The following is a 118,733-nucleotide window of genomic DNA, read 5'->3' as shown; positions in this document are numbered from 1 at the left end:
ATCCTGCTGGAGCAACTTATTTTTTGGGAAGCGATGGTTCTTTATTCCAGGCAAATTTCTTCTATTATTGTTGCACGTGGCAATAGCACAAACAGAGTGATTTGTACTCATTGCACCTGCTTTCAAGAAAAAGTGTGTATAGCACTAATCTCGACCCATTTATTACAAGCTTACGCATACGCTAACGAAGTATTTTCTATTCTGTCCCTTCATGACGTTATAGAGCTCACAGGATAATGGGAAAAAAATCTCGGAACCTTGGGAATGGCCTACCTAATAAATGTACCTTGAGTAGAAAACGATTCCAATATCACTGTTGATAAATCAATTAAGATATTAATATCACTGATAGTTACTCCTTTAATGATAGTTCTCTGTTAGTACTATTGTTACATATTCGATCAAGAGTAAGTAGTTATAAATAATTAACTTTACAAGTAAATATTTATAACCATTGAAAATGTCTCAACTTCACATCTCATATCCCACTTCATTGTTTACGTCCCTTGGTTTACGTCATTATTCTCATGGATATGTTAATAAACATATGAAGAATCAAGTAATCCTAAGTCGGCTATGAAACACACACTTGCACAAGTCAAATAAGATTTCCAGTCATTATTTCCCTATCGTTTAGTAACGTTTATGAAAATGAAGGACTTAAGATATTAAAACTACTAAATATGCATCTACATTGAAATTATGTATTTCGTTTTGTAAAAACTATGGTACAATGTGCTATATTTTTCCATTAATGTTTTAAAAGACAGTATTTTATACTCAAATTTTATCATCTGCGTCGAAACCTCATCAAATGATAGATATATGGTTGAAATGTGAATTGCATAATTGATCTCTTGAAAGCACGTACGTAAACACAAAGAACAATAGTCAATTGTGAGGTCTCATACTTCACGGTTGTACATGTTTTACGCAAGGACAGCTTATATCCGCGAAATCTGCCTCAGTACAAAACACGTGACCAGTTAGCCTTTCCATGAATTGTAAATGTGTTTCTTCTAATATAATTTTAAAGTTTACTTCGGAAGGAACATTTATTGAGATGGCTTTAAAGGATACAGATGTGTTTATAGTTCTTGTGGCGTGTATTTCATCTTCAACGGTATGTATCATGTTTTGCTATACTTTCTTCCCACAACTTACACCGGTCCTTGCACTTTTTCGGGGACAAGTTTTTGACATATTTACAAGCCCAGAGACAGTTTCTGAACAATGTGCTTGGTGTGAAAGCTGTTTTAATGTGGCTTGTTTTCAGCAATATATTATACATTAACTAAGTCCCTAGTGATCTTAACAGAAAATATTTGAAATATGTTTTTCACGTTAATAATGCAAATATTTTTCCATTTTAATGTTAGCATAAATACCTATATTATGGAGGTGTAATCTGAAATGAAACATTTCATTCTTTACAGATGCTTGAACATACCAGCGAATCAGACAAATTTGCGTAATATTGAGGTAGCATACAGTCACGCATGTTTCTGGTTCGTAATGGTTCCATTGAAAGGCAATGGGTTAGGGGCGTACATATAGTTCACTTAAGACGGGGGAAGTTCAACGTTTGGTATGATTAGGGTTGCTACATTTCATAAGTGAAAATTAGGGACACTGATGACCAGAAGCTTGTTGGGGAGTGTGTGTGGGGGGGAGGGTGCTGAACCCGACAAAGTTGTGTGTATGTACAGTGGGATCCATGAGTATTACGTGCAAATTTTCCATCACTATGTTCGTCCACTTTATTTGACCCAATATGAGTTTCAGAAATGAAAAGAAAACTTAAAACAAGCTGTGGACAACTTCTTCACCAGACATCACCTTATCCATCATTGGCATTGACATAGTTCGAAGAGAACTATGTCCACCTGAAACCTGCTTAATGTCACTCATGAGTAATACATTTATTATCATGCCTTATTAACTATCACTTGTACGCATTACACTCAAATTTATTTGCCGCCCTCCGTGACGGAGTGCTTAATACAGCGCGCTACGACTACATGGGAATCTCTCCCTAGATATGAGTATCGCTTCATCAATTCCATTATATTCTCACCCATCTTTGCGATTAGCCATAAGTGACAGGAAAATAAAATAAAATCAACCAAATCATACAATCAAATTATTTCACCTAAGCATCTCATTATTATAAAATGTATTAATTTTGTAACACTTGTATGAGTACCTTTTATCTACTTGTTCTATTTTAAAAAAAATTAAATTCATTTCAGATTTCTTCGGAGTTAAACATTTATAATACCAGCTGTGGTAAGAAACTTATTAGTTATATTTTTTGTAATAGGAATACCAACTTAAATATGGAATTTCTTTTTCAACAATGCAATGTTAGTACCAACTATAAAAACAAATTTTCTTCGCCGTTATCACAACTACATAAGATGGTAATTAATATACTTTTACTGTACTTTCAAGAATTACTACCTTTAATGTAAATTTTCTATATTGACAGAGCACGTCAATCATACACACACACATTTTGAACGTACAAAATAAAGACATTGAGTAATAACTTAACACGGATAACTATAATGCACCACTTTCTGTATTCAAACAATTTATACTTAATGTATCTTTTGGATTATAAGCGTGTAAAGAAACTTATTAGCATACAACAATTTTATTAACCAGGGGCGCTAATATAATTCGGAGGGTTTTAAATGATTATAATGTTCATAAACAGTATCAGTGTCCCTCCTGTGATTCATTGAAAGGTATAAGGGACAGAATGTATTGCAGAATTACGTGGCTCTTCCTTGGTACTACTCTGTCCCTGGCATCTGTGGAGCAAGTTGGAAGAAAAGGAGAGAAAGCGAGTTGGCGGAGCAAAGCAGTGGGCTGCTGCAAATGGCTGGTAGCTGCACTCACTTCCCCTCCCACGGCTTCATTGGTCGAGCCTCTCGAGTCACTACGTCCGCAGAGACTTGTATTCGTTCACTGGCTCCACAAATTCCTAGTACAGAGAATAGATATTAATGGGCCTCCTAGATGGCGTACTGGTGGCATCGCCGCCTTGTATTGAAGGAGTCCCGGATTTGATACCCGGTGGAGGCACATAGTTGTTCGGATCCCACTTTAAACTGTAGGTTCAGTCCCGATTAGTCTATATGTGCATAATGTGGACTTAAAACACCAACTCAATGAATCAATCAATATGCATTCATATCTTCCAAAACATTTGCATACGAATATTTCGGTACAAAGGTTGTAAGTTCTCGAAATTTCCAGTAGAAAGTATCTGTAAAAGTAAGTTATAGTTAGTTTTGAATCAAGAAACTATAGCTGTAACTCATTTACTTTTTAAAAGTAGCTTTCCGAACACAGATATTGTATTATATATTAAACTGAAATTAAAGTAGAGGACACGATTAGAGACAAAATACGTACAGGAGAATAAATATACAAGTTTTTCTAGAGTAGATGTGTGCTGTTAAATATTACCAATTACACATACACAAAACATTGACGTTCCTCGGATAAGATCACAAAGTAGCGTCGTCGAACATTACTCTAGTTTTGAAGCGAAAACCAAAATGTCAAGTTACTATGATGGACCCATGACAAAATTATCAGGGTAATGAGGTACTAAACCTGAGATCCGAAACATCATTAAAGCATCGTTCAATCATTATTCTTACTTCATCATCCAATTCGCACTAAATTTCAATAGCATCTTCCAAGAACATGGAATACACAATACACTGCTAACCAATATACGTAAAATCAGTGACAAATGACAATAGTTTCAGAAGCATCTCTCTAGTTATGTTCTATGGGAGCAACGACTGAACAGTAGCAGATACTAACATATAATTCTGACATACTACATTGAAAATTCAGTTTAGTTTTTTTACCCTACCAAACATTGCTCACAGTTTTATGCCGTATGATGATGATGCTCTGTGGAATAAAATTATTTGTTTTCATTATTTTGTAAAACAAACAGTTTACTACAGAAATGTCCCTGCTAGTCTGTAATACATATTATTGTAAAATACCAATTATAACTTTGATAATAATAGTTACTGTTGTTGTTACATCTACTAATCAAGTTTTATCAATCGCCTGACTCTCCTACAAAAGTATTTCATGTATCCATCTTCTCTGTCACACGTTGATTCCACTAACCTCCGTCCGGAGTGTTTATCAGAGCGCACTATAATGCCAAGGGTGCCGGGTTGGAATCCTAGCCTGGGCATTAGTATTCTTTGTGAATGTCACTTCATTACGTTCATTTCATCAACACTCATCCTTATTAGCCAAAAGTGGCAGAAAAGCGAAGTAAAATAAACCAAATCCAATCAAATCAAACATGCAGATCTCGCCCTTATAAATTTGTCAGCATTCGGATGGTCAACAGACTTCCACTTTGATTTTTTCCAGCATGCGGGATACTGACAAGGGCGCCTTCCGTTGTTGGAGGTTTTTCTACTTCGCCAAACAAGTATCCTTGGATCATTGTTGTCCGAATCAAAGATGACCCGGACTGCACAGGATCACTGATTAATGACAGATATGTACTTACGACAGGCCACTGCGTATACAAGTAACACTAGATTTATATTTGCTTTCTTTGTTTTTACCATGTAATTGTAAATAATGTTGTGCATAAGTATCTGAATCCAATTATTAATTATGTTGTAGAATATTTTCCGCTCGCTTGATACAAGATCATTATCTTGCTGAAATATCTTCATTTGGGGCACATGTTCTCTTACATATTGTAACATGTAAAACATGTCACTGTAAATAGAGAAGCCATGATTCCTTATGAGCACTAATGAGCATATGATAAAACATTCGCCAACGAGAACATGTGATTTGTCAAAATTCCCATTACGATCTGTTAACAGAGATTGAATCTTGAACGTTTAGTTCAACAAATGCATTGAATTCTTTGTAATTAAGACTTAACACTTTATCTTTACACCAGTGGTTTTCAAACTTCGTGAGGTAGCAGTGTGGTATATTATTTTTTAAATTCGAAACCAAGATCCCATCAATTTCACTAGCGAATATATTTAAATGTTTAACTTTATGTATTAATTAATATGTACCCTTTAAATTAAATATTAATATATGAGTTATTGCATATTCATAAAGAGAAATAGTTCTATTATATATAAAAGTAGGTTTATATTAGCTATCAATCACGGGATATTATGAAATATTTTAGTTTCGACAGGGCAATATCATTAAATATTTTTTGTAAGTGCAGGTTTTCAGTTGCATGTTGCATTTTTAACACCAAAAAATTACAATTAATATTAATTGGGAAATTGTTGATTATAAATTACTCAGAAACCTGATTGATGGCTCTCTTATTAATTTTATTTTAATTCCGTTGGTTAGAAAAAAAATCTGGACAACCTCTAATGGTCCAGCTGTTGAGAAACACTACTGAGATCGTTAGTTTTCTTTAATGAGGTACCGTAGTAGATTATTTTTTCTTTCAAATTAAATTTTGTCTTCCGAGTTTTTGTAGTAGTGGTGCAAAACATTTTACTGTGATGCTGACTAACTATATCTACATCCTTCTTGAAAATGTTAGTATTGCCATTTAATTATACCTATATTATGAAATTTACAGGTTATAGAGCACGATAATTAATATTCTATAATCAAATCAATGTATTTCTTCAGTGTTTTCATTACAGATGTGGAGGTGGTTTTAGGGCTTGCAAATGCTGAATTCGATGGAGAGTTTGTGACAAAGAATGTGTCCAAAGTTATCATCTATGATGATTATCACGTGGCCAGATTACATGACACTCACGATATAGCATGATTCGCCTGCAGGAACCAGTAATTTTCTCATGGAAAGTTAGCCACATTTGTCTACCTAACATACCTGCCAAAAATCCTGGTAAGAAAATCTCAACGCTATGTCTTATGGGTAGTAAGAGTTGACAACAAATGTCACTAGGGGAATATTCTATGCACGTATTTACGTATAAGAAGTTTACTGAACTAGTAAGTTCATGTATTAATAAACACTCTGTAATGTACATAATATACAAATATTGAATATATTTGCATTCAGGAAGTATATAAATTAATGTAAATTAACACTTTATATTTTCAAAACTAAAAAAATCCAGAAAATATATTTAATTTGAGAGAATAAAATACTTTAAAAAATTGCCCTCTTGCTGAATAATAATAATAATAATATTAGAAAAATCTACTTGGTGTGCTAACCACTCCGCCACAGGAGCCGGCTATAATTGATTGAGTATTAAATTTAAAGGGAAAGATAGAAAGCTCTTGATAAAGTGTTAAATGTTTCTGTAGTGGAGGAGAGAGAGTTGGAATATTAAATTTTGGAGACTGTATTTAGCGATATGGTATCCACACGTTTTCGACCCCGAACTTGCCAAAGGAGAAGATGGAAAAGACTAAGAAAGTATTGGCATCCTATTAAATTAATATTTTTGAAAGTCTGCAAAGAAATGGGTGTATAATGTTCTTCCTCGCAATATTGTCTTGCTAGGATGCGTGTTTGGCGCTTTAATGAGATGAATGTGAAGTTTTTATACTATAGCTGCATTACAAAGCAAGCGATATTTTCCATTATGATGAACGATTTTAGGGGTGGTCCCCCTATTTAGGGAGGAGGGGCAGATCAAGTATAGTGTTCAGTAAAGCAACGAAAATAGTTACTTTCGGTAGACACGCTGTCGTAATTAAATACTTTCTGCGGATTACGATATGGTTTGAAGGCGCGAATGATGTGATTTGGAGGGCGTGGAGGGGCGCATGACGATTTTGGGGGGACGTATGACATGATTTTGGGGGGGATGCGCCATTGGCCTAGTGGGGGATGGGCACCCCTGGCTTGGTGACATGCATTATGTACAGTAACGACGCATTACGAAATAAATAAAGGAAACACTTCCGCAAAAAATTTATCACTGAAGTATTTAACATATAAACCCAACATATTAATAGCATTTAGTGATTCATGAATGTCTGTGCAAATTTAACATTATTAGTTAATCTTTAATAATAAGACGTACTTTAATGTGGAAAAAGTAAAAATTGCAGAGGTGAGTGCAACCTGTTACCAAGGTGGCCCGCCGTGGGCCACTTAGGACCTCGCCTCTGGATTAAGTTTTTCAACAAAAAAAGGTATTGTTCCTTTGACAAAAGAAAAAAATAAATTACAATGTAACTATGTGATCAGAATTAAACGAGCTTCCAAGATATGTATAAATTATTAACATTCGTGAATTTCAAGAACGTACACGCACACATTTCTTACTAACATTAAAATAACAACGACAACTAATCTGCTCCATCCCTCACACAATAACTTACATAAAATGGCTGCTGGCAGCCCGAGACAGTGTTTTCTGCATAGTGCACCAGAGGGCAACTGGGTTCATTGATGTAGTGCCATTTGTTAACTTTGTTAAATATTAATATGATTTTCGTGAAGTGGGCCACCTTGGAAACTATGGCCAACTTTGGTTCACCTATCTTACAGATTTTAAAAACTGAAGGTGTGTAAAGTAGTGTAATTGGTGATAGAACCAGGACCACTTACAAGTGTACAAATGATGAGCTCATATAATTAAACAGCCCGATTTGCCCACACTTAAAATTATGCCAAGATCCTCTTATTCCCCAATTCTTCAAGTGTGATATGCTCTTAATTCTAAGAATTTTGAATCCTAGTGTACAAATGATGAGCCCCCTCAGATTTATTTGCCTACACTTATAAAAGGCACTTCTGTGAGATTGTTGTCCATAAATTTGTTAAAAATATGCCCCTCTTGATATTTTTTTTACCCACACCTAAAACTAAGCTAAGATACACCCACACCCACACCCACACACACACATATTTACTTCTGGTTTAAGTTTAATTGGATACCAGGTTCAATTTGTTTATCTAATATTAAAACAATGTAATTCTTCTAGAATTGTTCTGTGACTCTCTCATTTCTTACATCATATGTTTGCATGTTTCAAGTGATTCTCCTCTGTGTTAGTGTTTGTTTAGATCAAAGTGATTAATATGCACAATTCCCGACACGGTAGTATTGAATTTTTGCTTTGCATGTTTCAAGTGATTCTCCTCTGTGTTAGTGTTTGTTTAGATCAAAGTGATTAATGTGCACAATTCCCGACACAGTAGTATTGAATTTTTGCTTTGCATGTTTCAAGTGATTCTCCTCTGCGTCAGTGCTTACAAAAATTTCCGAGTATTGAAGCTTTGCGTGCAAACAAAATTGCATCAGCCAGTATTGTGAGAGTGGCTGAGGAGAACAGATGTGTTGTTACAGTGCTTCTCATACTTACAGGCCTGTTTGGTTTAATTCTTATTATTCATATTAAATATATTTCTGGTATATTGAACAATAAAATATCTGATATTTGTTGCATCCAGCTTGTTTGTTGTAATCCACTCATATTTAGAGTTAGGCTTATATCTGTCCCAGCCTGTTATACAAAAATCAATACATAACACTCAGCGCTAGGTCATTGCCTTTCTAGACATGCATGTCTGTGCAGGCATTTGCGGAAGGTCAGTGTAGATCAATATTTATTCTCTTTTTCCACTTGTGGGCTATTAGCTTTACAACCTATCATAATAAGCATAGAGTTTTGGTTTAAAACCCAAAAAATTTTATATAATAAACTGAGAATAAAAATTAACAATATTAACATATTAAATATACACAAGAAATAAACAAAGCACACAGCTGAACAATATATATATATATATTAAGTACAAAATTTTGAATTGAACCCCAGGAAATCTTATATAATAAACCAACAACAAAAATGCCAAATCAAAAATATTGCAATCAGTGTAAAAAGAATATATCCAGCCCCAATTGGGCCAGACACCAAAAGAATTGTAACCCAGGCAAATTCAGAACTCCCACTAAAATATGTTCTAAATGCAATAAAATATTTAGCAAGGCATATTTCAATAGACATGTGGGTTCTTGTTCTGTACAGTCATCAACATTGCCCCCACAACCTTCTACATCTGGTCTGAAAAGGAAGCATGAAACACCTGTTAATGCTGGACCGGCAAAGCAGCCACGCTATGAACCCATCCATAGCAGTTTTAACGGCCAATTAAGGGATCACCGGTTTGTATCAGAACCAAGATGTGACATTAAGAATTTTTTGAAGAGTATAAATCCAGATGTGCAGGCAATTCTAAATGCACAAAATGGGTCTTATAAGCTGTCCCTCAAATTGTTTACACAATATAAGAAGCCAAATGGCAAAAAATTTGCACAGCCCCACATAACAGAAACTGTACCGGTATATTCAAATGCAAATTCAGACAAAATAATAAGCAGTTTGATAGATCAATTGAATATTAAACACTCTGAATTTGCAGCAAAAGAGTCTGGATGGAGCCTATGCGGATCTTCACACAAGTTATATGTTAATATTTCTGAATTCAACCCATTACAAGGTTCCACTTATGTGCCATTACCTGCCAATATCAAAAACAAAACAGCCGTGGTTAATATAAAAATAATGACCAGAAATGCTTTTTGTGGTGTATTTTAGCTGCTTTGTATCCAGTTTCAAGGCATCCTGAGAGAATAAGTTATTATAAACAGCATGAAAATGATTTTGATGAAGCAATGGAGGGTTTAGAATATCCAATGTCTGTTCAGAATATTGATAAATTTGAAAAAAAGGCCAGGCACATCAATGGCAAACAATTATCTATTAATGTATTTACTTGTTCCACTGGCCGTGACAATTGCTTGATAGATCCTCTCAGAATCAGTACACTTGATGATGAATCTGCTATTCCGATTGATCTGCTCTTAATTGAAGGGGAAGGCACATATCATTACACTCTCATACACAGTCTTGAAGCTTTGGTGAGAACACAACTAGACAAATTTAATAGAATATTTAAGTTGTGCAGAAGATGTTCAACTGTTTTTGATGGTAGAAAAATGGTGAATGGGGTTCGGGAAGAAAATGCAGAAATTGCTAAAAACAAGTTAATTGAGCATCTGAAATACTGTGGCAACCATAAACCTGTTCATATGGTGATGCCAATGCCAAGTGAAAATGCAAAATTCAAAAAGTTTGAAGCCTTGTTGGAACACCCAGCATATATTTTCTGTGATTTTGAATCAAACCTCAAACCTCTTGCATTCTGCAATCCAGATCCTGAAGAATCTTCAATTACACCATAGCAGCTACATAAACCTTCCAGCTTTTATTATGTGGTTGTACAGGATGGTGTTGTTAGTAAAGAAAATTTATACATGGGAGCAGATGCCATCAAAGAATTTGCAGATAGAATAGAAAATGAGTGCCATGACATAGCATCTAATATTTTATTAAAATCAAAACCCATGTTGCCTTTAACAGAGAAACAGATTGAAGATTTCAACAATGCAGAAAAATGCCCGGTATGTGATTCTGAATTTTCAGATACAAATATCAAGGTGAAACACCATTCTCATACAGATAGTAAATTCTTAATGGCCCTGTGTAATAGCTGTAATATTAAGATCAAGAGACCAAAATTTATCCCCATATTTTGCCATGGAGCATCCAATTATGATTTTCATCATTTGATCAGGTACGAGGGGTTTGACAAGCAGAATTTAAATATTTTAGCTGAAAATGATGAAAAATATATTGCCATTAGAGAAATAATTAAAGTTAATGGTGTTCCTATTCACATAAGATTTCTTGATTCTTACAGAATTTTATCGGCTAGCCTGGCTACACTGGCCACTCAATTATCTGATGATCAATTCAAAATCACATGTGCTTTGTTTCCAAATCAGGACCTGAAATTAATTAGGCGGAAGGGTGTATATCCATATGATTATGTTACAGATTTTTCTAAATTTGATGAGTGTTCTCTGCCACCACAACAAGAGTTTTACAGCAAACTCAGAGCATCTGGAATCACTGATGATGATTATCACCATGCCCAATTGATGTGTAACAATTTAAAATGCAAGACATTTGTGATTATCACAAGGCTTATTTAAAACTTGATGTGACCCTCTTAGCTGATATACTGCAGGCATTCAGAAAATCTTCCATGCAAAATTATGAACTAGATCCAATATATTTTTACAGTGCGCCGGGCCTAGCATGGTCTGCAATGTTTTTAAGAGTGGGCTGGAGGTTGGCATGAAAGTAGTTTCCTGGCCCGATGCGATACAGAAACACCTAGCGACATATCAGAGGACTAGGAATTCTTTTCGGCTGTCCTAAGCCTGAGGCCAGAGAACCTTCCTTCCTTCACCACCCCCTCCCCTCCGCGTGACTCCCGCAGCGAGGTTTCCAGGAAAAGGACACCCACCTGTTTCTTTTAATTCTGGTTTCGGAGGCTAAAATTTCTCCACTGGCAAAGCAATTCGCATTTCTCTGCTTGCTGGCTGACTCTTGCATGGAGCGAGACGAGTGGCAGGCTCCAGAGACAGAACATTCATGACTAAAGTTTTGATTGAATAAATTTGGTTGATTACAGTGGCTACTATAATTATGTTGAATTTTCTTGTTGAGGTTGGAATTTTATCAATTGAGAGTAAAGAAGGCGGTAGAGAATATCAGTTGAAAGAAAGTATTTTCCTTTGAAGGGGGTGTTTTTTTATACAAAATCAATATAATAATAATAATAAGGCAAGAATTAGTAACAATTATTATTTCAACTATTAACGAATCGAGTCCCTATTAGAGATGGGCAGGAGCGAAACTACCTGGAATTTAAAAAGGGGAAACGTGGACATGCGTAATAACATATGGAAAAACTGAAAAGGAGAAAGACGGACAAAACAATGTAACAAAATGTACAGTAGTAACAAAGATGTCAGGAAACAATAGTATAATATTGAACATACACTTTGATGAAGTAGTTTTCTTTGTTATGATCTGAATTAAGTCCCTTTGCACAGTTCTCATCGTTGGAGTTCACAGCAGCTTTAATCGGCCAAGATTGATTGATTTTGTTTATTTTACTTCGCCTTTCTGCCACTCTTGGCTAATGATGATATGATGTAATCGATGAAGAGACGCTCACGAAGGACACGTATGCCCAGACCGGATTCGAACCCGGGACCACTGGCGTCGTAGCGAAATGAGATAAATACTCCGCCACGGGGCCGGCTAATCGGCCAAGGGTGGGGACAAACTCTCAGTGATGATGGGAATCCCCTGTGGAAACATATGACCAGTTCCTGCATCACATTAGTTGCTCTCTCCTATTGTGATTTTTCCCAATGTTAATTGATTGCTTGCCAAGTGAAATTTCAGTCCAACTAATTATAGTATGATCTTCAAGATCAGCACTATACGTGTTACAAAGTACTCTTAAAAAAATCCCAGTGAATTGGCCAAAATAAAGTGACAGAATTTCGAGGAGAGGCCGAGCCTCTGTGGACCCACACTTGGTTACGCCAATATACGTAAGTAAACCCGTGGTGCTACAGCCCCTGAGGGCCAGAGCCCACCTACCGACTGTAGGCCTCACTTCCAGTCCAACCAGTTATGTGCGGTCAGCACGACGAACCCCTAATCTTTGTTGTAGGTTTCCGTGACTCATTCATAGCTTCCCAATCTCCTCACGATGGTGGGTGGCAACCGGCCCTATACACAGGCCGAAATCTCAGGAGAAAAGTTGATACGTTTCCCCTAAGAGACTCGAACCTGCGCGCGTCCCGTAGACGGAGCTCAAACCATGATGCATCGGACCATACAGTCACGATGCAGAACAGCAGGGCCGTAGCCAGAATTTTATTTCGGGGGGAAGGCTCATCCCTTATCAGCAGCTGCCATCTAAGGGCGAAAAAGTGGGGAATAGAACCCCTGAAAATGAATTTCTCAGTATATTACAAGTTATTGTACAGGATGTTTAATGTAAGTAAAATTAATCACCGCTATACCCTATTTTAATTACATATTTGTAGGATTTCGGAACGGTCTTCAGCTTCACCCTCCCCCCCCCCCCCCCCGGTCACGTGCCTGCGGGAGAAAATATACATAAGTGCTGATCCCTTATTCTGATTGGCGTTTTAAGAATAGAATATCCTTCAGAGCTTCTCTAAGACATGGTCTTTTAAAAATCAGTTCTAGAGAAGAAACCTTGTCCAATTTACGTTTTCAACTTGTTTCCTTGTGTAGTTTTTAAAGAAGAGAAAAGTTATCACAATTGGTAATCTGCTGGACAAGATCAACGTCGAATATGTAATTGAAACAAAAATTTTAATGTTCGTACCACGATGGTTTTACTGACTGAAAAGTTTATGTTTCATAATTTTGATTGAGCAGAGGGGGCTCTCTAACTGCACCAATCGCCGCCAACCCTATGATAATCGTTTGAGTATCTTGAGTTTCTGTTTTAAGTCTACTTTATATACAGATAGACTAATCGGGACTGGATCTATATTTATAGTGGGATTGAACTAACTATTAGGCGTCCACCGGATACCAAACTCAGGATATTTTAAATTACAAGGGTCACCTTTACCATTATGCTATAGGGGATGCAAAATATATCTGAAACTAAGAAGAAATTTTGAATGCAATGTAGAACGAAGGAGGCACCGTTCACATTGAAGGGGAAGACGCCAGGAAATCCTCCCTCCACTTTCCTAACCTGTACATCTCTAATTTGATTCTCAGCGAAGGCAAGAATTTTATCCAATATTTTATATCACTTTTGTTATTTTTAATGAAGAATTCGAAGTAATAATTTGTCTTTAAATCTCAAGTTAGAAAGTCAGCAAAAATTATGTTTTTATACTAAATTTTACATTAATTGAAGATTTGCAAAGAAACGGTAAACCGTTTTGTTGGTTGATTGATTTAGTGTTTTAAGCCCACTTTATGCACAGTAAGGCTAAGCGGGACTGGACCTACAGTTTAAAGTTGAATCCGAACCACTATGTGCCTCCACCGGGTATCGAACCTGGAACCTCTTGATAACAAGGCTACGACGCTACCACTGCACCATCGGGGAGGCCAGTGTAAACTTTTCGTCATTGTTGCACTCCAAAACAGATGTTTCTGTAAGAGCCACATCAAGTTTGTTTGGAAGTAGTGATGTTCTATGACACACACACACACACGCATATATCTCCTCAACAGGTACTATAGACCAGCAATGTCAAACTCAATTCGTGAGTAGGGCCGCATAACGATAATGTCAAAACTATCCGGGCCACATATCTAGAACCCCAACACCTTAAAATCCAGAACTAAGTGGTTCGACCCAATGGGGCCGAGGGGGGGGGGATTCCAGTGATTATTATTGCAGCATCGATATGTAAATTATATAGACCTCCACCCATATTTTTTCATGGTTATAGTATTTTACATGTTAGTTTCGAGTATAAATTGGTTACAATTGTAACTGTTTGTGTGCAATTAAAGTTTCGTTTCGCACAGATTTCACTTTTTTTTTTTTTTTTTAACAAGCTTCTCATAAGTCTGCAATAAGTTTTTTGTTAGCATGAAACTCTTAATGCAGACAACAAATGTTTTGTCAGTCATTCTTGATCATTCGGCTGTTTCATTAATCTTCATTATGGAAAACAACTTTTCACCAAGGCAAGTGCAACCAAAATTAATAAAATTTCTACAGCAAAATAGCTTATTCGAGGGTACTGCTATTGGAGATATAACAAAAATCAAGGATAGCCCACCTCGCAATATTTATTTTTCAATACGAGTTGCACTGCAATTAAATAAGTTCCATTCGAAGTCAAGACTTTCACACGCACCATCTTAAAGAAAAGGGAGCAGAGCAGAACAAGATTATTGCCCTTCGCACCCTATGAAGTCTTGAAAGCTGTTTCCAACTTCATCACGTAGTATTTTTACTTTGGACAAATTATAACTTTATTAAAAAGTTTTAATATAACGGAAGACTGTAACTTTGCAAAATGGCCTCCACTTCCTTCAAAATATCAGCTCTTGTGTCACGGGGAGGAATCATTCAAGTAGTTTTACTGTCATATCGAGATAAGAATCGCATCCACGAGTGAAGGGAGCAAACCGAGCTAGCTCACAGACGTCCGTAATATCGCATATTGTGAGCGAAAAGGCAACAACACGAACAATTTTCGCTTTCAATTGTTCGTTGACTAAGTAATAAATCCTCTCCTCTGATTTTTTTATTAGCGTTTCTTTTCTGCAACGTTTGGCTAATGGCGACGATGAGGATGAGTAATGATATGATGAAATTGATGAAGGGACACATACAAAGAAAACCCATGCTCAGGCCAGGATTCGAACCCGCAACCTCTGGTGTCGCGACGGGTTGTGCTAACCACTCCGCCACAGATTATGGCAAATTTATTTCGTGATAAAGAAATATTTCTGAATGAATTTACTTTATCAGGGTACAAAATTTCTACGCTTTTCAGTATTCACTTCACAACAAAAGTAAGCATTTCACTTGAAAAATCTGCATTCCTCTTCTATAGTCCTTTTCTTACTCCCACGAAGTTTGGGCAGCGATATGGTTCTCTGAAACTTTTACAGAAACTGACTTTTCTTCCAGGTAAATCCTTAAAAATCAAGAAACAGACTCATAGGCGACAGAAAGTATGCACGCTGCCCTCCCCCAGCTGGCAAGATATTTTCGTACTTCAGAAGTAACCTGTCAATCAGCTTGCTTAGTTGACACAACACCTACTCTATAAGGGAATGTATACCTTTGTAGGGAAAATTGGTCAATGTGTTGAAGTTTGGATGAGTCTGGTCTTGTATCACGAGAAAAGAGAAAACGGGATAACTACAAATGTATAGATAATTTCAAGCATGAAGTGTTAAGTGGGGCCAAGGCGGGCCGCATTAACGAATGCTGGGGCTCACATGCGGCCCGCGAGTTTGACTGGCCGAAATATCAGGAGAAAAGTTGTCACGCTCATCCACGAGACTCGAACCTGCGCGCGTCCCACCGTTGACTCACAAAGTACTACATGTGAAGTAAAACTATCGAAATGTAAAAAGAAGAAGCGTCACCACCCTCCCCGCCTTTTCTACATTTTATTCAAATCGAACACGAGGCACGTATCTAGATATATATTTCGGAGCGGCGTCCTAACGTAATGTCTCAAAATAATAATATTAATAATGTTAAATTAAAATAAGTATAATTATATTAAATTAATTAATATATTTTTATAAGATGAATACTTAAGAAGGCGGTATAACAACAGTGATACAGTATAACATCACGTATTCATTATCTAGCTTACGTGTAGTTAAGGTCGGCAAAATTTGTAAAAAATAGAAACTGCCCTGGCAAGGAAATTAATGTCAAATAGATAAAGAATATAATATTTATTGAGTATGAAAAAATGATGTTAGAATCAGTTGACGAAAGTAAAATTCCTGGTAATATTTTGCATGTTATTATAAGTAGTAATAATTCTTGCATAAATCTTCTTTGGTACTGTCATTCAAAGTCGTATTACTTTCCAATATTTTTGCGGAAATAAACAATTTGCGATAAAACAACCACCTTATTTTCATTACTTAATTGAAGTTTTATGATCTCATTATTTAATTTTTTTGTACTTGGTAAGTCTTTCGGGGGGACGTTGGGACACCTGGACCCCCCTAAATACGTCCTTCGCGGTAAGATCGAGATAAAGTTACTGTGTCACTGGTTCCAATTCATGGTAAATATGCTCTGCTTCTCTACAATCAAACATACACAAACTCATGGCCTTCCTGCTTTCTTGGTTTCTTGCCTGGGAAGAGGCAATAAATCAAGCTGTGACAGCTACGGGACCTTCTGACGAGGGGACGGAACCCAGCTGTGCAGAGGATTCAAACACCCGCGCGTACTAGCCCTCACCGTCAGCCTGGGGCAATTTTGCAACAGAGGCATCTAGTGGCCAAGTGTCGAACTATGATGAATGAAATTTCTCTGAAGCGGCCGTATCTTTCGCCGTCGATAATACATGACATTTTTAAACAATCATTTTGGGCTGTGCAAGTGATTTTTAAAAGAAAAGCCCTCCCTAGCTTAGTCATAAAAGGATTGAGCATTACGTTAGTATGCATCATAATGGCCATTTTCGTTGGTGCTACCCACAAATCCTATAACCATTCTGTGCTTATTTACGTATTTCCGTATGGGAAATTGAAAAACAATAATGGAATTTGTGCACATTTATCGGACTGAAATTGCATAAATGTGTCATGTACTCAAAGTTTCATAAAGTAAGTTCACATCTACTGCGTGTTTTCCGGCAAATTTTTGTCCTAAAACGTTATATTCAACAAAATGCAAAAAAGCCCATGTTAAATTTAAGCACTTTCCACGGCGACCTTCGCTAAACTCCACCTCCCTCTTAAACACTAAAATGCAATTGGATCTGATCCAAGATCAAGATATGTATCTGTTTATGGAACAATGTATAAGAGGAGGCATGGTGCAATGTTCTCAGAGATATGCCAGAGCAAATAACAAATATATTCCTGATTATGATCCAGCACTGCCATCAAATTATATACTGTATGTAGATGCAAACAGCCTGTATGGTTATGCCATGATGGATAAACTGCCATATGCAGGGCTTGAGTGGGTTGAAAATTTCAATATTGAAGAGCTTAAAGATTTTGATGACAGTAACTATGGCCTCTTCTTAGAGGTTGATCTGACAATTCCTGATAATTTACACAAGACATTTTCTGATCTGCCCCCAATTCCTGAGGTTAAGTGTTCACCTGGCTCTAAACAGAAGAAATTGATGATGACTCTAGAGCCGAAACAGGGTTATGTCATATATTACAAAAACCTCCAGTTCCTGATGAATCATGGTGTTCAAGTGACCAAAATTGGAAAAGTTTTGAGGTTCAGGCACTTAAAATGGTTGAAGCCATATATTAATACAAATACAGAGCTTCGAACATCTGCAATGAGCCAATTTGATAAGGCCTTGTTTAAATTGATGGTCAATTCTGTATATGGCAAAACTATTGAAAATGTCAGAAAACATACCGATGTTAAAATAATTACTGACCCCAGCCTGAGCAAAAAATTGGTTGCAAAGCCTAATTTCAATTATAGAAGAATTTATGATGAAAATATGGCACTTTTCAACATCAAAAAACAAAAATTAAGTTTGATAAACCTATTTATGTAGGGGCTGTAATATTGGAATTGGCCAAATTACACATGTTAAAATTGTATTATGATGTGTTGAAACCTTTTTATGGTGATTGTGTAAAATTGATGTACATGGATACAGATAGTTTTGTTCTTGATATTAAAACAGAAGATGTTTATAAAGATATGGCACAGCCTGCATTGCTTGAATATTTTGATACCAGTGAACATACAGAGATTCAACACCACAACGAAAAGGTGCCTGGCAAGTTAAAAGATGAGACACTTGGTGATGTTATTGTTGCATTTGCTGGGTTAAGAGCCAAGATGTACAGTTTTGAAACATGTAGTTGCCAAAAAAGCCAAGGGCATTGGCAGAGTAACTGTTGAAAAAGAGCTCCAATGTGAAGATTATAAAAATTGTCTCAAATCATGTAGCACAATCAAAACATCAGAATCCAGAATTCAGAGTGTGGATCACTTATTGACTAGCAATATTGTAAGAAAAGTGGCTCTGGACCCACATGATGATAAGAGATGCATTTTATCATGTGGCATACATACTCTACCATGGGGTCATTGTGATTTGAAAAATGGCAATCAATGCCCAATTACAGAGCATGATTTGAAATAAATAAACATGCCTATGAACTTATTTGGGTTCAAGAAACAAGGTATTATGGACCTGCCGACACCACAACCCTCTTCTGATATGATATCTAAACTGAGTGGTTTCTTAATTATTCATCTGAACAGCATACTTACAGATGTTGATGATGAAACGGGCAAAACATTGTACATATTTAACAATAATTTAAATCATTACCAATTACCTGTAGGTGGGCAATTACAATTTATTACAACCCCTGAGGGCAATGTCAAGATTTCAATAGGGAGAAATATTTATAGAATTAAGCACTCAAACATGATTTCTGGCACTGTTTATACTGTTTCTGCTGGTGACTGCTTATATATTGAGGTCCCGGGATCATATGACAAGCTTATACCCTTTTTTATAGAATTAAGAATCAGATACTCTATAATAAATAACCACTAAAACAAAAATGCCTAATGATATATTTGGCCATACAAGGCATGAAGATCACAGTGATGAGATTCTGATGCTTGATGTCAGAGTCAAGAAATTAAGAAGTGATTTACAAGCTTTACGAACCACACTCAATGCCAGTCTTCAATTAGAAATTACAAATTTACAATCACAATGCATGGACCCTCTTCTTAAAATTGATTCTGAACTCAAATTGTTGCTTCAAAAATATACTGATCTGGCAACATTAGATAATTTTCAAAGTTTAGAAGAAGCTGTAGCAGCTCTTCAAGCCAAATTTAAGACCCAGGCCACCAATTCTGAGCAATTGAAACAACAATTGGAAGAACAAATAAATAATGTCCAGGCACAGCTCCAAACAATTGTCAAAAGCATAAAATCACAAGAAGATTTTGATCTAGTGATTTCCACTCTGAAAGAACAGATTCATTCACTCCAAATACCTAATCTGGATCCTCTGCACAATGCCATAGCCGAGGTTAAAGAAAAAATTGAGACACTTGAAAATTTTATGAACAATTTGCCATCTTCTGATGCTTTGAGTGCAATAACTCGGAGTGTAGCAAATATTAAGCTGCAACTTGAAACATATGAAGATTTTGGAAAAATTCAAAGTACCATAACCCATCTTGAAGGTACAATAGCAGCAGTGCAAAGTGATTTGGCAAATGTACAAGAAACTCTAGAATCTCGCCTGCCCGGTATTGTAGATGCTCTTGTTAGTGTCCAGCACCAAATCACAAAGCTTGAAAACCTCAACACTGAATCTGAACTATCTCATTTTCATCATTTGATTGATGATATTCAAACAAAACTTGAAATTTTACAACAATCCACACCCACTCAGGCAGATATAGCCCTGCTCCAAAATGCTATGCAAAATGTGGCTGATGCTTCTGAATTAAACAATGTAAAATTGGCACTTGAATCTTTGCAAAATACAGTATCAAATCTTCCTACATCACAGGAACTTAAAAATATTAAGAGGGCAGTGAATAGGATATTGAAATCAGAAGATATCAAGAATATCCAAGCAGAGATCAAACATCTCACTCAGACAGTGGCCACTCTACCAACCAATCAACATATTAATGAACTGCATGCCCTGTTTGAGGATATCAGAAGACAGGTCCATGATCTTACTGCTCAAAATTCAAAATTGGCAGTTGTTGAAAATTTGCAACAAATTGTAGCTAATATCTGTAATATCTGTAACAGCTAGGAACCATGGAATCCAATCAAGCAAATGCTCTGTCTGTTTTTGCCATCCAGCTTCAAGAGATTGTGCAACAATACAAGAAACTTATTGTGGACATAAAAATCAAGCCAGGCCATGATGATGTTGTTAGGACCATCAATGAGCATCTTGAATCTGTAACAAGCAGATTGCTTACAGCAGAAAAAGAAATAACAGGCATAATCGAGAATCCAAAACATACAGTAATTCTTGAATTGTACAGCATCCCCAACAAAGAATATGATTCACCATTTACACCAGGTGGCAAAATATATATGCTGTCCCCTGCACAATTTTATTACCAGTTTTTTGTTGGGGGCACATTGAGACCAATCAAGATCAAATATTGGCTTCAACCACAGGCACACCACTACCCCACCCTATCAATAACAAATGCTGCCAACAAACCAAAAATCACCAGTGTAGAGTTAGAGGATTTTACAGATCCCAAAACATTAGAAACAGCATATGTTGAAGATGATGGATCTCTGGAATTTAAAATACAAATAGGGGACAAATTATATTTAGAAAATCCTGCAGTATCAGCTGCTGAACACCCCATAGTTGCAATATTCTTGTTTTCATATTATGTCTAGAGAAATTATTGTTGATGAACTACACAGACAAGCCAGACATAATTTTAAGAGACTGACAGTAGTCACAAAAGGCATAGATGATTTATGGCAGAGCGACTTGATTGAAATGGAAAGTGGACAGTTGAAAAACTTAGACAAAATCAACAAGGGCTACAAGTATCTACTCACTGTAATAGATACATTTTCAAAATTTGCCTGGGCTGTGCCACTCAAATCCAAGACTGGATCATGTGTTACAGAAGCCATCAGAACAATCATCAATCAGAGTGGAAGATCACCGCGCTATTTGCAAACAGATAATGGCAAAGAATTTTATAATTCAGTGTTTCAACAATTTATTAAAAGCCAGGCAATACAACATTATTCGAGTTACAGTGATCTCAAGGCCTCAATTGTAGAGAGATTCAACAGAACCCTAAAAAATCTTATGTATAAACAATTTACCCTCCAAGGTAATTATAAATGGATTAATATTCTTCCAGAACTTCTACATAAATATAACAACTCGGTCCATTCCACAATCAACATGACACACTCTGAAGTAACTCCATCTGATGAGCAAAAATTGATCAGCACTGTTTATTATCCTAAATACCAGCCAACAACAAGAAAGGCCAAATACAGGGTGGGTGATCAAGTAAGAATCAGCAAATATAAGCACTTATTCAAAAGAGGCTTTACAAGAAACTGGAGCACTGAATTATTTACAGTGGTTCAAGTTAAACCCGGGACCCTTAACACATATATAATAAAGGATCATCGAGGAGAAATTGTCAAAGGCAGGTTTTATGAAGAAGAGCTCAGCAAAACTAAACAGCCTGACACATATCTGATAGAAAAAATCATCCGCAGAAAAAGCAACAAGTTATTTGTCAAATGGCTAGGACTTCCAGAACACAGCTGGATCGATGAAAACGAAATAATAATATGAGCACCTGGGATGTTATAAAAAGGCTGCCAGAACCTGAACAACAGAATAAGAGAAATGGCAACTTGCTGCCTGATAATATTAGGTGTCTTATTGTTGGGCCATCTGCTTGTGGTAAAACTACACTAATGATTGATAATTTTTTATTGGCACCCAACTGGTTAGACTGGAAAAACAGGCACTTGTATGTTTTCTCTAAGAGCTTGGAACAATTAAAATATCAGCAGCTGATGAAGCTATATGATGGATTGGATATTGCCACTTTTGAACCAGATGTTAAGCCACTCCATGAATGTCTCGATAATTCTGTTGTTGTGTTTGATGACATTATATTGGATAATCAAAACAAGGTTAGAAATTTTTTTACACAGGGGCGGCACAAAAACATTGATTGTTTCTACCTGGCACAGACTTTTTCTAAAATTCCGAAGCAGCTGATCCGAGACAACAGCAATTTTATATGTGTGTTTCATCAAGATCATACCAACCTCAAACACATACATGATGAATATGTAGGTGGGGACTTGAGCTACAATGATTTTTCCAAGTTTTGCAGTAGGTGCTGGAACCAGGACAGTTATGGGTTTGTCACAATTGATATGACAAGAAAACCCAGTAGTGGCAAATACAGAAATAAAATCAACAATTTTCTAGACATTGAAACATATATAAATAACCATGAAAAGGCCAATCATTGATGATCTTAAATTAAGAGATTATCTTGTAAAAAGATTTAAGGGATGGAAATCACAGAACCGAGGAATTTATGAACAACACAAACAAACAGAACAACCTATCATTGATGCTATTAGTGAATTAGGTAAAAATATCAAAACTGTTACAGAGCAAAATCAAAATTTGATCACAGAGCTTGTACCTGTAGCTGCAAGGAACATATTAGATTATCCAATCACCCCACTTTCCAGTATTCATACACCTAGTCCTGTTGCTCCTCGAAGAATTTAAGCTACTCTAGATCCTATTGAATTGGGTCTTCTTGCTCAAAAATATTTAAGCACACCTAAAGACAACAAAGATGAGGTCTTTGGCTTATATGCTGACACAGAGCGTGATGGTAGCATCATACATAGAATTGGCAATTTCAGAGTAACATTTATGGGAGATGATCTCATTGTTTATTCAGAATCTCATCTTGGACAAAGAGGTGGTTTTGTTAAATATCCCGGCACACCTGGGTTGTGGGAACTGATGACTAGGAAAAGGCCTGGCAGCTATACAGATCAAGATTATGAATATTACAAAGAAATATTAATAAAATCAGATGCTCTATACCAGAACAATGATCCCACACAAAAAAGAGTCAAGTCTAGCAGTGGGGCAAAATACAATAATTTAATCAAGCCCATATGGTCACAGATCAAGACTGGCAGTGGAATCAAACAATACAACACCCTGCCTAAAGAATTTGTGTGGGTTGATGATGTCAGGAAACTTGTAGATAGGTTATTGGTGATAGCTGGGGAGGAAAATGCTGGGAACCACAATTTTTACAATGAAAAGGTTGGAATTATGGACATGATAAGCACCAAATTATCTAATTTTATAGTGAATGACACTAAGGGGATTGGATATCTCATAAAAATTATTAATACTCTTCCACCTAAATTTTGGAATATTTCTGAGGGTCGGGGCCTGGTTAATGACATTATAAACAAGCTGCCATTTGAACTACATATTCCAGGCTATCAGTATTGTGGTCCAGGCACAAAATTGGATCATAGATTAAACAGGGGTGATCCTGGTGTTAATCCTCTAGATGCTGCTTGTAGAGACCATGACATAGCATACAACACACATTCTGATCTTGACAAGAGACATGTTGCAGACAAGAAATTAGAAGAGGCTGTATTTGGTAGATTTGTAAGCAAAGATGCTTCTTTAAGTGAAAAAATAGCAGCATTGGGAACCACCATAGCTATGAGCACCAAACAAAAACTGGGGTGGGGGTTGTGAATATGTATATAATAAACCTACAATGAAGGCCAAGGGTGTTATGTATCAAATACCTTATGCAGGTCTCAAATCTCTTGGGCCTATTGATAGCCTTTTGACCAAAAAGCAGCGCAAGAAAAAAATTCTTGTATTGCAAAGGGACATGGTATGAAATTGTTGCTTAGTACCCCCCAATTAAAAAAATTACAGCAATCAAGAAAAAAATCACATGTGTGGGGTTTTATATTTACTATCCCTGCCATCTTAGCAGCACTTGGGGCTGTTGGGAGCTTGGCTGGGGGATCAGCTGCCATAGCAAAAACAGTAATAGATGCCAAGAAAAATAGGGCAGAATTAGATGAATTGAAGCGCCATAACCTGGCCATGGAGAAAAAAGGCAAAGGTGTTAAGAGAGCCATGAATAAGTTTAAAAAAAACAAGAGCCGCTTACAAACCAAGATATTGAAGCTTTAATCAAGCCACTGGGCATCAAAAATTTTAGAGGTGTGTACATGTCTGATTCTTTGCCAGAGCAACCACTCAACAAAGAGTGTGGCATTGTTAATTTGGATAAGTACAAAAATCAGGGCACTCACTGGATCTGTTATCTTAAATATTTAAAAAATGAGGCATTTGTGTTTGATTCATTTGGAGGTGTTTCACCTGAAAATTTAATAAAATATCTAAATTCAGCTAATCTTTATTACAATAATGCCCGTGTTCAAAATTTCAAAGATGTTAATTGCGGACATTTGTGTTTATCTGTTCTTAGATATATGTCTCAAATAAATAAACCATCAATTGAAAATTTTCAAAAGGCCCTGTGGTATTTAAAACATCATGGGGGTATTCCATCTCACCAGCCAAAATTCAATATTGAAACTCAAATTACATGATGACATAGTGTATCCCAAAACAATAGCTCTCAGAGCATTTTATGGCATGTACTTGATCCCTAATATTACACACCACAACAATACAATTGCAGTAGGGGATCAAAAAATTGTCATCACTCCAGGGCAGTATAATCTGTCCACTCTAAATGCTCAATTACCCAGAGGTGTAGTGTTAAGTCAAAATTCTGTCACTCACAGAGTAGAGATTGTATCTGCTACAGAAACAGTGGATCTGGGTACTATAGGAGAGCTGTTAGGCTTTGAGAACAACACAAAACTTGAACCGGCCATCAAACACACTGCTATTAATATGCCTAAATTCTTAGCCATAGAGACTCTAAATATTCACTGTAATGTGGCTGAGGGTATGATCACCAAATCAAATGGTATAGGCACTCACAAACAAACTGGCATCATTGCAACATTCAAACCTAATTCTGAATTTATGGAGCCAATCATCTACACTCCATCCCCAACGTTATATTTTCCAGTGTGCCATAACAGAATAGATTACATTGAATTGATGGTCACTAATGAAAAAGAAGAATTAGTTGAATTTGCTGGAGCCACAACAACTGCAATCATAGAGATTAATATTTAAATAAAAATACATACAAAAAAAATGGAAAATATTGAGAGTTATGAGCTACAATCATTCCCCCCAAACAGGAGGACATTTGCAAATTTAAATCAACCCAACACAGAAATTGAGATTGATCTTGATGTAGGGGATGGCTTTATACACCCCCACAGAGCAGATCTATACATCAAATTTGATGTTGTAAAGCTCGATGGAACAGATTATCCGGCAAATTCAATTATAAGATTGGTGGACAATTTTGTGCCGCATCTGTTCTCTGAAATTGAGATCAGAAAGCATGGTGTTGTTATAAACAGAGTGGATTATCCCGGCATTACCTCCACAGCTTTGGCCACACTAAAATTATCCAAAACCGAGGCTTCTTACTACAAAATAGGTGGATTTGAGGCTGGTGATAAAATTATATCTAAGAGCCACACAGTGCTGTTTCCTATGCGCCTGTTGCCAGGATTCTTCTCAGATTACAAAGATATTATGTGGAAGGGTGGTTTAAGAATCACATTTAGAAGAGCTGCCAATGATAATAATGCTTTGATGAGGTACAGCATATTAAACTCTACAGGGGAAGCTCTGCCTAATACCCTTCCTGATGAGGGCAAATGCATTATTCAGACTATGGAGCTAAGAATCCCAGTTGTTGAATATGAAGCCAGTTATGCTCTTAAATACAAAGCAGATATAATAAAAAATCCACAGATTCCTTTACAATTTTATACATATCAATGTGTACAGAAGCCCGCATCTGGTACTTATTATGAGTTTGATGCTACAAATTCATTCTCCAGTATACAATATGACATGCCGGATTTTGTGGTGGTGCTGTTTCAGACTGGAAGACACAATAATCAGGAAAAAATTCAAGTAGATTTGATAACTGCAACATCAAGAACATATATCTTAAAAATGGCAGAAATGAGGTATTCCCTAGAGAAAATTATAATTTAGACATTTCCAAGGATGATTTCCTTAAATTATATGAAGCATTTACAGCATACAAAAGGGTCACTACTGGCAATACTGACATGTATTACACACCAGATGAATTCAAAGCACAGAGACCCATGTTTGTCATCAACACTTCAAAAAGGAAACAAGTTGTGGTGAATGACAGGACAAACATTAAGATTATCTGTGAATTCCACGAAACACTCCCCGATGACACCATATGTAGTGTTATTCTCATAGGGGAAAAATCATATGTTTATGATGTAAGAAATGAGAGAGTCACAGAACAATTCTAGAAGAATTACATTGTTTTAATATTAGATAAACAAATTGAACCAGGTATCCAATTAAACTTAAACCAGAAGTAAATATGTGTGTGTGTGGGTGTGTGTGTGGGTGTATCTTAGCTTAGTTTTAGGTGTGGGTAAAAAAAATATCAAGAGGGGCATATTTTTAACAAATTTATGGACAACAATCTCACAGAAGTGCCTTTTATAAGTGTAGGCAAATAAATCTGAGGGGGCTCATCATTTGTACACTAGGATTCAAAATTCTTAGAATTAAGGGCATATCACACTTGAAGAATTGGGGAATAAGAGGATCTTGGCATAATTTTAAGTGTGGGCAAATCGGGCTGTTTAATTATATGAGCTCATCATTTGTACACCTGTAAGTGGTCCTGGTTCTATCACCAATTACACTACTGTGTAAGGGGTGGCCTTCGTTGAAGGCATCCAAATGCCAACCTTGATGGCAGGTTGTAAGTCCCGGTAACTGCAATATTGCAGACCAACGAGGAACTGGCGCCTGACCTGCACCACCTGTGTTGTATTGTCCATGTAATTATATGTGTTATTGTCCTTGCACTTCATTTTATCACCATTCATCCTTATAGTGCTGCATAGATCTCTTAATTTTAAGCATAGGAAACATGTTTTGGTAATATTCACTAATTATCCTAAAAAGTACTGTTTTTTCTGTTCACATTATTGAAATTGTATATCAACTGAGGAATGCATTATGAACATTATTATTTATAAATACATTCAGACCGATATTTTACACTGTTTTGTATTTATAATAATAATAATAATTCTTCTGTACATATGCAAGAAAGTGTTGAAATCGGAAGATTTCTCTCTCTTTTAAAAATGCTTAAAGTACTCTCCAAGGCTCCCTTAACTTCCTCAACGTAACACCAGGCATTTTCAAAATATAAACATGCTAATTGCCGTATGTAACTGATAACACAGAAGTTGTTGGCTTAATTCACTCCTTTTAAAAAAATATTGATCTGGAACGAAGTTACAGACTCCTTTGAAAACGTAAAATATTTTCTGAGCGCCATCATACATTTCTACTTATGGACACACGACTATACATAAACGTAAGGAGTTTCAACACTCTTTACTTCTCTATTAATATATATACCATTGTTTAAAAGTTCAACCAAAATGACACAATCCCAACTGAAACATACGTCAATATTTATAATAAGTACAGATCAAGGTACCTTTATTAGGTAGGCCATTCCCGAGGTTCCGAGGTTTTTCCCCATGATCCTGTTTCTGGAACTTGTTTCGTTAGCGTATACGGAAGCTTGAAATAAATGGGTCGATTTTTTACTTATACACACCTTTTCTTGAATGCCGGTAGAATGAGTACAAATCACACTGGTTGTGCTCTTGCCACGTGCCGCTTCCTAAAAAACAAGTTGCTGCAGCAGGATTGATTCAATTTGTTCCTCCAAATTTCGGACTTACTCAGTGGTGCAACTACAGGGGGGAGAGGACATTAACCCCTAACCTTCGACGAAAGTCAATTCTAGGAGGGGCAAATATTGATGACCAAGGGCACCTACAGGGGGCACAGAGGAGCAATTGTCCCCTTCTATTTAAAATTTTATACAAATAAAAATACGTTTCGTAAAATTTTAATAACGTCTTTGATACTACTACTACTACTACCACTAGTAATAATAATAATGTCATTATTAATGTTGATGTTGTTATTATTCTTACTATCATTATTATTGGTAAGTTTATCCTGGCACTTGCCCCTCCAGACAAAAATTCGTGGTTGCGCCTCTGGCCTTACTTCCACACTCGCCTTCCGTATCATCACATATGCAACTTTCAAAAAACATTACACAATCGGATCTCAGTTTCTAAGTATTGCTTCATTGAATATTGAGAGCAAGATGAGATTTATTAGCTTTGAATTTGAAATATCGCCTGCGAAAATAATACTTTGAACATCTCGTAGGTAGCCAACACTAATTAACAATTGCACTGTGTTACTTTACTTTATGTGCGTTTGTTGAGAAATTGTGCTGAAAATATAATGTATACGACTTACAGAACAGACGTTTTGCCCTTGCCCATCCTTTCAATTTTCTCGTCAATCAATGAGAACAGCTGTCATCACGTAAATAATGCCCAAAGAAGCTATTCAATGTAAAGCATACTTATCAAAGCAATGAAAATTTTTTCAATGATTTTTGTATTATCAATATAATATGTTGTATATACGTCTATTATATTATAATTTAAAGATATAGTACAAATATAATACTATTTTTCTGGCTTTAATTTATTTTATATGTGCTGTAAAAAGCCTCGTTGGTTCAGTCGGTAAATAATCTGACTGTCGCTGAAGACGAGGATTTTGTTCCCAGGGTGGTTGGTCTCGAGGAGGATTTTCTCAGCAACGTCCTTGAATGAAAACTACTTTGAGGTTCACCAGGGGTCTAAACAAATAGTATTTTGGGGGCCAGAACTAACACCACCTTCATAAATGGCCGAGATTGTGAATCATAATCCTTAAATTCATTCATGGCATGTTACAACGTGCAGAAGGTACTTTTGCTTTTAAAACTTAGTGTATATATAGTCGCACACCGCGGCCGTTCGGTCTAAGACGTCATGCTTTGGGCTCTGGCTACGGAACGCGCAGGTTCGAGTCTCCTAGGGGAAGCGTAACAACTTTCCTTCTGAGGTTTCGGCGTGTGTATGGGACCGGTGGCCACCCACCATTGTGAGGAAATTGGAGAGCTACGAATGAGTCGTAGTGCTGACCACACGTCACCTTGTAACAGGTTGGATGATCTCCCGCCTCGGCAGATGGAAGTGAGGCCTGCAGTTGGTAGGTAGGCCTTAGCCCTGTATTAGTACATATTTGAATACATGCCGCGAGAATACTGACACATTACGAAATTTGTTTGAATCAACTCAAACATACTGCAGAAACGCTTTCCACGTAGATATAATAGCCGGCATCCGTGGAAGAGTGGTTAGTTAGCACATCGCGCTACGACGCCAGGGGTCCCAGGTTCAAATCCCGGCCTGGGTATGGATGTTTGTGAGTGTCCATTCATCAATTTCATCATCATGACTCATCCCCATCTTCGCAATTAGTCAAAAGTGGCAGAAAAGTGAAGTAAAATAAACCAAATAAAAAATAAAAAAACTAGATTTAATATTTCATATTTGTGTTGCTAGATTGAATTGGTGTTTTAAGGTCGCTTTATGCACAGAAAGTTAATTGGGACTGGACCTACAGTTTAAAGTGGGATCCGAACCACTATGTGCCTACACTGGGTATCGAACCCGGGACCCCTTGATTGCAAGGCGACAACGCTACCACTATTTTTTCTTATGTCACCATGCTCTTCATTAATAAAAAGAGAATTAAAGAAAAAGAGAACATCTCGTAAGGAGAATCGAACCTGCGACCACTAGCAGTCCAATCGAGAACTCTACAACTATTTTTTTTATACATGTTGTGAAATTACATTGTTGTTTACATAAGTGTTTTACTGCTATTACAATTTGTATTTCTATCTTTTTGAAACCTTAACATTTTTTTTTACCTAAATTAAGTATAAAGCACTATTAAGAATCTTGCATACCATTTCTTCCTTGTTTGAGATGATTTTTTTTGTATTGTTCTTGCAAGAAGATACTGAATTGTTTCTGAAAACTACTCTCGTCATTGTGAAATATATATAATAAGTATTCAGTTATCAACCATTGTACTGCTCCTTGTTTTGTTGGTGGAAAAAAAATTAAATCAGGAAAAACTATATCTGTATCCGTGAACTTTGTTAATGAGGTGCGGCATATACGACTGAGCATTGTTCTCAATTTGTTCCATGCCGTGGAGGAGTTTCGACACTTCGTTATCCTGTGGGCTAAAGAGTCTGGCATGTTGCAGGATATACAGTTAGGAGAGTCACTGATTCCATATTGGTATGTCCTATCTCTTGTCACTATAACACGATTGACCACTTTGTACCATATTGATTGGCCAGCTTTTGAAAGGTATTTGGTGGAGACATTTTCCCATATTTGTGGCCAATTATGGGTATTGAAATCCCTGATTATTCGTGGTACTGTGTGCTTTGAACTATTGATTTCACTATATAACTTCTTAACAGATGGTGTAATTGTCTCATGTCGTAATAACTGATAGCATACCTGTAAAGCGATGTCCATGTAAAACAAAAACCTTTTGGGGATACTTTGGATATCGATGGGAGTTTCTAATGGAATGTTCCGTATTATCGTCTGTATACATGCTTGGGTCGTTGACTCATGCAGTGAGAAAGTTATTTGAAGGCCAGTCTGTACAAACAATGCTCTTGCCTGTGTGTTGGCGTGTATCAGTGCCAAACCAAATGTCTTCTCTGATAACGTGAGCTCATTCATTGCCGCTCGGAAAATTGTATCATCCCACATAAAGGAGCTAACAGGTTTGTTGACCTTAGCTAAGTGCTGTGGTTTGAAAGGCAGGATTTTTGCTACATACCAAAGTTTAGAGAGAGAGAAAAACGTTGATAAATTTGACTCGTGCTTTTAAACTCGGAGACCGCACGCATCTTGTTCGCTCAGAGGACGTAGATTGCCGTCTCACACGTGAGTTTACTATTTGCTTCGATCGTTTCATCGATATTTGCATAGACTTTTATACCTAAACTTTTATTTTCTTGTCTACAGGGATCTCCGTAGAGTTTCTGAAAGGTTTATCTTTGCCAAGGGGCATCAGGAATGACTTTCGACTGTTTAGTTTTGCTCCTGATGTGTGCTCAAAAGTATGTATTTGGCTTTGAACACTGTACTGATCTCTTTCATCCTTGAGAAAAATGATCACGTCATCCATGAACCTGACAACTTGTATAAGGTTTTGATCCAATTAATAAAAGTGTCTCCGAAGCCATATGCTTCTAAGACTTTGTACAGATATTCATGGCTCACTCTGTCATATGCTTTGGAAAAGTCTACGGATAGCATTGCCTCCGATGCATTCTCATTTTGTTTAGTAATAATTGCGTCTCATATCGTTTGCAGCAAGTGATATATACGTTGAGACGTATTACAAGCGAACTATAAATTTCCAATAAGTTTAACCATATATTTATTTAAACGGTGATTTATGCACCTACTTATAAGTTTGATACTACTTATAAGTAGTACCTACTTATAAGTAGTATAAATTTGTGCATCTGACCACAACTTTGATTTCTTGACCAAACGACCACAAAAAGTTGAAAAACTCACTTTCTCCCCCTGTTCCGCGCCTCATTTATTGCGCTGACGATGTTTCACGGGCGCAGAAAAGCAGTGATGAGTGAAAGATGAGCTCTCATCCTCTCATCTTCTCATCTTCTCATCTTCTCATCTTCTCATCTTCTCATCCTCCAAAATGTTTGTAGATCGTGACCTTTGTAAACCTCTCTCTCGAGAACGATGTGCCACACACACATACACACACATACACACACATACACACACATACACACATACACTCATTTTCTCTCCACGTTCCGTGCCTTATTTATTACGCTGGCGATGTTTCAGGGTGCAGAAAAGCAGTGATGAGTGAAAGATGAGCTCTCATCTTCTCATCTTCTTATTTTCTTATTTTTGAAGGACCAAATGTTTGTAGATCGTGACCTTTGTAAACCTCTCTCTCGGGGGAAGGATGTGGCACACACATACACACGCGCGCGCGTGCGCGTATGCCTTTTATTATTTCCGTATTGTAACACAAACAAACAAACAAAATAATAATTGTTGTTTTTAAGGATACCTGGCCCCTATAACCTTGCCAGGGGTGCGTGGTAACGGCGAAATCATCACGAGTTTAGATTTGTACTGCGAATGTTGTCAAAAATTTAATCAATGTTGTTTATTCTCGATGCTAGAATCTTACATAGATTATTCTCTAAAAACGAAAATTGATAATCCTATGCCAAGCCCCCAAGGCATTCAGGCAATTTCTAATGTTCGCGTGGATAGCGACGCTCGGTAGAATTTTTCCTGTCCCCTGTGGAGCAATTGTGTTTCGTCGCCCAATGTAACATTTTCATCACGGACCAAACTATCCACAGCAACCCCTCCCCGAACCCATTCACCTTGCATCCTCTTTCGCCCGAAGAGATTCTATTTTTTTTCAGCTTTCCCACGGTTCTGAATGAAGAATCCATCACATCCCCGATAACAATAGAATCAGAGGGGGATGTGGCGGAAGCAAACACAGCAGCATCTTCCGCTTTTTGAGTTTTATACTGGGAATCGTTTGTTTCACACACCACACCCTGACGGGGCGTGGAATAGAGGCCGAGGGGAAATGATCGACAATACATACATGGGTGGAACTATCAACGTCCCGTTTATTGTTATTTGTCCCCCACAGGATATTGTGCATATCACAAAAGTTTTTGTTGAAAAAAATATAACATGAGTAAATCAGTCAACAAGGGTTTTATTTGCTTATTGTGTTTTCACCAAAGAGAGTCGCGTGGAGTAGGAAGGAGAGAAGGAGAAAAAAGGAGAGGAGTTTCTATATAACCTACCAGTTTTTTTGTACGTCATTATCATAGTGAACGTTAATCGTGGTAGTTCAGTATTTTTTAATTTGTTTGTTTGGCAGTATACATATATATCATCGTGGAAGTTTTAGTGAGCTACAAGTTTTATTTTGAAGTTTCTCTATCTCTCTTGAAAGGTGAACGTCAATCGTGGCAGTTCAGTATTCTTAATTGTTTATCTGGCAGTATACATATATATCATCGTGGAAGTTTTAGTGAGCTACAAGTTTTTATTTTGAAGTTTCTCTCCATCTCTGTTGAAAGGTAAGTTTTTATTTTCATGATATATTAATATTTTATGTTTTTGCGTCTGACACACACATATTCAGAGGAGTCATAAAAAATTAACACACACTTACATGTCGTATATTTTTAACCTCCTACAACAGTGCACACACACATACATACATACATACTGTTTGCGTCTAATATATATATGTGGAAGGAAAAAATATCTAGCATTTTTTCAACTTTTTTTTCCTTCTGTTTCAGTGCGCTTTCCACTACCATCACCACAACCCCCCAAAAAATTTCTCTGTATATATATATATATAAATAACAGAGAGAAAAAAATGGAATCGCAACCAGGTCCCTCCGGTTTTTGCAGGAAAGTGGCATGTCGCAACTGTGGAATATTAATTTCTAAACCTAACATTGCTAGGCATTTGAAAAAATGTCGTCTACCGGATCATGATGTCGTAGTCCCGCCGGCAAAAAAATCTCGCACTGATGGGCATGAAGTTGGTGCTTTGAATAAAAGTGCACGCATCATAACGTATAAATCTGGAAGGGATGAAAAATGTGACTCGAGCATCTTCCTCAACAATGTGAAATCTCTGGTAGTCGATAAATTACGTAATTGCCTCGTCAATGTTGCAATTAAAATTCATCTCGTCTTGACCCTGCTGTATGAGAAAGTTGTCTCGTCCGAGTCAAGTATTTTTAGCTTTTACGTAGGGTGTGAAGCCTTACACGATGACAATAACGAGGATCTTGACGAGATAGTGACACGGTTATTTGATCACCTGACACAAAAACAAGAAGAGTTTGAAGGTAGAGGAAGTGGATGGAGTCTTTGCGGCCGCAGCCACATGTTAGAACTTCGAGTCTGCAATTTCAAACCATTACGCAGCACTCAAAAAAAAACAAAAAAACAAAAAAAGCAAAATGCAGTGTTGAACATACAAAGTAATGATCAGAAGAGTTTCCTATGGTCTGTCATCGCCGCATTACACCCGTCTAATAATAATAACCCCCAACGCCTGTCCAATTACAGAGAATACGAGGGAAGATACAAGAATATGATGCGAGGAATTTCCTATCCTGTGCCCCTGAATAAGATCAATCAATTTGAAAAAAACTATAGAGAGGAAAAAAAAGAATATATTGATATTTCTGTTTTTGGGGTTGACGATTCCGGCAATATTCGTGTCTTAAGACCTGCTAGAAGCCAGAATAATGTAATTCGACTCTTGCTTGTAGATGGCCGTTACAGTTTGATACGGAATTTCTCAGGATTAGTAGGAAGACAGATCAGCAAGAATCACGATAAGATCGAAATTTGCGATCGGTGTTTGAGAATTTTTCGCGGGGGTAAGAAGATGGGAGAACAGCACAAGTGTTTTGGCTCTGTGAATGCAGAACCCGAAGATGTCATGCCGGAACCCGGAACCAAGATGAAATTTCAGAAACACCAGGCTCTTCTCCACCACCCCGTCGTCCTTTATGCCGACTTTGAAAGCTTCCAAGTTCCCATGACGTCTTGCAACCCTGATCCCTCTACCTCAAGCACGACCCAAATTTTTCACCACGAGCCTTGCAGTTTCTCCATCTACGGAGAAAAATTGAATGATGTCATCTTGTATTGCGGACCCGATGCGGCAAAACATTTTGTTGAGAAGATAGCGGAATGCGCGAGAGAACTTGCACCCAGCCTGAAAGGCTCTTACGTTTCTCCACCTGCTCTCACAACAGAACAACAACAGAGACATGACGCGGCGACAAGATGCGAGGAGTGTAACCAGGCTTTCACCCCCGAAAATTACAAGGTCGTCCACCATAACCATCAGAATGGATTATTTCTAAGCACCATCTGTAATTCGTGCAATCTTAAAATTAAGGAGTCGCATTTTGTTGCCGTGTTTCTGCACTACACGGAGAAGTACGACACACATCTCTTCGTCAAAGAGCTCCACAACATAACTTCTCGAATCAGCATCATTCCGAGAACGAGCGAGAAGTATATTACAGTGAGAGTGTGAATCCCTCTCGAAGAAGGAGGAAGTGTGGAAGTGCGAATCCTGGACTCTTACAATTTCCTGTCCTCCAGCCTCGCAAGCCTTGCATCTCAACTTGGCGACGAAGATCTTGTGGCCACCAAGCAAAAATGTTTTTCGGGGAGAGATGAGAATTTGAATCTGTTGCGTCGCAAGGGCGTCTACCCCTACGAGTACGTCAACAATTTCGACAAATTTGATGAGACGGAACTTCCACCCCGGGAGGTATTTTATTCTTCTCTCACGGAGGACGTCTGTTCCGAAGAGGACTACGAACACGCTCGTAGTGTGTGGACGGCATTCAATTGCCAAACTTTTCGCGATTATCACGATCTTTATCTGAAATTGGACGTGACTCTCCTCACGGACATTTTCGAATCGTTTCGTAAGAGATGCATCGCGATATACAAGTTGGATCCTGCGTATTTCTTCACCACGCCGGGATTGACTTGGGAATCGATGATGAAATACACCAACGTGGAACTGGGACTTATTGCAGAGAAGGAACAGTATGCTTTCATGGAGAGTGCGATACGTGGTGGCATCGTCCAATGTCCCCGACGCCATGCTCAGGCAAACAATCCTCATACGCCTGGTTACGATGCATCCAAGCCTAACACCTATATTGTCTACTGGGATGTCAACAACCTGTACGGCCACTCCATGTCCCAGTGTCTTCCCATCAGCGACTATGGGTGGATGACCGAAGAGGAACTCTCCTGCGAAGATTTTCTCAACTGGAGGGAAGATAATGAATGGGGTTGTTTCTTGGAAGTGGATCTCGATTATCCCGAAACGCTTCACGAGAAACATCACGGATTGGCCCTGGCCCCCACCAAGGAGAAGCCACCTGGAGGATCGGAGCCAAAACTCATACTAAGCATGGAGAACAAGCGGAATTACGTTCTGCACTACCGACTCCTCCAATTTTACATAAGTCATGGCTTGCAGTTGAAGAAAGTTCATAGAGGATTAAAGTTCCGACAGAGCAAATGGCTGGAACCCTACATAGCCGAGAACACGCGCCGCAGAGCACAATCGACATCGCCTGCAGACAAGAATCTGTACAAACTGTTCAATAACGCCATCTACGGCAAGACGATGGAGAACGTGCGTAATTACATCGACGCAACGTTGGTCACGGACGAAAAGAAATTTGAAAAGATCGTCGCGTCCCCCTACTTCAAAAACTTCACCATTTTCGACGAGAATCTAGTATTCGTCGAGAGGAACAAGAAGCAAGTGATGCTCAACAAGCCGATTGCTATAGGTGCCACTGTCCTTGAACTATCAAAATTGCACATGTACCAATCGTACTACGATCAGTTTCAACCTTTTTATGGAGATAACATCCAAATATGTTACATTGACACGGATAGCTTCATTTTTCTAATCCAAACACCAAGCCTCGAACATGATCTGACTAAGATGAAGCATCTGTTTGATTTTAGCAACTTACCATCAGGCCATCACTTGCATTCGACAGAAAACAAAATGACGATTGGAAAGTTCAAAGATGAAGTTGGCGGGGAGTACAGCAGGGAATTTGCGGGGCTTCGTGCCAAAATGTACTGTGTAAAGATTACAGAAGAAAAAGAGATCAAGAAGGCGAAGGGGGTGGGAAAAATAAGTACCAGCAAATTTAGCATGCAAGACTACAAAGAATGCCTTTTTCATGGTAAAAGGCAACTCAGCACCGATCATCGCATTGCAAGTAAATTGCATGATTTGTACACGACGCGCGTAACCAAGGTCGCATTGGATGCAACGGACAACAAGTTACGTGTTATCGATTGTCAAATCCACACGCGAGAGTGGGGCCACTACAATAAAAGCGATAAATGTGACGTGTGTTAACCGTAACCTCATAGCCATGAAGTCCGCTGTGTCTTTACCATTCTTCTTCAAAAACAGACGGAGGAAAAGAATGAAAAGGGAAGCCCTCGGGCGATGTAAAATAAGAGTTGAATTTAATGAGCCTCGGTTTGGAGCGGGCTTAACAACATAATAACAGGTTGCAACTTTTCATCGCCCGAGGGCTTCCCTTTTCCTCCGTATGTTTTGAAGAATAGCAAAAAAGCACAATGTGTTAAATAACTAACAAGGACAATGAATCTCTTTGGTTTTCGCAAACAAAGCAACATGGACACTGCATCACCTAATTCCAATAACCTCTTACCTTCCGTGTTATCTAAACTCAATGGTCTACTAATTGTACATCTTAATAGTATATGGACGGAAATAAATAACGATGTGGGCAAGATGTTTTATGTTTTTAATAACAATTTACATTTCTATGAAATTCCGATCGACGGGAAACTTCAAATCACCGTGAATCCGGAGAACACAGGCGAAATCAAAATTTCTACCGGCAAGAACATTTTTCGAATGAAGCACGACAAGATACTTTCTAACATGTCGTACGATGTGTCTGCCGGAGATTATCTTTACGTGGAACTCCTCGGAGACTACGACAAACTTATTCCTCTCTTCGTAGAATTACGAATCGTCTATCCTATTATAAATAACCGTTAACCAAAAATGCCTAACGATATTTTCGGCAACACCAAGCGTGTAGACCATGCAGAAGAGATTCTCATGTTGGATGTTCGTGTTAAGAAGTTGAGGACCGATTTGATCGCTTTGCAGGAGACCTTAAACAAAAGTTTAGAGTCTGAGATCGCTACGCTCCAAACGCAATGTCTCGATCCCATTCTGAAAATCGATTCCGAACTGAAAACACTGATAAAAAATTATGTCGACGTACCTTCTTACGACAACATTCAAAATATACAGTTGAGCATGGATTCGCTTCAAAATGATTTGGCCAAATTACAGCAATTTCAATCGAAAAATGAAGATTTGGAAAAATTGAAACTCGAAATCGAAGAGCGAACTTCCGCAATAGAAAAGAATTTCTCTGAACTTCAAACCGTCGTGAATGATATTGATATAGAACGCTTGCAGGTCGTTGTTTCTAAATTACAAGAAGAATTCACCGGCACGTTGGAAGAAATCAAATCCAAGTTGCAGACTTTGGAAGATACAATGACGAACCTACCATCGTCGGACGAACTGCAGGTCATCGGTAAAAGCGTCGCGAACATAAAAATTCAATTGGAGGCTTATCAAGATTTCGAACACATTCAAACCACCATCGCTACGCTTCAGACGTCTCTGGAGTTGATCAACGAAGAAATTAAAAATATTCACGCTGAAGCAAGTGTGTTGACGAGTATTCAGGACACGTTAAGCACGGTTCAGCAGAAGATCCAATATTTGGAAAATTTGAACGTCGAATCCAATCTTACTCATTTTCATCACGTACTGGACAACATACAGGGTGACTTGGAATTGTTACGAACGAGCGTGCCTTCGAGCGAAGATTTGGAAAAATTGAAAACGGCGGTGACGGCACTATCCGATTCGAGTGACATCAAAAGTTCGTTGAGCGATCTCGAGAGTAAAGTAGCCAATCTCCCCACCTCCAAAGAATTACACGCTTTGAAAAGAAACATATCACGTATGCTGAAACGACTGGAAACGGAAACAGCGAACGTGGAACAGATTCGAGACGAACTTGCTTCGCTGGTGTCGACGCTGCCCACTTCGCAGAGCGTCGCCGACCTTCACACGCAGTTTACAGAGATGCGAAACATCGTGAACGATCTTACCGAGAAGAGCTCGAAATTGAATCAAATCGAGAACCTTCAGAACATTGTCGTCAACATCAGAGATCAAGTTGGAGTGCTGGAATCAACGCAGGAATCGATGCTGGCCTCTTTCGGTGCCAAATTGCAAGAACTCAACGAAAGCTACAAGCAGTTGAACGTGGAAGTGAAAATCAAACCGTCATTTTCTACCGTAACGGATACCATAGTCGAGCATTTGGTGCCCGTACAAAACACACTGGGTCAGCTTTACAGCAACCTCGTTAGCGTCGATACTAAATTCGCTAAACTGCATTCTCTGCAAGCCATTGAAATTAACAGCGTACCCAATCAACAGAGAATCTCCACCTTCGTCGAAGGTAACAAACTGTACATGCTGCATCCTTATCATCCGTACTACAAGTTTCTCCTCGATGGTACGATTCAGGTAAACGAATTTTCGTACTGGTCTCACGGCAGAAAAGCTAGCGTTCCCACCATGACTTTGATATCGAATCGTGGTGTCCAGAAAGCAGGAAACATTCCTCTGGCGCGTTGGAACGAAACGCGCAACATATATGAAATACACGAAGACGAAGATCTTACTGTTTTCGACGTGAGTGCCGGCGATAAGCTGATCGTTCAAAACACGAGCGAAGTGCCACCCTCTTTGAATCCCATCACGCTGGTGCTTCTCTTCAAACGTAATCTCTAAAAATAAAAATGTCTAGGCAAGCCATCGTCCAAGAATTACATAAACCTGCACGCCGCAACTACGAACGTTTGGCTGTGGTAACCAAGGGAATTGACGACCTCTGGGAAAGCGACCTCGTCGAAATGAGTAGCGGCAAGTTAAAAAACGTGCATAAATTGAACAAGGGCAACAAGTACCTCCTCACCGTCATAGACACATTTTCGAAATTCGCATGGGCTCTACCTTTGAAGGCGAAAACAGGAGCGTGCGTCACGGAAGCATTCAAGACAATTTTTTGCGAAAGCGGCGGCAGACGACCTCGGTTTCTGCACACGGACAAAGGGAAGGAATTTTACAATGCCGTATTCCAAAAGTTTATTCGGAAACACAACGTTCAACATTACTCGACCTTCAGTGACGTCAAGGCCAGCATCGTGGAAAGATTCAATCGCACTCTGAAATCACGCATGTGGTCACGCTTCACGCTTCAGGGAAGCTACAAGTGGGTCACTATTCTTCCGGAACTTGTTAACGACTATAATCACACACGGCACGCAACGATAGGCATGAAGCCAGCTGACGTTACCAAGTCTGACGAGCAACGTTTAATTTCTAGCGTTTACTGTCCAAAGTACACGCCCACGACAAAAAAAGCTAAATACAAAATTGGAGAACAGGTGAGGGTTAGTAAATTGAAGCGAACGTTTGACAGGGGTTTCACACGAAACTGGAGCACTGAACTTTTTACCGTAGTTCGAGTTCTACCCGGGAACCGTCACACGTATATAATAAAAGACAGTGGCGGTGAAATTTTATTGGGGCGCTTCTATGAGGAGGAACTCTCTAAAACTAAATACCCCGACACGTACCTTATCGAAAAAGTTTTGTGCAAGAGAGGCAACAAACTTTTGGTGAAATGGCTGGGACTTCCGGAAACAAGTTGGATCGATTCAAACGAAGTGATTCTATGAGTACGTGGAACGTGGTAAAGCGTCTACCTGATTCGGAAAGTGGAACGAAGAAAAAAAACGGCGAGTTGCTTCCCGACAGCATCCGCTGTCTGATCGTGGGTCCTTCGGGGTGTGGGAAAACGACACTGCTCGTGGACAATTTTCTCCTCGCACCGAATTGGTTAGATTGGAAGAACAGGCACCTGTACGTGTTCTCGAAAAGTTTGGAGCAATCCAAATACCAGCAACTGATGAAACTGTACGATGGTCTGGACATTGCAACATTCGCCTCGGAAATAAAACCACTCGACGATTGTCGTGAAAATTCAGTCGTTGTGTTCGACGACGCCATCCTGGAAAATCAAAATGAAATTCGCAACTTTTTCACGCAAGGTCGTCACAAAGGAATGGATTGCTTCTACCTAGCTCAAACGTTTTCCAAAATTCCAAAACAGTTAGTACGCGACAACGCTAATTTCATATGTTTGTTTCGTCAAGATCACACCAACCTCAAGCACGCGTACGATGACTACGTAGGCGGAGACATGAACTACAATCAATTTTCGGAATGCTGCTGCTCTACTTGCTGGAACGGTGACGATTTCGGATTCGTGACGATCAACATGACAAGGAAACCCAACGACGGAAAATACAGAAACAAAATCAACGACTTTCTAAACGTTGCAACGTTGTGAGAAACGACGTGTATAAATAACGTCATGACGAAACGAAAAATCGAAGACGAAAATCTCAAGCTTCGCGATTACCTCGCGAAACGCTTCAAAGGTTGGAAATCCGAAAATCGCGGATTCTACGAAGAGAAGAAACGTCAGGATCAACCTGTGATCGATGCCATCAGCGGTCTAGGTAAAGAAATTAAAAGTGTCACGGAACAAAATAAAAATTTGATCAACGAACTCGTACCGCTCGCAGCTAAAAGTTACGTTGTACCCACGCCCATTTCGAGCATTCCTTCGACGCCATTCGAACTGAAGGATGCACCGGCACGACGTCGAGCCATAGGCAGCACGTCTTCGGATAAAATCGAGTTGGGACCTTTGGCACGAGACTACCTGAGCACGGGGAAATTCGACAAGGATGAAGTGTTCGGATTGTATCCCAGCATGGAAACCAGCGAAGGTGGCGGTGTGGTGTGGAAGATTGGGAAATCGAAGGTGACCTTCGAAGGCAACGATATTAAAGTCAATTTAGGCGACAAGGATAGTTGGAACAGGTATCCGGGTACGGTGGGACTGTGGGAACTCGTTGCCAAAAAGCAGCCGAAAGATTACACCGACGAAGATTACCAGAGTTACAAGGAAATTCTGATCATGACGGATGCCTTGTACCAAAACAACGACGCCTCGCAGAATAGGGTGAAATCGAGCAGCGGCGAGAAGTACAGGAATCTCATCAAACCGATTTGGAACCAGGTCAAAACAGGCAGCGGGGTCAAACGCTACAACACGTTACCCAAAGAATTCGTTTGGGTGGACGACGTGAGGAAGCTCGTGGACCGATTGTTGGTGATAGCCGGCGAAGAGAATGCAGGCAACCGTAATTTCTACAACGAGAAGGTTGGCATCGTGGACATGATCAGCACGAAACTTTCCAACTTCATCGTGAACGACGACAAGGGCATAGGTTACCTCATCAAAATCATCAACACGCTGCCTCCGAAATTCTGGAACGTGGCCGAAGGAAAGGGACTCGTAAACGACATCATCAACAAGTTACCTTTCGAGATGCATCTACCTGGCTACCAGTACTGCGGACCGGGTACCAAACTCGAGAAAAGATTGGAGAGAGGAGACAAGGGTGTGAATCCGTTGGACGCCGCATGCAAAGATCACGACATCGCTTACAACACCACGCAGACGGATCTGGATGCACGTCACGAAGCAGACAGAAAGTTAGAGCACGCAGCTTTCGAAAGGTTCGTGAGCAGAGACGCATCGCTGGGTGAACGGGTCGCCGCACTGGGTACCACCATCGCCATGAACACGAAACAAAAATTGGGGTGGGGTATATAAATAACATACAGTAAAAAAAAACAACATGTCTCGTATAACTGATTTGCCACCCGAGCTACTATCTAAAATATTCAAAAAAGTAGTAAACAGAGATGTAGGGAAACTTGTAATCATGGCAAAAACAACGCCGGAATTTCGCATCCCTTGTGAAATGGTTCTCAAGGACCATCTTCGGGAGATCAGCGACCTGAGGTGTGGTGATCTCAACATTCTGCTTTCGGCCGCGGGGGAGAAATTGAACGAGAGGTTGGATGAACTGCACGAGGCGAGGCAGGGAAGAAGATGGTATACTGATGATTGGTACAAGTCTATGCAGGAAACTGAAGAAATCATCACGCACATCATCGCGTTCTCCGAAGCACGGACTTTCTTCCTCTGTTAAAATAATAATAATATATATATATACGTGTCAAAAAAACTTGATATATAAATAACACACATCGTGAAAAAATAATCTTCGGTATATATAAATAACACACATCGTGAAAAAACAATTAAATTTCTCTAACACACACACTGAAATTTTTCTCTTCTTCGATATGACAACTGAAAAAATGAGTGATCTCCAAGCATTAAAACAAATGCTAAATTTGTCAGTCGAGTATGTAAAAATTCGGGAATTGGAAGTCGACAAACCTTACACGATAACTTCCGGTTCAATCGTTTCTACCCAGTATGGTCCCAAGGTACGCCTGTTGCTCAACGCACAATACAGTCTATTTTTACCAGATCGATACGCTAACATGTTATGCGACGAGAAGCTATCTATTTTAATCGAGAACAAAACTCGAATCGTGTACAAGGGGACAAAAGAACTTCTTGGCAAGAAAACGAAGCACGTTATAGAATTTGTGTAACGACTGCGAGGCCTTGAAAATATATAAATAACATACCGTAAAAAAACTACACAAGAAAAAATCTCAGAATATATATAAATAACATACCGTGAAAATAACACATAGAGCATCAACATGAAGCCCAAGGGTGTCGTGTACCAGATACCATACTCCAATCTAAAAAATCTAGGTGCTCTCGATGGGTTACTCACCAAGAAACAACGCGAGAAGAAACGTTCTTGCTTGTCGAAAGGACATGGAATGAAATTACTGCTCAGCACACCTCAATTGAAAAAATTGCAGCGTTCGCGGAAACAGCAAAAAATCGGAGGTTTCATATTCAGCATCCCGGCCATCCTAGCAGCATTGGGGGCCGTTGGAAGTTTGGCCGGCGGAAGTGCCGCCATCGCGAAAACCGTCATCGACTCGAAGAAGAACAAGGCCGAGTTGGAAGAACAGAAACGTCACAACCTGGCCATGGAGAAGAAGGGGAAGGGCGTAATGAAAAAGTTTAAAAAAAAGAAACAGAAGCACTCACCAACCGAGACATTGAATCTCTAATCGAACCGTTACAAATCAAACACTTTAGAGGAGTTTTTATGTCCGACTCGTTACCTTCAAGCGTGAAAAGAAGAGAATGTGGAGTAGTCAACTTGGACGGTCAAGAAAATCCAGGCACGCATTGGATATGTTACCACAAAAATGATGATAAAGCATTCGTTTTCGATTCTTTCGGAGGTGTTCCACCTACAAATTTAATTCATTATCTGAAAACGAGCAAAACCTCTATATACTACAACGACGAACGCATTCAAGATTTCGGAGACGTGAACTGCGGTCATCTCTGCCTCTCCGTGCTCGCGTTTCTCTCTAAAATAAATAACCCTACGGTCGAAGATTTCCAGAAAGTACTGTGGAACCTGAAACAGCATCACTAGGATGGGCGTGTTCCATCTCACGAGCGAATCTTCAATCTTGAAACTTACGCTGCACGACGACATTGTCTATCCTAAATCCGTGGCTCTGCGTGCATTCTACAGCATGTACCTCATACCTAATGTTACGCAGCACAACAACAAAATTAGCGTCGGAAGCGAACACATCGTCGTCACGCCAGGACAATACAATCTTTCCACTTTGCAAGCTCAGTTACCCAAAGGCACGTACCTTTCTCAAAATTCGGTCACGCACAGAGTGGAAATCCTGTCGGCGACGGAGACCGTGGACCTGGGCACCATAGGAGAACTTTTAGGTTTCGAGAACAACACAAAACTCGAAGCTGGCATCAAGCACACGGCAACAAACATTCCTAAATTTTTGGCCATAGAGACTCTGAACGTGCACTGCAACGTGGCGGAAGGTATGATCACGAAATCCTCGGACGGATTAGGAAGTCACAAGCAGACGGGAATCATAGCCACTTTCAAACCAAGTTCCGAATTCATGGAACCGATCATCTACACACCCTCTTCGCCGATCTATTTTCCACTATGTCGCAACCGCATAGACGACATAGAGTTGGTGGTGACGAACGAGAAAGGAGACGTGGTGGATTTCGCAGGTGCAACAACTACTGCCATCGTGGAGATCAACGTATAATAAATAACCATATATGTAAAATGGAGCAAATCGAAAGTTACGAATTGCAATCTTTCCCTCCCAACCGTCGCACGTTCGCCAATCTCAACGAAGCGAACAGGGAGATCGAATACGACGTGGACGTAGGCGACGGGTTCATTCATCCTCACAGAGCGGACCTCTACCTTCAATTCGACGTGGTGAAGAAAGAAAGCGGAGACGCGTTTCCCGCAGCAGCAAACTTGATACTCGTGGACAACTTCGTGCCTCACCTGTTCTCGCAGGTGGAGGTGAGGAAACACAACACCGTCATCGACAGAATAGATTATCCAGGCATCACGTCGACGGCAGTGGGAACTTTGAAATTATCCAAAACGGACGCAGCATACTACCAGGCCGGGGGATTCGAAGCCGGGACCAAAATATCGACGAGAAGTCACACAGTGCTCTTTCCCATGCGTCTGCTGCCGGGATTCTTCTCGGACTACAAGGAGATCATGTGGAAGGGAGGACTGAGGGTCGCGTTTCGAAGAGCAGCCAACGACAACGACGCACTGATGCGATACGCTACTTTGGGTCCGGACGGCACCACGCCGATAGCCAACACTTTACCCGAAGCAGCCAAGTGCGTCATCCGAAGCATGGAATTGAGAATGCCGGTGGTGGAATACGAAACAAACTACGCCCTCAAGTACAAAGCGGAGATCTTGAAAAGTCCCCAGGTGCCGATTCACTTTCACGGTTACCAGTGCGTGCAAAAGATGGCGTCCGGAAGTCACATGGAATTCGACGTGACGACGCAGTTCAACAACATACAGTTCGACATGCCAGATTTCGTCGTAGTGCTCTTTCAGACCGGGAGGGACAAAAATCAGGAAAAAGATTCCAGCAAATTCGACGACTGCAAGATCAAGAACGTTTATCTCAAGAACGGCAGGAACGAAGTGTTCCCGCGCGAGAATTACAACCTCGACGTGACCAAAAACGATTACCTCAAACTTTACGAAGCGTTTTCGGCTTACAAACGCGTGACCGAGGGAAGCGTGGACATGTACTACACGCCCAGCGAATTCAAAGCACGAAGACCCATGACCGTCATCAACACATCTAAGAGAAAAAAGGTTGTGGTCAACGATCGAACCAACATCAAGGTCGTCTGCGAGTTCCACAATGCCTTGCCCGAGGATACCCTATGCAGTGTCATCCTGATTGCAGAGAAGTCCTTCGCCTACGACGTGAAGAACGAGAGGGTCACAGAGCAGTTTTAACAAGTTTTTAACATCTATTTTCTTCCACAATAAGAAATTTTTAGTACTAGCACAATCAGTTATAATGGCACAATACGAATTTCACTAGTTCAGATCAGTTACAATGTTAATTTCATTAGTTATCAGTTACAATATCTTTTTTGCACTATAGCACAAGACAATCAGAAAATTTGCACAAAAAAATTTGTTGTTGTTTTTACACAAGAAAATTAACAATAAAATTTTTTTTTTATCGTTTCAGATGCTGTCGAAACATCAAAAACACATACACACACTAGAAAAAAGCATGCAACTTTATTTGTAACACGCACATATTCTCCATCTTCATCAAGAAAATATTATAATAAACATAATTATTTTTATCTATCTCACAATAAAACTCTATATCCAAAAATATCACAACATCAAATAACACTAGAGTCGTTAGTACACGTTGCATGCATTACGGAGGTCCTCTGTAGGGTTTCATGGAAGTTTGGGGGAAAAAAATAAAACACGTGAAACTCTACAGAGGTGCGGTAATCTATAACCGCAGCCATTAGAAAACTTTTACATTTTTGGCTGGGCACCACGCACCCTGGCGAGGTTATAGGGGCCAGGTATCCTTAAAAACAACAATTATTATTTTGTTTGTTTGTTTGTGTTACAATACGGAAATAATAAAAGGCATACGCGCACGCGCGCGCGTGTGTATGTGTGTGCCACATCCTTCCCCCGAGAGAGAGGTTTACAAAGGTCACGATCTACAAACATTTGGTCCTTCAAAAATAAGAAAATAAGAAGATGAGAAGATGAGAGCTCATCTTTCACTCATCACTGCTTTTCTGCACCCTGAAACATCGCCAGCGTAATAAATAAGGCACGGAACGTGGAGAGAAAATGAGTGTATGTTTCCCCCGAGAGAGAGGTTTACAAAGGTCACGATCTACAAACATTTGGTCCTTCAAAAATAAGAAAATAAGAAGATGAGAAGATGAGAGCTCATCTTTCACTCATCACTGCTTTTCTGCACCCTGAAACATCGCCAGCGTAATAAATAAGGCACGGAACGTGGAGAGAAAATGAGTGTATGTGTGTATGTGTGTGTATGTGTGTGTATGTGTGTGTATGTGTGTGTGGCACATCGTTCTCGAGAGAGAGGTTTACAAAGGTCACGATCTACAAACATTTTGGAGGATGAGAAGATGAGAAGATGAGAAGATGAGAAGATGAGAGGATGAGAGCTCATCTTTCACTCATCACTGCTTTTCTGCGCCCGTGAAACATCGTCAGCGCAATAAATGAGGCGCGGAACAGGGGGAGAAAGTGAGTTTTTCAACTTTTTGTGGTCGTTTGGTCAAGAAATCAAAGTTGTGGTCAGATGCACAAATTTATACTACTCACTACTCAATATTGAAATTTCCCTAAAATCTGTAACGAACTTTGGATTTGGCTTTTTGGGGACTGGCACTATAACTCACGTGCTACTGGTATTCCCTATTGTCCCTGCTGTCAACACTTCATTCACCCATTTCGTTAATTCGTCTCCTATTAAATCCCAGAAACATTGATAGAATTCTGATGGTAATCCATCTTCGGCTGTAGTTTTATTCCTCGGAGCTTTAAATACTGCATTATAAACCTCCATTTTACTAAACGGTTGTGTGAGATCAGTTCTGTCATTTTCCGTCAGTAATGCAGGTAGGTAGTTCAAAAAATTACATTGCGTTTCTGTTCTTTTAAAGGCTTGACCAAGAAGATCTTTATAGTATTTCTAAAAGCTGTCGTGTATACTATGAGGGCTGGTGACAACTTCACGGAAATCTAAAGTTAATTTATGAATGAAGTAGTGTAACCGGGTACGTTCAAATCAATGCTTGGTACGAGGCCTATTATTTTTATTAATTTAAGCACAATGGAAAACCTATTTTGACGATGTTTTTGTCGATTTTATACTATTGCAAATCTGTGATATTTCATCTCATACTTCGTACGAGTGTCATAATTTCTTTCGAGGTAAAGTACGTAACATCTGCACCCACTACACCCACCCACGCACACCCACGCACACCCACGCACACTTACGCACACCCACGCACACCCATGCACACCCACCTACACCCACGCACACCCACGCACACCCACACAAATTTACTTCCGGTCTACTTCCGGTTTACTTCCTGTTTACTTGACAGACACCTGTGGTTTTTTCTAGTTTTTTATAAGTACATATATTTTGGCGGTTCAAACTAATACTAGGTACGAGGCCTATTGTTTTTATTAATTTAACCACAATGGTAAATCTATTTTGATGATGTTTTTGTTGATTTTATACTATTGCAAATCTGTGATTTTTCACCTCATACTTGGTACGAGTGTCATAATTTCTTTCGAGATAAATTACGCAACATTACGCAACATTGCGATGGCTCGTAAGGTAAACTATTGTGCAATGTTTACACATCAAGTTATTACGCAGACCCGTATCTAGTGTGTTGTTGGTTATGACGTAATGGGTGTCTTCTGATTGACTTACTGTTTCGGATGTTTTCATCCGCGCTTAGGTTACTTAGGGTTTTCGCATAACAGATCAGTCAGTATCGTGAGAGTGTTTTGAAGAGTACGGATGTGTTGTTGCAGTGTTAAAAGTTAAGCATTTAATTTATTTTAAAGCTACATACTATTTTATTATATTAAGTTTAAAAAGTGTATCAAGTGATTTTTTATCATAGTAATTTCGATCAGCTTGAGTTTTGGTGTATTTATTATCCTTTTTATACTTAGTACAAATATATATTTTATATATAATAAAAAAATAGCTAATATGAAATAAAACGTCATGAATATTTTTGGGTTTAAAAAGCAACAACATAATCAACCTGTAGAGAGAATTCCAGTAAACATGGATGTATTTAGAGAAATTTATCATCATGAAAGGGTTACTTCTTGTTCACTCGAAAAGTATTTGGTCTCATGTTGACGAGGATACTGCAAAGCACTTATTTGTATTTAATAATAACTTATCATCATATAAGTTACATGTTAGTGGGAAAATTCAAATAAACATTTCACCACCCAATGCGGCAGTTTTGCACATAGGTCGAAATTTGTATAGATTTAGACATAGTGCATTACTTCCTGATACGTCTTATGATGTGGAAGCTGGTGAATTTTTATATGCTGAGATAATTGGAGAGTATGATAAATTGATTCCTCTGTTTATCGAAATAAGAATAATCTATCCTCTTATTAATATATAAAATACCTAAAAACAAGAAAACAAAAAAAAGACCATGGATATATTTGGTAATAAAAGGCGACAGGAGATTCCAGATAATTCCAGCGAGATTGCTAGTTTAGATGCACGTCTAAAGAAACTGAAATCAGATTTACTCATATTACAGAATTCGCTAAATCTAAATATTCAAGCAGAGATTACAAATCTTCAAACTCAACTGATTGATCCGATAGTAAAAATTGATGGAGAACTCAAATCTTTGCTTGAGAAATATACTAATTTAGCTTAAATAGATAATCTTCAGAACTTAGAAGAGAATATTGCAAACTTGAAAAAAGAACTTGATAAATTTAGACAAATCCAGAGAACGAATACCAACCAGCTGAAACAGCAATTAAATGACCAGGCAAATAGTATTCGTACCGAAAGGCAAACCATCATACAGAATATCAAAACTCAAGAAGAATATGAGCAGGTAAATGCTAGTATTGCTAAATTGCAAGAACAGTTTCAATCTTTCGAAGTTCCTACATTGCAAAGTATCAAATCTGAATTACAGACAGATGAACTGCATACAGCTATAACAGAAGTTCAATCGAAACTACAGACATTGGAAGATTTTATCAATAATTTACCTTCATCTTCTGAATTAAATGCTATTGCTCGAGCGTTGCCGGCATCAAATTACAGTTGGAGACATATGAAGATCTTGGGAAGATACAAGGTACCATAGCTCACATAGAAGATACTATGGCAACTATGAGAAATGAACTAACAAGTGTACAGGAAACTCTGGAATCGAAACTGCCTGGCATTACTGATATTATAGCTATAGTTCAACAGCAAGTTACTAAGCTTGAAAGCTTGAATACTGAATCAGACTTATCGAATTTCCATCATCTTATTGACGACATTCAGAGTAAATTAGAGACACTGCAACAGTCTACACCTACGCAGGATGACATACGAGAGCAACTGGAAGAAATTTTGAAAAATGCAGCTGTTGCAACAGAACTCGATGCTATAAAATTAACTCTTACCTCACTTAGAATACTGTAGCTGCTTTGCCTACTTCTCAGGAAATCAGAGCTATGAGGAGAGCAGTACATCGAATTTTATAATCTGTGGATATCAAAACATTTAAGCATAAATTGCGCAAATCAGAGAAACTGTTGCTAGTCTCCCCAACAATCAAATAATTAATGAACTACATGCATTATTTACAGAAATCAGAAGTCAAGTACACGATCTTGCTACACAGAGTTCTAAATTGAAACTTGTAGAAAATTTACAGAAGATTATTTCTAATATTACGTTACAAATTACTACTCTTGAAGCAAGTCAAAAATCTGCTTTATCAGGTTTTCCTACTCAACTTCACGATCTGTATGTTGATGTACAAATCAAACCTAGCTGCGATGAGTTGGTTCGTACTATCAACGAACACTTGGAACCGGTATTAAGCAGACTAGATGACGTACATACTCGTCAATTTTATGCTATGGAAATTGTTAGGTTACAAAGTGTTCCAAATAGTGGAGGCACTGGACGCACGCCAATGGTGGCAATGTTTACCAATTATATCCGTACACTCAGGTACATGAATTTTTTGTTGATGGTTGTTTACGATTTCTGAAGTTTAGTTTTCTAAAACATGGAAAACATATTGAAGTTCCTCAGTTTACTATAGTGCGAAAAGATGGTATACTCAAGGCAGTTCAAATACCTATTGCATACTGGGATGAGTCTACAAATAAATATAAAGTACATGACGACGTACAATTATCAGTTTTTGATATTGAAAATGGTGACAGCTAGTATTTGACATTAAGCTGTTATACCCTGAGGACAATACATTTTATGCGATATTCTCACTTCGAACTCGATGTCAACACAAGATATAGTTCATGAATTACACAAACCAGCCCCTCGCAATTACAAGCGATTAAGTGTAGTAACGAAAGGTGTAAGTGAATTCTTCCAGGCTGATCTGATCGAGATGGCTCCTCCAAGGGGGATTTTAAAGAATTTGGGTAAGATAAATCATGGTTACAAATATATGCTTACAGTTATTGATACCTTCAGCAAATATGCCTGGGCTGTTCCCTTAAAATCCAAGACTGGTACTTGTGTTATCGAGGTTTTTAAGTCGATATTAATGAGGGAAGGATACCAAAATATTTACAGACAGATAGAGGGAAAGAATTTTACAATTCTACATTTGCTAAGTTAATGCAACAACATAATATTAAACATTATATACATACATACATAAACATATACATAAACTACATACAGTGATCTGAAAGCTAGTATAGTGGAACGATTCAACAGAACATTAAAAAATCGCATGTGGAGGCAATTTACTCTACAGGGCAATTATAAGTGGGTGCAAATTTTACCCGAGCTAGTTCATGATTACAACAATACAGTACATAGTACTATTCACATGAAACATGCTGAGGTAACCAAATCTGATGAACAACGATTGATTTCTACTGTTTATTGTAAAAAATATACATACACTACCTAGAAGCCAAAGTTTAAAATAGGGGATCAGGTAAGGGTTAGTAAATATAAACAGTTATTCGAGATGGATTTTACTAAAAATTAGAGTACGGAGTTATTCTCAGTGGTTCAAGTTTTACCAGGGAATAGAAATACATATATAATAAAAGATAATCATAACAATATATTGAAATGGAGATTCTATGAAGAGAAACTTAGTAAAACAAAATATCGAGATACATATCTAATCGAGAAAATATTGAAGAAAAATAATAAATTGTATGTGAAATGGTTAGGTCAGCCAGACAAAAGTTGAATAGAAGCAAACCAGGTGATTCTCTGACACCAACATGGAATGTGGTACAGCGTTTACTAGATGTAGTGGAAACTAATAAAAAATGGAGAGTTGTTACCTGATAACATAAGATGCCTCATTGCAGGCCCATCAGGTTGTGGAAAAACCACTTTGCTGGTTGATAATTTCTTGCTTGCCCCCAATTAGCTAGATTGGAAAAATAGACACTTGTATGTATTCTCAGAGAGTTTAGAACAACCGAAATACCATTATTTAGCTCAAACTTATTCCAAAATTCCCAAACAGTTACTACGAGATAATACAAACTTAATCTGTTTGTTTCGTCAAGATCATACTAATTTGAAACATGTATACGATGATTATGTGGGAGGAGACTTAAATTACAACCAATTTTCAAAATTTTGTTCATCTTGTTGGAACAGCGACGATTTTGGATTTGTTACTATCGACATGACTCGGAAACCTAACAATGGTAAGTTTAGAAATAAAATCAACGACTTTTTAAACGTTGAAACGATATAAAATAACCATTAATCAAAAAAAAAATTGACGAAACATAAAATTGAAGATAATTCGAAATTACGAGAGTACTTGTCCAAACGATTCAAAGGTTGGAAATCAGAGAATCGAGGTTTATAAGAAAACACAAGCGTCAATACCAACCTATTTTCGATGCAATCAGTGGTCTCGGTAAAGAGATTAAGAGTGTTACAGAACAAAATAAAAACCTCATCACTGAATTGGTACATTGATACAAATTATGTAAATTTTCCACCTACCCCTTTATCCAGCATCCACACTCCCCTGGTACTTAAGAAACCACCTGCTAAAACAGCTATATAAGAATCAGAGAAAATCGAGTTGGGTTTCCTGGCAAGGGATTATCTGAGTACTGGAAAATTAGAAAAAGATGAGGTGTTTGGTTTGTATCCAACTATGGAGGGTAATGAAGGTGTAGTATGGAAAATTGGCAAGTCTAAAGTAACATTCGAAGGGGATAACATAGAAATTAATTTGGGTGGGAGAAACAGCTGGTCCAGATATCCTGGTACTGTAGGGCTATGGGAGCTCATTACCAAAAAAACAACCAAAAAATTTTACAGAAGATGATTATCAAAGTTACTCTGAAATTTTGACGCTCTCTGATGCTTCGTACCAAAATGACGATGCCAGTCAAAAGCGTGTAAAATCGACCAGCGGGGATAAATACAAAAATCTGATTAAACCTATCTGGAATGAACAAAAAACCGGTAGTGGTATAAAACAATACAATATTTTACCTAAGGAATTTGTATGGGTAAACGATGTGAGAAAACTTATAGATAGATTGCTGGTTATAGCAGGGGAGGAACATGCTGGGAACAATAATTTCCACAATGAGAAAATGGATATTGTAAACATGATTAGTGACAAATTAGCTACTTTTATTGTAAACGATCCGAAAGGCATAGGATTCTTAATTAAAATTATCAATACTCTACCAGCTAGATTCTGAAATATATCAGAGGGTCAAGGTTTAGTGAATGATATTATTAATAAACTTCCGTTCGAGTTACACGTACCTGGTTACCAATATTGTGATCCTGGTACAAAACGTGAGAAACGAATAGAGAGAGGGGACAGGGGTATTAATCCACTCGATGCAGCTTGCAAAGAATATGATATTACATACAACACACACACAAAGATCTGAATGATCGTCATGTGGCTGATCAAAAACTGGAAGAGGCAGCTTTTGGAAAATTAACAAGCAGAGATGCATCGTTGGGTGAAAAAATAACAGCGTTGGGTACAACTATTGCTATGAATATAAAACAAAAATTAGGGTGCGGTTTGTAATATAAATACCCTGAAAGATAAAAATAATAATAAAACAGTATGAAACCAAATGGAGTTGTATACCAAATATCATATCACGATCTTAAAAATTTAAAACTTCTTTCGATTTTAACTTAAAAACAAGAAAAAACAGGCAATGTATAGCAAAAGGGAATGGAATGAAATTGTTACTCAGTACACCCCAATTAAAACGATTGCAAAATGCAAGAAAGAAAACACACAGTGGAGGATACATATTCAGCATTCCAGCTATCCTGGCTGCATTGGGGGCAGCTGGTGCTGCTATAGCGAAAACTGTGATTGATTCGAAAAAAAAATAAGGCAGAACTAGAAGAGCAGAAGCGTCATAATCTTGCCATGGAGAAAAAAATATAGGCAAAGGTATGAAGTTTAGAGCACTCAGAAAATTAAAAAAAGAAGAAGAAGCTCTTACCAACCAAGATATTGAATCTTTAATTAAAATATTTAAAATTAAACACTTCAGGGGAGTTTTCATGTATGATTCTCTCCCTAAAGATAGTCCTCACTCTCGAGAATGTGGCGTGGTGAATTTGGACAAGTCCGAAAATATTGGTACTCACTGGATATGCTATTATAAACAAAATAACAATGATTTGTTTTTATTCTTTCGGAGGGGTACCCCCTACAGAATTAATTCGTTACTTGAAACATGTTAAAATTTATTACAACGACGATCGTATTCAAGATTTCGATCAAATTATATGTGGCCATGTTTGCATTATGATGCTTGGAATTTTAAATAAAATACCAAACATCAAATTAAAAGATTTTCAAAAAGCTGTATTCCATATTAAATATGGGAATTTTTCATCTCTCCAACGAGACTTCGGTTTTGAAACTACATCTTCACAATGATATGAACTATCCAAAATCCATAGCTCTAAGAGCATTCTACAGTATGTATCTTATTCCGAATGTAACTACCTACAATAATACTATATTAGTAGGTAATGAAAAAATAATTATTCCTTCTGGACAGTATAACTTATCTACTTTACAATTTGAACTTCCAACAACTGTCTTGCTTTCTCAAAATTCTGTAACACACAGAGTAGAGATTGTAATTACCAATGAAACAGTGGACTTATCTACCATGGGATAACTTTTAGGATTCGGGAACAATAGCAAATTAGAACCAGGTGTTGGACACGTAGGTAAATTTATACCAAAATTCTTAGCTATTGAGAAATTGAATATTCACTGTAACATTGCCAGAGGTATGATTATCAAAGCAGAAGAAAACTCGATTGGTAGCCGCAAGGAGACAGGTATTATTGCTACATTTAAACCGAATTCGGAATTTATGGAACCTATCTTCTCTTCTCCGATCGCACCAGTCTATTTCCCTGTTTCTATTGATAAAGTTAATTACATAGAGATAACAATTACAAATGAGAAAAATGAAATCATCGATTTTGCCGGTGCTAATAGCACTGCAATAATGGAAATTAATATTTAAAAAATATTAATAAATACCAAGATTGGAAATATTTAGAGCTATGAATTACAGTCCTTCCCTCCAAACAGGAGGACATTTGCAAATTTGAATCAGCCCAATAAAGAGATACAATATGACATCACGGTGGGGGATGGGTTTATTCATCCACATAGATCTGATCTGTATATAAAATTTGATATTGTAAAACAAAGTAATGGTGAAGAATATCCCCCATCCGGGGCTAATGTAAAACTTGTAGATAATTTTGTTCCATTTATTATTTTCTCAAATTGAAATTAGGAAGCATGGTACAGTGATTGACAGGATTGATTGTCCTGGAATTACATCCACTACAGTGGGGACATTGAAACTGTCCAAAGTGCATATTATAAAATTGGTGGTTTCGAAGCTGGAACAAAAATTCAAACAAAAAGTCACACAGTACTGTTCCCCATGAGATTACTATTTGGATTTTTCTCTGATTATAAAGAAATTATGTGGAAAGGTGGTTTGAGTGTCATATTTTGCAGAACACCCAATGATCATAAAGCCATCATGAGATACAAAACTTTGAATGCAGATGGAACAGCTAATGAGGCTAGTTTACCCGAAGCTGCGAAATGTGTGATCCAGTCTATGGAGTTGCGAATGCCTATAGTTGAATATGAATCAAATTATGCTCTCAAATACAAAGCCAACATTTTGAAAAATCCTCAAATTCCGATTCAATTTTATACATACCAATACATACAGAAGCCTGTGGAGGGTAAATTGTTTGAATTTGACTTTACTAATCAGTTCCAATCTTTGCAATACGACATGTCAGAGTTTGTAGCTGTGTTGTTTCAAACAGGGAGAGATGACAATCAGGAAAAGGATAGCAGCCAGTAAAAATGTGTATCTAAAGAATGGCAGAAATGAAGTATTTTCTAGTGAAAATTACAATTTAAATATTGCAGAAAAAGATTATTTAAAATTATATGAAGCTTATAGTGCATTTAAAAGAGTAACTGAAGGTAACATGGATATGCATTATAATCCAGATAAGTTCATAATTCACAGACCAATGTTTTTAATAAATGCGTCAAAAATAAAATTGGTAGTTATAAATGATCGAACTAATATTAAGTTAGTATGTGAATTTCATGAAACTCTACCTGAAAATACAATATCAAGTGCAATTTTAATTGTGGAGAAGTCATATACTTATGATTTAAAAAATGAAAGAGTGATAGAAAAAATTTTAATAGGAGAGAATAATAATGTATAAAATTTTATACTATGTGTAGATTTTTTGTTATTTTCAAAAGTTTGGTTTGATGTTAGGTTTATTTTTTCACATGTGTTAAGTGCAATTATTATTAACTTATAAACTAAAGTGCCCCCAAGGCAAAGTATGGATTCCACACACGAGAATACACATCTTGTCGTCGTGTGGATCCAGGGCTACTTTTTTTCTATTTTATTTGTTTTAATCATGGCCGCGGTAGCTCAGTCGGTAACGCGTCTGACTACCATGCTCGAGGTCCCGGGTTCGATCCCCGGCCGGTTCAAATCCGGGGACTTTGCTAACGGTGGAAGCGGCCCCGGCGCCCACCCAGCGTCGAATGACATGGGTACCTGGGGGAAACCCTGGGGGGTAAAGGCGGTCAGGGGCGTGATGCTGATCACATCACCCCCACTCACGACCGGATCAAGAAAGTGTGGGGCGTTACCCCCACACCCCCTATACGCCTTCATGGCGTGGTGCTATGCACAGGGGAACACTTTACTTTTTTTTTTTTGTTTTAATCTCATGGTTTGAGCTTTGTATTCTATTATCCTCTCGAAGTATCCTCGGCTGTGAGGAAAGGTAACAAGTATAATCCTGGAATGTTAGTTTGTTTTCTCGGTATCTTTGCATGTTCCTTTTGCTTTCTTCGTGACGCTGCTTTCTGCTCTGAATGTATACATCTTCGAACGCAAACAATAATATCACCGTTACATTCATCTTTTAATTTACCGAGAACCTTCTTGTTGTGGGAAGGAATTCCAAATCTGTTAGGTTGAGGGTAGGAAGAAGTGTCGAAATACCCAAGCATGCAGGGATGTTTAAGATCTTCGTAGAGGTTAGGTGTTTGTATGTCATAAACAAAAATATCGGTGTCTATGTACAAAATTGACAGCTTATTATTATAGAAAGGTTTCATAATATTATAATGTAATTCGAACATGTACAGTTTTGACAAGTCGAGAACTGTTGCACCAACGTAAATAGGTTTTCTGAATTTTATTAATTTTATATCTAGATTAAAAAGTGTTAAATTCTCAAAAAAAAATTTCGCGATTTTAATCTTGGATTAGATACCAATTTTCTACATTAATTATTATCTGAAACCAATTTTATGTCTATATGCTTTCTGACGTTCTCCATTGTTTTTCCATAAACGGCATTATTCATTAGTTTATAAAAATCGTTATCTAATTCTGAAATGGCAGCTGATCTGTATCTCGTGTTGGTCTCAATATAAGATTTTAACCAATAATGAAGAGTGTTTGAACTTGAGAATTCTTCTTACAGTTACTACCTGAACACCCTTCCCAATCAAAAACCGGAGATTCTTGTAGTGGACGACATATCCCCCTTTTCTCTCTAGAGTTAACATAAGCTTGCTTTGATTAGAATCAGGTGGACATTTAATTTTGGGAGCCGAAGGTAAATCGGAAAAAATGTCATGCAAATTATTTGTAAATTCAATGTCTAACTCAATGAACAGACCTAATTCACGATCGTCAAAATGATTAATATCAATTGAAATAGGATCTATCCACTCGAATCCTCCGTAGGGAAGTTTTTGTATCATTGCAAATCCGTAGAGATTATTTACGTCAGCGCAAAATATTAATTCGATGGTCGATTTGCATCGTATTGATTCTCAAACATGTGAATATTGTTTGCCTTTGCATGTCTCTGCGAGCATTGCACCATCCCCCCCACGTATCCCCCTTTCTATAAAAGGTAACATGTCCACATCCGATATCAATTCCAACTTGATCCTGGTCTGGAGCAACATAGCAGACCACGCCAAACCAGGAAGACTGTAGAAGTATGCTGGATCTAATTTATAAATATTTATTGCTGTTTTTCTGAATACCTGAAATACAGCAGCAAGTATTCTTATGTCTAATTTGATATATGCATCGTGATAATCGCGGAGAGTATTGCATCTCAATTCCTGCCATATTAATTTCGCATGTTCGTATTCTTCATTCGTAATTCGTTTTTTTAGTTGACTGAAGAATTACTTTTGAGGTGGGAGAGTGTCATCGTCAAATTTAGATTCATCGGTTACATATTCGTAAGGATAAATGCCTATACGTTTAATCAGTTCTACGTGTATGTTGGGAAAACTAGCTTTTGTAATTTTAAATTGTTCGTCAGTAAGTTTACTCGCTAAAGCATCGAGACTTGCTGATAGGAATCTAAAAGAATCTAGAAACCTCATCTCTATGATTTCATTCGTTCCTGGAATCTTAACTTTTTTACTTATAGAAATATAACGTTCTTCGTTTTGAGCAAGAATATCTATTTTTTGCGTATCGTATCCAAGATTACTAATTAAAAAATGGAAATCGTAATTGGATCCATTGAGAAAAAATATTGGTACGAATTTAGGCTTCTGGATTTTGAGGTTGCAGGTGTTACAGATTCCACTAATGTAGTTTCCGGTGAAATGATTATGGTGAAATACTTTCCGATTCTCATCCGTGAAATGGTGATCACACACAGGACACATTTCAATGTTATTTTATGATTGAAGTTCATCGCTGGATAATGGAAGCATTGATTTCGATTGGCATAAGACGCGGCCAATTTTCTCAACCTCCTCCACCATCTTTTTAAAAAAGAGTTCAATAACATTCGGTCCGCGATATATATATATATGGTTTATCTATCCTATCCTGCCTAACAACAACATATCCAAAACTATTTGGATCATGAAACTGGTACGGTGTTGTGGAAGAACATTCGGGTTCCGGATCGCAATAGGACAATGGTTTGAGAAAAGCCTCAAAGTCTGCAATGATGATAGCCGGATGTTCCAAGAAGGCCTTGTGTATTTTAAATTCTTCGAATTCATTTGCTTTGGGCATTAACAAGCGAGCCGGTCTGTTGACTCCACTTCAGCAAGTTTTTGTTTGGCAATTTCTTGATTTTGGAAATGTTGGTAATTACGTTGGTCACGATCCTAAAAATACGGTTAAACACCTTGGACAAACTTCGATGTGTGCATGAAGCTTGTTTGTTTGGCTTCTGAGTAAGCGGGAGAGTGAACGAATTAGCGTGTAATGATGAACATCATCGTCAGCAATGAGAAGCAGATTGATTTCTCCGGCTTCGTCATGAACAATTTTAATTATCCTAACGCGATGCACAAAATGCTTAACTGAACTATACGAATATACATTTATAGCTAATTGTTTTCCTTCTCCATTTCGTACCCTGTTTTCAAACTTTGTTATGTCAGAAATAGCAACAGGGTATTTGATGCCTGTCATAGCAATCTCAATCTCATCGATATTTCTTAGTGACTAACCTGTTCCGGATGATTTGAACAATGAATCGGGTGAAGCGCCGCTAAAATGCACCACATAAAACACTTATTGTCAGTGTTATGAATGTTCAGCACAGCTCTCTTATGCTGAATTTCTACCGGAAGTGGATCGTAGATCGAAGCAGAAAAAGGTGTAAATTTGTTTACATAAGCAATTAATCTGTAAGGACTTCTACATAAAGACCAACCTGATTTCTTAGCCTCAAATTCATCACGTTTCCTAATCAATTCACTAGTAAGATTAGAATAAAAAACATTCAAATTATCAACGTCTGTAAAATAAAAAACTTGGTTTTTCTTTTTGTGAAAAAAAAATATTTCTTGTACCATCGGTTTTCTTATATTTACAGATTAGATCAAAATATACTTTTATGGAGTTGTTTTCCAGTTCATTTTTCAAAATATTTATGATAGATGTTTTAATTTCACTCAAGTAACTAGAAATATCACAGCCTGGTTTCGAATTAAAAATAAAATCCAGGAGTTGATTGTTGAATGCAGATATAATCGGCTTTTGGTCATTAGGCATCTTAATTTGTTTGGAAGCAGAAGCTTCAGTTTCAGGATGATCAATTTTTCTTTTCAATGTTCCATGTCCGGTTGATGCTTTGCAAATTTTTAGGTGTTCACTTAAATTAGCAATGCTAATTATTTTTCCACATTGAGTACAAGGTTTAGTAGGTAATAAACAATTTATTGTTGAACCTGTTTCGATACATCTTGCCGTATGTTTGCTAATATTAGTTTTGAAGATGAATTTCCCACAAATAACACATTCGATGAACTTGGTAATTGACATTTTTTTTAATATGCTTTAAGTAAATAACAATAAGACGCACAACCAACTCAAAATTCAATAAGATTCTATTTATTAAAAAAAGAACACTTTTAAACTTACGATAATTCATAGAATGTAACTTAATTACATACAGATCTGGTATTTATACATAAATTCTCTCTGGAAAAAATACAAAACTCAATACAAATACAAATTCGTACAAATTCAATCTGTGTGAAAAACAACTTGAACCACCTTCAAAATTAAATAATTTAAGCTATTACGATAACATTTTCAGCTATGTTATTTACACAGAATTTCCGGAGACAACAAGTAACATCTGATCACATCAAAACTCAATCTGATCGAAATTACTATGATAAAAAAATCACTTGATACACTTTTTTTAAACTTAAAAATAATAAATAGTACGTAGCTTTAAAATAAATTAAATGCTTAACTTTTAACACTGCGACAACACATCCGTACTCTTCAAAACGCCCTCACGATACTGACTGATCTGTAATGCGAAAACCCTTTAAGTAACCTAAGTGCGGATGAAAATATCCGAAACAGTAAGTCAATCAGAAGACACCCATTTCGTCATAACCAACAACACGCTAGATACAAGTCTGCGTAATAACCTGTTGCGTAAACATTGCACAATAGTTTACCTTACGAGCCATCGCAATGTTGCGTAATTTAACTCGAAAGAAATTATGACACTTGTACGAAGTATGAGATGAAAAATCACAGATTTGCAATAGTGTAAAATCAACAAAAACATCATCAAAATAGGTTTCTACGGTAGTTAAATTAATGAAAATAATAGGCCTCGTATCAAGTGAACCGCTAAAATATAGGTACTTATAAAAAACTAGAAAAACCCACAGGTGTCTGTGAAGTAGACCGGAAGTAGAGCGAAAGTAGAGAGAAGTAAATTTGTGTAGGTGTGCGTGGGTGTGTGGGTGTGCGTGCGTGTGCGTGGGTGTAGGTGGGTGTGAGTGGGAGTAGGTGTTACGTACTTTAACTCGAAAGAAATTATGACACTCGTACCAAGTGTGAGGTGAAAAATCACAGATTTGCAATAGTATAAAATCGACAAAATCATCGTCAAAATAGGTTTTCCATTGTGCTTAAATTAATAAAAATAATAGGCCTCCTACCAAGTGTTATTTTGAGCGGTACTTATCCCTCTACAGGAAGAATCTTGCTCATTATTATTACTGCAGATTTTCGTTTCCTATGTATAGAAAGTAATTGCGCTTTTATTTCATTTGCATAAGGACGATTGAAATTACCTTGCAGTGCTAAACGATGGGGATCATTGAAGACTGCATACAAAAAATTACATGTGCGTACTGAAAGTCGTGATCAACTTTTTATTTCAGACGTAAATGTTTACGTAGAGCGATGCGCTGTATAAGACAGTTAGAACCATCTATTGTGACAACATACACTTGAAAGTGGGGTGATCGGCGCAGTACGTATGCGCATTAGCGAGTAGCGAGTAATGGCTCCGTTTGACACGTCGTTTCGCCAGCGTGCAGTAATTGAATTTCTGTTTAAGGAAGGTGCATCGGCATCAGATATCCACCGCCGATTGCAGGAAGTGTATGGTGATCAGTGTATGGCTCCCAGTAGCATCAGGCGATGGATAAAACATTTTAGAGGTGGAAACACAGACATCAGTAATCTCCCTCGCACAGGCCGCCCGAGAACTGCCTCGAACAACAAGAACGTGGCTCGCATCCAGGAAATCATCCAGGGGAACAGGCGTGTTTCGGTTAGGAAACTTTCACACATTGTTGGAGTAGGGCACAGTGCTATCCAGGAGATGATTGGTGTACTGGGTTACCGGAAAGTGTGTTGCAGATGAGTGCCAAGGAATTTGAATGCGGCACAAAAACGAAACAGAAAAGAACTTTAGGCGCGGTACCGAGCAGAGGATGGAGACGAGGGTTTCTTGAAGTGTTTGATTACTGGAGACGAAACCATTTTCCACCTCTACGAGCCTGAGAGTAAACGTCAAAGCCTGGAGTGGCGACATCAAACATCACCAAGAAAGAAGAAACCGAGGACAATGTCATCAGCTGGCAAAGTAATGGGAACTGTCTTCTGGAATTCGGAGGGTGTTCTTCTCGTGGACTTTCTCACTCCAGGGGAAACAATCAATGCCGCTCACTACGTGCGCACTTTGAGAAAACTTCGTCGTGCTATTCGTGAAAAACGTCCTGGCAGGGATAGTGTTATCCTCCAACACGACAATGCCAAGCCGCAAACAGCACAGCTAACGAGGGATGAAGTTGCCAGATTTGGGTGGGAACTTCTTCGACATCCTCCCTACAGTCCAGATCTGGCTCCTTCTGACTTTCACTTGTTTTCTTTTCTGAAAGAACACATGCGGGAAAACAGATATGACACCAACAAGGAAGTGGAACTTGCCGTTAGGAGAATACTCAGACGTGCCCGAATGGAGTTCTACAACAGAGGAATTTTCAAACTTCCAGAACGTTGGCAAAAATGTGTCGATTTAGATGGTGATTATGTAGAAGACTAATAAAGGTATGTACTTTGACAGGCATATATTAGATTCTTTTTTTTTTGTACAGTTTACTTCCTTCTTGTAACACGTTGATCACGACTTTCAGTACGCACGATATATTTGTTTATTTGATCTCTACTAACCTCTGCACTGAAGAATTTACTGACCTGACGAAATATAGGCTTAACTCGAGTTTCCCACCACTCGATTATGGTCTTTTGCACTGCCCGAGAAGCCTTGAGTTCGTTCCACGTTTCCCTGATTAGCTGGACATAACTACCATTGTGTAATAATATGCTATTTAAAAGCCAGTATCCTCTACCTTGTCGGGGTTTGATCAAATCTAAATTTATTTTGAAAATTGTTACACTATGATCACTAAAGCATGCTGGAAAAATTTGAACACTAATTATATAGTCCTGAAATCTTGGTGCGACATAAAACCTATCTATGCTTGACGCATTATTGGAGGTGATATGTGTGTAACGTGAACTTTCACCGTTGGCGTGTATCCAAGCGTCACGCAGTTGTAACCCCTGCGTTAATTCATAGAGAGTACGAGAGAAGTTGTATCCTGGGTTTTGATCTTGTGAACGAATTACGCAGTTTAAATCCCCCACTAGTATAGTGTCTAGTGTGTGGGATGTCAACTCGGGCCCTACAACTGTTGAAAAAATATCTTATCTTGCCCGTCTCTTTTGACTTCCTGACGGAACATACACATTACAGAGAAAAACTGAGCCTAGTTTGGCACTTATTTGTCTGTCTGTTGGATGGGGCACTACATTACTTAAATCCAAGTGTCGCCTACATGCTATGGCAGTCCCTTGTGCAAAGGGAGTAAAATTGTTGTATACTTTAAACATGCTCAGTACAGAAAAATCGTCTATGGCGAACTCTTGTAAGAGGGCCACATCAATAGACGATTTAATGAGAAAGTCATTGAGAGCAATTATTTTGGTCTTACTTTGCATTTGATTCAAATTTATAGATGCCAAGGTAAATGTTTGCAAGATGATAACTGTCCACAAACGAAAACTAAACTTTCTTACATTCTTCAACATTACTGATCTCTAATTTCTGCCTATAATGCATTAACTATGCTTTCCACTAAATAAATCTGGTGTAAGTTTGTTACTCGTCGAAGGTTTCTCTTTAGTTATATTTGCTGAATTACTTGTTAAACTAACCTTTGAAACATCTTGGTTTGTGGTACTAGGTTCTACTCTAAATTCGTTATGAACTATTGTGTATCTTACGCATTCATTATTTTTCTTCTTCTTTTTACGTAGCACCATGGACTCTTCCGCCACTGACCGTAACCTTGATACAGATCTTGACCGTGATTTCCTAGGGGAGGTAACTACGGGGAATTGTGCCTCTGTGAACAAAGCACTTGGGGTGGGGGTGGGGGTATGTGATGCATCTCCTCTGAAGTGGTCAATGTTGGATGCTCCATATCTTCCCTTCCTGTTGGTGTATTCTTCACACTAACTTCGTGTCTGGTACCTGTCTCCTCGTCGGTGATTATGGGGCTAACCGTGTTCCCTCCATTGTTATCTCTTGACGCAGGTACTTCTGCAACTGATGGGGCTGAATCTCTTGTTTTAGTCAGTACGGTTAGCACAGTAGGTTCAAATACCATCGGTACATTGTCAGCGCGTATATTAAACGGCCCCCTGCGGGACTGGTTCCCATGGGATCGACGCTTGGGATACTGTGCCACAATTTGACCCTCTTCCGAAGACACGATGCACGTACGAGCCTGCCCAGGGTATGTTACCCAATAGGAGTCTCCATTCATTATTACATATGAGGGTATGGGTTTAAGTAGTATCAGTTTGATCAAGACACGTCCTGTTCGAGTAGGGTAAATGTGATCCGCAGAGTATGTGTCGTCTTCAATTTTCAACACTTCCCCATAAGACCTCATAACGCGACTTATCACATCTGCACTTAATTCAGTTGGGACTACATGGATTCTGACAATTACATGTCGCTGGTGGGCCCATTCTACTTCAACCTTATGGTCACCATCTACGTCACTATAGACTACCTCAGCATCAAAATCATTTAGTAACCGTTCTCCTACCACTTTTGTCACAAATTTCACGTACAAACACATACGAAAGTAATCTATTTCAAAACTGAGCACTTGGTTCGTAGGCACTTGGTAGACATCATGAAAACATCGATGAAAATTTAATGACGTGGGTCGCGTTTGACATCACTGATTTGACATCACTGAAAACAAATTTCAAGGTGTTTTCTCTTTGTGTATTCATCGTGATCTATTTCGTCGTATCTTCACTGGCTCTCGGTAATTGTAAACAAAACCTTGCTTGCACTCCAAAGGAAAAAACTAGCACAACACTAGCAAACCGTATACGGCCCAAGCTAACTCGGACAGTTCGATCACTAAGCCTTCTCACGCGAAGAGCGGAGCTCGCTACGAACTTCTTCCTGCACGAGTTGCAGGCAGACTGCCACTACGCCATCGGGGAGGCCATATTTGTGTTGCTTCGCAAGACTTATTTTCTAATTGCGCACTGTATTATTAGTAAAACACATTTTATGTGTGTGTTGGATATGGTATGAGATTTAATTAGGAAAAGCGACGGATTATGTAATATTTATACAAAGTAAATTAATGTATTTTAAGTATGTTCTTACAACAAATGTAACTATTACAGAATATGATAGGACGCCAGTGCCGAAATTAGCCGTAAGTTTTTTAATTACTCGCAGTAGTAAATATTGTTACAAATAAATTCTAAAAATTTAGATCCTCAACTGAGTTGGATAAGAGACCAAATTACAATTCTCAGCTTTCATTTACCTCCCATTATTAGAAGTATCATTCGACCGAAACGCAATCTCTGACTGCAGGAAAACGTAGCAGCATAATCGCTCCATTATTTTTGTTTTGTACTTAAACACTCAAAGACACCATAGATATTTTTATGCCTGATGAGAAGAAATGGACAAACACACATACTCAGATGGTTCCGGCACACAATATTAATACATAGAAACAGAGGAGTTGAGTGGTAAAAAATGTTCCGATTTCATGTTCTGATTAAATTGGCAGGCTTGAACAGTGGCGACGATTTTGGGGATAGTTACTCCCCATTTTTTGCCTTCACACTGTGGCCTATGCGAAGCTTTGTCTATCAAGAGAAAGTAAACTTTTTTTACACTCCTCCGTTTTGGAACCCAATTGCTACCACTGGCCTTAAACATACAATTGTGAGGTTCTATCTATACCCCTTAAAAAGAGTTTTCAGCCACCGAAAGGCTTTCCTGGATACATGACTGACTCGCAGAGAACACCTATGCCCATGCTGGAACTTGAACCGGGAACTTCGGAGCCGAAATTGAAAGTCGACCACTTAACGCCCTCGGCTACCGAGCCGGTGAATGAATTGCATGATGGCTATTAAATGGGTGTATTTTCGGGAAACATTCAAATAGCAATATTTATTCCAGGTAATATATCCTAGGAACTTCATTCTTGCGGGCTTACTAGGCTCTGGCATGTGAGCCAACAATCTGTGTATTACTCTGTACTGTTTGTGTTCTTTGTCCTATCCACATGGATTTGGGATAATCCCTTCATCCATTTCAACTACTCACCATTCATTTTCAAATTTGAGATTAGCCAAGTGGTAAATTATACTTAAAATCTTACATGTGGCGATATGTTTGCAGCTTCCAAATACGACTTCGTACTGAGAAGTCTTTACATAGTGCTGCGACAACACCGAAAGCGCAAGAAAAGTTTTAATGCAATATTATCAACAACAGGATTATATAACATTCTCCATGTTGCTTTGGTAAGTATTTCTCTCCTTATATTATGGGCACATTATTCAAGAAAACAAGAACCTAATTTTATATAGTGAAAAAAACTGAAAAATTTTAAGGGGGGCTCCAGCCCCCTGATCCCACCTTGGATACGCGCTATTAACAATAACAGTGTTATAGAACATTCTGTGTCTTGTCTCGATAATTATTTCTCTCAAATTATCATCACATTATTCAAGAAGCCATGAACCTAATTTTATGTAGCGTAAACTGAGAAAAAATTCTGAAGGGGGTGCTGATTCCCATCTTGGATACGTGCTTCACTTAATAATTATTTCTCTCCTTAAATTATCGTCACATTATTTTATTTCACACCACAAGAAACCAAAAACCTCTAGTGTAAAACGAAATCTTTGGGGGGGGGGCTCGAGCCCCTAAGCCCCCCTTGGATACGTGCCTGCTGCAAGTGTCCCTTCATCAATTTAAACTAATCATCACTCATCCTGTTCGTCGGGATTAGCCAAAAGTGGATGAAGACGCTAAATAACAAAAACACAAATACAAATGTATCCTCATCGTGGCGATCAACTGGAAAATCTGAAAAGTAACGTATAAAAATATTAAAGGGAAATTCCAGGATATTCAGTAAAAAGTCATAATAGAATATATACGGACAAGAAAAGCCGGCAGTGGACTACAGCCTATAGGGACAAGATATCACGCAAATAATGTTTGAAAAATAAACTATGCATTATTAAGGAATACATGTATTATTCCATCGCGTATTTCATCTCTTGTTGTCAAATTAAATTAACAGCCTTGGTGTATAATATCAAAAGATGCATAGCTTTCTTCCGCTCGTGTCCTCTTGGTGACATCACAAGCTCTTATCAAGGATTATCTATTACAGGATGGGACAGTCAGCAATTCTCTATTGACTTGTACGAACACTTTTCTAAGGCCTTATAAACGACAGACTATGTATGCTATACTATTCAGTACAAGCAAAACCATCTGGCGGGGGAAGACATGTACTCGACAGTGACAAACTGTCGATTAATGAGCACATCGATGTTTAAGCGAATCGGCTTTATTTATTGGAATGTAATAACTAAAAGAATAAATAATTATAATTGTTCCGATTTGTCTTGGACTATGCAAAGGAAATACCTAGAAAATATTTTGATTTCATGTACATTTATTAAATATATATGGCATTGGGTCATTTTCTGGTTTTCGTAAAATTTAAGACAAGAAATAACATTTTAATTCTTACACTAAAAGTCTTACTTAATACTTCAATGATGTAATTGATTTCCGGATTTCTTATTTACATCGAAGTTTAATTATTGCAATCCACGTGATATGCAATGAGGTGAACAAATAACACCGGAATATCCTCCCCTTGTACTAAAATAACAAACTACCTGTAACGCAGTAAATTTACCATTTATACCATTCTTGGTAATACTACAGACTTTATTCGATTTCCGATATAATCAAGAACAGCTGAACATTTTCAATTCCGCATGGGATCAAGTGAAGAATTCATGGTAATTTAGTTATTCCTCCGGGAAGGAAAATGAAGAACTTTAACCAGGGATGTTTGCTTGCAGAGAGCGAAGTACTCAGTTGATGATATCGACGAAGACAACTTCTGTGCTATTGCAGACGATATTGACACATGTGGGGTATGGGGTAATTTTTCATATTAATTATCTGCGTGTCCTATATATATAGATAAATGCCATACATTGTTCATGATGCACTATTATATTATTATTAATTTAATAATAAAATTTGATAGTTCTCTTATATAAGGAAAAATTGTGAAATATTCTTATTCATTTTATTTTCGAAACTGAAGACCTCCTTTCGAATTATTCCAATTTTTAAAAATTGTTTTTGCTTATGTTATATGTTATGTCGTGAATAATAAATAATAATTTGAAAAGGAAACTTCAAGTAGCAATTGTTTTCTTAAACAAACTTAGATAACACAAAGTTGATTACAATAGTAACATTTCTTCAAGTATAATTCATATTCATAAAAAAACAAATATAAATTATTAGACAAAGTAACATTGTGGACTGGAAGAGAAACATAAATTTGTAAATATTGTTTAAAATTGTGGGATGTCAAATTGTTAAATAATCTCAACAATGTTTCCTATTTTATGAATTGGTTATGTATTAAATTAATTGTATATATAAATCACAGAATCTGTTAGTAGTTGGGAGGTTGAATACCAATTAGTCATGTGTAGAGATATCAAAGGATAAAGTAAGTAATTACAAAAAGTCTTCATATAACAGATAATTGCATTTAAATAACAACTCATATAATTTATCATGTAAAATATGTGAAAGTTGCAGTCCTGATTTCTTCCAGAGACTCTTGTTTACTTCACACTGCTGTTTTATAAATGAAAAATAAATTATATTTCCTACAGATAATGATTGAACTTGTTTACAATATGATATCTCAATTACTTTACGCCTTGTTATCCGCAAAAATTTCTACATTATACTTATCTCAAATTTTCAACATTGAAACTTCTGTTTTCGGCAAGAATATTTTTATTCTCAGAAAAAAATTGCCCTACTTTATAAGATACAATTGAGGGGGTCTGTGCAACAGTTATCTAAACCTCTCCAACACGCATAATGAGATATTGCTGCCATATTTTGGCAATCGAGGTGAACTATCTTTCTACAATGTGGATTAGATCAATTCACCACGTATATCCTGGTAAGAAGTATTTTTATCCCCGAACAAAATTCCGTGTTGTTTGAGTGCAACATTGGTCCAACCTCAAACAGCCAATGAGAGGTCAGTATCTGGATCACGTGTAATAACATCAAAGATGGCTGACGTTCAGGGTGAAAGTGATGTCTCGAGTAATGAAAAGGAGGAAAATAAGAATATCTCCTTAGTGTGCTTTTGGTTCCAAATTATTCATAAGCAATATGAGAAAGAAATAGTACACAAGTATATAGTATCAGGCCATAGCTACCTGCCCTGCGATAGGGACTTTGGACTCGTAGAGACGAAGAAAAGTTTGGAAAAATATGTGTATACACCTGCTGGGTGGGTAAATCTTATAATACAATACTATTAGAGGTAAAAAAAAATATTCATGGAACTGAAATGAAACAGGCTGATTTTGAAAGTTCCAAGCCTTTAACTGCTAAAATAACTAATCGTATATTCAGTGAGGATAAAGAACCTGTTGCTTTCAGTCCCATTTCAATGCTGACAGTCTCTGTTGAACAACCATGGAAATATTGCCTCAAGTATTGTTATTCATATGCTATAGAGAAAGGTACATATGTGAATATTGTTAAGGGACAAAAGAGTAGGGATAAACATACTCTTGAACTACAACATGTTCAGCTAATACCAAAATATTCCAATCCAAGACCAATAAACCCAAATAAACTTAAAGATATTCATGACCTTTTGAAATATGCTCCACCCATTCACCATTAATTTTAAAATAGTCTGGTATCTCAAAATAGAACTGAGGAAAAAGAGAATATAGAACATATGATGGAGGATGGTAGTGAAGACATTTTGGACATTCCTGATTATATGTAGTACTGTGTAATCATGCACAAAACATGCTGGAAGAGTATGCAAAACTCTTATGCTTTTTCTCGTAATGATACAGTGTATACTATAAACATTTTATTAATAGAACCCCCTATACGCCTTCATGGCGTGGTGCTATGCACAGGGGAGCACTTGACCTTTTTTTTTACATTATGTACTATTTAATCACTTTAAATAATATTAAAACTTATAAACAAAATATTAGGATGCAAATATGTTTCTTTGCACTATATTTCTTCTAATATTTTTTTCCTTTTTTCTCATGTACAAACACATGTCAGTGCTACAGTGGTCTAACCAAGGAAGGGTGTTGCAGGTTCCTCATAAAAATTACAATATATCTAAAACTACTTAACAAATCATTATATATTATTTTAGTTAAGTTAACCAAGCATCATGGCACACACCACTATCAACAAAATTGTGATTTCCAAATTCCAAGAAAAAACACAATTGTATAACTTTAACTTGCAGTTTCTATATTTTTTTAAAATGTGGCTTAGACCACTGTTGCGCTGACCCCCTCAATTGCACAAAATTTTAAGGTAACAGAATCGAACACATTAATTTCCATTGTTGTCGATTCACTCTAAAAAACTGTGGTTGTTGAGTGTTCGCGCAAGGACAAAATCTTTTCTCTTCATTTTGTAAAAGTTAGTGGAGAGTCAGGGGCGCCGATTTGTCAAAATTATTGGGGGGGCTCTGATCACTGAAATAAATTAATGAATGACTCACTCCCTCCCTTTTTTAAAAAATAAAAATTACGTCTTCGTATAGCAGTTCTTAAGCAGCTGTTATATTCCTCATGCAAATGAAATGTAACATGAAAAACGTTTAGAAAATGTTTCAAAGTCTCTTTATGTCTTTTGTGTCTGTTCCTTTGTTTTTTTAGATAACAATTAACATTTTTATTGAGAAGTATGTATTTACATTAAGAGACCGACCTAATAGTTTTATGCCGGCCTCGGTAGCCGAGCGTGTTGGGTGGTCGACTCAACTCGCTTTGATCCAGAGGTCTCGGGTTCGAGTCCCGGCGAGGGCATGGTTGTGTTTTAATGTCCTCAACAGACATGTGATGGGTTGAAAATAACCTTAGTGTTGACGTACCCATAAAATAACGAATATTTACAATATTTAACAGTTTTATTTAATTATTTACATAAATGTTAACACAAATTGCAGGAAAATAGTTTTACTCTTTTGTTCTTGCTACAATATTTTACTTTTTAAATTTAATTTTGCAATAATAAAAAAATAGCATGTACACTAAGATATAAAGTGACATACACAACAAAAACATATGAACATGATTTAAAAATAAAGCAAGAGTTGCTCTACGCAGTGGGTTATTTTTTTATGAACTCATTAACGAATGGTCTCAGGTCCAAATTTTCAAGCCCAGTTTGATGTATGTGGAGTACCGCTAAACTGCTTAGTTTCTTCTGCCTCATTGTAGATCTTAAATATGACTTTAGTCGGCGAATAGCACTGAATGACCTTTCGGCTGTGGTTGTCGTCATTGGCATAGTGCGGAGGACCATTATGAATTTGGCAACTTCAGGCAGAAGCTACTGGAGGGTGCTGTCTTCCAAAAGAAACTTCCTTATGTCACGCATGGCAGTTAGAAGCTCTCTTCTGTTTGGCGATAGCACCAAGCATGGACATGTGTAAGGAGAATCTATCGACATCCAAATCTTGGCGAAAGAATTATCGCGTTTGCTGAAAGTTTGTTGTGCAACTGTTCACAGTTGAGATGCATTCTTTCTCTACGGCTGTTATTTTTTGTAGTCCTGTAGATTCATGTCCTAGTTTAACACATGATTTTGCTGTGTCACACACGTCAGTGTATATTGATTTATAATACTATTTTGGAGTCTAGAACTTGTGATGTTTGGCAGCATCAGCATTTTCAAGACGTGACGTTGCCGGGGCAATTCTGGCTCATCAACGAGGCTCGGTTTGCCTTCTGTGAATTTCAGCCAGAACTGCTCAAAACACATTCGCTTTTCTTGAAAGATGTCAGTCAAGTATTTTAGTTTTGATTCCACTTCTGTAGCACCAATGCGTGGAGACTGAATATTACAGTTTACCTCTTCTATTGGACCTATCACATGGCAGTAGAGGGAGAGAAAGAAAAATGTCTTGAAGTGAAGCATTGTCTCCAGGTATCCAGCACATTTTGATGCTGCGTCAGCAGAATCTTCTTCAGAAAATTTCTCAAGAAAATTTAGAAGGTTTTCATAGTTCTTTAAGATCTGTTGCACACTGGAGGCTCTCAACGTCCACCGACGAGGACAAAGTGGTCGCAGTCCAGTGTGGCCAGCCTTCTCATTCACATCAAAAATATTCCTAAATATTTGCATTCTTTTAGGGGATTCCCTGGTAGCGTCGTCGCCTTGTGATCAAGGGATCCCGGGTTCGATACCCGGTGGAGGCACAAGTAGTTCGGATCCCACTTTAAACTGTAGGTCCAGTCCCAATTAGCCTTACTGTGCATAAAGTGAACTTAAAAAACCAAATCAATCAATTTTAGGGGATTCCCAAACAGTCTTTAACAAGTCGTTGGCTAAATTCATTATGTCTCTGATTAATATATGTATAATAGTAAATAATAATTATATACTTAGTATATAGTAATAAGTCATGTGTTTTGCTGTATCCGGTCATAGCCCCCCAAAGTTGATGGTTTAGCGGTCTCAGCCCCCCAAAGTTGATGGTCTAGAACAGTGGTTTCCAACTTCAAAAGGTCCGATGGCCAAAATTATATCCAGCAGTTGATTGACGAGCAGCATTTTTTTTTGGGGGGGGGATTAAAAATTACAAAAATTGTAAGTATTGAACTGAGAATGTAGTACTTACTTTTGCATGACCTAAATTTATAAAATGAGGCATTAAAAACAATGGAATCACAAATCAAAATTGTATAATTACAATTTATTTCACAAAAACCCAATACTTATGGATGAATTGAAAGAAATGAAAAACACACCATACAAATAAGAATCCTTCATAGTAAGTGTTCAATATGAAAATTGAGACCGATCTGCTTCTTTTATTAAAGTTGGAATATTCACATAATTTCTGTATTTGAAAGTCTCAGAAGGTGAAGCAGTGAAGAATCTACCAGTCGACTTCTGTAGCGGTTCTTGATGAACTTCATTGAAAAAAAAATCCTTCCACACGTGTATGTGCTGCCGAATATCCATGTCATTCTTTGTCCAAAACTACGAAGGTTTGGAAAGCGTTCGTTTGAAAGGTATTTGAAAAACTCTGGCCCCTTTTCTTGGCTACTTTGAAGGAACACATCGCTTTGCAAATCACACAATTCAAGTTGGGGAGAAGCTTCTTGTTCTTCGGTGTTAACGCCAAGAGGATTGCTTAATACCTGGATGCTGCTTTAAGTCCTTCAAAATATTTAATCTGGAGTCAAACTCATCCATTATTTATTTAATATTTGCACTGAATTACAAAATGTCCAATATTTCTTCATCATCTGCTAGCCGCCGACAGCTTGGAAAATTAACCAGATTATTCCTCTCCAAAGTAACATTGAAAATCTTAAGTTTATTACGAAACCCATCTATGTTTCCCATTAAATCTGACACCAGCTGGTTTCTTTCTTGCAGTTTCAAGTTCAGTTCGTTCAGATGACCTGTGATATCTGTTATAAACGCCAATTGTTTAAGGAAGTCCATACTCTGAAACTGTTCCTTCAGTAAAAATAGAACGTATTTTAATAAAAATACATAAAATTAATGTATTTTGCAAACTGGCTTCGCGGGCCGCAAAAAAAAGGCATCGCTGGCCGCCAGTTGGAAACACCTGGTCTAGAACATTTCTAATGTGCGTTTAAAGTTAAGTTCATGTGACACAATTCAGAGTAAACTTTACAAGAAAAAAATTAATATATTAGATCCTCTTAAGCAAAATTATTCGGGGGGCTCTGCCCCCACATCATTAACATTGGGGGGGCTCGAGCCCCCCTAAGCCCCATGGAGTCGGCGCCTATGTGGAGAGTAAACAACATTGATGGAATGAAATATGAAGTTATTTTATTCAAAAGACAATACGCCCAACGGACAAAAGTTAAATGCAATTTGAATAGTGATTGTTGTCTAAAATATGCAAGAAGTTCATATTCGTATATGATTCACATACGCATCTGCTTTTACAATATACATTTATAAAATGAAAGTTTAAAATATGCATTTACATATGCAATATGCAAAATGAATAACTATCCGGTCCCTTCATATGTTTTAATTATATTTATTTCTTTTCATTTTGCATGGAAATAGTGGACAACCTTTGACAATTAAACTCAATGATTATGGTGTTCCATACACCTCTGAGTTTGTTGGTAAGTTTTGCCATTTTGAGCAATGGCTTGTTATTATTTACATTACATTATATTACATTTATGACAATTTTATTTATTAAAAATTTCAAGTATATTTCTTAATACAGTATTCTGAAAAGAAAACATTGAAATCTCATTGAATAAGATCTGTGAAAAATGGGTCAAAAATATTAACAAATGATTATGTCCTCATGTAGTATTTCGCTTCCAAATTTCTTATGCGTGTTACTTTAATACTCATCTAAGCACCATTTCATCCTGGTCTTCGTATGGTGGTCTCTATAACAGTGTTGGGTGGTGTAAATTTTCAAATGAGTTCATACTTAAGGTTTTTAAAATCTGAACGTTGCTCTCGTTTGCCATTTTACATATATTACGACTAGATTTCAGTGCGTTTGCGAAACATTCTACTGTTACCAGCATACCATTTTTAATGAGTAAAATTTGTGCTGTTTGCTCAAATATGAACTACCAAGAGAAGTTTCATTAAGTCAGTAAATAAGATGCTTTTAAACCAAGAATATAGGATTTTAGTATGTGGTACGGTTATTTATTCATGTTTCAATTATTATACATGTCTAATAAACTCTGTTCCTTGATATAACACTGAAATGGTAATGTGTGGATAAATGTTTACCCATTTCTTACTAATTTTGTGTTTCACTCATAATCTACTATTATGAAAGATGGATTAAATCATGATCAATATATTCAGTAAACATTTGTAATGGTATAGTGGGGTTAAGCCACGATCGCGCGAGATGTTTATGAGGAAGCTGCTGTGCGGCGATCGCAACTTCAAGGTTAAAGTGAAAACCCACACTATATATCACAAATACTATTTTTGTGTCGCCCTTCTCGCACGAGAATGCAGGAGTCTACAAGCAAAGTCGACGAGAAGCGCGAGACAAAGCCCTGCAATAAATGTACACCCTATATATATATGTATATAAAGCACACACAAAATTAAGTGTCCGTCAACGAATAGCACTCTGTGCCTTCTCCGTTGAGTTCATTCACACTCTCAATTACAATATCCCACTCTTACTATTTTGTCTTGCACCCACGTAAATACTAAATTACCCAGTAGTACCTTGATATAGATCTATGGTCACCGCGTGACGCGTATCTCGTGCGCGTTTTTATTTTGCTGGGGCACAATAGATTTCAAATAAGGTAAAAATTACAATTACTATGTTCAATCATCAACAGCGTATTGCATTGCACTAATATCATGTATTTCATAATAACAATCAACACGTAAAAATAGCCCAATATCAACAAGGTCGACTTAAGTCAAATACTAATTTTACAAGAGACGTGCGTCCACGTCAAAATTCCAATAAACACGTCCTGCGTGTATAAATTTAACAGACTTCAACCATTCATTCCATTAACAATACGTATTCAATTCGTACATTGATCTTTCACTCGACCCATTCAAACATAAAGATTTAACAATTAACGATACACTACAGCTCATGCGTTTACTACAAGCAAGTTTTCTTTTGCATCACGCTGATTTACTTTTACATTAACAATTTTGCATTTAAACAATATTACCCCCAATTCTCCTGATTCTTAATGCTACCGTGGAAAAAGGTGGAAAGGTGCAAAAGGAACAAACGTCCCGAATCAATTAATAAAGGGGAAATGAAGGTTCGTAAATTTTGCTTTTGCGACGAGGACTTCAACTCGACGCCCCTTTTTGACTACCAGGTCAAATCATCAAATACCAGCCTAAGAAACGCATCACAAGATTGGCAATAACTGCTATACTCGTTCGCTGCACAAAAGGTTCACTTGTTATGAATCACTTACAAAAACCAGAATCTTTAGCGACAAAAAAAAATAGTTTTTTTTTTTTTGAACCAAAATATCAAGTAAGAATTAATTTGTTCTGTTCCCACCAATTTTAACGTGTAATTATCTTTCGTTAATTCACTTAAGCGTTCAAGGCGTCCAAAAGGTGGCACGCAACAAGGGGAAAAAGGTGGGGAGGAAAACAGAGTGCAACAAAAGTTTTACGCGCAATGCTTATGCTTGATTAAAGGTAATACGACGTGGAACTTCTGCACAAAGATGTTATGTTCATTATCACAGCAGAGAGAATTTACGTACCTACGCCAAACCAACTTTGGCCTCAAAGTCCTTGCAATACCGCTGCCCTATTCATGCCTTTGTCCTCTATGATATTGGCCCATTCCACAAATGGCAAAACGAGGAAGCTTCCGTCCGTCAATAAGGCACGCTGGGCACGTCTCTCGCTGGCTAAGTTGTGCGAAAGGAGTTAACCTTCTGGTTCCCGTCGGTACAAAGTCGTTGAAGCACTGGCGAGGTGTTTTACGACCTGCGCGCTTGTACCACGTCTGCCGCAAGAGGCAGCACTGGTCAATGAGCTATCGAGGGCTAACGACCTCTGATAGCGGAAAATGAAACTAATATTTTACGTGAAATTTTCCAATTATGTAAGCGTTTGTAATATGTAGATATAAAAACGTTACAAATTTCCCCTGACTCCCAAAAAAAAAAAACACTCCCCAAAATCCAAAAGAAACACATATACACTAAATAAGCTGAACAACATATAAAAATTAGTATCATTAATACCAAGTTCTTTCAGGAATGATCTAATCCCACTGAATTGATCCACACTCAAACTTCACACGCCTAAAACTTTTAGGTTACCAATTTTGAAAATAGTCACTCAAGGGTTCATAATGAAGCATATAAGCATATTGTGGACGACAGAAGGCACCATACATCGTGTTTGCCTCCCGGTCAAACACCTAGATGTAACACTCTTCATGACAAGGTTGTGGAGTAACCAGCACACATTGCCTCTTTTTGCTGTAACCAAGGTAATCCGTACACTTGAAGATGGAAGAAAAAAAAACTCGTAACCCTGACGATGGAGAAGGTTGGCGGTTCCATTAATAGTTTCAGGTAGCACACGCATCCTCGTAGAGCAAAAACATAGAAAGAAAAAGGGAACGCAATCAAAATCGAGATAAAGAATGAAAGAAGAAGGAAGAAATAGGAAAGATGAGGAGAAGGTTACTACTGGAAGGAACAAGGAGATAGCATTATTACAAACGTACGGAGAATTAGGAGTTACCATGGGTCATAGCAAAGTAAACAAATTTCATTCAAGAGAGCATGACTTTCTCTCATACATAGAATACACACAACATAATATTAACAGTCTTAATTCAATATCAAAGGTTATACAAGACACTTAGAGATATATATAGGTCAGCAATATTACTGACAAAAGGATATACACATATATATATATAGATACACTTATATCCAGTAACACTTACAAGAAAGATAGAATGAGCATAATTAAGCATAAGAGTCATTAACATGTAGCTGGAGAGGATTGAAGTTGCTGAGCTATGTCCGAAGTCGCCAAATCCTCTATTTGGGGAACAACCTCCAAGTCACGTATAATATATGGTTTAATGTGTGACACATGAGCCTTTCTAACTATCTGCTGAGTGTCGGGATCAACCAACAAGGCCGTCACAGGACTCAGCATTTTGTAAACCTGGGCTGGACCCGACCAACGCTCTTGAAGTTTTGAAGAAATGCGTTGTAAAGCATTGCTATGAGGGAAGGTACGATAAAGTACCATATCACCTGGCTTATATGAAACCTGGGATCTAGATGGGTCATATCTACGTTGGCGAGAATGCCAAGATTTTAACAAATGTTGGTACGCCTCACCCCAACGATGAGCTCGTTCCGGTGAAGGAGGAGCAGCCAGTTCATTATCCATTTGCAATTCCCAAAAAAAATTCATGGGTCCATCTATTTCACGACCAAAAATGAGTTTAGAGGGAGTAGTATGAGTACTGTCATGTTGTGCAGTATTAAATGCAAAGGCAATGCTACCTAAATGAACATCCCATTTAGTATGATCTTGGGAATGGTAGCAAATCAAGGAAGCCTTAAGGTTTCTAATAAATCTCTCTGCCAGAGAGGGATTTGGATAGTATGCGCTAGTATATATATGTCTAATATTGGATTCAAACAAGAAATTATTAAATAAGTGTGAACGGAAGTAGGAGGCGTTGTCAGATACCAACTCACAAGGAGCACCAAAGGACAAAAATAAGGTTCGTAGCTTATCAATAATATGATGGGACGTGGCTGATCGAAGCGGATACAATGAGACCCACTTTGAAAAGGCATCCACCACAACCAAAATGTACACATTACCTTTAGTCGAGCGAACCAAAGGACCGACTAGGTCAATATATAGACGTCTCCAGGGATGGCGAATAACCTCTGAAGAAAGAAGGCCCGGAGGCTTGCGTACAGCTATTTTAGCCCTCTGGCAAATGTCGCAAGAGCGCACGTACAGACGGATATCCGAAAGATAATTTGGCCACCAAAAGAGCGATGCAATTTTCTTTATTGTTTTATTAACGCCTAAATGGGCACCACCTACAGGAGTATCATGGTAATAGCGACAAATTAAATGTTGCAGGACCTTGGGAAGCACAACCAAGGAAGAGGTTGCACGAGGTGGCTGCCAAATCAAAAGGTCTTGGTACAGGCGGTAATGTTTAACCTGTAAATTGTCCTTCAATTGAGCAATGATGGGAGATAGAGCAGGATCCTGGACTTGGAGGGCTGAAATGTCTGACTTATTGAAGGGAATTATATTAAACTTCGGGGCAGCGCAGGCCAAGCTGGTAAAAGGCAGCGAAGACACCGCAAAATCTTCCGGAGAATGCATGCGAGAAAGGCAATCCGCTACCGGGTTTTTAGCTGACGAAATATGTTCCACATCATAAGAAAAACGCGAAAGGTATAACAACCAACGTCCGAACTTGCCAAATTGTTCTGGATGTTTGAGTAACCAGGACAAGGCCTGATTATCCGTTTGCAGAGTGAAATGCTTAGACGTTAAATAAGTTTCAAATTTCTTAAAACCAAAGACGATGGCGCTGCACTCTGCTTCATATATGGATTGCTTACGCTCAAGATTGGTGCGTTTCCTTGACGCAAAGGCTATGGGGCGTAAGGATCCATCTTTTTCTCTCTGATTTAAGGTAGCGCCAAGGGCCAAACTTGAAGCATCCGTTTGCAAAACAAACTCCTGAGTGAAATCAGGTAATGCTAGTACCGTATGTTCAATAAAGGCGGCTTTAAGGTTGTCAAACCGGATCTGATCTTCCGAAGTCCAAACAAAGGGAAGATCCTTCTTACGTTTATCTGTAAGAAAACATGTGCGCTCCGCAAATTGAGGTATAAAACGGGAAAAATATGAAAGTAACCCCATGACTTGAGAAACACCTTTCTGGCTCTTAGGAGGGGGAATATCCTGTATAGCGGATACCCGATCAGGATCCATAAGCATCTGACCTTTGCGAATGATATAGCCCAAATATTTTATCTCAGAAGCCATCCAAGTAGATTTTTGAGGATTTATGGTAAGACCAGCTTGCCGCAAGGCTAGAAGAACCTCTTTTATATGTTGAAAATGGGACGGCATATCGGGTGAATATATCAGCAAATCATCGGCATATGTCATAAGAAACTTGTATTTAAATTTTCCCAGGATTTCATCCAGTGCCCTTGATAGGATTTGAGTCCCCAAGTTGATACCAAATGGAACACGAGTGTATCTATATTGTCCAAACGACGTAACAAAAGCCGTTAAGTCTTTACTTTTATCATCCAATCGTATTTGATGGAACGATTGGCATAGATCCAGGCAAGAAAATACTGCTGCCGATTGTAAATGCTGAAACAAAAGATCAATACGTGGTTGTGGAAATTGATCATAGGCTATGAGGCGATTAAGATTTTTATAAGAACATACCAAACGGTGGGTACCGTTCTTCTTTGGTACAAGGAAGGCAGGGCTAGAGTAAGATGACCGGCACGGCTCTATAATTTGTTGTGCCTGTAAATCCTCAATCTGTTTTCTCAAAATTTCAGTTTGGACAGGATTTAGTTGAAACGGTTTGGATCGAAAGGGAATGTCCGACACCACAGGTATCGAAACGGGATCTAAAGTACAAGAACCCACCTTGTCTGTTACGACATCCTGAAACTGACACAACAAGGATTGTAAAGTTGAACTATGTGAGGATACAGGAAACTGTAAATCGTTATCTGATTGATAATTAACTTCTGAAGATACATTCGGTGAAGGGAGAGATACATCAAGAACATTTACTGGGGGTGATAAAGAAAAAGCCATTTGAATGCCATCAATATGAAAAGGGAAAGACAAAAGCTTCTTTTCAAAAGAAAGGATAGCTCCTGTGTGCATCAAGAAATCAGTACCCAATATTAACGGAAAAGGAAGGGTTTCTGATACCCAAAAGCGCCACTTCCAAGATAGACGATCAAGACGTAAAGTCAAATGACTATAGGCCGATAAGGAAAATGGATGATTAGTCACATCGCGCAATTCTATAGAGTGATCAGTAAGAAGAGGGGGGAGATCTTTAAGTGTATTCAAAAAAGAAAAAGAAATTAAGGACACCGATGCGGCTGTATCGAGTAATGCAAATACAGGTTGTTGATTTATGAGAACTCGAATTGTGGGCGTCGGATGGCCCTCAAACAAAAACGGATATTCCGTATGAAGCAAAGTAGGAGAAATGTCCCGACCAGGAGCACCATCGTCATCTTGATCATGTGTCTTTCGTTCAACCTGCGGTGAAATTTCTACCGCGGGCATACATGAATAAGCAGAAACCGGTTCAGTGGGCAGATCACCACGAGCAAAGGAACTATCTGTCAACAACGGCTGCACCGGGACGTGATGTTGTATACCCCGTGTCTCCGGACTGCGCTGAGAATTCCATTTTAATTCGGGCTGCCATATATTTTGCGCCAAAAGAAATAAATCCCGAATGGTTTGGGGACGAGAGCGTCCCAAGAGTAGCGAACGAGCTGGAAAGCCGATACCCTCAATAATGGTATCAATTAACTGTGACTCAGACCATTCAATGGGGAATACTTGGCTAGCATCATAGATATCCCGAACGTAGGAGTACAAACTTTCATCCGGTTGTTGTACCCTATGAAGAACCTCGATCTGAAAAGGTAGTAAGACAGAATGCGGAACTAAACGATTCCAGATCATTAAGGTGAACAAGTGCCAGGGCAGTTTCTGCAGAAGGCCTTCCAGCCAAATTTCTGTAAGAGGGGACAATGTATATTGTAAGGCTAATAACAAAATGGATTCGACTTCCATCAAATCCAAACAAATAATTTTATGTAAGGTAAACAAAAAGGTAAACAAGTTATGTATATCTCGGCCATGCAATGTTGGCAAGTCCTTAAGAAGGAAATTGATGGCACTAACGCGCGCCAAATCTTGCACAGGAGTAGGAGGCTGGGGTAAAACCAAGCCGCGTACAAAATCCAAGGTTGAGGGTGATGGTGGAGGTAGATGTGGCGGCGTATATGGAAAAGGTATGGCAGATGTCATTTCGCCGAAGGAAAGGTAAAGACCCAAGCACAAAACAACAATATAAAGATGTATGTGTACAAGGGAAAAATATGACCAATCAATCCAATCTATCAAAATATGAATAAAGGGGGGGGGCACCAGAGTAAGAAAAGAAAAGGAAATGATTTATTGTTAAAAAAAGGAAGGTGAGGGGGGTACAAATACAAATGAAAGGAAAATGGTAAAAAACTATTCAAAGTCCCAGCAGAACAAGTTATAGCAAGGCTAGTGGTCACGCCCCAAATCAAAATGCCCAAAAGGCACAGGTAGAATTGTGTTGCACAATTAACCACTGTTTATTATATCACGTATGTCAAATGCTCTACTGTCAAATGTGGGTACCGGAGATCAAATGCTCCGCCGTCAAATTTGTACCACACCTAGTTACAATTTTCCCAAAAAAAAAAATATTATTGCAAAACAGTAAATATGTTAAAGAAAAAAAAGGGTGAATTGCAAAAAAAATCAATTGACTCAAAGTTGAGGGGGGGGAACAATTGGGGGGGAAAAATTTTGAGAAGTTGTACGATAACAATAGTAATGTTGCTACAACGGATCAAATGGAACCATGCTCTGCTACCAAATTTTGTAATGGTATAGTGGGGTTAAGCCACGATCGCGCGAGATGTTTATGAGGAAGCTGCTGTGCGGCGATCGCAACTTCAAGGTTAAAGTGAAAACCCACACTATATATCACAAATACTATTTTTGTGTCGCCCTTCTCGCACGAGAATGCAGGAGTCTACAAGCAAAGTCGACGAGAAGCGCGAGACAAAGCCCTGCAATAAATGTACACCCTATATATATATGTATATAAAGCACACACAAAATTAAGTGTCCGTCAACGAATAGCACTCTGTGCCTTCTCCGTTGAGTTCATTCACACTCTCAATTACAATATCCCACTCTTACTATTTTGTCTTGCACCCACGTAAATACTAAATTACCCAGTAGTACCTTGATATAGATCTATGGTCACCGCGTGACGCGTATCTCGTGCGCGTTTTTATTTTGCTGGGGCACAATAGATTTCAAATAAGGTAAAAATTACAATTACTATGTTCAATCATCAACAGCGTATTGCATTGCACTAATATCATGTATTTCATAATAACAATCAACACGTAAAAATAGCCCAATATCAACAAGGTCGACTTAAGTCAAATACTAATTTTACAAGAGACGTGCGTCCACGTCAAAATTCCAATAAACACGTCCTGCGTGTATAAATTTAACAGACTTCAACCATTCATTCCATTAACAATACGTATTCAATTCGTACATTGATCTTTCACTCGACCCATTCAAACATAAAGATTTAACAATTAACGATACACTACAGCTCATGCGTTTACTACAAGCAAGTTTTCTTTTGCATCACGCTGATTTACTTTTACATTAACAATTTTGCATTTAAACAATATTACCCCCAATTCTCCTGATTCTTAATGCTACCGTGGAAAAAGGTGGAAAGGTGCAAAAGGAACAAACGTCCCGAATCAATTAATAAAGGGGAAATGAAGGTTCGTAAATTTTGCTTTTGCGACGAGGACTTCAACTCGACGCCCCTTTTTGACTACCAGGTCAAATCATCAAATACCAGCCTAAGAAACGCATCACAAGATTGGCAATAACTGCTATACTCGTTCGCTGCACAAAAGGTTCACTTGTTATGAATCACTTACAAAAACCAGAATCTTTAGCGACAAAAAAAAATAGTTTTTTTTTTTTTGAACCAAAATATCAAGTAAGAATTAATTTGTTCTGTTCCCACCAATTTTAACGTGTAATTATCTTTCGTTAATTCACTTAAGCGTTCAAGGCGTCCAAAAGGTGGCACGCAACAAGGGGAAAAAGGTGGGGAGGAAAACAGAGTGCAACAAAAGTTTTACGCGCAATGCTTATGCTTGATTAAAGGTAATACGACGTGGAACTTCTGCACAAAGATGTTATGTTCATTATCACAGCAGAGAGAATTTACGTACCTACGCCAAACCAACTTTGGCCTCAAAGTCCTTGCAATACCGCTGCCCTATTCATGCCTTTGTCCTCTATGATATTGGCCCATTCCACAAATGGCAAAACGAGGAAGCTTCCGTCCGTCAATAAGGCACGCTGGGCACGTCTCTCGCTGGCTAAGTTGTGCGAAAGGAGTTAACCTTCTGGTTCCCGTCGGTACAAAGTCGTTGAAGCACTGGCGAGGTGTTTTACGACCTGCGCGCTTGTACCACGTCTGCCGCAAGAGGCAGCACTGGTCAATGAGCTATCGAGGGCTAACGACCTCTGATAGCGGAAAATGAAACTAATATTTTACGTGAAATTTTCCAATTATGTAAGCGTTTGTAATATGTAGATATAAAAACGTTACACATTATAACCAAAGCTTGAAGTAGATACAATAATTTTTTTGTGACCTTTATTATGCAGAATATTATTTTTGTGATGTAAAAATGTGGAGAAAATATTATCAGTATTTTAAGGCGAATGTGATTATGTACCTTGATCTTTATTCAATTATTGATATTTTGTTTGTTTATTTTTCAAAATACTTTGTTGTTGTTCAGTTAATGGATGAGCTATAGTTCCCAGGATATACAGGGTGATTCAAAAATTGCATCGTTCTGCACATCAGCCCGTAAGAACGTTCGCACCATTGACCTCTTTACACACCCTTTGAACTGCTTAGAGGGCTACCAGCCACTTTTCACGTTTACCACATTATAAAGCATGGCACATTTCACAGTTTAATGTAGAAAACGTGTTTGAATTATTTTGGCACTTACAGCGTTTACCAATTTTAGTCTTCAAATATCCTCCAACATAGGACAACTCCATTAATAGTGCAGATAGCAACCAGTTGAAAGAGGGAAAGTTTTTGGAAATATGTGATTATGAAACTAATGTGCTTGATTTATTAACATACAGCATCGTTGAGGCTGTGAGAGTCTAATTTAGAACGTAAATTGGTCTTCTTGCCTCATGCTTTTCCTTAAAGGTGTCATTTACGCTCTTAACCTAACCTTTAATTATCGTCATCAATTTATAATTTACCTAAAGTGTAAATCACCAACCCTGAGAACTTCTGTAAACAAAACGGTGTCACTGATTCGATGTACGAGGGAGAGTCCGAAAATAAGTTTCCCCTGGCGACTGTGGATAGAGATGGGAAGGAAAAGCAAAATACGTATATGAGAAAAGGAATAGCATACTTACTTTATTTTTCCACATAGGAACCCCTGACATTCATACATTTGTCATACCGCTTGATCAGCTTCAAAAAACCCTCTTGGAAAAAATAAGTGTCCCATATACGGAAGAAGTGTTGCACGAAATGTGTCACATCAGCATTGTTTCCAAAGCGCCTTCCTCCGAGAGCCTTCTTCAAAGCCGGAAACAGATGGAAGTCACTCAGCGCAAGATCGGGACTGTACGGCGGATGGGTAAAGCGCTCCCAACCAAGGGTTGCAAGATGGTGTTGCGTAGCCCTCGCAGAGTGCGGTTTCGCATTGTCATCCAACAACAGCAGGCCAGATGTGAGAAGGCCAGGCCTCCTACGCCGAATAGCCTACTTCAATTTGGACAGGGTGGGACAGTAACGTATAGCGTTGATGGTTCCTTGTTCCAAAAAAGTCCAGCAACAAAACACCATGGGCGTCCCAAAAAACTGTGAGAAGCACCTTACCTGCCGAGGGAGTTGTGTTGAACTTCTTCCGGACAGGAGATGACGGATGTGTCCACTCCATTGATGCGGCCTTCGATTCGAGTGTCCTATGGTGGACCCACATTTCATCCCTCGTCACAATAACGCATGAGATGCTCCAAACTGCATGAGATGCTCAATATCTGCCGGGCCACGACTGAGAGGCACCTCCCCTCGTTTACACGTACTACGCTCACGTCATCTGTTGGATCGCGGTCGTACTTCACCCACTGATGTATGGGTGTCTATTGTGTTCCAACACGGCCTGGTTTCCCCCATTGCTGTACGATCTCCCTGGCAAAACTGAGGGGGAAACTTATTTTCGGACTTTCCCTCGTATCACTGAACACGGAGACCTTCCCGCACGCATAGAACTCACCATGTTGAAAGTGGCACTACTTCCTTGCTGTTCACATGATTATTTCTAGAAAACAACCAATGTTATAAAATATCATTATGTACAAAAATCTCTAAGCACATTGAAAGTTAAAATGCATATTCCTACAAAATGTTCACACTTATCTTGCCTTGCCATGTCACCAAGTTAGTTTACGAAGTGCACTATATTTGGCAGAACAAAAATCGTTATTAGGATGCTTGTCAAATTTTCCAACCGCTTATTTATTTTATTTTATTTACATTTTACTTGGGATTACCGCTAAGCAGTTTTTCCCATATCTATATATGTACTGTACATAAACTTACATTTTTTAGTACATGATTATTAAAAGATACTATGAACAATTTTTTTTCCTATTAAATAGTTAAGCCACATTTTCTAAAAAAAGATAACAATATATATCCAACTGTAAGGTTAGGTTCACAAATCAAAGATTCCAAACACTGAGGAAAAGGAATGTCTCTCTTTCTTGTGTGTATCTATTACACTCAAATAGGATATGGTGTATATCTTCCTTGTTGCCACATGTACAGTTTGGGTTTTGTAGAATCCGGATCTTTTGTAAATGACTTTTAGTAGTTGTATGTCCTGACCTAATACGATTTAGTAATACTATCACATTCCGTGAACCTTGAACTTTTGTAAACCAAGGCCTCATTCTATTGAAATTAGCTATCCTCTGATAAAAGCTGGATGCATTTTGAAATTCACCTTTGCGCCATTCCGTCCAGTTTTCCTTCAACTTTTTCTTCACCCTCGGTAGAATGTCTGTGTACTAGGTTTTCAGCTCCAGTACAGGTTGAATTACCCTAGCTTGTTTTGCATACAAATCTGCCATATCATTTCCTAAATTTTGACAATGTGCTTTAACCCATGTTAAATGAATTATCTTTCCCCTGCTCCTTAAATTTTGTAAAGTTTTTACACAGTTTATAATGTATGGGGAGCATTTAAATAATAAATCATAATTGGACTGAATTGAATATAATACACTTTTGGAATCCGTTAATATTAATATATTTTTTTTCTTGCAATTTATATGTATAAATTAGTGCTTGGTAAATTGCATAAGCTTCAGATGTAAAAATGGAAAAATCTTCCGGTAAATGTATCATAATTGATTCCTTCTTCTTTACATCATAAACAGCACATCCTACATTTTGACTACTTTTTGAACCGTCTGCATATATAAAGTAATAATCTTTCCATCTTTCCATGTAATCATATTTTGTATATTGTTCAGGAAAATAAATATCTCTATATTCACAAACAGGAAAATCTAGAGTATATATGGGCTTACTCCTTACTTTCAATAATTTTTGATGATCCTCATAGTACTCATTATATAATTGCGCCCATCCTATATCTTCGCAGTTATTAATTTTGCCTGTATCATATAATTCAACCAAGTCGAATAGAATGTCGTTAAACGGATGATTAACTTCTGACATTGTTTTTAACAGATATTTAATAGACATTTCTCTTTTCCTATAACTTAAGTTCCATTCCCATGCTTCCATGTATACAGCAACATTGGGAGTACTCTTCATCAGTCCTAGACACTTTCGTAGAACTTTCCTCTGCATTACTTCCAAAGGTCGAAATACACGTTCCGAAACTGTATTAAAGACTATAATCCCGTATTCTATTGTTGGTTTGTAATAGTTTTTGTAAAAATTCATCATGGTACTAGGATGACTTCCCCATTTTGTTGTAGCCATAGAACGAAATACATTGTAAATTACTTCTGCCTTTTTCACTAACATTTTTACATGAGGTTTCCATGTTAATTTACTATCAAATATAACGCCTAAATATTTCACTGAATTTTCTATGGGAATGTGTAACTTTTTTGTGTATTGATTCACATTTTTCGGAGCTCCTTTTTTACTAAATATAATCAACTTTGATTTTTCTGACGATATATTCATAGACATATTCTCAAGAAATTGCTTTATCTCTATTATTTTCGCTTCCATGTTGGTGACTCCTTTATCTATTTGCTTGACACTCTCATATATACATAAATCATCTGCATATTGTATAAATCCAAATGGCTCAGGACATATTCTTTGAACATCCATTAAATATATATTAAAAAGTAAATGACTTAAAGAGCTTCCCTGTGGAAGTCCCCTTGTTATCCATCTAGGACCCTCAACTTTATTGTTAAAGTAAAAATATAAACAACGATTTTTTTAATAGATTCCAAATTATTTTTAGATGCATATAAGGTATTTTCAGATTTTGTAGAATGTTTAATAATTTATTTATATTTACATTATCATTTGCCCCTTTAATATCTAAGAAAGCAGCAATAAGACTACTTTTCCTTTTCATTGTATCATAAATTTTTGATGATAACATTGCCAAGGCATCTGTACACCCCATACCCTTCCTAAATCCAACTTGAAGCTTTGAAAATAATTCCTGTCCCTCTATATGCCAACTTATTCTCTTTAGAATTAATTTTTCAAAAATTTTCCCCAGTACTGAAGACAAAGCTATCGGTCTATAAGATTCTCCTTTATGTGGACTTTTGCCAGGTTTCAATATTGGCAAAATCATTTGAGTGTACCACGATTGCGGTACATTTCCTGAATTCATTATATAATTGTAGATGTTACAAAGATATATTATACCACATTCCGGTAAATTTTGAATCATCGAGTATGTTATTCCATCTTTTCCTGGAGTTGTGTCCTTGGCTCTAATTATTATGTCTCTTATTTCATCGGTCATGATATTGGTGTATAATCCTTGTGAATGTCTATCTTTAGGACTGAAAGAGAAAATTTCATCAGGGGCATCTGCAGGTTCGTGTTTATTATTACATGTTACCTTCATAATAAATTCATCTTTCCAGGTTTTTTTGAGTGGTATTAATCGAGGGGTATGTGGTTTGCGGATTGATTTAAATTTAGCCCACACGGTACTGATACTCTCTTTGTTATTTATGTCTTCACAATACTTTGCCCACGATTTTCTTTTTGCACTGATATAACTTTTCTTGGCCTGCGCTATTGCTTTCTTATAGTTAATCCAAGTTTCCTGATTTGGTATTGTTTTATAAACTTTAGTAGCTTCAATTCTCTGTATTTTAAAATTTTGGCAATCTTCATTCCACCAGTGTACTATTGGATATTTTTTTACAACTTCCTCTTTTGCCCTTGTACATGATCTGTCCATAACAATACTAACAGAATCTACAAAATAATCATATGTACTCTTATCAATATTATTTAAATCTGTATTTTTAAATAAGATTGTAAGTAATTTAGAATATTTATTCCAATCAGCTTCGTTAACTTTCCATTTTCTGAGCGGAATAGTGAAAGATCTCACTGAATTAGTATCAGTATAAAAGAAACATGGATAATGGTCACTGGTTCTTTGATCACTGTTTGTTTCCCACTGAAATTGACCACATATATCATCTGACATTAACGTTAAATCTAAAGCTGTTGGCCGAGTACCTAATCTTCCTATATACGTAGCAGAGCCGTCATTAGTTACAGTAAAGTTGTACAAATCCATACATTCTACTAACACTTTCCCCAACTTATCTTCATCCTGATCTCCCCATATTGTGTGATGGCAATTGAAATCCCCTGCTATAATAAAAGGCTTTTCTATGCATTGAAACATTTGCGATAATGTATTTGTCGTTAATTTCTGTGACTCTGCACCTGTAGGAATATATATAGATATAATACTAACTTTTTGATTCATAAAAGCAATTTTAATTCCTACGACCTCAATTTTGTATATGTCGTATATAGACAATGTATAATCAAAAGATATAGGTTCAAATGGAATGCTTTCATGAATCATAATTGCAACTCCTTTATTATCATCTTTAATCTTTTCATAAATTATGTGATAATGATTTACTTTAAAATAATTTATGTTTGATGGGTTCACAGAGATTTCCGATAAACATAAAAGTTCAGGTCTATATTCATCTATTAATTTCACCAGATTTTGCTTTCTTGCTTTCAGTGATCTTACATTCCAGTGTACCCCCCACGAATGTTTTCCATTATTTTTCCTTCCACACCCTAAGGTGTCTCTCTAAAAATTTCCAAATCCTGAATAATTTTCTGCACCTGGCCATTTATTTGTGAGCATTCTCTTAGTATTTCTTTTATGCTTAATAAGTCAGAATTTTTAGTTAATCTCACCATAAGTTTCGCCATTAATTGTAACAAATTATACATAAGATCCTTCTGAGATGTTATGTGAGGAAAGTACACGATTTTTTTCTGTTCTTCATTGTTGTAGATTCCAATGTTCACCTCCTGCATGCTTCTATTTGTACTATCCACGTCTTCCTCATTATTCCTTGTCTTAATAACAGTTCCTGTAGACTTTCCATTTAATTGTTTTTGATTACTTTGTAATTTCTTTAGAGAACCTTTACTTGATTCTCCTTCAGAATTTCCTTTATAATTCTTTGTTTGTGAATAGGAATTTAGTCTGAAATTTTTTCCATATTTATTTTCAAATTTGGAATAGTCTCTATGATGTTCTGGAGGAACTTTTTTCCATGAAACATTTTCCAAGTATGTATCTGATTTTCTTTCACCCCAATCACTTAAGGCTTCAAATCTGTTTTGTATTGTTATGCTATTTCCTACAACACTAGTCTTTCTTGTGTTAATTTCACTTATTTGACTTTTGTTTATGTGGTTTTTTATTTGACCAGCATATGAGTTGCCTTGAACAACATAATTGCTTGGAACATTACCTGTTATTACTTTTTCTCTTGCATCTTGCCGGGATAAATTATCATATGCCATAACTCTCATGATTTCTCTTTCAATTTCCCATTTTACACATGACTTATCAGTAGCAACATGTTCTCCTCCGCAATTTAAACACTTCGGAGTTTCATTACAATTTTCATGTTCCTCTCTTCCACATCTAGCACACTTAGTTTTATCCTTGCATATGGCTGCTGAATGTGCGAACCTGTAACATTTCTTACATTGCATCACATTTCTAACTTTAGGAGTAACATCAAAAATGTGACTAAGCACTATAATCTGTTTAGGCATTTCTTGAGATCTAAACGTGATTGATATTAGCTTAGTAGGAACAAAATAATATGAACCATCATCTTTTCGAATTCTCTTTTTCATTCTTTCCACTGATATTACTGTCGGGTCTTCAATACTTTCCTTAATATCCTCCTCTTCAAATTCAGTGGGTACACCATATATCAATCCTTCCTTCACCAATAAGGATTCTGGAATGAACACATCAATATTATTTTCTTTATGAAAATGCATATTTTTCATGAAATTGTTAGCTTCATTCCTGGTGTAAAAATAAATCTTTGCTCTATATAAACCACTTGGTTGGATATATCTGACCCTTATATCTTTCTTTCGCAATTCATTGCCTATTTTCATAGAGTTAAATTTCTGTTCTGCACCTTTTGTACTAGTCATTATTACTAAATATGGCCCATTATGTGTATCATAATGCATTTTACACTTGTCTACATTATTTTCTCTTCGACCTTCTCCAAACGTGTTTACTTTATCTCTATTTCTAACCTGTCCATCCTTACCGCTTTTGCTGGAACTTGATCATCTTCAGAAGATCTGACTCTTTTAGCTTGTTTTCTAGATGTTTCTTCTATAATGTTATCTTCTATAACAATTTCATTGTCTTCTACCAAGTTCGTTATAATTTCTACTTGATTATTAAGTTCCATATAACCTATGGCATCCGCCATGACGTTAACAAGAACTGCCTTACGCAAATCACATTAATGAGTATAATTCCTTTTACAGTAGTTTTAAAATTCAACTTAAATAAGTATATGGGTTTAACTCAATTCCAGTCACAAAATTCTCTCTTTATAAACAGTACTCACTAAATTAACAACTATTAATATTACCACAATATTACACAAACAGCTCAGTTTCCATCAACCCTTTTCCAACCGCAATAAATTTATGAACTTTCTTTGTCTTCTTTTGATCATCATCATCAATATATTTATTGGACTTACAGCATTGCATATGCCTGTTTATGCCCATTATATATTTTATTTACATAAGATACAATTTACATAAAATCTACAAACAAATTTCAAATACACTTCTATCTATATCATACCTTAGAAATATACATTACCATGTTATATGATTTTGTCTAAAAAAATGCAATTAAAATATTCTCAATTCGCATGCAAGAAAGAAGCCAAATTTATGGGAAATGATTACTGGTGCAAAGAGTTAACCATAAAGGTGAAGCAATAAGTACAAAGGAAATAGCATTGCGTTTAAAGTGAGACGTCATTTGCGGCAGCGTATCCCATACTACAAATTGGCCGTTGTTTTACCTTACGTAATGAATCCTGTAACAACGCTGGATTTTCGTGTGGATCATTTTACTTCTATGAATTTGTAATGCTTTCTGCATGCACGTGGTTTTGTTTACAGAAGGTCTCAGGGTTGGTGATTTGAACTTTAGTATAGTACTGTTTGTGATAATTCAAATGCTTTCTTTAAGGACGAAGTATGTGTCAGCAAGGCAATTTCCCTTCTCATTAAAGCTAGTACCATTAAGTACCAGCAGCCACTGAACGTTGTAAATTTGAACACATTATATTGAAAACCCGGTTCCGGTACTCCTTTCTACACCCTCGATTTCAGGCACATTTCAAATATTTTCGTGAAAATATTTAGTTCCTCATAACAAACAGTGTTTGCAAATAGCGCGGAAGCTAATTTTTTAGATTTATGTGCTACGAAACTTACGTTTCTCATAAAATTAAAATTATTTGCGTAACGTCAAAAAGGGTTTTCAGAACTTCTATGATGGTGGATGATGGATTCATGTCACAGGCGCAAGTCTGAAGATTTCGGATCATGAATTCATGTCACAGGCGCACGTCTGATTTTGTTATTTTTCTTCTTATGATTGACTTGTGCAATGGGAACATTTGCAATTGCGACATGTTATTTGTGGGATATATTGGCGGATTGAACATTTCAGAAATTGGATTTCATTTACGTGACTTCAGAAATTGGAATTAGTTATTTATTTTTGCCACTGCAGGTCGTAAAGGAGAGGGTTATTTTCTTTCAAAATGACTTGTGGGATGGGAAAATTTGCTACTTCTTATTTTTATGATGTAAAGGGAGTGGAGGGTGGTATTCTGTGGTAAAGGACAACAAGGACTTTCAACGTAGGATTTTCTTCATTTTTGGACTTACAAATTTAACTTTGACCCGCAATTTAGTGCCTGGCCTTGGTAAAAAGAGGTAAGTTACCTTCTTAGGTTTAATTTTAGCGTTCATTTTTGTTATCTTCATGTGTCAATGCGGAAAACAGTGAGAAATAATGTTGGGGGCAGGTGATCCCGGCCAATTTCTAACATGCCTTTAAAAGGGACTCTATAGATAAAGGCGGGGTCGCGGTAGCGGTAGGGGGCGGTAAGTCAATCACATAATCTTCAAAGAGAAAAAAAAATCGAGGGTGTAGAATAGGGTACCCGACCCGAAAACACAACAACGTTCCTTATTTGCGTTAATGTCCGAGTTGTCCTCTAGAACGAGTAATTATTAAACCACACGTCTGCAAATAATGTAAACTACTTATACCTAACAGGCGAAATATTAATTTGAAAATTACTTTAGACTCACGGGTTTCTATACTTCATTCTTGGTATGACACTTAACGCAGACTGGAGTGCCAGCCCAATCTATGTTGCAGATTGATATTTACTCGATGCACTGGAACATCTTAACCTCTGCTTTTCATCATTGCAAATGAAAACTATTGTTAGTCGGTAATGGAAGCTATGATTTTGTCCTACGTTAACATCAGATAAATAAGTCGACCACAGTGCCAGAGTGGTTAGCACGGCACGCTACCACGCGGCAGATCCCAGGTTTCAATCCCGCTCTGGCCATTGGTGATCTTTGCGAGTGACCTTTCATAAGGTGCATCATATCATTCATCACTCATCCTCATCTTCGCGATTATCTGAAAGTGACAGTGAAGCAAAGTAAAATTCAAATCAATCAATAAGAGAAATAAATGTGAGAAGTTACATTCAAACTAACTTTCTATAATTTGATATTTTTGGAATTATCCAGAAATATATGCCGAACACCATAACAAACCATACACGTGCTATTAAAACATAATGTTTTCCAATTCAAATTCAAGAAATTATTTTACCTGAAATTTTATGCCATTTTCAATTCACATTAGACCGTAAAACGTCTAACTTTTAAGCTTCGAATCTCCTGTTCGTGGTATTATTGAGGATGATTCATAAAGAAATATTTTTTACAGTGGGTACATTCGTAATTGAAACTATTAAATATACGTACATGCACATATACAGCAGATTTTTAATATTACTGTGTTAGCACTGGCCAACATAGGTGTTATTAAGTAAGACATAATTGTATTCAAGCCTCGAAAGAGCCATATTTGAAATAGGATAATGTTGCACTACAAATGGATGATTTTGCATACAAAATATAGTTGATGTGTCTGCAGTATTTGGACAAGAAATTTTCGTACCATTCAATGATCACATGTCGACAAGCATTCCCCCAATTTATTTCAAAATATTATTATTTTCCTAACAATATGTTGCATTTTGATTTCAATTACTGCAATCCTCACACTGTAGTAAATTAGATTCTGATGATAACTGTTCTGGTAATAGATAATGAGAATATCTTTCATTTTGGTTCCATCTACGAAATTAAAAGTTTAAATGATTAACTTATTACATATTTCTAAATATACTATTTTCTATCATGTGATTCTTGCAAAGTATGCGTAGAATAACATTTAAATATATATTGTCTTTTTTGACTACAAATCACTGTAAAAATTCATCAAATAAAATAACTTTCTTTCAGGTGTCATTCAGTGGGGAATAGGGTGAGCAGATCCAGACTATCCCCATGTCTACCTTAACATTTCCAGGTACAAAAACTGGATACTGCAAAAAACAAAGGATGCTTTATACTGTCCTCAAGTTACTGACATTAACATTGTTGAATCACTTTTATATGGACAAGGTGAACTTTAGTTGTGAGCACTGAGCCATGGGCACATACTTTTACAAAGACATTTTACAATAACCATTATCTTAAAATAACATATACTTACTAATACTTGTTGAGGATATGAAACAGAATGTGGAAAAGTTAGTAAGTTGAAGAGTGAAATAAGTCAATTTCATAGTTTGAAAGCCAATAGACCTTGGAAAAAACCAACTGTAATTGATTACTACAACTTTCTCTTTAGAGTACAGTCATTTTCGGTTTTATATCTTTCAAGAATAAAGTAAAAGTAAAGCTAAATAAATAAGCTGAACATTTAACATATACATCATTAAATAACATTTAAAATGTTCCCAAATCTGACTGCTTCGGATAACTAGATTTACATTTTATACATGATGATAAAAGCGTTTTACAATTGCACATGAACATTTGGAACCAGTAAAATTAAAAATATAAATAACAATAACAAATTAAGTTAACTTCCCTTTATATTTGCATTTTATACGTAAGTATAAATGTTACGCAGCGAATTCATTTTTCAACGTCCGTATTTTATTCTGTATCATAATGCTATAAGGATGATTTACAATATCAGGAACAAATTTATTATATCAAAGAAAAGCACCTTATCGGGATTAGTATACAAGTTCTTTAATTAAATTGCCTTTCATAGTGTAAATGTTTTAAATAAAATTTAAGTATTTAATGAAAAGTATAGTTGGACAGATTGCATATAAAAATATAAAAATTGTCAGTTTCTGTCAGTAATGTTAGGATATGTACCTATTTTCATTTGGACTACGTGTCAATCAGTACCTCTTTAATTCAGTTTCCTTTGTGCGTCCAAGTGAGTTACTTTGATGAATAGTATGCTCTAGTTTCAGGGTGAATATACATTTGAAATGTCAATTATTATTTAATTGACTGATTTTCGAAATTCGCCTTGAGTGTATATCAAAGAACATATGACTCAGGCATATTTTCTTCCTGTTCTAAGTAAATCAAGATACACATACTCATACGCAATAAATATATAGTTAATTAAGATATTCATAAAATCTCGTATTATATAAATCACTATTTCATATATTTAAATAATTCTCTCACTACGCTTATAATCTATAACATAAAATATTACATAATTTAAATTACATAACCACACAAATATAAAATGTATGTTTATATACAATATATGTCAACTAAATAAAATAAACGAAAGTATTCTGTAGGTGACTAATAGAAATTAAAATGTTCTTGCTTCAGATATTTATCAAATTTTACTGTACTCTATGATTCACAAACCAGAGATGTTAAAGAATTATAAAGTGCTTACTATCACATCACTTCCACTATAGCATAATGGGAGATTGTGTAGAGCAAAAGAGGATTAACGTTTCGTGTCCTGGATATAAACAAGTAAACAAGTACTACATTAAAATTACTGTAATAAGTATACGTTCAACAGTAGGGTAACCCACAAAAACATGAATATAGTAACAAAAGGATTTTGAATGTATTTTATAAGTATCACAAATTATGGTAAAATATGTTTTTTTTTATCCCTTTGGGGTTGGTGGGACAAATTTGAAAAACTTTTTCTCTGCTCAGGGGACGTCAACAGAAGCATAACGCTATGGTTGCAAATAATTTAACACTACCATCTCCAACAACTTACAAAATTGTCATAATTCTGTCATACAATTGCCTCAATTATTATTTTCCTCTAAATGTACGTACATTTTTTATTAGACATGCATACTTTGTATGTACTATATTTAGTTTTATGAAGTAGCTTGCGAGTAACTCACAGTAATATGTAATATATTTTTAAATAATAGTATTTTGCTTTTGTAGAGTGTCTTGTTGTAAGATTATTTGACAAAATTATTTTCTTCGGAAATTCGAAAATATAACCTTAGTTTCAACAAAGAAAATCACATAAATAAAAATTAAATATACTCGTTATCATTACTATTTACGAATCTTGGTTTTAAATTTGTAAGTGAAATAGTAATTATTTGGCGCATCCAGAAAGTAAGTTTCCCACTCGCCCACAGATGGGAGGCCAAGCGTTTTGATGCCGGTTTTGTGCATGCCCTGGCTAGTGAATGTCCTCCCGAAAGTCCTCAGTAGCGTCGCGGCAGCGATGAAACATGGCGGCTCTTATTCCATCTCCCGCCGCGTTCGAGGTTGGTTCTGTGATCAAGTTCTTGAACGCACAAAACATACAGCCGATTGAAATTCATCGTCAGCTGTGCCAGGTGTATGGGCCAGACGTGCGTCGTTGGTGCAGGACATTTATTGAAGTCCGGCAAAATGTGCAAGACGACGAGTGCAGTTTGCGGTCAGCGGCCGTTATGGACGAACTTGTGGAGCAGGTGCAGCAGCGCATATTGGAGGATCGTCGCGTCACGATCACGGAACTCAGCAGCCATTTCCCGTAGATTTCTCGGTCGTTGTTGCTCGACATTGTTACCAAACTCCTCTTGTTCCGGAAATTGTGTGCCCGATGTGTGCCGAAACAACTGACGCCCGAACACAAAGGAAAATTGGCACGGAGCTGACATTTATGCAGCGTTAACAGGATGGTGACGATTTTATCAACCGGATCATCACAGGGGATGAAACGTGGATTGCATACAGCACCCCAGAAAGCAAGCAGCAGTCCATGCATTGGCCTCACAGTGGATCTTCATGAAGGACGAAGTTCAAACAGACTGTGTCGGCGCGAAATGTGATGTGCACGGTGTTCTGGGACAGACAAGGCATTCTACTCATCGAGTTTCTGCCCAGACGTGAGATTGTCAACGCTAACCGTTACTGTGAAACACTGGGGACATTGCGACGAGCCATTCAGAATGAGTGACGCGGTAAGCTCAGTGACGGGGTGATCTTGCTGCACGACAATTCGAAGCTGCATATGGCTAGGCGCACTGCAGTCCTTCTGGACAGGTTCGGTTGGGAGGTGTTTGATCGTCCATCGTACAGCCCGGATCTCGCTCCCAGTGATTACTACCTGTTCTTCCACCTGAAAAAGTTCCTGTCCGGGCAACATTTTCACAGCGACGAAGAGGTTCAGACGGCTGTCACACAGTGGTTCGGCGCTCAGGCAGCGGACATCTACGACGCAGGTATACAGAAGTTGGTCCCACGCTATGACAAGTGCCTGAATTCCGGCGGGAATTATGTTGACAAGAAACTGGACTAGTGCTGTATCTGTGGCAATAAATCATTGAATGAAATAATGTTTCCTTTTGTGCACGACCCCAGGGAAACTTACTTTCTAGATGCGCCTAATATTTATGTTAATCGCTACATATTGGGCAAAAATACAGTTTGCTTACCATCATTTTAAATAAAACAGCCATATTAATTTGACAGTTTTGTGAACTTTTATTGTGTTCTTAAAGAATGACTAAACTAACTCTCCGCCAATTTCAGGTCACATTTTCTTTTCTTAAATGCTTGGGCATAAAATGAAGCAATCTGTGTCATGTATTACAGGCTAATATCTAGTGATACAGTTTACTGTTTATAATATTTTATGTGGCACTCATTTTACGAACGTTTAGTTCAGATGAACATTCTCTTCTTAGCCATAAAGCATCTTAATTACTAGCTTCCCCTGTTGTTCATTGTCTTCAGGTGATAGCTTTCTCAAATTGCATTGAAAAGCATTAACGCCAGATGGAACATGCTACGCTAGTGTTCACAATCATGTACCAAGCATCAAGACAACAGTAACATCCATGCAAAGTACTGCATGATCTATTAATTTTAATTTAATATTCTTACGGAGACAACATTGTTATTGACGATATTCACATGGACACACGACGAAAGCTCCTGTAGTTGTTTTTTAAGCAGTGTAGAAAGCAGATGAAGTGCAGTGTTTTGGGTGTATTAATATGAATTCAACACAGTTTTCAGTTACATTAATTACTATTTTTGGCAAAAGAGTATAGTTTACTTCTGTACATTGATTACCATATAACAAGCACCGAAGTCCTGCTTGGTAATATTGAATATTGAACATCGCACTTCCAAAGGTAACATTCTTGGGTATTGTGGGATCCACAAGTTCTGTGTGTGTTGTTTCTGAGTTCAAAGCGGATTGGCTGAAATTATTTGTGAACGTGTTGGAATAATGGAATATGGATAGAAGGATGGTAAGTTATTTATAAATATTTCTAAATACCTATTTTTGACAAAATTCTTCTACGCACTGAGCGAATTAAACATTTTGCTTTGGGGTGATGCACACTCAGTGAGTGGCGTGTTTGTGATTTCATTCAGGGGGAGGCTTTAAGGGGTTATGCAAATTGGTATTTTTGGGGCGGGGTGCTTCTCAGTTATTGCCTGCTTGTTCTAATAGTAATAAAAAAATTGGTTCTAACCTACGCCATTAAATTATATGGTAACATTTACACTTAAATTTAAAAATAACATATATTTACATTCTTGGAAAAGCAGAACTCGTTGACAAAAGCAGCTATCGAACTAGTAACACCGAAAACATGACAACTTATATTGTGAACTTACCTACAAGTTTATTGTGAACTTGAACACATGTAAAATATCAGAACTATGCCATGAAACGTTTAGTGGGAAACAGCCTGCTATTGGCTAGGTAAGTTGTTTAGTTGCATAATGGAGTTTTTCTTTTCAATTCAAAAGACGACATACTCTTCAACAAGGAAATCTTTCATAACTGAACCAATTCATGAACCCGAATGATTTTGCAATTGTGTTTTGTTAAATAGTTAAGAAATGGTATACTGCAGCATACGCTTTCAATTCCAATTTTATTCATAAAAACATCCCTGTCAGGGATAAAAATAATTGTCTTTTGCCAGGGATAAAATTATTTGTGAGGGGGAAATCCCCACCATTCCCCTTTAATTTGCACATTGCTTCTACGCTGTACCAGAATTTGTGTAGCGTTCTGTATGGAAAGTTCAACCTATGACAATATTTTCTTGCTCTCTCCCTCTGTGTATTTGTGTACATGCATTCTTTTTTGTCTGTTTGAGTATGTACCAATCTAGGTATCTATAAATGTTTGTGTATGTGTAATTTGCATCACATTTTTATTGCCACCTTCTGTTAAAGGCAAAAGTTTCAACGTGGAATTTGAAAGTGATATTAATATGCTCAAGTTCGTTTTCTGTTCTCCAATGGAAAGTCTTCGTTGCATTAAGAAATAGCTGTTACCTATGGGAAAATATGTTTACCAGTAAATTACACATATGGAAATGTTTATATTTATTTGTTCTTAAAAAACATTTCAGAAGTACAAATTTATAATTTTTAGTCCATGAGGCAAGCCCGAAAATTTGGCATTTTCATATCAGCTGGAGTAACATAGGGTGACAATGTTTTTTCTAGGATTTATATGATTGGAGTGTAAAATGAGAAACTTCATTTAAATTGACAATTTTAAATGCAATTGTTAAGATTTGTACATTATTGTAGAAAAAACTGTTACTGATAGGGAAAACTTTCATCACAAAAAAATCATATTTTTATGTAGAAGAATTTGGAAAAGAAATATCTTACATCTGGCGAAACGATCGGGTGTCCATCTTGAATGAGCCATTTTTCATGACAACTATTCATTTTAGAATGCAATCACAAATTTTGACCATTATCTAAAAATTATATCTCTGTATACAGGCACAGAGAGAGCAAGGCAATATGGACACGCCACCCTATTTGATATGAAAAAGTTGGTAAGCTAATGGACTATTATCATATCATTTAATTATTTATTTGTTGTTTTGGATGTCGAAGTTAAGGCACAAGGCTTTTCTTTCACCTAACCATATCTCTTATATATATATAAGAACTAAAGACAATTAAATGAAAATAAAAATATAAAAAGGCACGCGAGAAGAAACACACATATGCTGCAAGAAAATTTTAAGAAATAAGTAAAATACATGAAGATGCCCATAACAAAAATACTGAATATACAAAATAGTGAAAGAGTGCTATTAATATAAGTTTGCATCTGAGAATTCTCTTTCTTATTGTATTTCCATGTTTTTAGTACTGGTAAGTTTAATAAAAAAAAATCTTAATTTTGATTTAAATTGGCCGAGAGAAGAAGAGTTTGGTATGCCATTTGGAAGGTCGTTCAACGCTCTGGTAGCATTAACCGTGAAGGAATTCCTGCAGAAACGTTGCCTTGTGGGAGGGTATGGTCAGTAGATAACTCTCTCGCGAACGGATGGCAAAGAGGTGTGCGCGCTTAGGGGCTGAAATCGTGAAAGTAGGTAGGGTGTTCTCAGGAATGCACTATATTGTAGAGCACGATAAGAGCGTAGAAGCTACGTCGTGTGGAAAGTTCGAACAAACCTAGGTCGTTGAAAGGCGGGGTAATAATATTTGATATAAATAAAGGCCACGCATATATTTTGTAATCGCTGTATACCAGGCACTTATCTAGAAATATGTTTCGGGGGGGGGGTCCGACCAAACTGTCTCAGGAATAATAATAATATAATAATAAGGTTTATATTAAAATAATTATATAAAATGAAAGTAATAGCCTACGAATTAGAATACCTAAATTAATATTATATTTTTATTACACGAATAGGTAGAGAGACTATAAGAATAGAGATATAACAACGCATATTAATTACGTAGCTTACCTGCACTTAAGATCGGAATACATTACGTAAAAATAAGTGCCCTGGCAATGAAATTAATGTCAAAAGATAAATAATTGAATACTTATCGAATAACAAAAATGATATTTCATGTAGTTGGAGAAAAGTAAGTTTCTGATTAATATTTTCTGCATATTATTTTGAGTAGTAGTGTACATAAATCTTATTTGCAATGTCATTCAAAACCGTATGATCCTAATATAATGCTTGCCTTCTGAAAAGTTCAGAGGAAATTAATAACCAACGATTATGCAACAAATGCTAATATTTTCATTACTTATTTTTAGTGTTTGATAGACCGGACCCCTCGACCCCCTAAATACGTCCTTCCTGTCCTTCAAAACCGTATGATCTCAATATAATCACTGTCTTCCAATAAGTTCAGAGGAAATTATACAACAAAGGCTAAACGGATATATTTTTCATTATTTAATTTTAGTACTTGACAAGTCCTTCGGGTGGGGTCCGGACCCCCTTGGACCCCCCTAAATACGTCCTTGCTGTATACATCTTGCTAGTTCACCGTTTAGGTAAATATACGCCAAGTCTCAATAGTCTATTTGCGACACAACTAGACACTCCAAGATTGTTTTCTTTATCTCTTGTGGAAAAATGTTAAGGCTGTGCAGTCAGTGTTATGCAGCGTAAGGTATTTTGCATATGCCTTCACTTGTTCACTAGAACTGAGGTTTTCGTATGGGACAATTCCAAGGTCTTTGACCGAAAGCTATATGAAATGAATTGCAGAGAGTACTTTCTTGTCGTATAAAAGAGCTGCCGTAAGCCAATTAAAATACATTTCGTCTTCTCTCTATTTACTTGTGAACCGTTTATCTGAGTCTGATTGCAAACGTTCATAATATCAGCGTTCAGAGTCCATGTTGATACTTGTTTTAGGGAACTATATGTAACAAATATTATCAGCGTACAGATTGATTGATTGATTGATTTGCTTTATTTTATTTCGCTTTTGTGCCACTATTGGCTAATTTGGGGATGAGTGATGGTGGGGATGAGTGATGATGTGAAGAAATTGATGAACATCCATGCTCGTGCCGGGATTTGAACCTGGACGCCTGGCGTCGTAGCGCTGTGTGCTAACAACTCCGCCACGGGGGCCGGCGCGTACAGATGGTAATTTATTTATTGATATATCATTTCCCTTCATGGAGAACAGCCAGAGAGACAGGACGCTTCCTTCAGGTACACTTCAATTCATTGGCAGCCATGACGACTTACTGTTAGAAAGGAATGAATGTTCATTGCTGTCTATCTGCTAAGAATGATCGAGTCCAGTCAACAGCATATAGGGAAAAGTTGAAAGTAGATGATAATTGTGTCAGTAGGATACCGTAGTCGACGGTTTGGAAGAGTCTCTCTCTCCTATCATTGTCAGATATCTCTTATCCATTGTATCTTCTACCACCTTATTCAGTGCTGTGCTGGTGCTATGTTGTAGGCGGAAATCGGACTGGAAGCGGTTTAACAATTTCTCCGATTGTACATAGTTAAAAATTTGCTCGTGCAAGATATGTTCAAGTACTTTCGACAAAGTGGGGAGATTTCTGATTGACCGAAAATCTTCAGCATTTACTTGGTTGATGATATTAGCCAGAGGATGTATGTGTGCGAGTTTCCAAATTCTTGGGAATGTGCCAGTGAGCAAGGATGTGTTAAAAATATATACACTTGCGGATGGTATGTGACTATCAATACATTTTAACATGTTAATAGAGATTCCATCTGCTCGGTTGCATTGGATTTGATTTTATTGATATTTTTTCCCCAAGAGCGAATATCATATATTTATCCACAGAGTTAAACTAAATCGAAAACTGTAATTTTGTAGTTACTTTCCCCTGGTTTTCATGAAACGTTTCAATGACGCTCATCAAGTATTGTATGGTAAGTTATTCTTAAAGTGAGATGGTTCTATACTGTGTACACTTTTAGAAGGAACATGAGTTTAGCCAATACGCAGCCAGTGCTATTGCTCTGTTACCAAAGAGGATTCGCTGTGTCCAATATTCAACTTTTTTTACAATACATGCACAGTAGCTATACATGAGTACATTGAAATAATATTGTGAATATTTCTACACTGCGTTATAATATCATATTACTGCAGCATACAAGAACTTAAACTGACTCAGACTCGCAATGTTCGAAAACACCCACGACAATGAAGGGTTATTGTGTTTATTGAAACGAATAATAACACCCATTGTTTTCTGAAGGCACAACTGAGCTGTGTCAACACGGTGGCAACAAAATTCCAGAAGGAAGGAAAATGAAAAAGTAATTGTCTGTGTGTGTTGAGACGTGTTGTTTCCCAGTGTTTCTTCAAGAAACTATAACTCCGGCTGTAGATGAAGGAATTTCATGGGATTTGGACAGCTAGGTTCAAAATGTCTTGCCCCATATTATGATGAATCTTAAAGTGGCGAATCTTATGAAAACTATGAATACAGACCACGGCGTTTAACTTGCGCGCCGCAGTTTCCAAAGTGTATAACATTGCACTGCACTCCTGCCATAGGCTGATCACCACGGACATGCCCTGCGTGGCCCCGCCCGATATCGCTTCTAAAACCGTACGCCGTATAGCAATGATTAATTGTTTTTGAAATTCTTTGTTCAACATTCGTTACGAAAGCTATTGTTTACAGTTGTTTCCCGGCTGCTTGCTTTGCTAAAGGTGGAGGACCGTAATGAGGAATGCTTCTTTGGCAGTGACAAGAAGAATCGGACATTCTCTGATTGTCCTCTGAGCCAATCCTTTGTCACTTTTGGATTGTCCGTCATTTATAGCTACACTGAATCCTTCGTTTCTCTCTGTTTTATACCTTTTTCAATTTTAGTTCTTCGTCGTGGCGGTGGATTATCGGCAATAAAGTGTCAAGAGATTTTACAAGGTGGACATTGACTATTGAAGTCAGGAGCTATTAACATGGGTGATACAGTAAACGTAGTGCATAATGTAGTCTTGTGTTAATGTTAGGAAGGGCTCTTTGAGTATTGAACCAAATTACGAATCATTTGACGGTTTATTGTACCTTGGTTTGGACACTAACCATCCAATGTCAATAATAAAAAACTAACATTTATGCTATAAAGCATCTTCCTGGAGAAGAGATCAACAAGGTTAACTATATTTACGAAATGCCTATCTGAAGGTTAATGAAAATGGATATTTATTAAACCGCTCACCATATTCGAAGGCAATATTCGTATACCAATATACGAGGTACAAAGTGGAGAGTCACGTGAATACTACATCCAGTGTTAAAATTACTATCGAAGATATGGCCAGTCCGAATCCCGACAACGTCATTAACCCTAGCTTACCCGTGCGGTAGAGTTCAGCGCAGATATTTCTGCCGTGCGATGCGCGAAACAACTAAAGAAGCAGTGTTGCTAATAGAGCAGATAGAAAAATCGCTGCAGTGCGCCGATGCACAGCTGTTACGTACAACAATAAAATTAGAGAATTCAGGTCTATCTAACGTTGAGTTTTAAACGTCATGCATTATACCAGGACTAGGATTAATATGTACTAACAAGTGGCTTTGTATGTAGCTACATACATATGGACTAAAAATTCGCAAAATATGAACTAACACATAAGTAAAATTACCAAAAATGCTGCAAAGAAGACTTCTTCATACGATTCCTTATTTGAGTGATTTCAAACAAAATAAAAAAATATATATATTATTTTTCATTGCATTAATGCACTGGTGGCGTTCTAACTTTTCACTCCCAAAACCCGTATACACTGGTATGGAACTGCAACGGCAGATAATAACATGCCAACGTGTTAAACCGCTACAATTGCACCATAACACTCCTCCTCAAGCAGTATTATTATTTCCTCTCTGAGATCGGCGACAGTCGGTTGCCTTTGTTGTACATTTACAAAGGATGCCGGCTTCCACAACAATAACAAGTACATATACTGCCACTAGACGATAAGCTACGCGGCTTTTTCTTTTGTTATGAACCAGGGGCCGCGCTAGTCATTTTGCCTCCCTGGGAGGTGGCGGCAGATGCCGCTCTATTTCGACCCCCCCCCCGGTCATTACGCAGCAACGGAAAATTGAAAATCAATATATTCCTAACTAAATCATCAAAATATAAAATAAATAATGAGACTTCTTATGCTATTTCAATACTATTCAGCGCAAAATAATATGTCGCTCGATCACAGTTTTCAATAGGCTTATTTTTTTCTTCTCTTCAAATTTTGCCGCTCTGGGCGATGGCACAGTTCGCCCTCCCCTTCCGCCGGCCCTGCTATGAACTTGGTCACCCATCAAAGCATGGCAATTTTAACACAGAAAACAATATGTATCGCATTAAGCAGCAAAAATGACAGCCTCCTCTATGCAATTTCTACAAGAACACGTGCCGGAGCCAGAGTTGAAATGATGTTGGAGCCACATAATTTATTTATTTTGAATAATTCCAAAATTATGAAATATGAACAATTTGTTGCTGCTGTTCGCTGCTCTCTTGCCAAAATGCTTTATTGGGCTGCTAACACCATGACTGGCTTCCTCCTTCATGAACTCGTGCACGTTGCTTCGAATTTCCCGAGCTTGGCTATGCAAGGTTTTTGATTTCAACTTCGACAGAACTGGAGGCATTATGGAATTTAACGTTCATTAGCAAACACACACTTTTACATACACACACGCAATACACGCACACAACGTCAAACCGGTCAAATAGTATAAAATAAAAATATGGTGCTTCCAATCCAACAAAACTCACCGCCACTTTACCTGCCTTTCCCCTTCCGTGACAGAAATAGTGCTTCATTATTACAGTTGCCAACAATAGTTACTAGCTAGCCAATGAACATGCACTGCATAAAAGAAGCAACCACTACGCCGTGCTATATTGCCACATTACCGTCCCTGCCGAACGGTGGGAACCGCGAGCTGGAGCGCTATTCAATTGTTTTCAATGATGTTTGCGCGAGTGTGTCCAGGAATGGAATGACAATATGGCAACAATAGCGAAGGTTGGCGAGCAGCGTAAAACACGTGATGCTAAGAGAAAGGGAGACGAAACGAAAATTCGTTTCTACGCAACGGCAAATTTATGTGTGATGCACTCTACGAGAAACGTACTAACCTGAGGGAGGAGGTCAAAGGCACACACTTTTATTTTTCACTAAAATTCAGGAAACCGTTTTGTTACTGAATCACTGTGCAGTTATTTATTAATTATAATGACAAAATTACCATCATTAATAAAAAATAATAACCTACTAACCTATTTCATGAGTGTCACACATATATTTTACCATTCACTAAAGGTATTTTCTACTGTTACGGCAGCCGATCCTATGCTGGCAAGTGAAGTGGGAAGCGGGGAAGCGACCAATCCAGTGCGATACGAAACGCAGCAGCCTATAGAACGAGGTTCACGTAGTAATTATTCCTGCAGCGTCGTAACTCTCGCGCCACGGCTGTTGTCTGGTTGGTCTGCGACGTAATCCCCACTCCCCACTTCTCTTGCCAGAACGAGGACCGGCCGCCGTAACAGTAGAAAAGGCCTATAGAATTCACAAAATCCGTTTTAATTTTTAATTAATGCTTTCTTGTTTACAGAGGTGAAGGTGTTTACTTATTATAATATTTACATAAATTACCATAATTACCAGCCAATTGTGCACTGTCACTAGCATGAGTGTCTCGAATTACACACATTTGAAGATGGCGCCTGATAGGCAAACCAAGTTCATTTTGCCTCCCATTTACATTCTACTTATGTTTTTTATTAACAAAAGTAATACAAAAGTATTGGCAACACTCTAGGGAAAAATGTAATTTATTTTCAATTAAAAGAAATCGGAGTTGAAGAATAGAAAGAATAGAGGTGGTGGGCACCCTCCTCCCACATCCGGGTAAGCTAAAATTAACCTATCTCTTTCAGTGTTTTTTACAGCGCTTGAGAAATAAAGATCTTATTTCCAGATATGAAACCATTATTTACGCAATAATATTTAAACTTTTACGAGGTATTAGTAGAATTTGTCTGTGTTGTCATTCCATTAAAGCCGAAATTTTGATTGACTATAGATTAAGAACAAACCCACAAGAAATGCTAAATTATGGACAATTCCCAGTTCCATGCATATCGCAGCAAAACCTTATCTTTGGCACTAAATTTACACATAAATAATGTTCTTGAATTCCCACCGCGATGGAGAAATCTAGATAAACCCCGGACTTTATATTTTCCTTGAATAGAGACCGACAAGGTATTCGAAAGTTACTGTTCTTCATTCACAAATGATTTAAAAATTTTAGTTCGTCTCCACGCAGTTTTACAAAAAGGGTACTGCCTTCCAGAGATATTGATGCGATTATTGAATTCACTCAGTAACGTCTTTTATATGTATTTAGGTGGTGTTTATGTTGAAAATGAAAGAAACGCAATATAAACAAAACCATAAGTAAACGATTTATCTCGTTGCTACGCACGGAATATCTGTGGTAAATGGAGTAAGTATTCCTTGAAAACGTACCACTTATCTGTGAGGAATGAGTGTAATATCCAGATATTCTCCAGAATCTAGTCTTTAAATAGATGTACATCATTCCATGGTTTCCTATCCGCTAGTAAAAGCTAAGACTTCGCCGTAAATTTTCAATGCCGAAGCCAGAGGCTTCGCAAGTTTTCTCGGACCGAGCGTTGAAATTTAGCAGTGCCATCTCTTGTATTTTATTGGCAGAAGAAGTGGAAGCAAGATTGCGAGAGGTGCTCTCAGCGCCTCTCAACGTATTATTTCGAAACTTCTTGCGAGGGGTCGTTCCCAGCAGGAGGTCAGTGCACCGGTTTCCTGCCTTGTTTCCAGATCTGCTTATATAACCTTATCTATGATCCTATTCTCTGAAAGCATATAAATATAAGCCAAAACTAATATCCTTCAGAGATTTTAAACGACTTGACAATCAAGTGTGGAATATTGAAGCAGGAAATATGCCATGGCACTTCGTCGCATATTTTTAAATGGTTGAAAACCTAAGCTCACTCATCCTGAATATTTACATCAAGCGAACACACGTAAAATGAAAACCTTTTTTAAAGAGGGGGAACCGCCGAAGTAAGCCCGCTTCCACCCGCATACATTCGGCTGTATGCGCTTACTGTCCTGGTGTCTTTAAATAAACCAGGACGTTAGTTTCTCTGAATTTAAACAGTTCCCCCGCCTATTTCTCTTTCCTTTTCTGTTTATTATTCGAAATATACAATATATAATACTATAATAATAATACAAAAACATGGTATTATAATATTGCTTGTGAGATTTTACACATTTGAAATTATGCTAACCCATTCTGGGAACCAGAACGGTAATTATAATTAATTTTGTTAATATAAGAATACGTAATTAATAATAAGAAGTAATTAGTAAGAATACGTGATTAATCATAGGTTAGTTAATAGAGTTTAATTTTGATTAGTATTATATAATTAATTAGAAGTTATTAAAAAAGATGTAAGTAAAGAATAAGTAATAATGAGTTATTTATATGCTTCTTTATATTATTATCATTTTCGATTCGTGATTTATGGGAGAATTGAATGTATTGCATATGAACTTTGAAATGTGCGATATACAGGGTGCGGCACTTAAAACCAGCCCGTCCCTTCATAAGATATCATTAGATGAACAATTTGAATGATTAAGTGAAATTAAAACAAAATCAAACAAAAGCAATACACCAAATGAAATTTAATGTTGTGTGTTAAGATTTCGCACCTTCACAATAGATGCTGAAAGTGTCCACCACCCACTTCAACACACGTCTGAGCACGTTTCAGGAGATTCATGTACACCTTTGTTAATTCTTGAGTGGTGATGCTGTTCATGATATTCTGGATGGAGGTCTTGAGTTCTTCAATTGTGTGTGGATTTGTTTCGAATACTTTCCCCTTTAACATTCCCCACAAGTAAAAGTCACAAGTTGACAAGTCGTGGGACCGAAGAGGCCACAGGCCTTTGCTAATTGTCCTCTCTGGAGTAAACATTTCATGCACACGGGATAGTGAAGCATTTGATGTGTGGCTTGTTGATCCGTCCTGCTGAAAGTAACAGAACTGACGCTCTTCTTCTGTCAATTGTTCATAAAACTCTTCCAGAATTCCCAAATACACATTACTGTCTACTGTTGTTTCAAAAAATATGGGCCCCATAACGCGTTGTGCGGAAATGGCACAGCAAACACCAATCTTTTCGTCATGCAATGGCTGCTCGTGGATTACGTGTGGATTCTGTGACGACCAATAGCGATTGTTTTGGGAATTTACGTATCCCGACAGGTGAAACCACGCCTCGTCAATCATGATGAGCATCAATGGATCCAAAACACCACTGGCAACATTCGTCAATAGCCATGAACAAAAATCCACCCTCTTCCCCGGGTCAAGCTCCCTCAGTTGTTGCACTACACTTATCCGGTAAGGTTTTAACTTCAGCGCCCTTGACACACGTCTACAACTCCGCTCACTAGCTGGAACCTGTTGACTTAATTTCCTCGTTGATTTACGAGGACTTCTCGCCATTATGTTCTGCACCTGCCTCCGTAATTCAGGTGTGCAGACAGATGGTCGTCTGTCCCTGGGAGCATTTGCAACAGATCCTGTACGCCTCCATTTCCCAATCAAATCCTGTATTGTGCATTTTGCTGGGACAGGACGTCCTGGAAATTTCTCCTGAAACAACTTCCTTGTTTGCACAAAGGATCCGGTGCGCACAAAAGCTTCAACAATTGCAACACGCTCAGGAATCAAATACGGCATTATCACGGCTTCACCCAACAAGGCCTGATTCTCAACTGCTTTCACTCGACCACGGGTTCACAAGCCACCTGTTGGTGAGAAACAGAATTAGTAACTCATGCAACGCCATCTTCTGTTGACATGTGCATTTAGATGTTTTACATGTTCATTAGCAAAGCAATTACATCGGGATTACAGCGGGCTGGTTTTACGTGCCGCACCCTTTATGTTAACCATGAAAATGATGATGAGAAAAATTCAAATGATTTGGTTTCTGTTAATTTTTCTATCCTAGTAAACCAAAAAAGATTTGGTATAGTGCATTTCCACAGGTAGAATTTACTAAAATTTACTAAAGTTCACCCCTCCCAATTCTGGGGGCCAGAGCAGGACCCAATTGCCCGGCTGCTACAAGCTAACTTACGTATTTGAGACAGGAACAGTTGTTCACTCCTGATTAAGGTTTTTAACCTCTTTGTAATTCCGCCGCTGTCGCGTGTAGTGATAAGTGGCCTCCCTCATGGCGCAGTGGTAGCGTCGTCGCCTTGTAATCAAGGGGTTTCGATTCCCGGTGGAGGCACATAGTGGTTCGGATCCCACTTTAAACTGTAGGTCCAGTCCCGATTAGCCTTACTGTGCATAAAGTGGACTTAAAACAACAAATCAATCCAATACGCTGTCGCGTGTAGTGATCAGTTCGGAACACTATGCTGATAGATATTCCTCGTCAACATTCTTCCTCGTGGGAGAGATGACTGCAGCCGTACAAAGTGCAACGCCCGCGTGTAGAGTGTCGCTGCCGCGGCTCTGGGAGTTTCTCGCATTTAAAGTTCGTCTTATAAGTGAGCTGGAAAATAAAGAGAGGTTGGTTACATATTATATTTAAATAAATATGTTACAATTAGTTCATTATTGATAAGTACGTGTATAATAGTTAAAATATAGAAATTAAAATATAATTTCCTGTATCTGATTTTTTTAAAAAAATATTTAGAAAGAAAGAACCATGCTAGGTTAGTTAGTATTTAGAATGAGGCTGCAATTAAAGGTAAAGTCCTTTGTAATAGAGTTATAGTTAGCTACGATATAATGATCCATTATATTACCGTCACCTAAGTAATATACAATAAGATAATATATATAAGGTAATAATGATATATACACACACATAAAGTGAAATAAAATTGTAATTAGGTGATAAAAAATGGAGTTTGGTTTTGAATTTTATAATTAAACTGTAAAATATAATGTAATTTGTAATGAATTTTACATGTCCAATTAAAATCAGCTGGGAGGTTACTGGTATCCAGCGTTGTTGTGTTTAGGTAGCTTTTTGCATCTGAAGCTTTGGTTATGTGCTCCACAATGCCAATTTAATTATTTCATGAGTTAACCCTCGGAGAAAGAGAGAGAATATATATAGTATGTATATATATAGTATGTATGTATATATATATATATATATATATATATATATATACATACATAATTTTATGTGAGGGTCACATAATTGTTTTGTTCTTACTTTTTAATTTCAATTTACTTAATTGTTGTATTTCTCCCAGGGACTTAAGTATCTAATTTAGTATTTTTTGACAGTATTTAATTAATTTATTGTTATTATTATTTAAAAAAAACATTTATTATCTATTTAACGATTCCATTTATCTTCTGGAAATCCTCATCAGTGTCGGCTTGCTGTCGCTACTCCTGGTGCTTCCTCCTCTTCTTCCTGTTGTTGGTCCCGCAGTGGTTGGGGTGGTTCCCTGGTTAGATTCAGGTTTCTTAATCTTTCACTTCTTCTGAGCACTTGTGGGGGTGGAAGTGGGGGAGGGGGTAGGCGCCGAGTCTCCGTTTTCGTCATATAAGTCCGCAACTCCTTTTCCGACACTAAATTGGCAATGTAATTTAATTCTTTTTTACCATCACCTCGTAATAGCTGGAAGAAGTTTCCATTGGGTAAATCATTTTTTGCTGAGATAATCTCCGCGCTTGATGCGGGGCAAAAAAGCACTCGATGTTCTGGTTTGTCGATCTCTGTCCTGCAAGATATGCACATTTTTGCCTATTTTCTTCAAGTAACTTCCATAAGAGCCATGCCCCGTAAGAAGGTGTATTAATCTTTTGAAGGTATATCGTCCTTCCACAGTACATTTTCCAGACTACAAGGGACGAATTGGTATAATCTCCTTCCCTTTACACTTTCGTGCCTCTCTCTGCCAGTCCCTATATATATATATATACACGAGGCGCATCCAGAAAGTAAGTTTCCCTATTTTTTTTTAAAAAAAAACAACACAGTTTCAGGAAACCATTTATTGGCAACAGGTACAGCAAAGGTTCAGCTATTTTTCAACATATCAACCACCAGAATTGAGACACTTGTATCGTGGTATCAACTTTTGAATCCCACTGTCGTAGAACTCTGCCGCCTGTGAATGGAACCAGCGTGTGACAGACGTCTTCAGATCTTCGTCGTTGTCAAAACACTCACCGGAGGACAGGAATTTCTTGAGGTGCAAGAAAACGTGAAAATCGCTGGGAGCCAGATCAGGACTGTAAGGTGGATGATCAAACAACTCCCAGCCAAATTCCGTCAAAACAGCTGCTGTGCGCCGAGCCGTATGTGGACGAGCATTGTCATGGAGGAGCACAACACCTGCAGTAAGCATGCCACGCCTCTTGTTTTGAATGGCACGTCGCAATTTCCTTAATGTTTCACAGTAATGGTCAGCGTTCACCGTTTCACCTCTGGGGAGGAAGTCAATGAGCAAAATGTCCTTCCTGTCCCAAAACACGGTGCACATCACTTTCTGTACCGACAGTGTCTGTTTGAATTTCTTCTTGACCGGAGATCCACTATGCCGCCAATGCATTGACTGCTGTTTGGTTTCCGGGGTGAAGTGCGGAATCCACGTCTCATCGCCCGTAACGATCCTGTCGAGGAAATCATCGCCGTCATCATGGTACCGTTGCAGGAATGTCAGTGCTGCTCCTGAACGTTTCATTTTGTGTTCGGGTGTCAGGTTTTTCGGCAGCCACCTGGCACACAATTTTTTAAACAGCAGGCGCTACGTGACAATCTCATGCAACACGAATCGCGATATCTGCGGAAAAAGGCTACTCAACTCCGTAATCGTGAAGCGACGCTTCTCTACGATGCGCTGCCGCACCAGGTCAACCAGATCATCAGTGATGAGGGACGGACGCCCACTGCGCTCTTCATCATGGACACTTTGACGACCTTCCGAAAACTGCCGACACCAGCGACGCACCATCTGCTTACTCATAATGTTCGGCCCATAGACCTCACAGAGCTGACGATGAATGTCAATTGGCGCAATGCTTTGTGCATTCAGGAACTTTATCACCGGACGAACCTCGCATGCGGCTGGAGAAGGAATAAGAGCTTCCATTTCGGACCACTGCTGCCTCGCTACTGGCATGCGGCGGGAGAAGGAATACGAGCTTCCACTTCGGACAACTGCTGCCTCGCTACTGGCGCCGGGCGGGATCTGTCCGCCTGGCATATGATTGATACGTCTTAGCTGTGCTACGCATGCGCAATTTACACGGCTCATTATGTTTACTTTCACGGGATAAAAATAGGGAAACTTACTTTCTGGATGCGCCTCGTGTGTGTGTATTTATATATACTTCCAACTTCCAACACTTCCCTTTCGTTCCCTATCTTGAAATGATAAAAAACTGCCTTTAACTTAATCTGGTAGTCAATAGGATGGATCCCCATTATGACAAACAGTGCCTGTGATGATGCTGTTTTAAAGGCTCCTGTTATTCTTAAAATAACCTTTCTGTAAGATGATCTTAATATTTTTACGTAAGATGTTTTATGCAATAAAGAGGCCCATGTGGATGCCCTGTAAGTAATAATCCAGATATAAATATAAACCAGGTATTCCTTTATGACTTGACATTCAAGTGTGGTGGAATATTGAAGCAGGAAATATGCCATGGCACTTCGTCGCATATTTTTAAATGTTTGAAAAGAAAGCAAACTTCATGCATATTTAGGTCAAGCACACATACGTAAAATGGAAAACTGTTTCGAGACCTCACAGCCCGTGGATCACCTCCGAGATTTTGTAGTTGATGTCCTGCAGGGACAGACCGTATAAGTCCGCACTCAGGAAAAACCGGCAATCTGTACATGATTCTTTCAAAAAAATACCGCATTCTTTGGAAACGGCGAGCCATGAAATACGAAACAGCAAGTTTTCATTTGCGGGACAAATATTAAACTATAAATCAGAACCGATTTTTTCGAGAATGCCTAAGGGGTGCTCCTTCCACGTAGTGCACCCAATAGTCAACCTCACTTCCACGTAGTACACCCTGTACTGCAGACTAACGAGGCTCTGGCGACTGGCACCAAGACCATCTTGAGGTTCAGGCCGCAGCGCTCAGTGAAGACGTCATCATCTGGAGGCGATCGTCTTAAGCTGTAAACCCCTTGTCGTATTTTTATCGTAGAGAATTAACGTATTTTTATTTCTTTTATGAACTTAGATGTTGACATTTATCCTCCCAGTGAATATAGTTAGAAGAAAAAGAGGAATATTGAATATGTACACAAAACTTTACACAGAAATGTATTTCCTTTGCGGAAGGACTGGACTCTCAGCTGAAGTTAAATTTTGACATTTACCCTCCCGCCAAATATAGTTAGAAGACAAAAGTAGAATATTGAATATTTACACCAAAATTTTCATTCAGGAAACCACCACTATAGCACAAAGAAAGGGTTGAAAACCGTTAGCAATGTCCTGGCGGAAAAAATAAACATTGTATTTCTTTGAAAAATATTATCCGGAATACTGGTCAACTACAGTAAAACTCCTTACAGCTTTGTGTGATTTTTAAATGGAAGAATCAATTGATTAAATTAAAACCCCGCATGTTACGTTGACCGTAAACTTGCAAAGTTACGTAATCAATTAAATTTTCTTTAACTTTATCCAAAACCAGACAATGCAGACAGAGGCCTGCACAAGACCTGGAGCAGACCCGTTCGCGAGACATCGCTCCTGAAATGCCATGCAACCTGCGCAACATCCTCGCTTGAGCAGCTTGTATGCCCACCTGCCCAGATCGTTCCTGGCAGGCATTGTAGACCCGCCGGGTACCCGCAGTCTTACGATACCTAGTAGGTCTCAGTTCGTTCTTTCCATCAACTGCAGGCCCCTCCCTCTGCATGACGTACTTGCTTCGAGTAGAAACTGCACCGGGCCCACACCGTTCTGCAGTGTTGCCAACTGCAATAGATTTTCACTACTTCAAAAAGGGAACTCAAAGCTTCGTAAGCCACATCACCAATGAAATCAGATTTACGAATGTTGCTACCCCCCCCCCACACACACACATTGAAATAGGTTTTCCGTGGCACAGGATCCATAAGTATATGTCGTAAGTAACTAATATACGTATATATAGTGATATAGGGCAGGACTGAAACATGTCACGTTCGACGCTGAGGTCGCGAGTCAAACAACACACTGTTCTACTGCGAACACCAGGGCCGTAGCCAGCCAGGGGCATTGCCGTTACCCTCGTTTGGGGGGGGGGTGGCAAGTACTTGGATAAACGTAACAACAACAACAATCACAATAATAATAATAAAGTAGCATGAAAGGCATTATTATCTTCATAAATCATGCAAAAAGGGGGTAGAAGTCGGTTCTCACGCATTTGTGTTGAAACAGAGGATTAGAAATATTTTTTTTTCAACACGTCAATTTCACATTAGCTAATAATGGAAAACAAGCACACAAACTATTTTTGAAAGAAAGAAAGTGCATGATAAATGCATTCCGAATGTACATACATATGGCATGTAAAATTTCCATCTACAATATTTTCTTTTCACATGGAGCGACGTATTACATAATTGATTCATCCAACTCGTAACAAACCAACATTAATAGCAAATAATATCACGGGCCGCCATAGCATTCTCAGTTTTAAAACTTTTCTCACTTTGATCGTTCGGCGCTCAGGGCCGACTCCCGCTACCCCTTTGCTACGGCATTGAACTTGATGAGACTTGTACTTTAATGTTTGACCCCACCCTGACTACTCCGCTAGACAATTTCCTTCCAAGGTTGATGCAATGCACCCTGCCCCCTCTGGTTGCACCACTGCGTGCCTGGTTAAGGCACCATGCAATGAAAAACAATTAGCTTTCAGTGAGGAGATTTTTGTTTGCTCGATCATTCATTTAGATAAATGAAACTGTAATATTGCGTGCATTTCCTGGCAATAAGATAAAAACTGCTTACGCTGAACTGAAATCGCTAAGTATATAAATTCTCCTTGGAGAAGAAGCTCCTCCTAGGACTTCGTAGGATTTAGTAGCTACGTAAGTAGGCAACACTGGCTGCAGCCGTCCACGTGGTGATGAAACACCTGGAGCGACACGCTGCCGGAGGGCTGTTTGCTTCCAGCAGGTTTTGCAGGCGCCCGGGTCTTGTTGAATGCCCAGGTACCTTGTAAGCGCAGAGCGCCTTGAAGACCAAGAACCCGGGTAGAGACGCAAGTCGACTCGTTGCCGTGGGCAGGCGAGCAGGTAAACCTATTATCGCGTGCAAGCGGGCAGTGGGTAGGTAAAAGGCAGACTATGCTGGCCTTTGAATGCAGATATTCTGTATAGCTATATGATCTCAATACAAAAACTTAATTTCTATTACCTTGCAGCAAGAGCGAAAGAAATTGATACAAGAGCAATGTTACATTTCTGTGAATAAAGACTAAACTTAAATCATTTGTCATTGTAATTTCGACCCTATTGACTTTATTGAACGAAAGACAATAAACAAATTAAATATTTTCATTGTCGTTAGTAAGATCTGTGAGAATAACATGAGTTTCAATATTTTCATTTAGAAAAATATTAATATTTCGACCTTATCGTCACTTGAAAAGTCAGCATTTGGAATATTTCCTTACACTGTGTTTACACTCTGTTAATAAAATCGTGAAGGATGTTAGTGAATTATGAAATACAATTAAACATTATCACTGATTTAATGCATCAAAATTGCGAACATCATAGCTTC

General features: G+C 37.7%; 1 protein-coding gene across 4 annotated transcripts; it reads left to right on the top strand.

Moving 5' to 3' along the window:
* Positions 1–928: 928 nt before the first annotated feature.
* Positions 929–97,599, top strand: LOC146003584 (coagulation factor IX-like). Of its 4 annotated transcripts, none has more exons than XM_083141889.1 (6): positions 929–1,123; positions 2,253–2,289; positions 4,423–4,585; positions 5,697–5,905; positions 75,481–75,542; positions 96,032–97,599. In XM_083141889.1, exons 1-4 carry the CDS (start codon positions 998–1,000, stop codon positions 5,728–5,730), a joined length of 360 nt encoding a protein of 119 aa, XP_082998015.1. In that variant the 5' UTR covers positions 929–997; the 3' UTR covers positions 5,731–5,905; positions 75,481–75,542; positions 96,032–97,599. The 4 variants fall into 4 exon arrangements, 3 of the variants coding, with proteins under 3 accessions (XP_082998015.1, XP_082998013.1, XP_082998014.1); XM_083141887.1 differs by having other exon boundaries at positions 5,683–5,905; XM_083141888.1 differs by lacking the exons at positions 75,481–75,542; positions 96,032–97,599 and adding an exon at positions 67,471–67,515 and having other exon boundaries at positions 5,683–5,905.
* The last annotated feature ends 21,134 nt before the right edge of the window (positions 97,600–118,733 follow it).

Source organism: Lepisma saccharinum, chromosome 20, assembly GCF_977018435.1.
Source record: "Lepisma saccharinum chromosome 20, izLepSacc3.1, whole genome shotgun sequence".
Taxonomy (NCBI): Eukaryota; Metazoa; Arthropoda; class Insecta; order Zygentoma; family Lepismatidae; genus Lepisma; species Lepisma saccharinum.
The sequence above is the reverse complement of the archived record's forward strand: the minus strand, read 5'-3'. Positions and strand labels throughout refer to the sequence as shown.

Coding starts and splice junctions, on each gene's coding strand:
- LOC146003584 (XM_083141887.1), top strand. CDS start 998: ATGAATTGTAAATGTGTTTCTTCTAATATAATTTTAAAGTTTACTTCG. Junction 2,290..4,422: donor CATTTATAATACCAGCTGTG/GTAAGAAACTTA, acceptor GATTTTTTCCAG/CATGCGGGATACTGACAAGG. Junction 4,586..5,682: donor ACAGGCCACTGCGTATACAA/GTAACACTAGAT, acceptor GTATTTCTTCAG/TGTTTTCATTACAGATGTGG.